Genomic DNA, 143,671 nt, shown 5'->3' with positions numbered 1-143,671 from the left:
TAAATCCTATCTTTCTTTCTCTTTCTCTCTCTCTCATAACCATACACAGCACTTCTAACTCCTAACACACCTCACATCAAACTGTGCTAGCAATCCCTAGATAACAGAGTTGAGTGCTGCTCGTTAACCAATCAGAGTGAGTAGTTTCTAGGTCAAGCAGACCTGGGCTTTCTGCCAAGAGTAAATTGACACCAGCTGGAGTTAATTGGTGAAGCTAGAATCTGCAAGTTTCCCACGAGAACCAATTAACAGAAACTGAAACCGAAACTGAACACCCCCTCACAGATTCTGCTGAACAATTAACACCAAATACACCTATGTAGGAGATTATTTTTCCAGCAAACCTAAACCCTTGCACATTCGCTTGTTCTTTATCTTTGCCAATGGTTTAGTTAACACATCTGCTACATTTTCTTCACTTGACACATAAGTACAGGTGATTACATTGTCTTGTACACAGCAACGTACATTTTGGTATTTTACAGAGATATGTTTGGAACGCGATTTGAAACCCTCTGTTTTACTTAAGGTTATACAAGCTTGATTATCAATGTAAACTTGCACTGGTTCTCCACAATTTACATTTAAATCTGTTAACAAATGCTTGAAATAAATCACCTCGTTGCACAATTCACTCAATGCGGCATACTCTGATTCCGTTGATGACACACTTACAACGTCTTGCTTGCGTGACCGCCAGCTGATTAAAGCTCCACCGACCATTATAACTAGTCCTGTGACAGATTTTCTATCTGGCAAATTTCCCCAGTCACTATCACAGTAGCAACTCAACATTTCGTCCTCGGAAGAATTTAATTGTAACATATAGCCAATTGTCTGTTTGAGATACCTCAGAACTTGTTTTACCCCTTTCCAGGCATTTAGTGTGGGTTTTGAGACCAATCTACTTAATATGCCTACTGCATAGCTAATATCAGGTCTGGACCACTGTGCTATATACAATAAACTTCCAATTACAGAGTGATATACATCAGGGTGTTCAAATTCAGGACTCTCATCTGTATGAAGTGTTTTTATGAAACCTGGATCCATAGGCACCGCTGCCCCTTTGCAATCCTGCATCCTGTATGTAGTCAGTAGTTGTTTAACTTTGTTCTGCTGACTAATTAAGCAGCTGCCATCTTGGGCCCAGCACACTTCCAACCCTAGATATGTCCTAACCGGGCCTAAGTCCTTCACTTTGAACTTACTGGACAATTGCTTGGCAAACCTTTTAGTTTGTTTATCTGTTTTACAGGCATACAATACATCATCTACATAAATCAGACAAAATTCTTGATCACTGCCTGTACCACGTACATAAACACAATTGTCAGCTGTACTCTGCTTGAAACCAAATGACACTAAGGCCTCATGGAAACATTTGTTCCAAGATCTTGCAGCCTGTTTGAGACCATATAGAGCTTTGTTTAATTTCAACACTCTATTGGAACCTGTCTCATAACCAGGCGGTTCGGCTAGATACAGGTCTTCTGATATTGGTGCATGTAAATATGCAGTCTGAATGTCAAAATGGTTTAACAGGAGTTTTCTCTTTGCTCCAAGCGTTAAAATCAGCCTTACACTGTCCCCCTTAGCAGTAGGGGAAAAAGTCTCGTCATAATCTTTTCCAGGCCTCTGAGAGTATCCTTGAGCAACTAAACGAGCTTTGTATTTGTACTCTCCTGTCACCAGAGGTTTAAGTTTGTACACCCACCTGCAGCCTACAATCTTTGCCCCCTCAGGCGCTGCTACTGGTGTAAAAACCTTGTGCTCATTCAGAGAGGACATCTCTTCCTCCATTGCCTGTTTCCAGCGCTCTGCCTCCTCTTTTGGTAACTTTAACACCTCCTGAAAACTCTTGGGTTCTGCACTTACACTAAACACATTTGCAGTATCTGGGGAAAAACGCACCGGAGGCACTCCTTTGTTTTGTCTTTTAGATCTTCTGGGAGAAAATTTTTCTTCTGACCCCCTTTCCTCCTCAGAACTATGACCTCTCTTTTGTTGCTTAGCAACTGGTCTCTGGCTAATTTCACTTTCTTGAGAGCTCTTATCTGAACTTTCCTCCCCCTCAGACTCTGACTCTCTGTGTTTACCTTCAGAGTCATGAAGCTCCTGGGAAGGTTCAAACCAAACCTCAGTATTGGCATGTAGTCTCTCCCAGCCACTATGTTCACAAAAACTGGCATTCCTGGAGATCACAATGCCATTTGTCCCTTCAGCAAAGCGGAAACCTTTTCCCAGCTCCTGGTAACCCACAAACACTAACTGTTTGGTCTTAGGATCTCCCTTCTTCCTCATTTGTTTCGGAATTAATACCCAGGCTTTTGATCCAAACACATGCAAGTGGTCAATTTTAGGTTTTTTCTGAAACAATTTAAAGTACGGGGTTGTACCTATTGTTTGATGAAAGAGCCTGTTTTGGAGATAACACGCGGTGAGCATGCTCTCCCCCCAATAAGACATGGGCAAATCAGCATCATCAAGCATGGCAAACATCATATCTTGTAAAGATCTGTTTTTTCGCTCTGCAACGCCATTCTCCTCAGGGGAAAAAGCGTTCGTTTTTCTATGCCCAATGCCACGCTTTTGTAACCAATCTTTAAAGGCATTTGACATAAATTCGCCACCTCTGTCCGTCTGAATCCTTTTGAGCTTAATGGACAGAAATCTTTCCACAGATGCCACCCAGCCTTTAAACTTAGTGAACACGTCACCCTTATTTTTCATGGGAAAAACCCAAGAATAACGCGTGGCGTCATCCACAATTGTTAGTGAAAAGCGCGCTCCACCCCTGCTTACAGCAAATGGACCAATTACGTCCATGTGAACCAGCTGTAGCGGTGACTCACTAACTCTGTCACTTCTGGGGTAAGAGACTCTGTGGGTTTTAACCTTTTTACAGACATTACAATCAAGGTACTTGTTACAACTCTTTAAATTACCCCCATCAGCCAATTCAGACATTTTTAGTACACTTTTCCAGCAAGCATGCTCCATTTTCCTATGCAATAAGTGCACACAGTTGTCATGTATAGCTTTGTTATTCACTGCAGGCTGAGATTTACTGACTACTGCTGCAACTTGAGATCCTGCTTTAAGCCAAAACAAGCCTCCCTCTGACTTAGCAGTGCCTAAAATCTCACCAGCCTTCTTAATAATGCAACTGTCTCCTTCAAAATACACTTTAAACCCAGCTTTTAGCAAACAATCTACAGACATCAGATTGCTCCTTAATGATGGCACACAAAGTACATTTTGCAGGCATTCACGAAGACAAGGAACAAAAACTGCACCCCCCGAAATCACTTCGGAAGTACTTCCGTCTACTAGAGCCACCTGGCTGCGCTGTGCTGAGTTCTTGGAAACAAACAATTCATCTGAATTCACGATGTGGCGAGACGCTCCCGAATCGACCACCCAGACCGCTTGTTTCTCATCAGCAATCTTGACCTCGCCGGTCACCAGCTGAGCCGACTGTTTTCGTTTGAAGAACTTCTTTTTACGCTGCTGCTGCTGCTGCTGCTGCTGCTGCTGATCTCGTCTCTGCTCCTGCACCGGCAACTGAGACTTGACCAACTCCGGACATTGTCGTTTTAGATGCGCTGAAGACCCACATCGGAAACAACGCCTAACAGCAAACGCTGACTCCTCACCAGTACGCTGCTTTTGCTTCACCTCTGGCACGGCATGAGAACTCCTTCCAAACCGCCCGCCAGTAGAAGTCTCTGCAGCCAACGACCTTTCTTGCCTCTTCTGCCATTCTTCAATCAAACGCCCAGTAACGTAACTGACTGATAAATCACGCTCCTGTATGCCTTCTAGAGACAAAACTAAATTATCCCAGCTTTCCGGGAGAGAACTCAAAATAATAGCCACCTTCTCCTGCTGGTCTAATGCACAGTCTCTTTCCTGTAGCGCAGCAAACTTTAACTGTAAACTGTGTAGGTGTTCCTGCATTGTAACCCCAGGCTGTAACATTGCCTTGTACAATGCCTTGCAAATGAACAGCTTGGAAACCGCTGTCTCACGCACATGGAGTTCTTTAAGTGCTTGCCACACACCTCTAGCTGTCTTGATTCCCCTCACATACGGCAACTGGGAATCTTCCAGCCCCAAGACAATTGTGGCCCTTGCTCTTTGGTCTTTATCGAGGTCTTCATCATCAGGCTTCGTAGGAAACTTACTCACCACTTGCCAGAGACGATCCCTCTGCAGCACTGCCTGCATGCGTTCCGACCACAGCAAGTAATTGGAGTCATTCAGACGCTCAAAAGCCATCTGACCTGGTTGTGAGGCCATCTTGAGAGCGATGTCCCTGGAACCCGGAACCAGCTACTCACGACCACCGAGAGAGAAAACAGGAACCACAGCACCCAGCACTCACACGCTGCAGCTGTTGTCCTTGCGTCCGCTGCGTCACCAGCTCACCACGGTCAGGAACCAGCCAGAGAACAACAACTTCTGGAACTACTGGAACCAACGCCGTTGATGCTGACACCACCACAACTCAGGCTGGCAGCACAATGCCCATAACCTCATGGAACTTTGAAGTGTCAGGCATAGCCCTATTGGCTTTAGCCCAAACGTAGCAGAGTTTTCCTGCACAGCGAGGAAGCTAGTTGCGGCAGTAATGACTAGTCAGCTAGACTCAGAAGAACTATTTACAGGATTTATTAAAAGGAAAAATAAAACCAGCAGAGTTTCTGCATACAAATAAAAGCAAAATAAATCCTATCTTTCTTTCTCTTTCTCTCTCTCTCATAACCATACACAGCACTTCTAACTCCTAACACACCTCACATCAAACTGTGCTAGCAATCCCTAGATAACAGAGTTGAGTGCTGCTCGTTAACCAATCAGAGTGAGTAGTTTCTAGGTCAAGCAGACCTGGGCTTTCTGCCAAGAGTAAATTGACACCAGCTGGAGTTAATTGGTGAAGCTAGAATCTGCAAGTTTCCCACGAGAACCAATTAACAGAAACTGAAACCGAAACTGAACATTTTTATCATCGGGAAAAGAATTAGGCATCAACGACTGAACTTGCGGAAAAACTTTTTTTGATAAAATCCCTAAACCGCGCGGTCACAATTTCAGCAAAAATCTGACATTCTGCAATTCTCTTAGAAATGGTGACAAACTGTTGCAAATGCTCCCCTGAGAGGTTTTTCGGTGGAAACAGAAGAGTTTTTATAATCAGAAAAATAATTAGCCCTCGACGACTGAACTTGCGGGAAAACTTTTTTTTGAAAAAATTCCTAAGCCGCGCGGTCACAATTTTAGCAAAAATCTGACCTTCTGCAATTTACTCAGAAATGGGTCAAAACTCTTGCAAATGCTCCCCTGAGAGATTTTTCGGTAGAAACAGAAGGGTTTTTATCATGGGGAAAAGAGTTAGCACTCGACAACTGAACTTGCGGAAAAACTTTTTTTGAAAAAATCACTAAGCCGCGCAATCACATTTTCAGCAAAAATCTGACATTCTGTAATTTTCTCAGAAATGGTGCCAAACTCTTGCAAATGCTCCCCTGAGAGGTTTTTCGGTGGAAACAGAAGGGTTTTTATCATCTGAAAAAGAATTAGCCCCCGAAGACTGAACATGCGGAAAAATCTTTTTTTAAAAAAAATCCCTAAGCCGCGCGGTCACAATTTCAGCAAAAATCTGACATTCTGCAATTCTCTCAGAAATGGTGCCAAACTGTTGCAAATGCTCTCCTGAGAGGTTTTTCGGTGGAAACAGAAGGGTTTTTATCATCGGAAAAAGAATTAGCCCTCGACAACTGAACTTGCGGAAAAACCTTTTTTTGAAAAAAATCCCTAAGCCGCGCGGTCACAATTTCAGCAAAAATCTGACATTCTGCAATTCTCTCAGAAATGGTGCCAAACTGTTGCAAATGCTCCCCTGAGAGGTTTTTCGGTGGAAACTGAAGGGTTTTTATCATCGAAAAAAGAATTAGCCCTCGACGACTGAACTTGCGGAAAAACCTTTTTTTGAAAAAATCCCTAAGCCGCGCGGTCACAATTTCAGCAAAAATCTAACATTCTGCAATTCTATCAGAAATGGTGCCAAACTGTTGCAAATGCTCCTCTGAGAGGTTTTTCGGTGGAAACAGAAGGGTTTTTATCATCGGGAAAAGAATTAGGCATCCACGACTGAACTTGCGGAAAAACTTTTTTTTCAAAAAATCCCTAAGCCGCGCGGTCACAATTTCAGCAAAAATCTGACATTCTGCAATTCTCTCAGAAATGTTGCCAAACTGTTGCAAATGCTCCTCTGAGAGGTTTTTCGGTGGAAACAGAAGGCTTTTTATCATCGGAAAAAGAATTAGCCCTTGACGACTGAACTTGCGGAAAAACCTTTTTTTGAAAAAATCCCTATGCCGCGCGGTCACAATTTCAGCAAAAATCTGACGTTCTGCAATTCTCTCAGAAATGGTGCCAAACTATTGCAAATGCTCCCCTGAGAGGTTTTTCGGTGGAAACAGAAGGCTTTTTATCATCGGAAAAAGAATTAGCCCTCGACAACTAAACTTGGGGGAAAACCTTTTTTTGAAAAAATCCCTAAGCCGCGCGGTCACATTTTCAGCAAAAATCTGACATTCTGTAATTTTCTCAGAAATGGTGCCAAACTCTTGCAAATGCTCCCCTGAGAGGTTTTTCGGTGGAAACAGAAGGGTTTTTATCATCGTAAAAAGAATTAGCCCTCGACGACTGAACTTGCGGAAAAATCTTTTTTTTGAAAAAATTCCTAAGCCGCGCGGTCACAATTTTAGCAAAAATCTGACATTCTGCAATTCTCTCAGAAATGGTGCCAAACTGTTGCAAATGCTCCTCTGAGAGGTCTTCCGGTGGAAACAGAAGGGTTTTTATCATCGGAAAAAGAATTAGGCCCCGAAGACTGAACATGCGGAAAAACCTTTTTTTGAAAAAATCCCTAAGCCGCGCGGTCACGATTTCTGCAAAAATCTGACATTCTGCAATTCTCTCAGAAATGGTGCCAAACTATTGCAAATGCTCCCCTGAGAGGTTTTTCGGTGGAAACAGAAGGCTTTTTATCATCGGAAAAAGAATTAGCCCTCGACGACTGAACTTGCGGAAAAACCTTTTTTTGAAAAAATCCCTAAGCCGCGCGGTCACAATTTCAGCAAAAATCTGACATTCTGCAATTCTCTCAGAAATGGTGCCAAACTGTTGCAAATGCTCTCCTGAGAGGTTTTTCGGTGGAAACAGAAGGCTTTTTATCATCGGGAAAAGAATTAGGCATCCACGACTGAACTTGCGGAAAAACTTTTTTTTCAAAAAATCCCTAAGCCGCGCGGTCACAATTTCAGCAAAAATCTGACGTTCTGCAATTCTCTCAGAAATGGTGCCAAACTGTTGCAAATGCTCCCCTGAGAGGTTTTTCGGTGGAAACAGAAGGGTTTTTATCATCGGAAAAAGAATTAGCCCTCGACAACTGAACTTGCGGAAAAACCTTTTTTTGAAAAAATCCCTAAACCGCGCAGTCACAATTTCAGCAAAAATCTGACATTCTGCAATTCTCTCAGAAATGGTGACAAACTGTTGCAAATGCTCCCCTGAGAGATTTTTCGGTGGAAACAGAAGAGTTTTTATAATCAGAAAAATAATTAGCCCTCGACGACTGAACTTGCGGAAAAACTTTTTTTTAAAAAAAATCCTAAGCCGCGCGGTCACAATTTTAGCAAAAATCTGACCTTCTGCAATTTACTCAGAAATGGTGCAAAACTCTTGCAAATGCTCCCCTGAGAGGTTTTTCGGTAGAAACAGAAGGGTTTTTATCATGGGGAAAAGAGTTAGCACTCGACAACTGAACTTGCGGAAAAACTTTTTTTGAAAAAATCACTAAGCCGCGCAGTCACATTTTCAGCAAAAATCTGACATTCTGTAATTTTCTCAGAAATGGTTCCAAACTGTTGCAAATGCTCCCCTGAGAGGTTTTTCGGTGGAAACAGAAGGGTTTTTATCATCTGAAAAAGAGTTAGCTCTCGACAACTGAACTTGCGGAAAAATCTTTTTTTAAAAAAAATCCCTAAGCCGCGCGGTCACAATTTCAGCAAAAATCTGACATTCTGCAATTCTCTCAGAAATGGTGCCAAACTGTTGCAAATGCTCTCCTGAGAGGTTTTTCGGTGGAAACAGAAGGCTTTTTATCATCGGAAAAAGAATTAGCCCTCGACAACTGAACTTGCGGAAAAACCTTTTTTTGAAAAAATCCCTAAGCCGCGCGGTCACAATTTCAACAAAAATCTAACATTCTGCAATTCTATCAGAAATGGTGCCAAACTGTTGCAAATGCTCCTCTGAGAGGTTTTTCGGTGGAAACAGAAGGGTTTTTATCATCGGAAAAAGAATTAGGCCCCGAAGACTGAACATGCGGAAAACCCTTTTTTTGAAAAAATCCCTAAGCAGCGCGGTCACAATTTCAGCAAAAATCTGACATTCTGCAATTCTCTCAGAAATGGTGCCAAACTGTTGCAAATGCTCCCCTGAGAGGTTTTTTGGTGGAAACTGAAGGGTTTTTATCATCGGAAAAAGAATTAGCCCTCGACGACTGAACTTGAGGAAAAACCTTTTTTAAAAAAAAATCCCTAAGCCCTGCGGTCACAATTTCAGCAAAAATCTGACATTCTGCAATTCTCTCAGAAATGGTGCCAAACTGTTGCAAATGCTCTCCTGAGAGGTTTTTTTGTGGAAACAGAAGGCTTTTTATCATCGGAAAAAGAATTAGCCCTCGACGACTGAACTTGCGGAAAAACCTTTTTTTGAAAAAATCCGTAAGCCGCGCGGTCACAATTTCAGCAAAAATCTGACATTCTGCAATTCTCTCAGAAATGGTGCCAAACTGTTGCAAATGCTCTCCTGAGAGGTTTTTCGGTGGAAACAGAAGGCTTTTTTCATGGAACTTTGAAGTGTCAGGCATAGCCCTATTGGCTTTAGCCCAAACGTAGCAGAGTTTTCCTGCACAGCGAGGAAGCTAGTTGCGGCAGTAATGACTAGTCAGCTAGACTCAGAAGAACTATTTACAGGATTTATTAAAAGGAAAAATAAAACCAGCAGAGTTTCTGCATACAAATAAAAGCAAAATAAATCCTATCTTTCTTTCTCTTTCTCTCTCTCTCATAACCATACACAGCACTTCTAACTCCTAACACACCTCACATCAAACTGTGCTAGCAATCCCTAGATAACAGAGTTGAGTGCTGCTCGTTAACCAATCAGAGTGAGTAGTTTCTAGGTCAAGCAGACCTGGGCTTTCTGCCAAGAGTAAATTGACACCAGCTGGAGTTAATTGGTGAAGCTAGAATCTGCAAGTTTCCCACGAGAACCAATTAACAGAAACTGAAACCGAAACTGAACACCCCCTCACAGATTCTGCTGAACAATTAACACCAAATACACCTATGTAGGAGATTATTTTTCCAGCAAACCTAAACCCTTGCACATTCGCTTGTTCTTTATCTTTGCCAATGGTTTAGTTAACACATCTGCTACATTTTCTTCACTTGACACATAAGTACAGGTGATTACATTGTCTTGTACACAGCAACGTACATTTTGGTATTTTACAGAGATATGTTTGGAACGCGATTTGAAACCCTCTGTTTTACTTAAGGTTATACAAGCTTGATTATCAATGTAAACTTGCACTGGTTCTCCACAATTTACATTTAAATCTGTTAACAAATGCTTGAAATAAATCACCTCGTTGCACAATTCACTCAATGCGGCATACTCTGATTCCGTTGATGACACACTTACAACGTCTTGCTTGCGTGACCGCCAGCTGATTAAAGCTCCACCGACCATTATAACTAGTCCTGTGACAGATTTTCTATCTGGCAAATTTCCCCAGTCACTATCACAGTAGCAACTCAACATTTCGTCCTCGGAAGAATTTAATTGTAACATATAGCCAATTGTCTGTTTGAGATACCTCAGAACTTGTTTTACCCCTTTCCAGGCATTTAGTGTGGGTTTTGAGACCAATCTACTTAATATGCCTACTGCATAGCTAATATCAGGTCTGGACCACTGTGCTATATACAATAAACTTCCAATTACAGAGTGATATACATCAGGGTGTTCAAATTCAGGACTCTCATCTGTATGAAGTGTTTTTATGAAACCTGGATCCATAGGCACCGCTGCCCCTTTGCAATCCTGCATCCTGTATGTAGTCAGTAGTTGTTTAACTTTGTTCTGCTGACTAATTAAGCAGCTGCCATCTTGGGCCCAGCACACTTCCAACCCTAGATATGTCCTAACCGGGCCTAAGTCCTTCACTTTGAACTTACTGGACAATTGCTTGGCAAACCTTTTAGTTTGTTTATCTGTTTTACAGGCATACAATACATCATCTACATAAATCAGACAAAATTCTTGATCACTGCCTGTACCACGTACATAAACACAATTGTCAGCTGTACTCTGCTTGAAACCAAATGACACTAAGGCCTCATGGAAACATTTGTTCCAAGATCTTGCAGCCTGTTTGAGACCATATAGAGCTTTGTTTAATTTCAACACTCTATTGGAACCTGTCTCATAACCAGGCGGTTCGGCTAGATACAGGTCTTCTGATATTGGTGCATGTAAATATGCAGTCTGAATGTCAAAATGGTTTAACAGGAGTTTTCTCTTTGCTCCAAGCGTTAAAATCAGCCTTACACTGTCCCCCTTAGCAGTAGGGGAAAAAGTCTCGTCATAATCTTTTCCAGGCCTCTGAGAGTATCCTTGAGCAACTAAACGAGCTTTGTATTTGTACTCTCCTGTCACCAGAGGTTTAAGTTTGTACACCCACCTGCAGCCTACAATCTTTGCCCCCTCAGGCGCTGCTACTGGTGTAAAAACCTTGTGCTCATTCAGAGAGGACATCTCTTCCTCCATTGCCTGTTTCCAGCGCTCTGCCTCCTCTTTTGGTAACTTTAACACCTCCTGAAAACTCTTGGGTTCTGCACTTACACTAAACACATTTGCAGTATCTGGGGAAAAACGCACCGGAGGCACTCCTTTGTTTTGTCTTTTAGATCTTCTGGGAGAAAATTTTTCTTCTGACCCACTTTCCTCCTCAGAACTATGACCTCTCTTTTGTTGCTTAGCAACTGGTCTCTGGCTAATTTCACTTTCTTGAGAGCTCTTATCTGAACTTTCCTCCCCCTCAGACTCTGACTCTCTGTGTTTACCTTCAGAGTCATGAAGCTCCTGGGAAGGTTCAAACCAAACCTCAGTATTGGCATGTAGTCTCTCCCAGCCACTATGTTCACAAAAACTGGCATTCCTGGAGATCACAATGCCATTTGTCCCTTCAGCAAAGCGGAAACCTTTTCCCAGCTCCTGGTAACCCACAAACACTAACTGTTTGGTCTTAGGATCTCCCTTCTTCCTCATTTGTTTCGGAATTAATACCCAGGCTTTTGATCCAAACACATGCAAGTGGTCAATTTTAGGTTTTTTCTGAAACAATTTAAAGTACGGGGTTGTACCTATTGTTTGATGAAAGAGCCTGTTTTGGAGATAACACGCGGTGAGCATGCTCTCCCCCCAATAAGACATGGGCAAATCAGCATCATCAAGCATGGCAAACATCATATCTTGTAAAGATCTGTTTTTTCGCTCTGCAACGCCATTCTCCTCAGGGGAAAAAGCGTTCGTTTTTCTATGCCCAATGCCACGCTTTTGTAACCAATCTTTAAAGGCATTTGACATAAATTCGCCACCTCTGTCCGTCTGAATCCTTTTGAGCTTAATGGACAGAAATCTTTCCACAGATGCCACCCAGCCTTTAAACTTAGTGAACACGTCACCCTTATTTTTCATGGGAAAAACCCAAGAATAACGCGTGGCGTCATCCACAATTGTTAGTGAAAAGCGCGCTCCACCCCTGCTTACAGCAAATGGACCAATTACGTCCATGTGAACCAGCTGTAGCGGTGACTCACTAACTCTGTCACTTCTGGGGTAAGAGACTCTGTGGGTTTTAACCTTTTTACAGACATTACAATCAAGGTACTTGTTACAACTCTTTAAATTACCCCCATCAGCCAATTCAGACATTTTTAGTACACTTTTCCAGCAAGCATGCTCCATTTTCCTATGCAATAAGTGCACACAGTTGACATGTATAGCTTTGTTATTCACTGCAGGCTGAGATTTACTGACTACTGCTGCAACTTGAGATCCTGCTTTAAGCCAAAACAAGCCTCCCTCTGACTTAGCAGTGCCTAAAATCTCACCAGCCTTCTTAATAATGCAACTGTCTCCTTCAAAATACACTTTAAACCCAGCTTTTAGCAAACAATCTACAGACATCAGATTGCTCCTTAATGATGGCACACAAAGTACATTTTGCAGGCATTCACGAAGACAAGGAACAAAAACTGCACCCCCCGAAATCACTTCGGAAGTACTTCCGTCTACTAGAGCCACCTGGCTGCGCTGTGCTGAGTTCTTGGAAACAAACAATTCATCTGAATTCACGATGTGGCGAGACGCTCCCGAATCGACCACCCAGACCGCTTGTTTCTCATCAGCAATCTTGACCTCGCCGGTCACCAGCTGAGCCGACTGTTTTCGTTTGAAGAACTTCTTTTTACGCTGCTGCTGCTGCTGCTGCTGCTGCTGCTGCTGCTGATCTCGTCTCTGCTCCTGCACCGGCAACTGAGACTTGACCAACTCCGGACATTGTCGTTTTAGATGCGCTGAAGACCCACATCGGAAACAACGCCTAACAGCAAACGCTGACTCCTCACCAGTACGCTGCTTTTGCTTCACCTCTGGCACGGCATGAGAACTCCTTCCAAACCGCCCGCCAGTAGAAGTCTCTGCAGCCAACGACCTTTCTTGCCTCTTCTGCCATTCTTCAATCAAACGCCCAGTAACGTAACTGACTGATAAATCACGCTCCTGTATGCCTTCTAGAGACAAAACTAAATTATCCCAGCTTTCCGGGAGAGAACTCAAAATAATAGCCACCTTCTCCTGCTGGTCTAATGCACAGTCTCTTTCCTGTAGCGCAGCAAACTTTAACTGTAAACTGTGTAGGTGTTCCTGCATTGTAACCCCAGGCTGTAACATTGCCTTGTACAATGCCTTGCAAATGAACAGCTTGGAAACCGCTGTCTCACGCACATGGAGTTCTTTAAGTGCTTGCCACACACCTCTAGCTGTCTTGATTCCCCTCACATACGGCAACTGGGAATCTTCCAGCCCCAAGACAATTGTGGCCCTTGCTCTTTGGTCTTTATCGAGGTCTTCATCATCAGGCTTCGTAGGAAACTTACTCACCACTTGCCAGAGACGATCCCTCTGCAGCACTGCCTGCATGCGTTCCGACCACAGCAAGTAATTGGAGTCATTCAGACGCTCAAAAGCCATCTGACCTGGTTGTGAGGCCATCTTGAGAGCGATGTCCCTGGAACCCGGAACCAGCTACTCACGACCACCGAGAGAGAAAACAGGAACCACAGCACCCAGCACTCACACGCTGCAGCTGTTGTCCTTGCGTCCGCTGCGTCACCAGCTCACCACGGTCAGGAACCAGCCAGAGAACAACAACTTCTGGAACTACTGGAACCAACGCCGTTGATGCTGACACCACCACAACTCAGGCTGGCAGCACAATGCCCATAACCTCATGGAACTTTGAAGTGTCAGGCATAGCCCTATTGGCTTTAGCCCAAACGTAGCAGAGTTTTCCTGCACAGCGAGGAAGCTAGTTGCGGCAGTAATGACTAGTCAGCTAGACTCAGAAGAACTATTTACAGGATTTATTAAAAGGAAAAATAAAACCAGCAGAGTTTCTGCATACAAATAAAAGCAAAATAAATCCTATCTTTCTTTCTCTTTCTCTCTCTCTCATAACCATACACAGCACTTCTAACTCCTAACACACCTCACATCAAACTGTGCTAGCAATCCCTAGATAACAGAGTTGAGTGCTGCTCGTTAACCAATCAGAGTGAGTAGTTTCTAGGTCAAGCAGACCTGGGCTTTCTGCCAAGAGTAAATTGACACCAGCTGGAGTTAATTGGTGAAGCTAGAATCTGCAAGTTTCCCACGAGAACCAATTAACAGAAACTGAAACCGAAACTGAACATTTTTATCATCGGGAAAAGAACTAGGCATCAACGACTGAACTTGCGGAAAAACTTTTTTTTGATAAAATCCCTAAACCGCGCGGTCGCAATTTCAGCAAAAATCTGACATTCTGCAATTCTCTTAGAAATGGTGACAAACTGTTGCAAATGCTCCCCTGAGAGGTTTTTCGGTGGAAACAGAAGAGTTTTTATAATCAGAAAAATAATTAGCCCTCGACGACTGAACTTGCGGGAAAACTTTTTTTTGAAAAAATTCCTAAGCCGCGCGGTCACAATTTTAGCAAAAATCTGACCTTCTGCAATTTACTCAGAAATGGGTCAAAACTCTTGCAAATGCTCCCCTGAGAGATTTTTCGGTAGAAACAGAAGGGTTTTTATCATGGGGAAAAGAGTTAGCACTCGACAACTGAACTTGCGGAAAAACTTTTTTTGAAAAAATCACTAAGCCGCGCAGTCACATTTTCAGCAAAAATCTGACATTCTGTAATTTTCTCAGAAATGGTGCCAAACTCTTGCAAATGCTCCCCTGAGAGGTTTTTCGGTGGAAACAGAAGGGTTTTTATCATCTGAAAAAGAATTAGCCCCCGAAGACTGAACATGCGGAAAAATCTTTTTTTAAAAAAAATCCCTAAGCCGCGCGGTCACAATTTCAGCAAAAATCTGACATTCTGCAATTCTCTCAGAAATGGTGCCAAACTGTTGCAAATGCTCTCCTGAGAGGTTTTTCGGTGGAAACAGAAGGGTTTTTATCATCGGAAAAAGAATTAGCCCTCGACAACTGAACTTGCGGAAAAACCTTTTTTTGAAAAAAAATTCCTAAGCCGCGCGGTCACAATTTCAGCAAAAATCTGACATTCTGCAATTCTATCAGAAATGGTGCCAAACTGTTGCAAATGCTCCTCTGAGAGGTTTTTCGGTGGAAACAGAAGGGTTTTTATCATCGGAAAAAGAATTAGCCCCCGAAGACTGAACATGCGGAAAACCCTTTTTTTGAAAAAATCCCTAAGCAGCGCGGTCACAATTTCAGCAAAAATCTGACATTCTGCAATTCTCTCAGAAATGGTGCCAAACTGTTGCAAATGCTCCCCTGAGAGGTTTTTTGGTGGAAACTGAAGGGTTTTTATCATCGGAAAAAGAATTAGCCCTCGACGACTGAACTTGAGGAAAAACCTTTTTTTAAAAAAAATCCCTAAGCCCTGCGGTCACAATTTCAGCAAAAATCTGACATTCTGCAATTCTCTCAGAAATGGTGCCAAACTGTTGCAAATGCTCTCCTGAGAGGTTTTTCGGTGGAAACAGAAGGCTTTTTATCATCGGAAAAAGAATTAGCCCTCGACGACTGAACTTGCGGAAAAACCTTTTTTTGAAAAAATCCGTAAGCCGCGCGGTCACAATTTCAGCAAAAATCTGACATTCTGCAATTCTCTCAGAAATGGTGCCAAACTGTTGCAAATGCTCTCCTGAGAGGTTTTTCGGTGGAAACAGAAGGCTTTTTATCATCGGGAAAAGAATTAGGCATCAACGACTGAACTTGCGGAAAAACTTTTTTTTGATAAAATCCCTAAACCGCGCGGTCACAATTTCAGCAAAAATCTGACATTCTGCAATTCTCTTAGAAATGGTGACAAACTGTTGCAAATGCTCCCCTGAGAGGTTTTTCGGTGGAAACAGAAGAGTTTTTATAATCAGAAAAATAATTAGCCCTCGACGACTGAACTTGCGGAAAAACTTTTTTTTGAAAAAATTCCTAAGCCGCGCGGTCACAATTTTAGCAAAAATCTGACCTTCTGCAATTTACTCAGAAATGGGTCAAAACTCTTGCAAATGCTCCCCTGAGAGATTTTTCGGTAGAAACAGAAGGGTTTTTATCATGGGGAAAAGAGTCAGCACTCGACAACTGAACTTGCGGAAAAACTTTTTTTGAAAAAATCACTAAGCCGCGCAGTCACATTTTCAGCAAAAATCTGAAATTCTGTAATTTTCTCAGAAATGGTGCCAAACTCTTGCAAATGCTCCCCTGAGAGGTTTTTCGGTGGAAACAGAAGGGTTTTTATCATCTGAAAAAGAATTAGCCCCCGAAGACTGAACATGCGGAAAAATCTTTTTTTAAAAAAAATCCCTAAGCCGCGCGGTCACAATTTCAGCAAAAATCTGACATTCTGCAATTCTCTCAGAAATGGTTCCAAACTGTTACAAATTCTCCTCTGAGAGGTTTTTCGGTGGAAACAGAAGGGTTTTTATCATCGGAAAAAGAATTAGCCCCCGAAGACTGAACATGCGGAAAAACCTTTTTTTGAAAAAATCCCTAAGCCGCGCGGTCACAATTTCAGCAAAAATCTGACATTCTGCAATTCTCTCAGAAATGGTGCCAAACTGTTGCAAATGCTCTCCTGAGAGGTTTTTCGGTGGAAACAGAAGGCTTTTTATCATCGGAAAAAGAATTAGCCCTCGACAACTGAACTTGCGGAAAAACCTTTTTTTGAAAAAATCCCTAAGCCGTGCGGTCACAATTTCAGCAAGAATCTGACATTCTGCAATTCTCTTAGAAATGGTGACAAACTGTTGCAAATGCTCCCCTGAGAGGTTTTTCGGTGGAAACAGAAGAGTTTTTATAATCAGAAAAATAATAAGCCCTCGACGACTGAACTTGCGGAAAAACTTTTTTTTGAAAAAATTCCTAAGCCGCGCGGTCACAATTTTAGCAAAAATCTGACCTTCTGCAATTTACTCAGAAATGGGTCAAAACTCTTGCAAATGCTCCCCTGAGAGATTTTTCGGTAGAAACAGAAGGGTTTTTATCATGGGGAAAAGAGTTAGCACTCGACAACTGAACTTGCGGAAAAACTTTTTTTGAAAAAATCACTAAGCCGCGCAGTCACATTTTCAGCAAAAATCTGACATTCTGTAATTTTCTCAGAAATGGTGCCAAACTCTTGCAAATGCTCCCCTGAGAGGTTTTTCGGTGGAAACAGAAGGGTTTTTATCATCTGAAAAAGAATTAGCCCCCGAAGACTGAACATGCGGAAAAATCTTTTTTTAAAAAAAATCCCTAAGCCGCGCGGTCACAATTTCAGCAAAAATCTGACATTCTGCAATTCTCTCAGAAATGGTTCCAAACTGTTGCAAATTCTCCTCTGAGAGGTTTTTCGGTGGAAACAGAAGGGTTTTTATCATCGGAAAAAGAATTAGCCCCCGAAGACTGAACATGCGGAAAAACCTTTTTTTGAAAAAATCCCTAAGCCGCGCGGTCACAATTTCAGCAAAAATCTGACATTCTGCAATTCTCTCAGAAATGGTGCCAAACTGTTGCAAATGCTCTCCTGAGAGGTTTTTCGGTGGAAACAGAAGGCTTTTTATCATCGGAAAAAGAATTAGCCCTCGACAACTGAACTTGCGGAAAAACCTTTTTTTGAAAAAATCCCTAAGCCGCGCGGTCACAATTTCAGCAAAAATCTAACATGCTGCAATTGTATCAGAAATGGTGCCAAACTGTTGCAAATGCTCTCCTGAGAGGTTTTTCGGTGGAAACAGAAGGCTTTTTATCATCGGAAAAAGAATTAGCCCTCGACGACTGAACTTGCGGAAAAACCTTTTTTTGAAAAAATCCGTAAGCCGCGCGGTCACAATTTCAGCAAAAATCTGACATTCTGCAATTCTCTCAGAAATGGTGCCAAACTGTTGCAAATGCTCTCCTGAGAGGTTTTTTGGTGGAAACAGAAGGCTTTTTATCATCGGGAAAAGAATTAGGCATCCACGACTGAACTTGAGGAAAAACTTTTTTTTCAAAAAATCCCTAAGCCGCGCGGTCACAATTTCAGCAAAAATCTGACATTCTGCAATTCTCTCAGAAATGGTGCCAAACTGTTGCAAATGCTCCCCTGAGAGGTTTTTCGGTGGAAACAGAAGGCTTTTTATCATCGGAAAAAGAATTAGCCCTCGACGACTGAACTTGCGGAAAAACCTTTTTTTGATAAAATCCCTAAACCGCGCGGTCACAATTTCAGCAAAAATCTGACATTCTGCAATTCTCTCAGAAATGGTTCCAAACTGTTGCAAATGCTCTCCTGAGAGGTTTTTCGGTAGAAACAGAAGGGTTTTTATCATGGGGAAAAGAGTTAGCACTCGACAACTGAACTTGCGGAAAAACTTTTTTTGAAAAAATCACTAAGCCGCGCAGTCACATTTTCAGCAAAAATCTGACATTCTGTAATTTTCTCAGAAATGGTGCCAAACTCTTGCAAATGCTCCCCTGAGAGGTTTTTCGGTGGAAACAGAAGGGTTTTTATCATCTGAAAAAGAGTTAGCTCTTGACGACTGAACTTGCGGAAAAATCTTTTTTTAAAAAAAATCCCTAAGCCGCGCGGTCACAATTTCAGCAAAAATCTGACATTCTGCAATTCTCTCAGAAATGGTGCCAAACTGTTGCAAATGCTCTCCTGAGAGGTTTTTCGGTGGAAACAGAAGGGTTTTTATCATCGGAAAAAGAATTAGCCCCCGAAGACTGAACATGCGGAAAAACCTTTTTTTGAAAAAATCCCTAAGCCGCGCGGTCACAATTTCAGCAAAAATCTGACATTCTGCAATTCTCTCAGAAATGGTGCCAAACTGTTGCAAATGCTCTCCTGAGAGGTTTTTCGGTGGAAACAGAAGGCTTTTTATCATCGGAAAAAGAATTAGCCCTCGACAACTGAACTTGCGGAAAAACCTTTTTTTGAAAAAATCCCTAAGCCGCGCGGTCACAATTTCAGCAAAAATCTAACATGCTGCAATTGTATCAGAAATGGTGCCAAACTGTTGCAAATGCTCCTCTGAGAGGTTTTTCGGTGGAAACTGAAGGGTTTTTATCATCGGAAAAAGAATTAGCCCTCGACGACTGAACTTGAGGAAAAACCTTTTTTTGAAAAAATCCCTAAGCCGTGCGGTCACAATTTCAGCAAAAATCTGACATTCTGCAATTCTCTCAGAAATGGTGCCAAACTGTTGCAAATGCTCTCCTGAGAGGTTTTTCGGTGGAAACAGAAGGCTTTTTATCATCAGGAAAAGAATTAGGCATCCACGACTGAACTTGCGGAAAAACTTTTTTTCAAAAAATCCCTAAGCCGTGCGGTCACAATTTCAGCAAAAATCTGACATTCTGCAATTCTCTCAGAAATGGTGCCAAACTGTTGCAAATGCTCTCCTGAGAGGTTTTTCGGTGGAAACAGAAGGCTTTTTATAATCAGAAAAATAATAAGCCCTCGACGACTGAACTTGCGGAAAAACTTTTTTTTGAAAAAATTCCTAAGCCGCGCGGTCACAATTTTAGCAAAAATCTGACCTTCTGCAATTTACTCAGAAATGGGTCAAAACTCTTGCAAATGCTCCCCTGAGAGATTTTTCGGTAGAAACAGAAGGGTTTTTATCATGGGGGAAAGAGTTAGCACTCGACAACTGAACTTGCGGAAAAACTTTTTTTGAAAAAATCACTAAGCCGCGCAGTCACATTTTCAGCAAAAATCTGACATTCTGTAATTTTCTCAGAAATGGTGCCAAACTCTTGCAAATGCTCCCCTGAGAGGTTTTTCGGTGGAAACAGAAGGGTTTTTATCATCTGAAAAAGAATTAGCCCCCGAAGACTGAACATGCGGAAAAATCTTTTTTTAAAAAAAATCCCTAAGCCGCGCGGTCACAATTTCAGCAAAAATCTGACATTCTGCAATTCTCTCAGAAATGGTTCCAAACTGTTGCAAATTCTCCTCTGAGAGGTTTTTCGGTGGAAACAGAAGGGTTTTATCATCGGAAAAAGAATTAGCCCCCGAAGACTGAACATGCGGAAAAACCTTTTTTTGAAAAAATCCCTAAGCCGCGCGGTCACAATTTCAGCAAAAATCTGACATTCTGCAATTCTCTCAGAAATGGTGCCAAACTGTTGCAAATGCTCTCCTGAGAGGTTTTTCGGTGGAAACAGAAGGCTTTTTATCATCGGAAAAAGAATTAGCCCTCGACAACTGAACTTGCGGAAAAACCTTTTTTTGAAAAAATCCCTAAGCCGCGCGGTCACAATTTCAGCAAAAATCTAACATGCTGCAATTGTATCAGAAATGGTGCCAAACTGTTGCAAATGCTCTCCTGAGAGGTTTTTCGGTGGAAACAGAAGGCTTTTTATCATCGGAAAAAGAATTAGCCCTCGACGACTGAACTTGCGGAAAAACCTTTTTTTGAAAAAATCCGTAAGCCGCGCGGTCACAATTTCAGCAAAAATCTGACATTCTGCAATTCTCTCAGAAATGGTGCCAAACTGTTGCAAATGCTCTCCTGAGAGGTTTTTTGGTGGAAACAGAAGGCTTTTTATCATCGGGAAAAGAATTAGGCATCCACGACTGAACTTGCGGAAAAACTTTTTTTTCAAAAAATCCCTAAGCCGCGCGGTCACAATTTCAGCAAAAATCTGACATTCTGCAATTCTCTCAGAAATGGTGCCAAACTGTTGCAAATGCTCCCCTGAGAGGTTTTTCGGTGGAAACAGAAGGCTTTTTATCATCGGAAAAAGAATTAGCCCTCGACGACTGAACTTGCGGAAAAACCTTTTTTTGATAAAATCCCTAAACCGCGCGGTCACAATTTCAGCAAAAATCTGACATTCTGCAATTCTCTCAGAAATGGTTCCAAACTGTTGCAAATGCTCTCCTGAGAGGTTTTTCGGTAGAAACAGAAGGGTTTTTATCATGGGGAAAAGAGTTAGCACTCGACAACTGAACTTGCGGAAAAACTTTTTTTGAAAAAATCACTAAGCCGCGCAGTCACATTTTCAGCAAAAATCTGACATTCTGTAATTTTCTCAGAAATGGTGCCAAACTCTTGCAAATGCTCCCCTGAGAGGTTTTTCGGTGGAAACAGAAGGGTTTTTATCATCTGAAAAAGAGTTAGCTCTTGACGACTGAACTTGCGGAAAAATCTTTTTTTAAAAAAAATCCCTAAGCCGCGCGGTCACAATTTCAGCAAAAATCTGACATTCTGCAATTCTCTCAGAAATGGTGCCAAACTGTTGCAAATGCTCTCCTGAGAGGTTTTTCGGTGGAAACAGAAGGGTTTTTATCATCGGAAAAAGAATTAGCCCCCGAAGACTGAACATGCGGAAAAACCTTTTTTTGAAAAAATCCCTAAGCCGCGCGGTCACAATTTCAGCAAAAATCTGACATTCTGCAATTCTCTCAGAAATGGTGCCAAACTGTTGCAAATGCTCTCCTGAGAGGTTTTTCGGTGGAAACAGAAGGCTTTTTATCATCGGAAAAAGAATTAGCCCTCGACAACTGAACTTGCGGAAAAACCTTTTTTTGAAAAAATCCCTAAGCCGCGCGGTCACAATTTCAGCAAAAATCTAACATGCTGCAATTGTATCAGAAATGGTGCCAAACTGTTGCAAATGCTCCTCTGAGAGGTTTTTCGGTGGAAACTGAAGGGTTTTTATCATCGGAAAAAGAATTAGCCCTCGACGACTGAACTTGAGGAAAAACCTTTTTTTGAAAAAATCCCTAAGCCGTGCGGTCACAATTTCAGCAAAAATCTGACATTCTGCAATTCTCTCAGAAATGGTGCCAAACTGTTGCAAATGCTCTCCTGAGAGGTTTTTCGGTGGAAACAGAAGGCTTTTTATCATCAGGAAAAGAATTAGGCATCCACGACTGAACTTGCGGAAAAACTTTTTTTTCAAAAAATCCCTAAGCCGTGCGGTCACAATTTCAGCAAAAATCTGACATTCTGCAATTCTCTCAGAAATGGTGCCAAACTGTTGCAAATGCTCTCCTGAGAGGTTTTTCGGTGGAAACAGAAGGCTTTTTATCATCGGAAAAAGAATTAGCCCTCGACAACTGAACTTGCGGAAAAACCTTTTTTTGAAAAAATCCCTAAGCCGCGCGGTCACAATTTCAGCAAAAATCTGACATTCTGCAATTCTCTCAGAAATGGTGACAAACTGTTGCAAATGCTCCCCTGAGAGGTTTTTCGGTGGAAACAGAAGAGTTTTTATAATCAGAAAAATAATAAGCCCTCGACTACTGAACTTGCGGAAAAACTTTTTTTTGATAAAATTTCTAAGCCGCGCGGTCACAATTTTAGCAAAAATCTGACCTTCTGCAATTTACTCAGAAATGGTGCAAAACTCTTGCAAATGCTCCCCTGAGAGGTTTTTCGGTAGAAACAGAAGGGTTTTTATCATGGGGAAAAGAGTTAGCACTCGACAACTGAACTTGCGGAAAAACTTTTTTTGAAAAAATCACTAAGCCGCGCAGTCACATTTTCAGCAAAAATCTAACATTCTGCAATTCTATCAGAAATGGTGCCAAACTGTTGCAAATGCTCCTCTGAGAGGTTTTTCGGTGGAAACAGAAGGGTTTTTATCATCGGAAAAAGAATTAGCCCCCGAAGACTGAACATGCGGAAAAACCTTTTTTTGAAAAAATCCCTAAGCCGCGCGGTCACAATTTCAGCAAAAATCTGACATTCTGCAATTCTCTCAGAAATGGTGCCAAACTATTGCAAATGCTCCCCTGAGAGGTTTTTCGGTGGAAACTGAAGGGTTTTTATCATCGGAAAAAGAATTAGCCCTCGACAACTGAACTTGAGGAAAAACCTTTTTTTGAAAAAATCCCTAAGCCGTGCGGTCACAATTTCAGCAAAAATCTGACATTCTGCAATTCTCTCAGAAATGGTGCCAAACTGTTGCAAATGCTCTCCTGAGAGGTTTTTCGGTGGAAACAGAAGGCTTTTTATCATCGGAAAAAGAATTAGCCCTTGACGACTGAACTTGCGGAAAAACCTTTTTTTGAAAAAATCCCTAAGCCGCCCGGTCACAATTTCAGCAAAAATCTGACATTCTGCAATTCTCTCAGAAATGGTGCCAAACTGTTGCAAATGCTCTCCTGAGAGGTTTTTCGGTGGAAACAGAAGGCTTTTTATCATCGGGAAAAGAATTAGGCATCCACGACTGAACTTGCGGAAAAACTTTTTTTTCAAAAAATCCCTAAGCCGCGCGGTCACAATTTCAGCAAAAATCTGACATTCTGCAATTCTCTCAGAAATGTTGCCAAACTGTTGCAAATGCTCCTCTGAGAGGTTTTTCGGTGGAAACAGAAGGCTTTTTATCATCGGAAAAAGAATTAGCCCTCGACAACTGAACTTGCGGAAAAACCTTTTTTTGAAAAAATCCCTAAGCCGCGCGGTCACAATTTTAGCAAAAATCTGACGTTCTGCAATTCTCTCAGAAATGGTGCCAAACTGTTGCAAATGCTCCCCTGAGAGGTTTTTCGGTGGAAACAGAAGGCTTTTTATCATCAGAAAAAGAATTAGCCCTCGACGACTGAACTTGCGGAAAAACCTTTTTATGAAAAAATCCCTAAACCGCGCGGTCACAATTTCATCAAAAATCTGACATTCTGCAATTCTCTCAGAAATGGTGACAAACTGTTGCAAATGCTCCACTGAGAGGTTTTTCGGTGGAAACAGAAGAGTTTTTATAATCAGAAAAATAATTAGCCCTCGACGACTGAACTTGCGGAAAAACTTTTTTTTGATAAAATTCCTAAGCCGCGCGGTCACAATATTAGCAAAAATCTGACCTTCTGCAATTTACTCAGAAATGGTGCAAAACTCTTGCAAATGCTCCCCTGAGAGGTTTTTCGGTAGAAACAGAAGGGTTTTTATCATGGGGAAAAGAGTTAGCACTCGACAACTGAACTTGCGGAAAAACTTTTTTTGAAAAAATCACTAAGCCGCGCAGTGACATTTTCAGCAAAAATCTGACATTCTGTAATTTTCTCAGAAATGGTGCCAAACTCTTGCAAATGCACCCCTGAGAGGTTTTTCGGTGGAAACAGAAGGGTTTTTATCATCTGAAAAAGAGTTAGCTCTTGACGACTGAACTTGCGGAAAAATCTTTTTTAAAAAAAAATCCCTAAGCCGCGCGGTCACAATTTCAGCAAAAATCTGACATTCTGCAATTCTCTCAGAAATGGTTCCAAACTGTTGCAAATTCTCCTCTGAGAGGTTTTTCGGTGGAAACAGAAGGGTTTTTATCATCGGAAAAAGAATTAGCCCCCGAAGACTGAACATGCGGAAAAACCTTTTTTTGAAAAAATCCCTAAGCCGCGCGGTCACGATTTCAGCAAAAATCTGACATTCTGCAATTCTCTCAGAAATGGTGCCAAACTATTGCAAATGCTCCCCTGAGAGGTTTTTCGGTGGAAACAGAAGGCTTTTTATCATCGGAAAAAGAATTAGCCCTCGACAACTGAACTTGGGGAAAAACCTTTTTTTGAAAAAATCCCTAAGCCGCGCGGTCACAATTTCAGCAAAAATCTGACATTCTGCAATTCTCTCAGAAATGGTGCCAAACTGTTGCAAATGCTCTCCTGAGAGGTTTTTCGGTGGAAACAGAAGGCTTTTTATCATCGGAAAAAGAATTAGCCCTCGACGACTGAACTTGCGGAAAAACCTTTTTTTGAAAAAATCCCTAAGCCGCGCGGTCACAATTTCAGCAAAAATCTGACATTCTGCAATTCTCTCAGAAATGGTGCCAAACTGTTGCAAATACTCTCCTGAGAGGTTTTTCGGTGGAAACAGAAGGCTTTTCATCATCGGGAAAAGAATTAGGCATCCACGACTGAACTTGCGGAAAAACTTTTTTTTCAAAAAATCCCTAAGCCGTGCGGTCACAATTTCAGCAAAAATCTGACATTCTGCAATTCTCTCAGAAATGGTGCCAAACTGTTGCAAATGCTCTCCTGAGAGGTTTTTCGGTGGAAACAGAAGGCTTTTTATCATCGGAAAAAGAATTAGCCCTCGACAACTGAACTTGCGGAAAAACCTTTTTTTGAAAAAATCCCTAAGCCGCGCGGGCACAATTTCAGCAAAAATCTGACGTTCTGCAATTCTCTCAGAAATGGTGCCAAACTGTTGCAAATGCTCCCCTGAGAGGTTTTTCGGTGGAAACAGAAGGCTTTTTATCATCGGAAAAAAAAATTAGCCCTCGACGACTGAACTTGCGGAAAAACCGTTTTTTGAAAAAATCCCTAAACCGCGCGGTCACAATTTCAGCAAAAATCTGACATTCTGCAATTCTCTCAGAAATGGTGTCAAACTGTTGCAAATGCTCCCCTGAGAGGTTTTTTGGTGGAAACTGAAGGGTTTTTATCATCGGAAAAAGAGTTAGCTCTTGACGACTGAACTTGCGGAAAAATCTTTTTTAAAAAAAAATCCCTAAGCCGCGCGGTCACAATTTCAGCAAAAATCTGACATTCTGCAATTCTCTCAGAAATGGTTCCAAACTGTTGCAAATTCTCCTCTGAGAGGTTTTTCGGTGGAAACAGAAGGGTTTTTATCATCGGAAAAAGAATTAGCCCCCGAAGACTGAACATGCGGAAAAACCTTTTTTTGAAAAAATCCCTAAGCCGCGCGGTCACAATTTCAGCAAAAATCTGACATTCTGCAATTCTCTCAGAAATGGTGCCAAACTATTGCAAATGCTCCCCTGAGAGGTTTTTCGGTGGAAACAGAAGGCTTTTTATCATCGGAAAAAGAATTAGCCCTCGACAACTGAACTTGGGGAAAAACCTTTTTTTGAAAAAATCCCTAAGCTGCGCGGTCACAATTTCAGCAAAAATCTGACATTCTGCAATTCTCTCAGAAATGGTGCCAAACTGTTGCAAATGCTCCCCTGAGAGGTTTTTCGGTGGAAACTGAAGGGTTTTTATCATCGAAAAAAGAATTAGCCCTCGACGACTAAACTTGCGGAAAAACCTTTTTTTGAAAAAATCCCTAAGCCGCGCGGTCACAATTTCAGCAAAAATCTGACATTCTGCAATTCTCTCAGAAATGGTGCCAAACTGTTGCAAATGCTCTCCTGACAGGTTTTTCGGTGGAAACAGAAGGCTTTTTATCATCGGAAAAAGAATTAGCCCTCGACGACGGAACTTGCGGAAAAACCTTTTTTTGAAAAAATCCCTAAGCCGCGCGGTCACAATTTCAGCAAAAATCTGACGTTCTGCAATTCTCTCAGAAATGGTGCCAAACTGTTGCAAATGCTCCCCTGAGAGGTTTTTCGGTGGAAACAGAAGGCTTTTTATCATCGGAAAAAGAATTAGCCCTCGACAAGTGAACTTGCGGAAAAACCATTTTTTGAAAAAATCCCTAAGCCGCGCGGTCACAATTTTACTCAGAAATGGTGCAAAACTCTTGCAAATGCTCCCCTGAGAGATTTTTCGGTAGAAACAGAAGGGTTTTTATCATGGGGAAAAGAGTTAGCACTCGACAACTGAACTTGCGCAAAAACTTTTTTTGAAAAAATTCCTAAGCCGCGCGGTCACAATTTCAGCAAAAATCTGACCTTCTGCAATTTACTCAGAAATGGTGCAAAACTCTTGCAAATGCTCCCCTGAGAGGTTTTTCGGTAGAAACAGAAGGGTTTTTATCATGGGGGAAAGAGTTAGCACTCGACGACTGAACTTGCGGAAAAACTTTTTTAAAAAAAAATCACTAAGCCACGCGGTCACAATTTCAGCAAAAATCTGATATTCTGCGATTCTCTCAAAAATAGTGCCAATCTGTTGCGAATGCTCCCCTGAGAGGTTTTTCGGTGGAAACAGAAGGGTTTTTATCATCTGAAAAAGAGTTAGCCCTCGACGACTGAACTTGCGGAAAAACCATTTTTTGAAAAAATCCCTAAGCCGCGCGGTCACAATTTCAGCAAAAATCTGACATTCTGCAATTCTCTCAGAAATGGTGCCATTCTGTTGCAAATGCTCCCCTGAGAGGTTTTTTGGTGGAAACAGAAGGCTTTTTATCATCGGGAAAAGAATTAGCCCTCCACGACTGAACTTGCGGAAAAACCTTTTTTTGAAAAAATCCCTAAGCCGCGCGGTCACAATTTCAGCAAAAATCTGACATTCTGCAATTCTCTCAGAAATGGTTCCAAACTGTTGCAAATGCTCCCCTGATTGGTTTTTCCGTGGATACAGAAGGGGTTTTATCATTGGAAAAAGAATTAGCCCTCGATGACTAAACTTGCGGAAAAAACTTTTTTTGAAAAAAATCCCTAAGCCGCGCGGTCACAAATTCAGCAAAAATCTGACATTCTGCAATTCTCTCAGAAATGGTGCCAAACTGTTGCAAATGCTCCCCTGAGAGGTTTTTCGGTGGAAACAGAAGGCTTTTTATCATCGTAAAAAGAATTAGCCCTCGACGACGGAACTTGCGGAAAAAATCTTTTTTTAAAAAAAATCCCTAAGCCGCGCGTTAACAAATTCAGCAAAAATCTGACATTCTGTACTTCTCTCAAAAATGGTGACAAACTGTTGCAAATGCTCCCCTGAGAGGTTTTTCGGTGGAAACAGAAGAGTTTTTATAATCAGAAAAATAATTAGCCCTCGACGACTGAACTTGCGGAAAAACTTTTTTTTGGAAAAAATTCCTAAGCCGCGCGGTCACAATTTTAGCAAAAATCTGACCTTCTGCAATTTACTCAGAAATGGTGCAAAACTGTTGCAAATGCTCCCCTGAGAGGTTTTTCGGTAGAAACAGAAGGGTTTTTATCATGGGGGAAAGAGTTAGCACTCAACAACTGAACTTGCGGAAAAACTTTTTTTGAAAAAATCACTAAGCTGCGCGGTCATATTTTCAGCAAAAATCTGACATTCTGTAATTTTCTCAGAAATGGTTCCAAATTGTTGCAAATTCTCCTCTGAGAGGTTTTTCGGTGGAAACAGAAGGCTTTTTATCATCGGAAAAAGAATTAGCCCTCGACAACTGAACTTGGGGAAAAACCTTTTTTTGAAAAAATCCCTAAGCCGCGCGGTCACAATTTCAGCAAAAATCTGACATTCTGCAATTCTCTCAGAAATGGTGTCAAACTGTTGCAAATGCTCCCCTGAGAGGTTTTTCGGTGGAAACTGAAGGGTTTTTATCATCGGAAAAAGAGTTATCTCTTGACGACTGAACTTGCGGAAAAATCTTTTTTTAAAAAAAAATCCCTAAGCCGCGCGGTCACAATTTCAGCAAAAATCTGACATTCTGCAATTCTCTCAGAAATGGTTCCAAACTGTTGCAAATTCTCCTCTGAGAGGTTTTTCGGTGGAAACAGAAGGGTTTTTATCATCGGAAAAAGAATTAGCCCCCGAAGACTGAACATGCGGAAAAACCTTTTTTTGAAAAAATCCTTAACCCGCGCGGTCACAATTTCAGCAAAAATCTGACATTCTGCAATTCTCTCAGAAATGGTGCCAAACTATTGCAAATGCTCCCCTGAGAGGTTTTTCGGTGGAAACAGAAGGCTTTTTATCATCGGAAAAAGAATTAGCCCTCGACAACTGAACTTGGGGAAAAACCTTTTTTTGAAAAAATCCCTAAGCCGCGCGGTCACATTTTCAGCAAAAATCTGACATTCTGTAATTTTCTCAGAAATGGTGCCAAACTCTTGCAAATGCTCCCCTGAGAGGTTTTTCGGTGGAAACAGAAGGGTTTTTATCATCGTAAAAAGAATTAGCCCTCGACGACTGAACTTGCGGAAAAATCTTTTTTTAAAAAAAATCCCTAAGCCACGCGGTCACAATTTTAGCAAAAATCTGACATTCTGCAATTCTCTCAGAAATGGTTCCAAACTGTTGCAAATGCTTCCCTGATTGGTTTTTCCGTGGATACAGAAGGGGTTTTATCATCAGAAAAGGAATTAGCCCTCGATGACTAAACTTGCGGAAAAAACTTTTTTTGAAAAAATCCCTAAGCCACAATTTCAGCAAAAATCTGACATTCTGCAATTCTCTCAGAAATGGTGCCAAACTGTTGCAAATTCTCCTCTGAGAGGTTTTTCGGTGGAAACAGAAGGGTTTTTATCATCGGAAAAAGAATTAGCCCCCGAAGACTGAACATGCGGAAAAACCTTTTTTTGAAAAAATCCCTAAGCCGCGCGGTCACAATTTCAGCAAAAATCTGACATTCTGCAATTCTCTCAGAAATGGTGCCAAACTATTGCAAATGCTCCCCTGAGAGGTTTTTCGGTGGAAACAGAAGGCTTTTTATCATCGGAAAAAGAATTAGCCCTCGACAACTGAACTTGGGGAAAAACCTTTTTTTGAAAAAATCCCTAAGCCGCGCGGTCACAATTTCAGCAAAAATCTGACCTTCTGCAATTCTCTCAGAAATGGTGCCAAACTGTTGCAAATGCTCGTCTGAGAGGTTTTTCGGTGGAAACTGAAGGGTTTTTATCATCGAAAAAAGAATTAGCCCTCGACGACTAAACTTGCGGAAACACCTTTTTTTGAAAAAATCCCTAAGCCGCGCGGTCACAATTTCAGCAAAAATCTGACATTCTGCAATTCTCTCAGAAATGGTGCCAAACTATTGCAAATGCTCCCCTGAGATGTTTTTCGGTGGAAACAGAAGGCTTTTTATCATCGGAAAAAGAATTAGCCCTCGACGACTGAACTTGCGGAAAAACCTTTTTTAAAAAAAATCCCTAAGACGTGCGGTCACAATTTCAGCAAAAATCTGACATTCTGCAATTCTCTCAGAAATGGTGCCAAACTGTTGCAAATGCTCTCCTGAGAGGTTTTTCGGTGGAAACAGAAGGCTTTTTATCATCGGAAAAAGAATTAGCCCTCGACGACGGAACTTGCGGAAAAACCATTTTTTGAAAAAATCCCTAAGCCGCGCGGTCACAATTTCAGCAAAAATCTGACATTCTGCAATTCTCTCAGAAATGGTGCCAAACTGTTGCAAATGCTCCCCTGAGAGGTTTTTCGGTGGAAACTGAAGGTTTTTTATCATCGGAAAAATAATTAGCCCTCGACGACTGAACTTGCGGAAAAACTTTTTTTTGAAAAAATTCCTAAGCCGCGCGGTCACAATTTTACTCAGAAATGGTGCAAAACTCTTGCAAATGCTCCCCTGAGAGATTTTTCGGTAGAAACAGAAGGGTTTTTATCATGGGGAAAAGAGTTAGCACTCGACAACTGAACTTGCGCAAAAACTTTTTTTGAAAAAATTCCTAAGCCGCGCGGTCACAATTTCAGCAAAAATCTGACCTTCTGCAATTTACTCAGAAATGGTGCAAAACTCTTGCAAATGCTCCCCTGAGAGGTTTTTCGGTAGAAACAGAAGGGTTTTTATCATGGGGAAAAGAGTTAGCACTCGACGACTGAACTTGCGGAAAAACTTTTTTTAAAAAAAATCACTAAGCCACGCGGTCACAATTTCAGCAAAAATCTGATATTCTGCGATTCTCTCAAAAATAGTGCCAATCTGTTGTGAATGCTCCCCTGAGAGGTTTTTCGGTGGAAACAGAAGGGTTTTTATCATCTGAAAAAGAGTTAGCCCTCGACGACTGAACTTGCGGAAAAACCATTTTTTGAAAAAATCCCTAAGCCGCGCGGTCACAATTTCAGCAAAAATCTGACATTCTGCAATTCTCTCAGAAATGGTGCCATTCTGTTGCAAATGCTCCCCTGAGAGGTTTTTTGGTGGAAACAGAAGGCTTTTTATCATCGGAAAAAGAATTAGCCCTCCACGACTGAACTTGCGGAAAAACCTTTTTTTGAAAAAATCCCTAAGCCGCGCGGTCACAATTTCAGCAAAAATCTGACATTCTGCAATTCTCTCAGAAATGGTTCCAAACTGTTGCAAATGCTCCCCTGATTGGTTTTTCCGTGGATACAGAAGGGGTTTTATCATTGGAAAAAGAATTAGCCCTCGATGACTAAACTTGCGGAAAAAACTTTTTTTGAAAAAAATCCCTAAGCCGCGCGGTCACAAATTCAGCAAAAATCTGACATTCTGCAATTCTCTCAGAAATGGTGCCAAACTGTTGCAAATGCTCCCCTGAGAGGTTTTTCGGTGGAAACAGAAGGCTTTTTATCATCGTAAAAAGAATTAGCCCTCGACGACGGAACTTGCGGAAAAAATCTTTTTTTAAAAAAAATCCCTAAGCCGCGCGTTAACAAATTCAGCAAAAATCTGACATTCTGTACTTCTCTCAAAAATGGTGACAAACTGTTGCAAATGCTCCCCTGAGAGGTTTTTCGGTGGAAACAGAAGAGTTTTTATAATCAGAAAAATAATTAGCCCTCGACGACTGAACTTGCGGAAAAACTTTTTTTTGAAAAAATTCCTAAGCCGTGCGGTCACAATTTTAGCAAAAATCTGACCTTCTGCAATTTACTCAGAAATGGTGCAAAACTGTTGCAAATGCTCCCCTGAGAGGTTTTTCGGTAGAAACAGAAGGGTTTTTATCATGGGGGAAAGAGTTAGCACTCAACAACTGAACTTGCGGAAAAACTTTTTTTGAAAAAATCACTAAGCTGCGCGGTCATATTTTCAGCAAAAATCTGACATTCTGTAATTTTCTCAGAAATGGTGCCAAACTCTTGCAAATGCTCCCCTGAGAGGTTTTTCGGTGGAAACAGAAGGGTTTTTATCATCTGAAAAAGAGTTAGCTCTTGACGACTGAACTTGCGGAAATACCATTTTTTGAAAAAATCCCTAAGCCGCGCGGTCACAATTTCAGCAAAAAACTGATATTCTGCGATTCTCTCAAAAATAGTGCCAATCTGTTGCAAATGTTCCCATGAGAGGTTTTTCGGTGGAAAAAGAAGGGTTTTTATCATCGGAAAATAAATTCGCCCTTGACGACTGAACTTGCGGAAAAATCTTTTTTTGAAAAAATCCCTAAGCCGTGCGGTTACAAATTCAGCAAAAATCTGACATTCTGCACTTCTCTCAAAAATGGTGCCTAACTGTTGCAAGTGCTCCCCTGAGAGGTTTTTCGGTTGAAACAGAAGGGTTTTTATCATCGGAAAAAGAGTTAGCCCTTGACGACTGAAATTGCGGAAAAACATTTTTTTGAGAAAATCCTAAGCCGGTTGGAACCGGTCTAAGCTGGTTGGAACCGGTCTAGACCAGTTGGAACCCGTCCAAGCTGGTTGAAACCGGTCTAGACCAGTTGGAACCGGTATAGACCAGTTTGAACTGGTTGAAGCCGGTTTGAACCTGTCCAAGCTGTTTGAAATCGGTCTAGACCGGTTGAATCTGGTCCAAACCGGTCTGGTCCGGTTAAAGCTGGTTGGAACTTGTCCTAGCAGGTTGGAACTGGTTTCGACCGGTTGGAACCGGTCTAGACCAGTTGGAACCAGTCAAGCCGGTTGGAACCTGTCATAGCTGGTTTGAACCAGTCCCAGCTGGTTAGAACTGGTTCAGACTGGTTTGAACCCGTCCAAGCCGGTTAGAACTGGTTCAGACTGGTAGGAACTGATCCAAGCCATTTGGAACCGGTCCAGATGGACTGAACCGGTCCAAATGGGTTGGAACCTGTCCAAGCCGGTTTGAACCAGTCTAAACTGCTTGGAACGGATCTAGTCCGGTTGGAACCGGTTCAGACCGGTTTGAACCATTTGAAGCCGGATTGAACCTGTCCAAGCTGGTTGGAACCGGTCTAGACCGGTTGGAACCCGTCCAGACCGGGTTAAACAGGTTGAAGCCAGTTTCAGACAGACTACGCCGGTTGGAATTGGTCCAAGCTGGTTGGAACCGGTCTAGACCGGTTTGAACTGGTTGAAGCCGGTTTCAGCTGGTCTAGACCGGTTGGCACCGGTTCAAGCTGGTTGGAACTGGTTCAAACCGGTCGGAACCGGTTGAAGCCAGATTGAACCTGTCCAAGCAGGTTGGAATTGGTCAAGACCGGTTGGAACCGGTCCTGACCGGTTTGAACTGGTTGAAGCCGGTTTCAGCCGGTCTAGACTGGTGGGAATCGGTCCAAGCTGGTTGGAACCGGTCTAGACCGGTTGGATCTGATCCAAACCAGTTGGAAATGGTTGGAGCCGGTTTGAACCTGTCCAAGCAGTTTGGTTTAGTCCGGTTGGAATCGGTCCAAGCTGGTAGGAACGGGTCTTGACCAGTTGGAACCGGTTCAGACCGGTTTGAACCGGTTGAAGCCGGTTTGAACTGGTCGAAGCCGGTTGGACCTGGTTCAGACTGGTAGGAACCCTTCAAAGCTGGTTTGAACCAGTCTATACCACTTGGAACCAGTGGTGGCCGGTTTCAACCAGTCCAAGGCAGTTGGAATAGGTTCAGACTGGGAGAAACCGGACCAAGTCGGTCAGTACTGGTCCCTGCTCCTGCCAACCTAGCAGTTCGAAAGCACGTCAAAGTGCAAGTAGATAAATAGGTACCGCTCCGGCGGGAAAGTAAATGGCGTTTCCGTGTGCTGCTCTGGTTCGCCAAAAGTGGCTTAGTCATGCTGGTCACATGACCCGGAAGCTGTACGCCGGCTCCCTCGGCCAATAAAGCGAAATGAGCGCCGCAACCCCAGAGTTGGTCATGACTGGACCTAATGGTCAGGGGTACCTTTTCCCTTTACCTTTATAGGCTGGTTTCAGCCAGTCTAGGCCACTTTGTGCCGGTCCAGGACAGTTTGAACAGGTCTAGGCCTGTTTGAACTGGCCCGAGCCAGTTTGAACAGGTCCAAGTGGGTTGGAACCGTCCCAGACAGGTTAGAACAGGTCCAGGCCCGTTGGAACAGGTCTATGCCGCTTGGGAAAAGTCCAGGCTGGTTCCAGCTTGCCCAGACCAGTTTGAACTCGCCCAGACTGGTTGGAACTGGCTCAGACTTCCAGCCCAGTTGGAACAGGACTATTACTCTTGGAACCAGCCCAGTTGGAACAGGACTATTACTCTTGGGCTGGGGGTCCGGGAGCGAAGATGAGGTTGCGCAACCTTGCCATCGCTCCCGGAACTTGAAGGCTGGGGGCGGGGGAAGCCCGAGACCCCAGCCCCCAGAACAGGCTGTTGCCCGCAAGCCTTACGAACCCGTGGGAACTCCCCCCGGGCTCGCAATGCTTGCGGATAGCTTCCTGAAGCCTGGAGAGCGAAAGGAGTCGCCTGCATTCGCCCCATAGGACGCACACACATTTCCCCTTCATTTTTGAAGGGGGAAAAGTGCGTCCTATAGTGCGAAAAATAGGGTTGTTTTTTTCTTTCCTTTTGTGTTATTTGTTGTTATTGGGTATAATTGTGGAAAACATTTTAAAAAAATTTAAAAAAAGAACGTTGCTTCAGGATGAGAACAGAAATCATGCAGCAGCAGTGGGAGGCCCCATTAGCTAAAGTGGTGCTTCAGGTTAAAAACAGTTTCAGGTTAAGAACGGACCTCCAGAACGAATTAAGTACTTAACCCGAGGTACCACTGTATTTGGAAATAAGGCACGCTAAGCTCATGGGGTGGGGTGGGGGGAGCCAGGGAGATTGATTACTAGGGTTGTATTTTTCCAGCTGCAGCACAAATCTGTTACTGAGACAGAAAAGTTAGTTGTGTTACTTGTCCAACTCTTCTGCATGGATATTAAGGATGAATAATCTTCCCCAATATGATATATTTAAGTGTTTTCTCCAGTAAAGCAGTATAGCTAAATATTCTGAACCAGCAGCCCTCATTTCCTTCTGGATTGTGAACTTCAAGCAGGAACCCCGTTGTCTATGGCAAGCTTATTGAAGATAAACAACCAGAGCAAAAATGGATGTTCAAAGCTTTATTTGCTAACCAAATGTCACAGGTATTCTCTCCCCAGTGTCGCAGGAAACCCCCCCCCCAATCATTCAGTTTGTACAAACTTCACACACACTACATACGCTACACTTCTGTTATAAATTCATAGAAAATCAACCATACATCGGATCTGCACTGTTCCATTTATATTTTACTCCATGAAGGAAGGACTACAAAATGGGGAAGGTTTGATACAGGGCAGCCATAATCCCTTGAGCATACCAGCACATCCACAGGAGCCCTGCCCAGTTGCTATGCCAACCCTGATGGTCCTAGACAGAAGACCATCAAGGTCACAAAGGACTTGCATATAGGAGTGGATTCAGCACGGACTGGAACAAAGGACAATGATCAGCTCTTCCCTCTGGGGGCAGGAAACTGCAAGCTCCCCTTTGTCACCTGGAAAGTATTCATGGGGAGGGGGAAAGGAGGAACCAGCCAGGTGACAGGACACTCAGTTTACCACCACAACTCCTCCCTCAACCCCTTCTTTTTGTGATGTAGTTGGGATGTAGTCAGGGGTGTGGTTTGGGGGATTAGTAACTAATAAAAGTTGGGGTCTTCTTTTGTTCTGGGCTTCCATTTTGCTTCATCTTGTTGTGGGTGGGAGTCCTTTTGCGACAGTATTCAATAAAGGCCAAGCCTACAGGCTGCTGTTTTGCTCCAAGTTATCCTGGTTGGTGTCTTTGTTTTTGTCCAAGGCAGCCCTCGGATTTTCCCGTTAACACTAGAAATGAGGAATAGAAATTGGAATGAATTATCCTCCCTAAGCAGACTGAAATATACTCGGAGTCGCGTAGTGATTTCATGCTCTTTATTGCCGCTCATAAAATAGTGAATGACATTTCCCCCCAAACCTCAGGTTTTATATATGTTATTTACACAATGAGTCTCATCTGATTGGCTGATTCTGTTTCCCTCCTGGAGCCTGATTGCGCTGTTCCTGCGGGCCAATCAGGTGGTTGCATTCTAGGATCCTACCTGCCTATTGTTCTAGGATCCAAGCTTAGTACATAACACAGACTAACCTTTAATTCATGCGCACACAAAAATTGGGTATTCTCTCCTACAAACACACATATCAAGGACCCAGGTTAGAGATCTTGTAACAAGCAAAAATAGGAAAAAGGTGAGGTCTGAGAGAAGGAAGTGCCTCTTTGGGTTTCTGTTGTTTGGTCTGGTCAGTGTGAGTGTCTGGACGGGAGACCACCTGAAAACTGTGTATTGTGCCTGTGTATCGTAACCCTAATGACGAAAGAAATGTAGGCCATAAACGTAATGAATGAATGAATGAATGACTGCTATATGTTCCAAGATATCTGTTACAGGTGTTAGTAGCACCTGAAAAAAAATATATACAGAATACCTCAATACACATACTAAATATATTGTTGCAGTGACTCAAAGACTGCCCCTAAGATCAGGGGTCAGCTAACTTTTTCAGCAGGGGGCCGGTCCACTGTCCCTCAGACCTTGTGGGGGGCCGGACTCTATTTTGAAGGGTGGGAAATGAACAAATTCCTATGCCCCCAAAATAACCCAGAGATGCATTTTAAATAAAAGCACACATTCTACTCATGTAAAAACACGCTGATTTCCGGACCATCCGCAGGCTGGATTTAGAAGGCGATTGGGCCGGATCCAGCCCCCGGGCCTTAGTTTGCCTACCCATGCCTAAGATAGTAGAAACAGATTCCTGGGCTTTTAGCCATTGCCGTCCCCTGTCCCGAATCATGTCAACTTACTGACAGTTAAGGCATTTTGATAGCAGGAGATCTGAACTCAGAGTTGTGATACAATTTTAATAAATGCAGCAACTTAAGGCAGAATTGGAAATACTGTATATACTTTTCCAATCCTTAAGAGGCAATAGTAAAAGCCTGTTACACAAAATACAGTGGTACCCCGCAAGACGAACGCCCCGCAAGACGGAAAACCCGCTAGACGAAAGGGTTTTCCGTTTTGGAGGCGCTTCGCAAAACGAATTTCCCTATGGGCTTGCCTCGCAAGACGACAGCCCATAGGGAAATCTCTGGGACAGCGGGGAAGCGCAGCGCGTCTTCCCCACTGTCCTCGGACCTCCTCCCGCCGCCCGGCATCGGAACGAAGCTCCGATGCCGGGCGGGGGGGGGAACGCCTCCTCCCGCCGCGCGGCATAGGAACGAAGCTCCGATGCCGGGCGGGGGGGAACGCCTCCTCCCGCCGCGCGGCATAGGAACGAAGCTCCGATGCCGGGCGGGGGGGGAACGCCTCCTCCCGCTGCGCGGCATCGGAAGGAAGCTCCGATGCCGGGCGGGGGGGGGAACGCCTCCTCCCGTGCTGCGGCATAGGAACGAAGGTCCGATGCCGGGCGGGGGGGAAACGCCTCCTCCCGCCGCGCGGCATCGGAAGGAAGCTCCGATGCCGGGCGGGGGGGAAACGCCTCCTCCCGCCGCCCGGCATCGGAACGAAGCTCCGATGCCGGGCGGGTGGGGTGGAACGCCTCCTCCCGCCGCGCGGCATCGGAAGGAAGCTCCGGTGCCGGGCGGGGGGGAACGCCTCCTCCCGCCGCGCGGCATCGGAAGGAAGCTCCGATGCTGGGCGGGGGGGGAACGCCTCCTCCCGCCGCCCAGCTTCGGATGGCTTTCCTGAAGACTTGGGGTGGGAGGAGGGTTTTCCTTCCCACCGCCAACATTCAGAATGCTGTTCTGAATGTTGGCGGCGGGGAGGAAAAACCCTCCTCCCACGCAAGCCCCGGGAACAGAGGGAAAGCGCTGCGCGCCTTCCCCTCTGTTCCCGTACCTGTCCTGAAGGCTTGCGGTGGGGAGAAAAGCCCTTCTCCGCACCGCCAGCCTGGCAAGCGGTTTCCCTAGGAACGCATTAATTGATTTTCAATGCATTCCTATGGGAAACCGTGCTTCGCAAGACGAAAAACTCGCAAGAAGAAAAAACTTGCGGAACCAATTAATTTCGTCTTGCGAGGCACCACTGTACATCAAAATTGTTCTCTCTCTCTTCTTAGCACCATGGGCTTTGATCAGATATGCTGCTGTCTGGGTGAACCACATTAAAAAGAACAGAAAGGGGGGAACCTTCTGCAACTTTAATGTGTTATATTTCTGTTGGCACCATCTCTTCTGACTGAATGGCAGCTTCTCAAACAAATTGGGGGGGGGGGGAGAAAAGGAGATCAATTTGCTCTTTACTGAAAGCCAAATGAGGAACCTTGTTTCATCTGACAAAATTCATTGCAAAATTCATAGGGTGCTTTTTAAAAAACGAGAGTCCTTTGCCAAATATTGTCATTGAATATCTAGCTCAAATTAGGATCACACCTTCAAAAGTTTTGATTTGACCTAAATAGAAGTTGCTTTTTCTACTCTTGGAATAGCGGTTTATTTAGGCTGCTATTAGACTTCCAGACTGCAGCTTCCTCAGGGACTGAAAGTATTGGTGGTTGTGGGGAGTAACCTGATACAGTGGTACCTCAGGTTAAGTACTTAATTCGTTCCGGAGGTCTGTTCTTAACCTGAAACTGTTCTTAACCTGAAGCACCACTTTAGCTAATGGGGCCTCCCGCTGCTGCTGCGCCGCCGGAGCACAATTTCTGTTCTCATCCTGAAGCAAAGTTCTTAACCTGAAGCACTATTTCTGGGTTAGCGGCGTATGTAACCTGAAGCGTATGTAACCCGAGGTACCACTGTATAGAAGAGGTACCAGCTAAAATGGGGAGGTTCCACAGTCCCTATTTTGCACAAAGATAGATACACACACCATGGTGTGCAAGTGCCAAATGAGTGCTGCTGAACCTTTAAAAAAGCCCAACTTTGCGTCAATTTAATATGGCTGAGTTCCTACTTGGAGAGCAGAGACCTTGCCTTGGTAGTTATACAGATTGACTACTGCAATGTACTCTTCTAGGGGCTGCTCTTGACGACTAGAAACATCTGATGGCGCTAGATGTGACAGCCTGCCTAGTCAGAGTGCCTCTATCAGCAAAAGATAAATGCTAGCTTCGGACACAACACAAATAGCTGCTTATTATCTATAATTATCCTCTGAATGGCTTTCAATATGTACGTGTGTGTATGTGTGTGTATAAAATTTTGAAGAACACTTCTTATGCCAAGGGATTGCTGCATATTATCTTTTTTAAATATAAGTTTTATTAAATTTTCCATATTTTATTACATTTCAGTATCAACGAATTAAATAATAATAATAATAATAATTCATGACTTAAAACATTGCTTAAATAAAGCATCGGCCTCCTTCCTTCCCTCAAACAGACTTCCATATATCATTACCGATTTCTCCACATTCCTAAATTCACTTTTTTACCTTAAATCAATCTTTTAACAATCACCTTCTTATAAGTAAATCAGCTCCTTAATTTCTCATTACCAAACATTTCAACTTAAACCTACAAACGTATTCAGCTGTTTACAGTTTTCTTTCATATAGAGCATAAATTTGCCCCAGTCCTTTTGAAACAAATCATCACGGCGATTACGAATCTTCCCGGTCAGCTTCGCTAGCTCCACATATTCAACCATCTTTACTTGCCAATCTTCCAACGTGGGGAGTTCTTTTTGCTTCCATTTCTGGGCCAGGAGTATTCTTGCGGCCGTTGTTGCATACATGAACAAATTTACATCTTTCACTTCAGTTTCCTCAATTAACCCCAACAGGAAAGCCTCTGGTTTTTTACTGAAATTATACTTAAATACCTGTTTCAATTCATTGTATATACTATCCCAAAAGGTTTTAATCTTGGAGCAAGTCCACCACATATGCAAGAAATTCCCCTCCTTCTCCCTGCATTTCCAGTAAGTTTTATCCTGGTTTTTATACATTTTGGCAAGCTTGTTTGGTGGGATTGCTGCATATTATCATTCATACCACAGCAGCAGCCTAAAGCAAATACAACATCCTTCCATTTTTATTTTTTATTGTTCATCCTTGGGCATTCAGCTATTGAAACACAGTTGAGAAAGAGCGCTATAATATAGCCCAACCTTCTGATCTCTCCCCTGCCTCCCTCTTCCCTGCCACAAATATTCCCCGCCGCCTATCTCCCAAACCACAAATCACCAGATGCATCTTGAATAAACCCGAGCCGTTTCAAACCAGAAATACCAGATAATTTAATTAATCGGAATACAGCAGATTGGTTATCGGATTATGCAAAGATAGAGACAGGGTGAAATGCCAATGAAGGGGTGTCCAGTGGAATGTAATGCCCACAGCTCTCATCAGCTTCGGTACTAATTGATGGAGCTGAAAGCTTTGTAAGAGATGGACGGCCGGCCAGCCTCAAAATATTTCAGTCTGCTTCCCTTGTGACCTGAGTGTGCCAATGTGCGGACAACATGAATTTTGTTTTCATTTCATTTCTGAATTCAAATGCTCTTTAATGGTATTTAATTCAAATGGTCTTTAAATAAGGGGAACTTGATGGTTTTCCCATGAAACAGACTATTCTAAAACGTCAACATATTGACTCTGCCAACTACTTTCCATGGAGTGAAAATGAAATGTACACAGAACATTCTGGCAAGTCTTCTCTAGAATGCGTTTTATAATTTTAAACATGACTTTAGGAAGTTCACAAATCTAATTAGCAGAAGCACCAGAGACAACTTGTGTATTTGGCAACCAAGAAAGCTAATTGTTTATTAGATACATTTATGCTCATGATATATCTGCATATCATGCTTTTTTTAAAAAAAAATGTATCAAACCTCTTTATTCTATCCTTTTATTTTTAAAAGTTCAGGAAGCAATGTTTTTAAACCACATGGATTGAAAACTTAAGTTGTGAACTTTGCAGAGCAGAATCTATCATTTTTTATAAGAAATACAAAGTCATACCTTGGTTTTCGAACAGCTTAGTTCCTGAACGTTTTGGCTCCCAAACATCGCAAACCAAGAAGTGACTGTTCCGGTTTGTGAACGGGGCTTCCATGGCTTCTCATTGGCTGCAGGAGCTTCCTGCAGCCAATCAGAAGCCACGGTTTGGTTTTTGAATGTTTTGGAAGTCAAATGGACTACTGGAATGGATTCTGTTTTTTAACCTTTAAAGCTGGTTTTAACCTTTAAAGCCCTATACGGCCTAGGACCCTCGTACCTACGGGACCGCCTCTCCTGGTATGCCCCACAGAGAAACTTACGGTCTTCAAATAAAAACATCTTGAAGGTCCCAGGCCACAGAGAAGTTAGGCTGGCCTCAACTAGAGCCAGGGCTTTTTCGGCTGTGGCCCCGATCTGGTGGAACACTCTGTCACAAGAGACTAGGGCTCTGCGGGACTTGACATCTTTCCGCAGGGCCTGCAAGACAGAGCTGTTCCACCAGGCCTTTGGCCAGGGCACAGCCTGACTCCCTCCCTCGGCAATCTTCACGGAGCTCTGGCCCAATGGTTGCCAGTGGCCTGAATTAATTAATTTTATAATGAATGATTTTAGAATGTTGTTTATGCTGTACTTTTGTACTGTTTTATTGTTGTTAGCCGCCCTGAGCCCGGCTTCGGCTGGGGAGGGCGGGATATAAATAAAAAATATTATTATTATTATTATTATTATTATTATTATTATTATTATTATTATTATTCCAAGGTACAATTGTTGTTCAAGCCTTGGCAACTGCTTGGTACCCAGGACAGAGTGGGTTACATTTGTGTTTGTGTTTGTATGAGAGAGTACTTTTTGCTTACAGGAAGAAATGTGAGGTCTGGGATATGTCCATCAAGTTGGGCCTGTGTCACAGGGAATCTGTCCTGCCCTTGTAACATAAATCCTGGCTACACCTGCGTCTAAACCAGCACCTTTTCCCCCACAGCAGGTGATCAGATGCAGGCCATAAAGTAGGGCTGCCATATTTCAAGAAGTAAAATTCTTGAAAAGGCACTTCCTGGCTCTGTTGTCAGACATTTTGCTGATTTCCCAAATTCCTCCTAGATGTTATTTTTGCCGCTTGAATTGCCCCCTGGTAGTCAGAGCCATACATATAGGCATAGCGGTCAACTGTCCCTTATATGGTGGGAAACTCCCTTATCCCAGCGCCGTGTCCCGCCGCTGTCCCTTATTGATGATGTCCCTTAAATTTCCCGGGTTTCAATAGAAGCAGGTCCTCTCCCTCCCTCCCTGCCGGCCAGGGAGGAGGGAAGCTCCAACTGGGTTGCTTGGCTGCCCGGCCCGCCCCCCCTCCAGCCTCCTCTCACCAGCCTCGCCCCCGGGAGCCCCTCCCCGCCGGGACTGGCGGGAGTCTCAGGCCTTTCCGCCGCCACCCTCCTCGCGGCCACCAAATTGAGCATCTCTGCCTGGGGCCTCCCCTCTGCCCGTTGCCTTCGCTAGGCCATACTGCGGCTGCGCCGTCGAAGGACCCAGATGAGATGGGCAGCCTGGCGCGCCCTATGACTTGCTGAGGAGTCTTGAGAGGAGAGCGAGGGCAACCGTAGAGAAAGCAGTTCAGAGAGAAGAGGAGGCGAAGGTGCGGGCAGGTATTCCAAGGGCTAACCATAGAGGAGGAAAGTGGAGGAAGGACCGCAAGCGCTTCTCCCGTGGATTTGTAGTGGTAGACTAGCATAGATGGTCTGATCTGCAGGTTTACTTCGGGCGCTATTCCCCCCCCCCCTTCCTCCCGCCCCGCCTGATGGAACTGAGAGCTGCAGGTGGAGCACAAGAGAAAAGATACAGAACTGCAGCAGCATCTTCGTAGCTTGGACTTCGTTTTGTGCGAAAAGTGGTTGCGGCTTGTAGTTACTTAATTGCACTGTTTCATCAGCTGGTGTCTTGAGCAGCAACCTCTGGAAACGAAGGGCTAAAAACCGGCACTGCTCTCCAAAATTACCTGGTCCCCTTTAACTTCGTATTTCAGCTGGTTGACTAAAATCCCTTATTTTGGCTGCTGATCCCTCATTTTCGAGACTGCTGGGCCCTTATTTTCAAATCTGTAAGTTGACAGCTATGCATATATGGGGTAAACAAAAGGTAGATCTCAACCTACTAGGTGATTTGCAGTAGATCAGCAAGCGTTCCCCCATCCCTTCCTATCCCACTTTTAAAACCATTGAAGCTAGTTGCACTCACCATATCATGCAGCTCCCATTTCCATAGGTTAACTATGCGCTGGGCAAACCCTCAATAGACAGTGCTAAGTATACACCTGGGGAAACCCAGCACAGTACAAACCATTTATATTTCTGTCTGTGTGAACCAGCCTTCTGCTACTATGCCAGACTGCACTTGTACAACGACAAAGACGCTTCAGATTTCCAAATATCACTTTAGAGATATCCTTAATTCCACTCCCCCATATTAATGTCAAGCTACCATACATGGAGAAATATAGTCAGCCTATTGTAATTTGTAGCTTTTCCTCCCAATTCCGATTGCTCTCTCCTGCCATCTAGAGAGCATCTGTAAAGATCCACATCGAAGAATAATTTTCAACTCTTAACGTTCACAGTACTCAGATTGACCAGGAACATGTTATATCCTCAAGAGAGACCAGCGGCAAGGGAGGTGAAGGTATGTCAATAAGAAGACTTCTTCTGTCTCTTTCTCCTGAAATGGAGGGTTGGTTTTTCGGAAGGCACAGCTCCTGCTCACAACAGTGTTGCAGTTGACTGCAAGTGAGCAGTGCAGGGATGACCTCCAGCCAGAATGACTAGGAACGGGGCCGGCCCACACGTGAGGCAAGGTGAGGCGACCGCCTCAGGTGGCAGAATCCACAGAGGCAGCAGATCTCAAGATAGATATTTCTTCCCCCTCTCGTTCCTGATCTCTTGAGGAGGAGGAACACCATTTTGTGGTTCCCATCAGGTGCCAAAATGTCTTGGGCCAGCCCTGGCTAGGAATGATAGCATACCCTCCAACATTTCTCTGATGAATTATTATCATCATCCTCATTATTATTATTATCATTCATTGAATTTACATACCGCCTATACCCGGGGGTCCCTATTAAAATAGGGACTTCCTATTTAACAACAACAACAACAACAATTTTATTTATACCCCACCCATCTGACTGGGTTGCCCCCAGTCACTCTGGGCAGCTTCCAACACATATAAAAACATAATAAAACTTTTTTTAAAAACTTCCCTATACAGGACTGCCTTCAGATTTCTTCAAAAGGTTGTATACTTTCTTATCTCCTTGTCTTAGGGATCCCATAACTCCATACCCCTCCAACATTTCTCCGATGTTGGAATGTCCTAAGGAAAAGCGGGACATTCTGGGATCAGATCAGAAACTGGGACGGCTTCTGTAAATCCGGGACTGTCCCTAGAAAAAAGGGACACTTGGATGGTCTGTGATAAGAGCAGGGGCGCCGACTTATAAAAAATATTGGGGGGGCCCATATCGGGGTCCTGCCGCTGGTTCGCTCGGGTAGCCGAGAGAACGCAGTTCGAGGTGGCGGTGTTGGGGAGAGACCCTCGCTCAGGGCGCCACTAGACTTGGCGGCCGGCGGCCTATCTGGGGGGTTTTGGAGCGTATTTCGGCGGAGCGATTGGGGAGGAGGGGGCTTGTTGCCGGATTCTTCAGCTGAGCCGGAGATCCGCTGCTGGGGGTCCCTGGGCCGAGTTGTGAGCACGGCCTGCTGAAGGGAGATCCAGCCGATTGCGCGACGGGGACGGCCGGGGCTCTCCGGCTAGGGCGCGCGGCTGGCTGGCTGGCGAGGGAGCAGGTGGGGAGGAGGCGGGGGTCCTCACTCTCTTAGGAAACGCACCCGCGCGCCCGATTGCCACGAAGTCCGAAGGGTGCGTGTGTGGAATTAAAAAGCAAAAACGAGATACGGGCAGGGCAGGCAAAGAGTTTTCTGCAAGAGGATGGAGGGCAGGTTGAAGAGAAAATCACTCAGGATGAGACAGTCAAATCAGCCATGATAAAATGGGCTCAGGATATTGGGTATAACATCATGTTTGAGGACTGGGAATGAAATTCACGGCATGTAATGCCTTGAAGGAAAATATTATGAAAATGATTTATAGGTGGTACATGACCCCAGTCAAGCTTGCAAAAATATATCACCTGTCTGATAATAAATGTTGGAAATGTAAGGAGGCTGAAGGGACATTCTTTCACCTCTGGTGGACTTGTCCAAAAGTGAAGACCTTCTGGGAAATGATCTATAATGAGTTTAAAAAGGTATTTAAGTATACCTTTCCCAAGAAACCAGAGGCCTTCCTCTTGGGCATTGTTGGCCAGAAAGTGTTAAAGAAGGATAGAACTTTCTTTATGTATGCAACTACAGCAGCAAGAATACTTATCGCAAAATATTGGAAGACACAAGATTTGCCCACACTGGAAGAGTGGCAGACGCAATTGATGGACTACATGGAACTGGCTGAAATGACTGGCAGAATCCGAGACTTGGGAGAAGAAACAACGGAAGAGGACTGGAAAAAATTTAAGGACTATTTACAAAAACAATATAAGTTGTATGAATGTTAAAAATTTACACGATTCGGAAACTATAGCTTCAGCAATTAGATTTGGGAAACAGGAAATTATATTTTAAGTAAGAAAAGGTCAAAATCTAAGGTAATACTATGTTTAATTTAAGATATAAGTAACTGATGAAAAGTATGTTAAATTTAGAGGTATAGGTGGCGCTGTGGGCTAAAGCCTCAGCGCCTAGGGCTTGCCGATCGAAAGGTCGGCGGTTCGAATCCCCGCGGCGGGGTGCGCTCCCGCTGCTCGGTCCCAGCGCCTGCCAACCTAGCAGTTCGAAAGCACCCCCGGGTGCAAGTAGATAAATAGGGACCGCTTACCAGCGGGAAGGTAAACGGCGTTCCGTGTGCTGCGCTGGCTCGCCAGATGCAGCTTTGTCACGCTGGCCACGTGACCCGGAAGTGTCTCCGGACAGCGCTGGCCCCCGGCCAATAGATGTGAGATGGGCGCACAAACCCCAGAGTCTGTCAAGACTGGCCCGTTTCGGGCAGGGGTACCTTTACCTTTACCTTTTATTTGAAAAGTACAAAATAAGGTGCGAAACAAGGTAATAATTTGCTGATATCTTTATTATAAAGAATGCAGGGTAAGGGAGATGCGAGGAAGTCCAGTTAGTTATATAAAAAATGTGTTGAATGGTTGGTTTTCTTTTCTTCTTTTTCTTTTTTTCTTTTTCTTGTTCTTTTACTTTTTTCTTCAGTGTATGTTTCTAACTTTGTATTTGAAAACTTAATAAAATATTTATATATAAAAAAAAGAGAGAGAAAATCCTTTCGCTTTTCTGGGGCGCAGGGAAGTCTCAGAGCCGGAGGTTGGGGAAGGGACCCCCTTTGCTCTGCCCTCTTCTCCCGTCTTAGATTCGCATGGGGGTCCCCGCCCGAGCTTGCCTGGCCACCGGGCCACACAAGGGCCGCGCTCTACGCGGCACACCTTGCTAGCCGCGCAGCTGTCCTCAGCGGCTGCGGAGCGGCCCTGCGCCGGTGCCCAGCCCCTCTGGGCGCCCGCTGCGCTGCCAATGACAAGCGGGCGACGTCGCGGGCGGGGAAGGCGTCGCTTTCTTTCCCGATCCTGCACCCTCCCAGTCTTCCAGCCCTTTTTTGGGTTGGAAGCTCGTCTCGTTCGCCCTTCTCCTTTCTTCACCCTGCGCGCAATTTTCCTCCCTCGTCTCCCTCCTCATTTCTCCTTCCTTCCTTCCTTCCTTCCTTCCTGACTGACTGACGGGCTTGGGCTCGGGCTCGGGCTCGGGCTCGGGCTCCGGGTCGGGCTCAGGCTCAGGCTCGGGCTCGGGCAGCCACAGCGTCGGCGGTGTTGGCGATCGGCGGCGCGGGGGGATGGCCCTCCCGGGGGAGCCGGCGCTGCTCAATGGGGTTGCCAAGGAGACAGGCCGGCCGCCCCCCTCCCCCGGCCCGGCGCCCCCCGCCGCGCCGGTGCCCGTTATCGAGCTGGTGCGCGCCGGGCGCCCTATAAAAGCCGCGGACGCGCCCACCGCTGCCCGAGATTATTGGGGGGGCTGAGCCCCCCCAAACGAATTTTTGAGGGGGCTCGGGCCCCCTCAAGCCCCATGGAGTCGGCGCCTATGGATAAGAGCTGTAGTCAAGTGGCATCTGGAGGGCTACAGGTTGCCTGCCATTATTCGAAGGGTTGTCAGATAACAGGTAACACATGAATTTGCTAATCTGCCTGTGCTTAGCTACCCAGATCTTACATGCCCTTTAAATGCATGCATTTGGAGAGATCCCTAACTTGGCAGAGAGCGGGGGGGTGGGGGGTAGGGGACCTGAAATATAGGACAAAACTGGAACAATACAGGATGTAGCATTTTACATGGAAATGCAGGACCATCCTGTATTATACAAGACAGGTGACAACCTTAATACTGAGATTAAGCCTGAACTGATTGCTAAAAGAAAGAGGAGATAAAAACGGGGAACATGATGGGAGATGTGTAATAAAAATAATCCCGTCCTGTCTTGTTTGATAATATATAATATATTTTTGATAATATTTTTATTAGTTTTCAATTACATTCCAATAATAGCCTCATTATAACAATGACAAATTATATTACAATTACTAATACCAATCATTCAAATACCAAATTTTATAATTTGCCCCCCCCCCCATGCTAGAATTGATGGTTTGATGGTTTACTTTATTTCTGCATTCCAGAATCTGATTAATTTCAATTACACTCTGGTCAAAATCACAATCCCTTCTACAACAGCTGAAATATTGACAACTTCCATTTGTACTGACACATTAGATAATATATAAATCTTCAAGTGAGGAGCTCAAACTGTATCCTTGTTCTTCCTGTGTGTGACAGTCTTTCTGTCCGTGATGTTTCTGCAGTTCCATCTTTTTTGAGTTGTGGGAATGAGCTTTCCCACAGCTGCAAATAAAACGTTTTAAGTTTTTTGTCAAGCGCAATATACAAACATGATACTAGATGGCGACAGTGAGCTAGGGCAAATACAATGTTTTTTTTCAAAACGTGTTTGTTTTTTAAAGCTTTTTTTAATACAGAATCATAGAAGTGTCGAGTTGGAAGGGACCATCTATAGTCCAACCCCCTGCAACGCAGGAATCTTTTAGCCAATGTGGGTCTCGAACTCACAACCCTGAGATGAACAGTCTCATCCTCCACCAACTGAGCAATCCCAGCCTCAAAGAAGAAGGGTATTCTTTCTCTCTTGGGCAGGGCTGTCTTAAGCATATCCAGCGCCGTGGTGCAAAGATCCCTCTGCTGCCCGCCCCCTCCCTTTTCCAGAACTTAGAACTCAGGGCCCGACTCGCGGACCACCTTGTAGTAACCGCTGCCATTGTCTGAGGAAGCGGTGGGAGCGGCTGCCGAGGGACCTCCTCCGCGTCACCGGTGCCCGCTGCCCCACCACCGCTCCCCGGGGCACTGGCAGCAGCGTGGCAACTGCTTCCTGCTCCTCAGGCTCTCGGGCCGCTGGGCGGCAGCGAGAGCGCTGGCAGCAGGCTGTCGTTAGGTAGTGGAGGAGGCGTCCCGGAGCCTCGCAAGCAAGCACAGGGTTCCAGCAGTCTGGCCAGCCGCGCCATGTCCACGACATTGGCGCCGTCTTCTGTGGGCGGCGGCTCCCTGGACTACAAGCACTATTTCTGAGTTATCGGAGTCTGTAACCAGAAGCGTATGTAACCTGAAGCGTCTGTAACCCGAGGTACCACTGTATTTAGATTTCGGCCTGTTAGCAGTACAGTGGTACCTCGGGTTACAGACGCTTCAGGTTACATACGCTTCAGGTTACAGACTCCGCTAACCCAGAAATAGTACCTCGGGTTAAGAACTTTGCTTCAGGATGAGAACAGAAATCATGCTGTGGCGGCGCGGCAGCTGCAGGAGGCTCCATTAGCTAAAGTAGTGCTTCAGGTTAAGAACAGTTTCAGGTTAAGAACGGATCTCCGGAACAAATTAAGTACTTAACCCGAGGTACCACTGTACATCATTTTTTGACCCAGCAGGAGGAGGAGACACAATCCCTTACCAACAATCATTCTGATTCTTTGGTCACCCAGAAGTGTGTGTCTTGATTCTTCCTGGTGTCTTGATTCTTCCTGGTTTTGGTATAATTTCCCACATCGTTGCTTATTATGCAGGGGGGGAGAACCATTCGGCTACAGTATATGGGTATATTGTGAGCCATAATGGGTTTCCAGGTTTTGTTGTATGTATGAGCCCGCCACATATTTACCGTGGGCGACCTTCAGCTCTTGAGTTCCAGGCAGAGAAACAGACAGACAGGAAACAACACTTTCTGAAATCCAGCAAGAGCTGCAGCGACAAAAAACAAACAAAAACGCGCGCACCCAGAAACGACCCATCCCGGTGCGCTTCTCTGCACCGAGGCGGTGTTTTGGTTTGCATTGAACTTGATCAATCATTTCCACTTTAAGATCCTGCTACGTTAGGAAAGCGGGGGGGGGGGGACTACAAGTCCCATAATGCAGCGAAAGTGGCCGCCCCTTCTGGGCAAAGCATGTCGGTTTGAAGCCGGGGAGGAGCTCCATGGAAACATATTCCGCGCGCAGCGGCGCGGGGCGGAGAGGAGGAGGAGTCCGCGGCCGCTGCGCTCCGGAGGTAGCCGGGGAGAGAGAGCCGGGGCGCTTCCCGCCGCCTCTAGGGAAAGCGGTAAGTTGCAAAGAAGGAAGAAAGTGAAGTGGATCCGGAGTGTGCAGGGCGAGGCGAGGAAAAGGAGGATCAGCTGCGCATCTCGGAGCCGGTGCGATCATTAATCAGTAATCCATCAATTAGGCCAACTGGGACGCAGACCTCGTTTATTGACCGTTGAGGGACACCGTTTCTATACAGATTAGCTTTTGCTCTATGTTTAAAAAAAACCCCAACTGGTGATTTTTTTGCTTTTATATTTCCAAGAATCCTATCGTTTCTGGTTTTTTTGGAAATGTAAGTTAGCAATTTTTTTTATTCTCCCTCCCCTCCGGGTTGGGATGTGTGCAAATATGTTAGTCTCGCCTAGGGCGCAAAATAGCCAGGCACCAGCAGACTGGGTGCGCTGCTTAGGGGTTGCTAATAATAATAATAATAGTAATAATAATAATAATAATAATAATGTGATTTAATTAAGTTTGGGGATTAGGGATAGGTGGGCATATCTGTTTTGTTATCATTTGTATTGGCCTTCTGCAGCAAGTCTTGGGGATTTGAAAACGGTGAGCACTTTCATTTCTTAAGTGACAGTTTTGTTGTTTCTGCATCTTGGGAATATCGGTTTTGTAAGCATGTAAACAAAGGTCCGTATAGTAAAAGCCATGGTTTTCCCAGTAGTGATGTATGGAAGTGAGAGCTGGACCATAAAGAAGGCTGATCGCCGAAGAATTGATGCTTTTGAATTATGGTGCTGGAGGAGACTCTTGAGAGTCCCATGGACTGCAAGAAGATCAAACCTCTCCATTCTGAAGGAAATCAGCCCTGAGCGCTCACTGGAAGGACAGATCGTGAAGCTGAGGCTCCAATACTTTGGCCACCTCATGAGAAGAGAAGACTCCCTGGAAAAGACCCTGATGTTGGGAAAGATGGAGGGCACAAGGAGAAGGGGACGACAGAGAATGAGATGGTTGGATGGTGTTCTTGAAGCTACCAGCATGAGTTTGATCAAACTGCGGGAGGCAGTGGAGGACAGAAGTGCCTGGCGTGCTCTGGTCCATGGGGTCACGAAGAGTCGGACACGACTAAACGACTAAACAACAACAACAACAAAGCATGGGCGTAGCTAAGCGGGGTGGGGGGCAGCTGCACCCCCCTCCCCAATCAAGTAAATAAATAAAAATAACTAAGTGACCAATCTTGTTGCAGATAGCTCAGTTCTGCCCCCGCCCCATAAATCCTGGCTACACCCATGTTTTCAAGTTTATATTAATAGTATTTTTTTGAAACTAAATGATTATATACTGTACACCAAAAGAATAGAGAGGGTCACTAGGAAGAGAGAGGGGTTGGTGGGTTGGAGTCTCAGGTGCAGGGAATTGTTGGAAGCAGAAGGAAGAACACGGGGAAATGATATCACTGGGATGGATTGAAAATGATAATTCTTACTAGTTTTCAATTACAGTCCAATAAAAGCCTCATTATAAAGGTAAAGGGACCCCTGACATTAGGTCCAGTCGTGACCGACTCTGGGGTTGTGGCGCTCATCTCGCTCTATATGCCAAGGGAGCCGGTGTACAGCTTCTGGGTCATGTGGCCAGCATGACTAAGCCGCTTCTGGCGAACCAGAGCAGCGCACGGAAACACCGTTTACCTTCCCGCAAGAGCGGTACCTATTTATCTACTTGCACTTTGTGCTTTCAAACTACTAGGCTGGCAGGAGCAGGGACCGAGCAACGGGAGCTCACCCCATCGCGGGGATTCGAACCGCCGACCTTCTGATCAGCAAGTCCTAGGCGCGGTGGTTTAATGATACTAATACCAATCATTCGGATACCAAATTATATAGTTTAGGTGCCCCCCCGCATGCTAGAATGGGTGGTTTGATTGTTTTCTTCATTTCTGCCTTCCAAAATCTTATTAATTTCAATTACTCTAAAGTCACGATAACAATCCCTTATGCAACAACTGCAATATTCACAACTTCCATTCTTATTGACGCATTAAATGATTTATGAAACTACAAGTGCGGCACACAATCTATAACCTTATTCTTCCTGTGTTTGGCAATTATTCTGTCCGTGATGTTTCTTCCTGATATCGCTTCTGCCTGCAAGCAGGGGCCAGCCAAGTGGCCCTAGAACCCTAAACGCAAAGGCATCAAGGCGATAGCAGCTGACTTCCACTCAGTTGTTTCTCCCTGGGATCTGTTTAGTAAGGAACATGTGAAGCTTTCTTTGAACACGGAGGATGTTTCAGCTGTAGTGTTTGTTGTGGGGGAGGAAGGGAAAGGAGAATGTTAGCCGCTTTGAGACTCCTGAAGGGGAGTGAAAGGCGGGATATCAAATCCAAACTCTTCTTCTTCTTCTTCTTCTTTGACTTGAAGTGTCTCTCTCTCACTCACTTAGAGGCATTTCCACCTGCTTAACTAGTCCTTTTCAGTGGAAACACCTGGGATTGAAAGGTGGGAGGGAGCTGTCAGCAGGCGAAGAGCCTGCCACGAAGCCTGTCCCATTCCTCTGATAAATGGGAGGTGCCCTGCTGCTTCTCCAGCAGGTGTTCCAAATCACAGCCACTGATTTAAATTAATTGCGTGTTATCGGAAGAAGTCATTTCTTTGGTTCATTATGCTCCATCTACTGCCAATCAGTTCTAGTGTTTGGAGAGACCATGCATTTTGTGAAAGTGGAGACTGGGATTTTAAATAGGGAATTTTTAGCATCTTCACCAAATTCAAAATTCCTAGGATTCTTAAGGGTAAGCCATGGCATAGATAATCCTCTGGGCCTTATTAGAGATGTAGTACCTTGTACCTACGGGACCGCCTCTCCTGGTATGCCCCATGGAGGACCTTAAGGTCCATAAATAGCAACACCCTAGAGGTCCCGGGCCCTAAGGAAGTTAGATTAGCCTCAACCAGAGCCAGGGCCTTTTCAACACTGGCTCCGGCCTGGTGGAACGCTCTGCCTCATGAGACCAGGGCCCTGCGGGATCTGATTTCTTTCCGCGGGGCCTGTAAGACAGAGTTGTTCCATCTGGCCTTTGGCTTAGAATCAGTTTGATTCCCTTCCCCTCTTTCTTTTTCCTTTCTCCTCCTGTGAAGAGGCTGCATCTTAATGTTTTAATGTTGAATTTTAATCTTGTTTTTTAAAATTGTATTTTAATCAACTTGTTTTTATTATTAGTTGTTAGCCACCCTGAGCCCAGTCTTGGCTGGGGAGGGCGGGGTATAAATAAAATTTATTATTATTATTAGTAGTAGTAGTAGTAGTAGTAGTAGTAATCTCATTGACTCAGTTCTCTCTCTTTTTTGATGTTCTGCTTCTCTCTCTTTCTATTGGATGATCAAGAGGTATCTCTGACTTTGTTTGCAGTTCAATGTTGAATGCTGAGACAGTGATGGCAAGGCCAATAATCTTCCCAGTGAGTGTCCATTCGACAGCTCCTGAAACCTTTGTGGTGCTGAACCAGAGGATGAAAGTAGTTGAAGAGCAGACAAATGCACTTTTGAAGGAACTGCATACGCTGGGCATTGATGGACAAAGGTATAGTCAAAATAAATGCTTTGAAGCACAAATGTATGAATGTTTACATGGAAGTAAGTTCCACGGTAATTTCCTTTATTTGTGTGATCATCTCTCTCTCTCTGAACGTCTGACTGGCCTTTGCTACCAGCACCCAAGTTATTAAGAAGTTGATGTATTCTGATTTTAATCAGTCTTCTGAAACAATACCGTATTGTACTGTTTTGAGTCGATGTAGTTAAGTTTTGTTGCAGATCAAGGGCACTGAAGTGAATGAGGTATTGACATAAAGATCAGACCTTTTTATTTAGTGTCATGGGGGAAAATAAAGTGAATTCTTTGAATTCTGTGGGTTTACATATCGGGACATAATCACAATCATTTGTTACTTAAAGGTAAAGGGACCCCCGACCATTAGGTCTAGTCGTGGCCGACTCTGGGGTTGCGGTGCTCATCTCGCTTTATTGGCCAAGGGAGCTGGCGTACAGCTTCCAGGTCATGTGGCCAGCATGACTAAGCCGCTTCTGGCAAACCAGAGCAGCGGACGGAAACACTGTTTACCTTCCCGCCAGAGCAGTACCTATTTATCTACTTGCACTTTTGACGTGCTTTCGAACTGCTAGGTGGGCAGGAGCAGGGACCGAGCAACAGGAGCTCACCCCATTGCAGGGATTCAAACCGCCGACCTTCTGATTAGCAAGTCCTAGGCTCTGTGGTTTAACCCACAGCACCACCCGCGTCCCTTTCATTTGTTCCTTAGCAGGCCTTAAAACTGGGTAAATGCAACCTCAGATCAACAACAACACATGACATATTATACCATGTCATGATTTATGTAACAGAAATAAAGCCAAGATGGAGAAATCATGTGTGAAAAAGTAAATACATCCTTACTGCTTCCATAGGAATTAAGAGGCTAAGTAGGAGACAGGGTCTGCTAATCAAATGCCCAGGCTTAATTGATCACTGGCAAGTGTGCCCACCAATGGTCTTGCCATCTAGGGATGATGGGAGTCGTAGTCCAACAATAGTTGGGGATCCAAGTTTGAGAAACACTAATGCAGGGTTTCCCAAACTTGGGTCTCCAGCTGTTTTTGGACTACAACTCCCATCATCTCTAGCTAGTAGGACCACGGGTCAGGGATGATGGCAATTGTAGTCCAAAAACGGCTGGAGACCCAAGTTTGGGAAACTGCCCTAGTGCAGTGGTGGTGCCCTGCTGATGTTGCTGGACTACAACTCCCATCATCCCTGGCCATTGGTGGTGACTCCTTCCATAACCTGTAAGAGTTGGCTTGTTTCAAGAGTTGGAAGTTGGCTTGTTACAAGAAACCATAGCTGAGACAAACCACAGTTTCACCATGTTTGGATATAATAATAAACTGCTGTAATTAAAAACAGAGGAGAAAGCCTCTGATCTCCTCTTTGTGGCTGTTCTGGAAGCGGGAGGTGATGGCGAGGAAGCAGTTGAGCCTGTGACGCTTTTGCCTGCGATGCTAAACCGAAGTTGAGCTTTGTATCCAAATGAGGGAAATCTCTGTGTATGTACATCTTCCATGGATTCCCTGTTGGTGAAAGTAGATTACCTTCTTTCAGGGCATGGGCGTAGCCAGGATTTTTGTTGGGGAGGGGCAGGACTTTTGTTTGGGGGGTGGGAGAACCAGCCTGATTGGTCAGTTAGTTAAGTATTTCTATTGTTTTACTCGATGGGGGCTACACCCATGTTTTAGGGGTGATGAGTAACTGTGGGATTTCTCACAGTTCACTTGTATGGCAAAAAGGGAAGGAGGTGAATTCAGGCGAGAAATAGGTTTGCAGCGAGAAATAGGTTTTGCCTCTTATCTGTGTTCCAGATTGCAGCCATGCAGGCAGATAATGTGTGCATAATACCAAGGATATTATATGCACATGTGGAATCGTAGCAACGAATGGGCATCTTGTTTCTTCCAGCATGGAACTCTTCCCTTCGAAACCCTCGGAGAACTCTGAAGGCCACCAGACCATCAGCCCCGTCCGTGCCAGAACGGCATTTGGCGGAGCAAAAGACACGCTGTGGCAGACCTGCGAAACTCTTGTGAATCGGATGTGCCGGCTCGAAAGCGTTGTGCAGACGATGAAACTGAGTATGTTCCGGCTGCAGACGGAAAAAGAGCTGAACCCAAAGCATGCAGGTAACTGCAGGGGCTGGGAGCCAAAGACTGGTGCATGCAATGACGTTAGATTCATGGGTTGTTGTTTAGTCGTTTAGTCATGTCCGACTCTTTGTGACCCCCTGGACCAGAGCATGCCAGGCACTCCTGTCTTCCACTGCCTCCCGCAGTTTGGTCAAACTCATGCTGGTAGCTTGGAGAACACTGTCCAACCATCTCGTCCTCTGTCGTCCCCTTCTCCTTGTGCCCTCCATCTTTCCCAACATCAGGGTCTTTTCCAGGGAGTCTTCTCTTCTCATGAGGTGGCCAAAGTATTGGAGCCTCAGCTTCAGGATCTGTCCTTCCAGTGAGCACTCAGGGCTGATTTCCTGAAGAATGGGACTCTCCATGGGACTCTCAAGAGTCTCCTCCAGCACCATAATTCAAAAGCATCAATTCTTCGGCAATCAGCCATTATCTAACGCAGGGGTCAGCAAACTGTTTCAGCAGGGGGCCAGTCCACTGTCCCTCAGACCTTGTGGGGGCCAGACTTTATTCTGAAAAAAATAAATGAATGAATTCCTATGCCCCACAAATAACCCAGAGATGCATTTTAAATAAAAGGGCACATTCTACTCATGTAAAAAACCTTGATTCCCGGACCGTCCGTGGACTAGACTGAGAAGGCGATTGGGCTGGATCTGGCCCCCGGGCCTTAAGTTGGCCTACCCATGAATCCATATAGTATCCATATAGTTAAAGCTATGGTTTCTCAGTAGTGATGTATGGAAGTGAGGCTGATTCCTTCAGGTATACTGGGCTGAGGCAGTTTAAGGCTTTAAAGCTCAGCACCAACACTTTGAATTGTGCTCGGAAACGTACGGGGAGCCAATGTAGGTCTTTCAGGACCGGTGTTAGATGGTCTCAGCGGCCACTCCCACTGGCTGGTTCCAAACGGCAGGCCACCAGTCCCCCACCTTTGCTCTGAGCCATTTTTGGGTGCGGCATTGAAGCCTACTTCACATTTCAAATCGGGCAAAGAAACCTTCAACATGGTGTCTGCTCTCGGAAGCCTGAGAAGCCGGGCTCAGTGCAATGCACCTCCGTTTCTGTCTTGCAGCCAATTTAGAGCAGCGCCTGAACGCAATACAGGAGGAGCACATCGGAGAACTGAAGGTGCTTCAGATGGAGGGAAGAGTGCTATGCCAGCAGCTGAGGGAGTCCCGGGAAGAGGAGGAAAAAGCCAGAGGTCAAGTTCAAAAGCTGAGTGCCGCTCTGGAGATTGCAACTGCCACAAAGGTACTGAAACTTGTGATGATCTAGTCCAGGCGTCCTCAACTTCGGCCCTCCAGATGTTTTGGGACTACAGTTCCCATCATCCCTGACCACTGGTCCTGCTAGCTAGGGATCATGGGAGTTGTAGTCCCAAAACATCTGGAGGGCCGAGGTTGAGGAAGCCAGATCTAGTCTGTTAACCAAATCGATTTAAATCACTAGTCAATAGGACTTGATTTAAATCTCTCTCTTTTTACTGACAGACTTATTCTTGCTGGTATAATCTTAATATTTACAACCCGATGAAGGTTTCATTTTTGGAATAATAATTTTTCAGGGTAGTTTTTACAGTTATATCAAAAAGTACTGATTTGGTTATGCTATTAGAAATACAAAGACATAATTATGAAATTATTGTGAGATTTAATACGTTAACTGTTTATATTTGGACAACTTTTCTGCTGTACTTTGTTGGAAGGAGAAAAATAATCATTTCCTTAATAACAATTTAAACAAATTATTTAACTAAAAAAAAAAGAACATCATATCATAGGTATCCATGTTTGCTAACTGATATGGTTAAACATAAAAAAACACCCGACTGAGTTTTAGCACGCATGAAAAACATAAAACAAATCCTTAAAAATCCAGTTTAAATTTTTAAAAATCTGGGTTTTTTTTAGTATTTTTTTTAAAAATAATTGATTTTTATCCACACTGCTGTTAACAGATCTGCCGTTTTGTAGATCACTGTTGCTATACTGCGGACTTCGAAAGGATTGCTAAATGTTAATATGCTGTAAGGTTTAGACGTGCGTCTCAGACCGAAAATGGGAACGATTGAGAGTTGCTATTCTTTTGCTGTATCTCTCAAAATGGGCTAGAAATCATACGGCGGCAACTGGACCGAAGAGTAGATTGCAGACCTCACGCTCTTATCGGTTTGGTTGCTTGTATGGAAAGGATGGGGGGGGGGGAACATTCTACAGTTGGAAGAGAGCCCAAGAATCATCTAGTCCAACCCGCTGCAATTCAGGAATCTCAACATGTGGTCTCCCATCCAGTATTGCAACCATACCAGACCCTGCTTAGCTTTGCAAATGTGCTAGCTGTTACTAAGAATTGCAGATAGGCTTCCTCTCTTAAACAGCATTCTGGGTTATCTCCTCTATCACACAACACCAGTCCCAATTATTACTATTTTATTTTCCGGGGAGCTAGACTTCATTCTAGTTCCAAATTCGGGGGGGGGGGGATTGCCCTTAATGTTAAACATATGTATTACAAAAAACTTATACTCAGAGTTATATATGTATTATAAACTTGGAGGTGGAGGGAAGTGTAGTCTGATAACTGCCTTCTCCATTTCTAAACTTTCTGATGGTGTGGCTTAAGACGCCAGGCTCAGAGCGCTGCGAAAGTTGTTTACCGCCACATCAAGTGTCAGAAAAGTTTGATGGAAACGCAGTTCAGTTTGAAGAGCAATCGGGGTGCATTACAAAGAGCCCAGCTTTGGGGAAAACAAAAACATTTGAACTTCCAGCCCACCAATGTCCTGCTGTTGGTTTTTGCAGAGAGATGTAACGGTTGCCGCAGATGAGTTGAGGGCAGCGAAAAATAAGATGAACCGTAAACTGCAAGAGGTAAGGGCAGAAGGGTGTTTGGGTTACCACGGGGGGACGGGGAGTGAAGAAGATGAGCTCCCTAAAAATTCAAGAAGGCATGGCAATTGAAACAAGGAAATAAATCCGCTGGCGATGCTCAGAAAATTCTCCATGAGGTGCCTCTCTGGAGAGGTTGCATCCGTTTCGAAGGCCAGCGCGTGTTTTGAATATTTGAGATGAAACTGTTTCAAGCTATGGACAGGTGTAGAATGCAGTGGTACCTCTGGTTATGTACTTAATTCGTTCTGGAGGTCTGTTCTTAAGCTGAAACTATTCTTAACCTGAAGCACCACTTTAGCTAATGGGGCCTCCCGCTGCTGCCGTGCCGCCAGAGCACGATTTCTGTTCTCATCCTGAAGCAAAGAAACTGGCTGACTGACCGAACCCAAAGGGTGCTCATCAATGGTTCCTCTTCATCCTGGAGAAGAGTGACTAGTGGGGTGCCACAGGGTTCTGTCTTGGGCCCGGTCTTATTTAACATCTTTATCAACGACTTGGATGATGGACTCAAGGGCATCCTGATCAAATTTGCAGATGACACCAAACTGGGAGGGGTGGCTAACACCCCAGAGGACAGGATCACACTTCAAAACGACCTTGACAGATTAGAGAACTGGGCAAAAACAAACAAAATTAATTTTAACAGGGAGAAATGTAAAGTATTGCACTTGGGCAAAAAAAATGAGAGGCACAAATACAAGATGGGTGACACCTGGCTTGAGAGCAGTACATGTGAAAAGGATCTAGGAGTCTTGGTTGACCACAAACTTGACATGAGCCAACAGTGTGACGCGGCAGCTAAAAAAGCCAATGCAATTCTGGGCTGCATCAATAGGAGTATAGCATCTAGATCAAGGGAAGTAATAGTGCCACTGTATTCTGCTCTGGTCAGACCACACCTGGAGTACTGTGTCCAGTTCTGGGCACCACAATTCAAGAAGGACACTGACAAACTGGAACGTGTCCAGAGGAGGGCAACCAAAATGGTCAAAGGCCTGGAAACGATGCCTTATGAGGAACGGCTAAGGGAGCTGGGCATGTTTAGCCTGGAGAAGAGGAGGTTAAGGGGTGATATGATAGCCATGTTCAAATATATAAAAGGATGTCACATAGAGGAGGGAGAAAGGTTGTTTTCTGCTGCTCCAGAGAAGCGAACACGGAGCAATGGATCCAAACTACAAGAAAGAAGATTCCACCTAAACATTAGGAAGAACTTCCTGACAGTAAGAGCTGTTCGACAGTGGAATTTGCTGCCAAGGAGTGTGGTGGAGTCTCCTTCTTTGGAGGTCTTTAAGCAGAGGCTTGACAACCATATGTCAGGAGTGCTCTGATGGTGTTTCCTGCTTGGCAGGGGGTTGGACTCGATGGCCCTTGTGGTCTCTTCCAACTCTATGATTCTATGATTCTATGATTCTTAACCTGAGGCAATATTTCTGGGTTAGCGGAGTCTGTAACCTGAAGCGTATGTAACCTGAGGTACCACTGTATTTGCTAAGAGCGTTCTGCCGTCGTCCACGTTGCGATAGGCAAATAGAGCCGTACCTTGGAACCCGAACGCCTTGCGACTCGAACGTTTTGGCTCCCGAATGCCGCAAACCCAGAGCGTTCCGGTTTGCAAACGTTCTTTGGAACCCGAACGTCCTGCGCGACTTCCGCAGCTTCCAATTGGCTGCAGGAAGCTCCTGCAGGCAATCGGAAGCTGCGCCTTGGTTTCCGAACGTTTTCGGAAGTCGAACGGACTTCCGGAACAGATTCTGTTTGACTTCCGAGGTACCGCTGTAGAGACGATTGCACGCAGCGTAGCGCTCAGGCTCGCGTTTCCAGTGCTCCCTTCCAGCGCCAAGCAAGTGGCTTATTCTAGAAAGAGAAGCTTAGAGTCTCGCACTCTTGTTACCCTGGTTTGAAACGGAACTGGTTTTCCCAACGCCTGCTTTGTCGCTTGCAGCTGACGGAGAAGCTGTCCAAGGAGTCCAGCACGCGGCAGTCCTTGGAAGAATCCCAAGCAGTCCTCCTTTATCGGATGCATGAAATGGAGGCGACGGTGGAAAACGAAAGGAAGCAGGTGGGTGAAGCGTCCGTTCTCGTTTTAGGATTCCGCCAGAACAATACAGTTTTGCAGGCTATTGACAAGACTGCTATTGTTTCCACAGCATTCTATTCATATTATTAATTAATCAATTAAGTTTGCATACCGCCCTATCTCAGGGTGGTTCGCAACATATACCGTATTTTCTGCTCTATAAGACGCACCAGACCACAAGACGCACCTAGTTTTTGGAGGAGGAAAACAAGGGGGGGGGGAGAAATATTCTGAATCTCAGAAGCCAGAACAGCAAGAGGGATGGCTGCGCAGTGAAAGCAGCAATCCCTCTTGCTGTTCTGGCTTCTGGGATAGCTGCGCAGCCTGCATTCGCTCCATAAGACGCACACACATTTCCCCTTACTTTCTAGGAGGGAAAAAGTGTGTCTTATAGAGCAAAAAATACGGTAATTACAATATAATAAATACATAATACATAATATATAGTAAGAACAGAAGCAAACCAACAATCTCCCTTTCCGCAGCACATTTAAATATCAAAATTCTCCTCCTCCTCCTCCTATGGCAGGGAGGCTCGGCTGGGGCCTTCATTTAGGTGCCAGGCAAAAAAAAAGGTTCCTCTTTAACCAGACCTTTGACTGATTGACATCAAATGCCCTTTTAAAATATGCTGGGGGGTGTTGGGTTCTTCTTGTTTTTTATTACTTATTTTGCGTTTTTAATATTGTGATTCTATGTAGTGAATCGCCCTGTGACCTGCAGGTATGGGGAGGTGCAAAAAATTAATTAATGCAGTGGTACCTCTGGTTACGTACTTAATTCGTTCCAGAGGTCCATTCTTAACCTGAAACTGGTCTTAACCTGAAGCACCACTTTAGCTAATGGGGCCTCCCACTGCTGCCGCGCCGCCAGAGCACGATTTCTGTTCTCATCCTGAAGCAAAGTTCTTAACCCAAGGTAATATTTCTGGGTTAGCGGCGTCTGTAACCTGAAGCATATGTAACCTGAAGCATATGTAACCCAAGGTACCACTGTAATAATAGAAATATAGCAATTATTTAATACAACAATAATAATAATAATAATAATAATAATAATAATAATAATAATAATAATAATAATAATTAATACACATTTTTTAAAGGAAGGTCTACAACTTTACTCCAGACCTACTGCATGACCATCCCCTGCTGTGCAGGCAAGAATATATACACATTCTTGCATACCGGTAAATGGAAGAATAAGAATAAGAATAAGAATTTATTTATACTCCGCCCATCTGGCTGGGTTTCCCCAGCCACTCTGGGCAGCTTCCAACGAAATATTAAAATACAGTAGTCCGTTAAAAGCTTCCCTAAACAGGAAGGGAAACATTAAAAGCTTCCCTAAACAGGGCTGCCTTCAAATGTCTTCTAAAAGTCTGGTAGTTGTTTTTCTCTTTGACATCTGGTGGGAGGGCGTTCCACAGGGCGGGTGCCACTACCGAGAAGGCCCTCTGCCTGCTTCCCTGTAACCAAGATGGGTGGGGTATAAGTAATAAATTTTATTATTAGTAGTTGTAGTATCAGTAGTCTATACTGGTAGGCACCCTTTGCAGATTCATGCAAGGTTCTTTTCCAGCCCTTTTTGAAGTTCCATGGGGTTTAATCTGGGTTTTTTTGCATGCAAAAGATGGCCTCTGCCACTGAATCACAATCCAAGATTTCCAGTGTTCTCTCCCTGAGCCTTAAGGGTGTGTGTGGGAGGGGAGATTAAGGGTGTGCGGTTATTTATTACCTGCCCTTCACCTTAAGGTCTCAGGGCAGGTTACAGCATTAAAAGTAATATTAAAAACAACTTTTTGGTTGCCGAAATGGCAAAAAATGACCAGAAGGATCAGAAATCAGGAAGACCAAAATTTTAATAAAGAGTGGGGGAAATTTATAACTTATCTTAAAGCCATTGTAAACAGTTAAAATTGTTAGCAGGATTGGAATAACACTTGTAGTTTAATAGTGAATTTTGGACAAAACGGAGATGTAAAAGATTTGGATTATCGTAAAAGATGCAGGAGGGAATGGCTAACAACAGGACCCACAACGGGGAGGAGGAAAGTCCAGGAGATTCTAAGGAATCTTGTTTTTATCTTGTATGTTGGATATAGGATCGTAAAACTGTAATCTGAAAAACCAAATAAATGAAATTTAAAAAATAAAACTTTTTTGGTTGCAAACAGTACAGCTATAGCTTGTTCATTCTTCAGCTGTCTAGCTCAATGAAAGGCTTTGTTGGCGGTTATTTTTTATATTTATTTTTAAAAAGAAATTACTGAATGCGTTATTTGGATGCCATTACAGGTTCACATTCTGCAAGAGGACTGTAACAGCCTCCGCCAAGATATTGAGATATCTCGGGAGAGGCTGCGAAGGGAGGAAGAGAGAGCTCTAAAGCTGGAACAGCAGTGCGCACAGCTTAAATCGGATCTAGGTATGCAAGTCGTTTTGGATCTTCTTCATGCCTTAAGACTAGTACACACTCCATGAGAGCCAGTGTGGTGTAGTGGTTAAGAGCGGTAGACTCGTAATCTGGTGAACCGGGTTCGATTCCCCGCTCCTCCACATGCAGCTGCTGGGTGACCTTGGGCCAGTCACACTTCTCTGAAGTCTCTCAGCCCCACTCACCTCCCAGAGTGTTTGTTGTGGGGGAGGAAGGGAAAGGAGAATGTTAGCCGCTTTGAGACTCCTTCGGGTAGTGATAAAGCGGGATAACAAATCCAAACTCTTCTTCTTCTTCATGCGCTCCACCTGTAACAATTGGCAGTTTAATGTGTGAAGTGACTCGCTGAAAACCACTGCAGTGTGTAAGCTCTGTCTGTGGTATTAAATCTGCAATGGCCTGTTCCCATGTGAAAGGACTGTGAGACCAGCTCAAGTATTAAGAAGGGGCCTTTTGGGTGTCTTTCCAGCCTGACTGACAAAATAGGAAAGTATATCTTAGCAGGTCTGGAGCCTAAACGTAGGATGGCCTATAAATGTGAATAATAATAATAAATTTATTATTTATACCCCGCCCATCTGGCTGGGTTTCCCCAGCCACTCTGGGTTGCTACCAACAAAAGATTAAAAATACATTAAAACATCAGTCATTGAAAACTTCCCTAAACAGGGCTGCCTTCAGATGTCTTCTAAACGTCAGATACTGTAGTTGTTTATTTCCTTGACATCTGCTGGGAGGGCATTCCACGGAGCGGGTGCCACTACCAAGAAGGCCCTCTGTCTGGTTCCCTGTAACCTTACGCCTTGAGTGAGGGAACCACCAGAAGGCCGTCGGAGCTGGACCTCAGTGTCCGGGATGAACAATGGGGGTGGAGACGCTCCTTCAGGTATACTGGGCCGAGGCTGTTGAGGGCTTTAAAGGTCAGCACCAATTAAACAAACATTAACATTAGCTGCAATGATAGTGGGATAGGCATTGACAAACTGAATGAGAACAAATATATTTAGAGATGACACAAAACGTAGCAAGTGGTTATGCAGCCGACGCCTAAGGATTTTGTAGTGACTGTTGGAGATGCTGAAAAGAGAGTTGATTGAGCTTTGAGGGAATTGTTTTTTTGCTGGCTGCATAGCTATTGGGACATTTCAACAACAAAAAATTACAGATGATCGGTTTCATCTGCAGTAGCTGTTACGGATTTTCATCAACACTTAACAGGGTCAGGTAATCTTTTACATGATAAACCGCAGTGCTGTCGTAAAATGCAACAGAATTAGTCTCACCAGGTTCATTTTATGAGTTTAAAGACCTCTTTATTAAAAAAATGAAAGGCACAAACTACAGTGGTACCTCGGGTTAAGTACTTAATTTGTTCTGGAGGTCTGTTCTTAACCTGAAACTGTTCTTAACCTGAAGCACCACTTTAGCTAAAGGGGGCCTCCTGCTGCCGCCACGCCGCCGGAGCCTGATTTCTGTTCTTATCCTGAAGCAAAGTTCTTAACCCGAGGTACTATTTCTGGGTGAGCGGAGTCTGTAACCTGAAGCGTATGTAACTTGAAGCATATGTAACCCGAGGTACCACTGTACTGCTTTGGCTTGTGTGAAAGCATTAACAGTCCACAGCCCAGCCCTGTAGCTCTTACTCAGAAGTAATTCCTTCCGAGTTGAATGGAAATTATTTGCAAATAAGCCTGCATAAGGTTTCAGCAGCTAATCCAGGGGTTGGAAAAAAAATTTAGCTGCGGAGCGGTCCACTGGAAGAAGAGGTGAAGGGGGCAAGTAGTCCCACCTCCAGCCACTGCGCTTACCTTCCCTGGGGCTGCTACCGCCACTGCTTCTCATGGGTAGGCGAAGCAAGCTCGTCCGCTCCGCTCTCTGGCCCACAGGAGCACCAGGTTGGCGGCGGCAGAGGGAAGATGAGTGGCGCGAAAGGGCTGGCTCCGGAGAGGGGCTGCTTAAAATGGCGCTCAGCCAGCTCAACCCAGCCCCCTTCCTCCTCTAGACAGGGCAGGGAGAAGCCAGGAGGAGGGAGGGAGGAGGCGCCGCCGCAGTGTGTGTGAGGGAGGGGGGGAATGGAATGGTGCAGGGGGAAAATGGCGCAACCCGAACAAACAGAATCCCCACGCCGATCCACAGGACAGTCCGCAGGCCGGATCCTGAAGGCAATTGGGCCTGATCTGGCCCCCGGGCCTTAGTTTGCCAACCCCTGAGCTAATCCTTTCTTAGGTTTACCATAAAAAATGTCATCTATCTTAATATTTGTCCTTGCTTGTGAGTCCGAAACAGTATTCTAGGAAAAAAAAGAGCCTGGCGTAAAAGTTTCTATAGCAGAGTTCTATATTTGGTGTTTTGATTTGGAAAAAAACCCCAACAACATCTTAAGTGATGATGTTACAGGTAGGTAGCCGTGTTGGTCTGCCATAGTCAAAATAAAAAAAATTCCTTCCAGTAGCACCTTAAAGACCAACTAAGTTAGTTCTTGGTATGAGCTTTTGTGTGCATGCACACTTCTTCAGATACACAGTGGTCTTTAAGGTGCTACTGGAAGGAATTTTTTTATTTTAAGTGATGATGGTTAGCATTTTGATTAATAGCTTCAAAATCCAATGACACTTTCTTTCTGTGGGTTCTGTTCTAGAATCCCGAGAGAATACCATCTCCAGGCTCAATGAAGAAGGGAAAGTAAGTTTAAAAACAGAAATTTTAGAATTTGGCAGGATTCTCCCCCCACCCTTAATGTCTTGACCCCATATATACCTACAGTTCAGGTAAGTGCAGCTGATACAGCAAGGGCATGAGGCTAATTATTCAAGAGCTGTACTAATTTAACTGGGCTGCCCCATTACATGAAAAATGAGATGGAAAAACGGGATGTATTGACACACCCGGTTGAACTACTTGCAATGCTTTGCGTGTTTGAAGCATTTCCACCCAGGGAATCCTTTGTTTCCTCTTCCTTTAGGCTGCACGGCTGTCTCTGAGCAAGGAACACGAGGAGAACATACAGCTGCGATCAGAAATAGCCTCTCTGCGAGAGGTGGCAGAAAAAGTGCAAGTAATGGGATTTTGTTTTATTTTTTTTAAGGACTCGGTTCAAAATCATGTCTAGCAGAAAAGAGAGATTGCTTTGCCAAGGTCTGGATAAATTTTGCATGTGCCATTTTGTATGTGTGTGGAATATGGGTGCTGAAGAACTAGAGGCTGGGGAACAGTCACCCAGGATTGTCTGGTCGAGGTCTTTCCTTGAGGGCGAATGCGGTGCCACTCCTACAACCTGTCGGGATCTCCGCTCGGCCAAGCTGATAAAGCTCATTTTCTTCCCCCGAAACAGGACTCTGTTTACATTCCAGAGACCTTCTCCCTGTGAGAGCAGAGAGCAACTGCAACTAAGGAACAAAGGAAACAGGAAACCAGGAAACATCACATCCGTTTCCTGCCTCCGTGAGACTTCCAACAGCCTGGAAGGTCTCTGGAATGTAAACAGAGTCCTGTGACTCCACGCAGCTGCTCAGTGGCAAAACAGAAACTAACACAACCTCCTATTTAGTCTCAGTTTTGCCCTCATTGAACTCGGCAGTGAGGAGGATGAGGACAAAACCAGAACAAGTTGAATCCTGCCTGACATTGGCTGTAGGACCTAGTGACCTAAGGCCCATAGAACCCCCCTTTTTATTATTATTATTATTTCAAATACAATTACACTGAGATTACACTTATCTTTGCATTTACAATCTCCTCAAATCTTCTATATATTCTTATTATATTTCCTTGCTAATTTACCTTCCCTCAGATACTTTACATTTTAATCTAGGCCTATTAGCATATCTTTTTTTTGAGCAATATTTTACCATATATTCTTAAGGAAGAAAGCTGGGAATCATGAGTTGATAGACACTTCTTGTGACACTTGTGTCCTTCCTCAAGGTGCTCAATGAGCAGTTGACCCAGCAGTGTGCAGAAATGAACGACACCCTTCGAAGTGTTACCGTGGAGAACGCTCAACTCATCTCGGATCACCAGGCCGCCCTAAAGGTGTGGAGCCATTTTCACACGCGCTTCAGAAACCGTCCTATTAATCTGTGATGCGTATGCTGTACACAATTTCCATAGGTTGGTGAGGGGTTATCTGGGTTGGGTTCTATCTACGAGCACGTGACAAAGGTAGGAGCAAAGAATTATGGGAGGCAAGCCCGTTCTCCTCAGTTTCCCCCCTCCCTGACAGACTTTTGTACCCACTCATATTTTGTAATATGTCAAGTGGGCTTCGTGTAACACAGAGTTTCCTCAAACTTAGGTCTCCAGAATTTGTCGGACTACAACTCCCATGATCCCTAGCTAGCAGGACCAGTGGTCGGGGATGCTGGGAACTGTAGTCTCAAAACATCTGGAGGCAACACTGTGGAAGCTCAATAGCCCGAGTCTGCACTAAGAAGCAGCCAAGGTGGTCTGGCCTCTTCACCAGCCTCCGCTTTTGTAGCTGGAGTCAGTCTGGGCCCTGCCCTCTCAGGCCAGGTGGAAAGAGGCCTGCAATCAGTGAGCGGCTCTTCCAGCTCTTCACAGCCAAGATTTTCACGTTGAAAATGTTGGGTCTTCATTTTATCATTATAAGCGCCTTTATAATTCCTCCTTTCTTTTTTAGGTGGAGCAGGATAAAATCAACCAGAAGCTGCAAGAACAAGACTTGATTCTGGATGCTGCCCGGGCCAATATTACGGCGGAACTGCAGATTGTGCAGAATGAAAAAGCTCAGCTCCAGAGAGAGATGTGAGAGCCAAAGTATTGCTTTCCTATGTGTCGCCTGGCTTCCTTTTATGTCATATTCTCATATATATATATATATATATATATATATATATATATATATATATATATATATATATATATATATGCTTTCGTAGATTTTCACGGGTACAGGAATGCAGGTTTTGGTGTCTTCGGGTGTCTTCCCGTGTAAGAGTTGGGGTGTCTAGGCGACGTTTCGACGAGGTCTCACTCGTCATCTTCAGGCTGGTGCTTTCGGCTTCTTGTTACTGGAACAGAGCAGGATCTCAGTGTTTGAGTTCCTATAAATACTGTTGAGGGGGTGTGGTGTATAGCCTCCAACGTTCTGGGCAGAGAGGAAGTTCCCAGGTTAGTGTGTCTTTTCTTCTTTTGTTCATTAATTACTTGAGGGATATCTTGAGTGATTTCTTGAGTGATATTCTGAGTACCACTTAGGAGGGTCATTAGGTGTGGATTAGTTGCTAAAGCTTTCGTGTCTTGACCTCTTGAGCTTGTGAAGAGTTTTTCTGAGAAGATGGCTGTACTGCACTTAGTTGTGCTCTGGCTTGGCTTCGTGTATAGGGGCGAGCTGTGGTTTTGTGCCCTGTGCCAGCCAGATCTGTGTAGGGATTGCAGGGGGGTGCAGCATCCGGAGGTGCCACTATGGTTTGGCTACTGGATGGTGTCTGTAATTTATCTGTGGAGAGGGTCTGGGTTTGGGTCTGGTGTGGTTGATTGGAGATGGCGTTCTGTGTGCCTCTGGTTCTGGTGTTGGTTTTTGTGGGGAGGGCTAATTTCCAGATGTCTGGCAGGCGGGACGTGTCGTCACGCTTGTTCATGTTGTGAGGGTGTTTCTCTATCTCGATGGCTTCCATGATTATTCTCTTGTGGTGATGTTCCATGTTAAAGAGCAATTTGGAATCTGCAAAATTAATTTCGTGTCCTGTTTCTTTCATGTGTTGGTAAAGAGAGGAAGTTTTTTCTTCTTTTTTGACGGCATTCTTGTGTTCTGCGATACGTGCATTTATTCGTCTGTTTGTTTGTCCAATGTACGTGGCTGGGCAGACTTTGCAGGGTATTTCATAGACCCCTTGGTTTTCTAACTGGATTTTATCTTTGGGGTTTCTGAGGATATTGGCTATTTTTTGGTTGGTGCAAAAGGCTGTTTTGATATTGTGTTTATGGAGGATTTTGCTAATTTTATCTGTAGTGCCCTTGATATAAGGAAGGAGGGCCATGCCATTGTTTTCTTCTGTGTCTTGGTTTTTGGGGGGTGTTTCTTTTTGGATTAGCTTCGTAACCCTGTTTTGCTGGTATCCGTTGGCGATTAACACATTTGAGAGATTTTGTAACTCAGTTGTCAAGTGGTCTTTGTCAGCCAGGCGTTTGGTTCTGGAGATGAGAGTCTTGGCTACGGAGTTTATTTGTGCAGGGTGGTGGTGTGATTGTGCATGTAAGTAGCGGTTGGTGTGTGTTTTTTTCCGGTAGATAGTGTGTCCTAGGGAGCCATCAGGTTTTTTGTAGATTAGGACGTCAAGGAAGGGAAGTTGGTTGTTGGCTTCTATTTCCATAGTGAATTGTATTTTGGGGTGTAGGCTGTTGAGATGTGTGAGGAAGCTATCTAGTTTTTCCTTCCCGTGTGGCCAAATTACAAAGGTGTCGTCAACATATCTGAGCCAAAGTTTGGGTTTGTGTTCTGACTTGTCTAAAGCATTGGTTTCAAAGTGTTCCATGTACAGATTTGCGATGACCGGTGAGAGGGGTGATCCCATAGGTGCTCCTTCTATCTGTTTGTATCTTTGTCCATTGTGGATGAAGTACGTGTTGGTTAGGCAGTGGTTGGTCAGGTCCAGGATGTATTCGGGGGGATTGTATTTGTTTTGAATGGCTGTCAAGGCTTCATTAATGGGCACTTGTGTGAAGAGAGATACAACATCGAAGCTCACAAGTAGGTCATCGGGATGTAGGTTTTGCTTCTTTATTGTTTCTATGAACTGGAAGGAGTTTGTAACGTGTGAAGCGATAGATTCTGCATAGGGCTGAAGTTGCTTAGCGAGAAATTTAGCGAGATTTTGTAGAGGTGAGCCTATGGAGCTGACTATTGGTCTGAGTGGTGTTCCTTCTTTGTGTATCTTGGGGAGACCGTAGAGTTTGGGGCATCTGGATGATTTTTCTCTGGGGATGATTCTTAGCTGGATTTCTTCACTGATAGGAGAGGCTTTTATTTTGGATTTGGTGGTTTTTTCTAGATAGGTGGTGGGATCTGTTTTTATAGGTTGGTAGGTAGGGTCTTGGAGTAGATTTGATAGTTTTGCTTGGTAGTCCGATGTGTTCATCACAACAGTGGCATTACCTTTGTCTGCTGGGAGAATGATTATGTTGTTGTCTTTCCTCAGGTTGGTGAGTGCTTTCTGTTCTTCTTTGTGTAAATTGCTTCTGGGTGGTTTGCTGGAGCAGAGGATGTTGGTGACTTCAAGTCTGATTTTCACGGGTACAGGAATGCAGGTTTTGGTGTCTTCCCGTGTAAGAGTTGGGGTGTCTAGGCGACGTTTCGACGAGGTCTCACTCGTCATCTTCAGGCTGGTGCTTTCGGCTTCTTGTTACTGGAACAGAGCAGGATCTCAGTGTTTGAGTTCCTACAGATAAAATTAGCAAAATCCTCCATAAACACAATATCAAAACAGCCTTTTGCACCAACCAAAAAATAGCCAATATCCTCAGAAACCCCAAAGATAAAATCCAGTTAGAAAACCAAGGGGTCTATGAAATACCCTGCAAAGTCTGCCCAGCCACGTACATTGGACAAACAAACAGACGAATAAATGCACGTATCGCAGAACACAAGAATGCCGTCAAAAAAGAAGAAAAAACTTCCTCTCTTTACCAACACATGAAAGAAACAGGACACGAAATTAATTTTGCAGATTCCAAATTGCTCTTTAACATGGAACATCACCACAAGAGAATAATCATGGAAGCCATCGAGATAGAGAAACACCCTCACAACATGAACAAGCGTGACGACACGTCCCGCCTGCCAGACATCTGGAAATTAGCCCTCCCCACAAAAACCAACACCAGAACCAGAGGCACACAGAACGCCATCTCCAATCAACCACACCAGACCCAAACCCAGACCCTCTCCACAGATAAATTACAGACACCATCCAGTAGCCAAACCATAGTGGCACCTCCGGATGCTGCACCCCCCTGCAATCCCTACACAGATCTGGCTGGCACAGGGCACAAAACCACAGCTCGCCCCTATACACGAAGCCAAGCCAGAGCACAACTAAGTGCAGTACAGCCATCTTCTCAGAAAAACTCTTCACAAGCTCAAGAGGTCAAGACACGAAAGCTTTAGCAACTAATCCACACCTAATGACCCTCCTAAGTGGTACTCAGAATATCACTCAAGAAATCACTCAAGATATCCCTCAAGTAATTAATGAACAAAAGAAGAAAAGACACACTAACCTGGGAACTTCCTCTCTGCCCAGAACGTTGGAGGCTATACACCACACCCCCTCAACAGTATTTATAGGAACTCAAACACTGAGATCCTGCTCTGTTCCAGTAACAAGAAGCCGAAAGCACCAGCCTGAAGATGACGAGTGAGACCTCGTCGAAACGTCGCCTAGACACCCCAACTCTTACACGGGAAGACACCCGAAGACACCAAAACCATATATATATATATATATATATATATATATATATATATATATATATAATCTTAATACAAGCTCTACTTCACTCTTAAATGCAAGGCATCTCATTCTGTGGCATACATCTGTTGTCTGAAATGTGAGGCCTTTGGCTGCTTTTGAAGGTTGTAGAAGTAATAATAATAGTAATAGTAATAGTAATTTATTATTTATACCCTGCCCATCTGGCTGGGTTTCCCCAGCCACTCTGGGTGGCTCCCAACAGAATATTAAAAGCACAATAAAATGCCAAACATTTAAAATTTCCCAGTACAGGGCTGCCTTCAGATGTCTTCTAAAAGTCAGATAGTTATCTCTCTCCTTGATATCTGAAAGGGTGGGTGCCACTACCAAGAAGGCCCTCTGCCTAGTTCCCTGTAACCTCACTTTTTGCAGGGAGGGAACTGCCAGAAGGCCCTCGGTGCTGGACCTCAGTGTCCGGGTAGAATGATGGGGGTGGAGACGCTCCTTCAGATATACTGGACCGAGGCTGTTTAGGTCTTTAAAGGTCAGCACCAACACTTTGAATTTTGCTTGGAAACGTACTAGAAGCCAATGTAGGTCTTTCAGGACCGGTGTTATGTGGTCTCGATGGCCACTCCCAGTCGCCAGTCTAGCTGCCGCATTCTGGATTAGTTGTAGTTTCCTGTTCACCTTCAAAGGTGTGTGATGCATTTGTGTTTGCTTCTTTGCTCCACAGAGAAGCCTTGCGTGTAGCACATGCTGCCTGCGGGCATGAAGCATCCGAACTCCAGGAGACCACAACTGCTCAAAAGGAGCTCCTGGAGTCCACAGTTGCCAGGATACGAAGCGACCTGGAGGCAGCTCTGCAGGAGAGGGACTCTCTGCTGAAGGAGAAGGAGAGGCTAGAGGAACAGGTACCATGCACATTTGCCATGTTATTTTAAAAATATTGGGTTGCATCCTAGTGTTACCCAGAGTAAACCCGCTGAATTTAATGGGCATGGCTGACTTAGGTCTGTTTAATCTCAGTGGGTCCACTTTTGGTTGGAGACAAGTCGTTATATTAAATGTCTGTTTGGGCATTAAACACTCTTTAGAGAAATGTGTGGCATTCCTCCAATAGCAGCCTCCAAGGACCAAGATGTACCGCTTAGTACCACAGAATGCTATGGTTTATAACGGAGAGGGGGACATTTCTGTACTAATGCCAAGACCACATAACACCGGTCTCTCTCTCAAATACCTAGGGAGGTAAAATAGAACAGCTTGGATCCTCCTTTGGTGAGATTGATGATGGAGCTGTTTTTTAATCCTTGGTGGCAGATGCAGAAAACAATACATGAAATAACGGAAGAGAACAAAAGATTGGAAGCAGAACTAACAGAACACAAGGTATGATGGTCATTCATATCACGGCTGCCGACAAGACTAGTTTACACTCTGTTGGTATTGGGGATGCATCAGAATCAACTGGATTGTAGCGGTCAGTTCTGGATCCAGTACGGTTCTTCTAAATAAATTCAGTCAGAATAACTGAAGTTAAAATGAATACAAAGCCATACGTGACCTCACTTGGCTTGGGACATCAACAGCCTTTGTTGGTGGTGTACCAGCAACCGGGACGCGGGTGGCGCTGTGGTCTAAACCACTGAGCCTCTTGGGCTTGCCGATTGGAAGGTCGGCGGTTTGAATCCCCTCGATGGGGGGAGCTCCTGTTGCTCTGTCCCAGCTCCTGCCAAGCTAGCAGTTCAAAAGCACGCCAGTGTGAGTAGATAAGACTATTTTTTTGTGTGTGAGCTGCCTTGAATTCTGGTGAAATAAAGAAGCCAGTAAATAATAACGGCAATTTCCCTTCTTTTTTTCAAGTTGGAAATCGGTCCTCTCAAAGATACCGTGAAGGTGTTGGAAGAAGAAAACAAGAAATTAATGGAGCGGGAAGCTGCCTTGGAACACCAACATGTAATTTTCAGTCTCAGCAGAAATAATTTCATAATATTTTCATAATACAGTGGTACCTCAGGTTACATACGCTTCAGGTTACATACACTTCAGGTTACAGACTCCACTAACCCAGAAATAGTGCTTCAGGTTCAGAACTTTGCTTTACCACAAATTTATTCTTGTATGTAATGATAGCAGCTTGGATTTTGCTAGCCCCAAAATGGCGGGTGAGTGAGGACCCCAATAAGGAAGATTGGCAACTTAAAATGATAGAGTATGCAGAACTAGCAGGTCTAACGAATAAAATAAGAGAGTGAGAAGATCAAGTATATAAAGAGGAGTGGGAAATCTTTGTGGAGTATTTGGAAAATAAATGTAAACACATGAAAACAAGGTAGCAGGACTAAGATATATTCAACAGTGTAATGTAAATACAGGGAGAAATTGAATTAAATGGATACATAAGAATATGCAGGAGTGGAGGGAAATACAGGATAAGAACAGAAATCGTGCTCCGGTGGCGCGGCAGCAGCAGGAGGCCCCATTTGCTAAAGTGGTGCTTCAGGTTAAGAACGGACCTCCGGAACGAACTAAGTACTTAACCCGAGGTACCACTGTATTAGAACAAGCTTCTCCCTTAAAAAAAGAAAAGTAATCTGTAAAAAGAACGAATAGTAAGCAACACAGAACCAATGTGCTAAGAGTTTTGCCATTTCTTTGGGAAAACAATCTTTAACATCCATGTTCAATATATCTTTAATTAGTTAAGGTGGGATAGCCCAGATGTTGGTGGCCCCAGATGTTGTTGGACTACAGCTCCCATCATCCCTGGCCATTGACCATAATACAGGCTGGGGTTGATGGGAATTGTAGTCCCACAACATCTGCAAGGCACACCCGACACTGGCTGCTCCTGAGCTAAGGCAAATGGCCTGTTTCATTTGGCTTGCTTCTGTTATTTCAAGTGTTCCGCCGTGATAGTGGACCACAGTGAAGATCTTGGTTTCTCCATCTCTGTCCCGCAAGAGAATCAGAGCCTGAGATCAGAGGGCTCTTACCAGGCCGAGGAAGTGGCCCTTTAGATGGCTCTTGACCAGGCTGATCACAAATTATTGAACAATGCTACAGTTGTTGTTGTTGTTGTTTAGTCGTTTAGGCATGTCCGACTCTTCGTGACCCCATGGACCAGAGCACGCCAGGCACTCCTGTCTTCCACTGCCTCCCGCAGTTTGGTCAAACTCATGCTGGTAGCTTCGAGAACACTATCCAACCATCTCGTCCTCTGTCATCCCCTTCTCCTTGAGCCCTCCATCTTTCCCAACATCAGGGTCTTTTCCAGGGAGTCTTCTCTTCTCATGAGGTGGCCAAAGTACTGGAGCCTCAGCTTCACGATCTGTCCTTCCAGTGAGCGCTCAGGGCTGATTTCCTTAAGAGTGGATAGGTTTGATCTTCTTGCAGTCCATGGGACTCTCAGGAGTCTCCTCCAGCACCATAATTCAAAAGCATCAATTCTTCGGTGATCAGCCTTCTTTATGGTCCAGCTCTCACTGGAGCAGGAACCGGCAAGCCACTCTAGTATCCCTGCCAAGAAAACTCCATGGACAAAGACAATGCTACAGTTAGGATTCCCTTTTTGAAAGGGAAAGAGAACGACCCGGTAATGGTTGCTGCTGTTGCACACCACAGCCTCGGCCTCTTCTCCCATTGCTTCTAAATGAGCAATGCAGACATCAGTGGGTGTAGCATGAAAACAAAACAGGGGACTTTATGTTGTTAAGAGGTGGAGCAGATAGTCCACTGTTGCATTCAAGTGGAATCAACATTTCTGGTGGAAATAAATCCCTGGGCATCTCTTGAATGGGCCATTTGGCTGCCCACTCCATGTGTTTGACCTCCCTATTGCGCAGACTGTATGTTCCGATGTCCCCTGCTTTCATCCTGCCTATATTTCAAAAAGGCTTTCTGACCTTGAAATCCCCTGGAGAGTCAAGTCATACTGAGGCTCAACTTTCCTACTGATGAGTCAGAGAGTATGATCTCTGCATCTCTCCTCCTTTTGGCTACTGACATACACAACTGAAAGCTCCTGAAACACGTGTTTTTCTTCTTCCATTCAAGGAGGGGGGGAAATACTGGGCCTGGCTAAGCAAAGACTAAGATGCTTTTTTAAAAAAAAATACTATTTATTAAATTTCCCACTTCAACAATCCAATCAAACCATATTAAATATTCCAAATTATACATATTATTCAATAATTAAACAGTCCAAATATTATGCCAAATTATAACATTTTTGGAGGTATCTTCTCATGGGGGGGGAGGGGTCTGATCATCTCATACGTCTACTGCTTTCATAATTTTCCTGATAGTTCCCATAAAACATTCCGATGTTAATCCTCCTTACTTTTCACAGCCTCTGAGTTTATCAAACAAGCGAGATAAAATGAAACAATATATTCTGTGTGAAATTTACGTCCAGAGTTCCCTCTGTATGTTCACGATATCTCTTCACAAAATGATGTTTCCACCAAGCCAGTGCAAAAATCTTCTCATCTCGGGCAGCAGCCAAGTCAGTCCAGATAAAATCAAATCAAGGCATCTGCCCAATGCTTTTAAGACCAGCTGTCCTTCAAATGGTTTACCTGTGCAGGGAAGGTTTTGCCGTATAAAACTGGGAATGCAAATATTAAGTAAGATATTAAAAGGCACCTATCCCCCTAAGGCTCCGCATTAAATTTGACGAGCTGATCTACTTCCGGTCATGGCTGCTTGGTTACCGTATTTTTCGCTCTATACAACACACTTTTCCCCCTCCAAAAATTAAGGGGAAATGTGTGTGCGTCCTATAGAGCAAATGCAGGCTGCGTGGCTAAGCCCAAAGCCAGGACAGGGAGACGGAGCACTCCGTCTCGCTCTTCTAGCTTGGGGTTAGCTGCGTAAAGCCTCCGCAGGGCAGCGGGGTTCCCTGCAGAGGCTAGAAAGGCTGTCCCCGAAGCCTGAAGCCTTTGGAGTGCAGCAGGAACTTGCACTGCACTCCAAAGGCTTCAGGGATCTTTGAGACTGGTGGTGGGGGAAAGCACCGCCAGCCCCACAAGTTCAGGTCAAAAGGAACCTAAAGCCTCTGGAGCCCAGAGGGAACTCACGCCGCGCTCCAGAGGCTTCGGGTTGCCTTCACTGAAGCCTGGAGAGCGAGAGGGGTCAGTACACACTGACCCCTCTCGCTCTCCAGGCTTCCAAGGAACTCCCGCTGTGCTCCGGAGGCTTTGGGTGAATGCACCTTGAAAGCACCTTGTTTTATAGGGGGAGAACAAGAAAAAAAAATTTTCCCTGTTCTCCCCCTCCTATGGTCCAGTGCGTCCTATAGAGCGAAAAATACAGTAATTGGAGCTGTGTCATTCTGATTCTAATTCCAGGCAAACTTCCAAAGTTTTTTGGCGTCTCTCCAGTCATTATCCAAATCAAAGTTGGGAAACTCTTTATCCTCTTCCAAATATATCTGCAGACGAATACTTTGAACTTTGTTTTCCACTTTTGAATAATTGTTATTTCCACACAGTTAATGTCATATTATTGATTACAGTTAGAGTCATATTATATCACCAAATACATCACCTCTCCAGTCTCACTTGCTATAAATAATCGGGCAGTTGGTTCTTTCAGAGGAGGATTTTGCCATATAACATAGCAAAATGAAATATAATAACAAAGGAGGCTCACCCCCCCCCTTTCAGTTTCAACCTACCAAGTCTAGGTAGAGGTAAAGGGACCCCTGACCATTAGGTCCAGTCATGGCCGACTCTGGGGTTGCGGCACTCATCTTGCTTTAATGGCCAAGGGAGCTGGCATTTATCTGCAGACAGATTCCAGGTCATGTGACCAGCATGACTAAACCGCTTCTGACAAACCAGAGCAGCGCACGGAAACACCGTTTACCTTCCCGCCGGAGCGGTACCTATTTATCTACTTGCACTTTGACGTGCTTTCGAACTGCTAGGTGGGCAGGAGATACCAAGTCTACGTAGATGTTAATCCTTTTCCCGTTCAAATCCTTTTTAGCACCTCAGTGGCTGAATTAATTAGCAGAGTAGTTTCTCCCCCTTCACTCAGATCATGTCCAAAACTTAAGTCCAATTTTTCATCTTAAGAATTGGAAGCTTGCTGCTAAATGGAGGCGACTTTGGAGAGTTGCGAAGAAACGTCCCAGCGCCCCCCAGCCCCTCCTTCCTTCTGAATTTGGGGCCAGGTGTTGGGTGATCTGCGGATGAGCTGCCACTCCCCAGCCCAGGGAGTGTAGGGAGGCCGATTACCGTATTTTTCACTCTATAAGACGCACCCGACCCTAGGACACCTTATTTTAGAGGGGGAGAACGGGGGGGGGGGGGAATCTCCCCCTCTCTGCTCAGCGCCCCTTCAGCGAAGCGGCAGGAGAAACTGAGCCCCTTCCATTTCTCCTCCCGCTTCGCTGAAGGGGCGCTGCGCAGCAATCCCTCTCTGCTGAAGCCAGAAGAGTCTTGCTCTCCCGGCTTCAGCAAAAGGAACCTGAAGCCTTTGGAGCGTAGCGCGAGGTCCCACTGCGCTCTAAAGGCTTCAGGCGGCTATCCCTGAAGCCCGGAGAGCTCCAGGCTTCAGCGAAAGCAACGCGAAGCCTCTGTAGCGTGGAGGGAGCGCTCCCTCTGCGCTTCGGAGGCTTCGCGTTGCTATCGCTGAAGCCAAGGAGCCTGCATTTGCTCCATAGGACGCAAACACATTTCCCCTTAATTTTTGAAGGGGAAAAAGTGCGTCCTGTAGAGCGAAAAATACGGTACTCCCATCTCAGCCTCTGATTCTGGAACGTACGGCGGTGATGGAATTCAGCCATCCTCCATCGCAGCTCGCCAGAAGCACCTCCTCAAACTAAGATGCTTTTTGAGTGTGTGGGTGGGTGTTTGTGAATGAATGAGAATGACCTCTGCTTTTGTCTTCCCCCAGCATGCGCAACAGCAAGTAAAGCAAGTTCTGGAAGAGCTGACGGACACCAAAAATAAACTGGCTTACGAGAAAGGGAAACTTCAGGTATGTCAGCCTTGTGGAGTAACACAAGCCACTGGCTGTTTGCCTTCTCTCAGTTCTTCCCTGCTGATAGACCTTTGCTCTTTTCAGTGCTGCTGTTTCCTGGGTGGGGATGAACAACTATCTCCGCTCCCCGCTCCCACCCAGCTTAAAAGGACTCAAGAGTAGAATGCCTCAGAATACTAGAGCTTTAGTCTTTTGGTGTTAACACAGCCCGAGTTGTAGTAGTGCTGACCATTCAGCCATCCTATTGTCTCTTGTAAGGCTGCTGAGTGATGACTACGCAGAAGAGCAGCAAAATCCTGGGGCCAACTGTGGTTTTATTGCTGAGGGCCACTTGGCTGTTTCGTTTTAGTTCTCAGGCTTTTGTACCGTATCAGGGCTTTTTTTCAGCCGGAACTGACTGGAATTCAGTTCCGGCATCTCTCAGGTGGGCGCCATTGTCATTCTATTTATTTTTTTTAATATAAATTTTATTAAGATATAAAACACATACATACACATTTACACAATAATACACATATACAACACATTACCATATTTTCATAACCTACGGTATTTTTCGCCCTATAGGACGCACTTTTCCCCCTCCAAAAATGAAGGGGAAATGTGTGTGCGTCCTATGGGGCGAATGCAGGCTTCAGGAAGCTATTCGCAAGCCTTCGGAGCCCGGCGGGAGTTCCCGGCGGGCTCCGAAGGCTTGCGGATATCAGCCAGTTCTGGGGGCTGGGGTCGGGGGGAACCTCTTCCCCCGCCCCAGCCCCATGGCTGGGGGGGGGAATAATTCCCCCCCTTTATTTCCCCCAAAAAAAACTAGGTGCGCCCTATGGGCCGGTGTGCCCTATAGGGCGAAAAATATGGTAAAGCATACCTACATTATTCTATATAATACCTACCTATACTGTACATATCGACATACCTACACACCTACCCCATACTGACACCCACCAAGTGACTTGACTTCCAGCCGTTCTTGTTACGCTACTTTATTTTTCCAACTAGCTTAAATGCATTTCATTATTTCTTTAATCTCTTCTTCTATCTTGACTTTACTCTCCTTTCACTAATCATTTTCTGGATTCACTCAATATTTGTCAGAAATTCTACTTTTTCCACATAAAATCAGGATTAAGTACTTTTTCCACCTCTTTTTCTAGAAAAATGGACTGCTTAGTATGATTTTTTTATATTATTATTATTTATTATTATTTAAATTTATATGTTGCCCTTCTTCATAAGATCTTAGGGCGATTCACGGGATGAAATACAAGATATGAACAAGTAAATAATTAAAACCCAAACAGCAATAATTTGCAGAGAGGGAACTCGCAAGTGCATGTGTGCATCATTAAAAAGGCTCTTAGTCCAAGCAAAATGGCAGGTTGTACCTCTGAGGTAGCTTTGTATTGTTACGAGATAAAATTATCATTTTTTAAGAAAGGAAAAGGAAAGAAGGCTCCATCATGCTGAATGCGTTTGAGCTTGCTATTTTGAAAGCGGTGTGCGCAGGGACCCTTTAAATCGGGGGCGGGGAGCCTGTGGCTCTCAATGGTGGTGGACTACAACTCCCATCATCTCTTGCCATTGGCCGTGCCAGCTGGGGTTGATGGGGTGTTAAACCAGCACCTAGAGGTTCCTCAGCCGCCTTCAAAGCGTTACAGGTGTTGCGTTCGCAAAGTAAAGGAAGGATTGAACTCTGATTAATAAGAATACACACAGAGACTTGAACCAGCAAGACTCTGGGAAGGGTGCGTATAATCGTGTCTCTCTGTGCTTGTCCGTCAGCTCTCCACAGCCCCTGGCCCAGGTGTTTTATTCACAAAAGAACATTTTACAGAGTGTTCATAAGAACCAATCAGATTTCTTCTGAGCATTTCAACAAACCCACGTGGGGAGAAGGTTGAAACTACTAAAACTAATTAGCATGCATATATTTTGGTGTAAATAAGTTGAGAACTACAAAGGGGTAGTAAATAGTTGAGAACAACAAAGGGGTGCATCTGGCAACCCCAGAGCTGAGAAATAAACATGATAAGAAGGATGGCCAGAAAGACCATATCACTACCACCTTCATGTGAGATCTGTTTCCTGACCCTAAGGTTAACATCCTAAGATAAATATATAAGAAACTACTTCAAAGAAGCTTGTTCACTATCTTTATGACCCAAGATGCCTGCCTGGCGAAGCAGCTGGGCTGAACTGGGCTGTGTACGTGACAAGAGAAATGGGCAATAGAGGAAATGGCCAGAGATGCAGAGGTGTAGATTAATCAAGAATCATATCAAAATAGTTTAAACCCAGTCAACGCAATGCTTTCATTGCTGACACAGGTGGCTTACTCTATATCTGTTATAATTCCTCATAGCAATCCCACCTGATCACTACATCTCTGGATATTTGCACTTCTACATCTCACCGTTTTTTATTTTCATTTTTTGTGTGCAGCAAGGCTTAAGAGAGGAGAGGCATTGCATCATCATCATCTGCCTGCATGTGTTTCTGTATCACATAAAGATCTCTAGCAGACATTCCTGAAGAGAGCGTGGAAAAAATGTAGTGCGGAGAGAGAATAAGCAAGGGATACACTGTAAAAAACAACGTTCCAATTAAACCCCAAGTTCCAATCAAACCCAGTCAACGCAATGCTTTCATTGCTGACACAGATGGCTTACTCTATATCTGTTATAATTCCTCATAGCAATCCCACATAGCAATCCCACCTGATCACTACATCTCTGGATATTTGCACTCCTACAACAGGAGTACAATGTAAGCTACTTTTCGGCAAGATCCAACCCGGCAAAGTTGTGCTTCTGTGGTAAGAAACGGAGCAACTAGTCCTTCTGATGTGGTTTTTGATACTTGTTTAACATGTTGGGATACTGCCAGGGAGACAAAGTCCATCATGGCCCCCAAGCCGGCTGCCGGACGATCCATTGATCTCCCGTAGATACAGTATCAGCAATTAGCGACACGAGTTTCTAGAAATAGCTTGCCACATTCCAGAGCTCATGCACACTCTATCAGCAGATAATTCACAGCGGAAGTTGCACGCAGGAGAGCATTATTTACAAGTTTTATTCAGCGTTGATCAGAACAAAGTAAAACATGACTGCCTGCTTCAGTGTCTCCAGACACAGAGAGAGAAAACGAAAGCAACAGAAAACATAAACATCCTGTGAACAGGAAATGCGCAGACTCTGTGACTCACAAAGCCTGCTCCCTTTTAAGGTGGAACGGAAATATCCTAACATCACATTGGAGCAGCATCTGGAGATGGATCAGTGGGAACCTTGCCTCCATGGCACCCCTCAAGCTTTCAAAGGGAGCCTGAAATTTGATTTTGGCTCCAGCCAGACTGCACTGGGCTTCCGCTATGTTTTTGTTTTTTTCCCCAGTTCCACGTGTGCCTTTAAACAACAAAGCAACCAGATTTTTCCCCCTTTTGCCAATTATTTTTATTGACGTTCCATAATTTTTAACAAATTGTCACCAAATCAATACAAATTCAACACAGATTTGAAAGTTGGGCTTCCCTCCCACCCCAGAAGTCCCCTCTATTTTCCTCCCTCCTTTGCTGCTTCAAAAAAAAAAAACTTTTTTCCAACTATCATTTCAAAATACATTCATCCCTTCTCCCTACACATCACCTGTTCGGTTACCAATTTCTGCTATGCCTTTTTATGCATTGTTCTAGCCTGTCCTCAAAATAGTCGAGTGTGGAGTAAATCCTCTTCTATCTATCTATAATAGTCGTTCGTAAGTCTTCAGACATTTCCTTCTGATACCTCTTGAGTAACACTTTGCCTGAGAAAAACAGATCTCGCTTCCTCCCAAACAACAATACACACATTCCTACTTAACATGGCCTTGGACGTTGCTGTCTGACATCTGGCCCCAGTAATCAACAACTCGGCCTCACTGGTGTGGCATGCAGGGGGTGAAAATGAAACCCCTAGGGGTGTGGTTTTCGGTTTTTGTTTTGTATAAATATACGCAGTGGTAGCTCAGGTTACATACGCTTCAGGTTACATACGCTTCAGGTTACAGACTCCGCTAACCCAGAAATAGTGCTTCAGGTTACGAACTTTGCTTCAGGATGAGAACAGAAATGCTGTGGCGGCAGCAGGAGGCCCCATTAGCTAAAGTGGTGCTTCAGGTTAAGAACAGTTTCAGGTTAAGTACAGACCTCCGTAACGAATTAAGTACTTAACCTGAGGTACCACTGTAATATACATCCCCCCTACCACGCTGCCAATCTCTCAGCATCAGAAATTAACAGGTAGGCTTCACAGAGGCAGAAGGAAGGTGGCAAGTCTTAATTTAAATCAGGCATAGGCAAACTCTGGCCCTCTGGATGTTTTGAGACTACAATTCCCATCATCCCTGACCACTGGTCCTGTTAGCTAGGGATGATGGAAGTTGTAGTTCCAAAACATCTGGAGGGCCAGAGTTTGCCTATGCCTGATTTAAACAATGCCTTGCATTTGGAGTCTTTATGACTACAGTGGTACCTCGGGTTAAGTACTTAATTCGTTCCGGAGGTCCATACCTGAAACTGTTCTTAACCTGAAGCACCACTTTAGCTAATGGGGCCTCCTGCTGCTGCCGCGCCGCCGGAGCACAATTTCTGTTCTCATCCTGAAGCAAAGTTCTTAACCTGAAGCACTATTTCTGGGTTAGCAGAGTCTGTAACCTGAAGCGTATATAACCTGAAGCGTATGTAACCCGAGGTACCACTGTATTTAGACAGGAAGACGAGGATGGAGACAGAAATAAGTTACCAGCTAGGAAGCATACATTTTCAGGGTCACAGGGAGCTGCCAAGTATCGCGTCAGACCCCATTCACTGGGAAATATGTCTCATTCATTTAAATGGTTCTTAGCTTTCATGCAAGTATCTTTAGGACAGCATTCATGAAATAGCTTTTCTCACCTGCACAAACTCGCAGAAAAGTAGCTGTAAGTGGCCAGTGTGGGTTTTACAGTGGTACCTCAGGTTACATACGCTTCAGGTTACATGCGCTTCAGGTTACACACTCCGCTAAGCCAGAAATAGTGCTTCAGGTTAAGAACTTTGCTTCAGGATAAGAACAGAAATCGGGCTCCGGCGGCGCAGCGGCAACAGGAGGCCCCATTAGCTAAAGTGGTGCTTCATGTTAAGAACAGTTTCAGGTTGAGAACGGACCTCTGGAATGAATTAAGTACTTAACCCGAGGTACCACTGTATTTAAATACCACCCGGATTGTGCCTTTATTGGACCCCTTTTTCCTCTGAGTTTGGCAAACGCCATTGCTGTTTCCAGATCGCAGGTGCGTATTTTAGAAGGCTCTGGAACACGTGTCGTCTTTCGTTTATCATAGACTAGAGTGAAGCAGCTGGAAGAAAAGGCGCAGTCCCTCCAGGACACACGCTCAGAAAACAGCCGGCTTCGCAAGCTGAACACCGCCTTGGAGACAAAGTGTAACCAGGTACCATCCAGTTATATTGACCTACAGCGTGGGTTGCCAGTCTTTCTGGGCTGAAGGACAGGCTGGGGAAATTCCTCTTTGTGCCATGACATAATTAGATTCTGTACTCAGAAAGTCAGCGCAAATATTTCTGCTTGCACAACAAGAGCTTCCCACTCTCCTCCTCCTCCCCCTGTGTGCCCCCGAAATCTGTCCTAGCGGGGCAGGATACACTCAGGAGAAGGGGTGGGGAGTCCCACTGTGCTAGTGGAAATCCTTGCACTGATAGTAGAATACTGCCCATTATGCTTGGTGCATATTTACATATTTTCTGCATTAATGAAACAGCAATATTTTGGCTTTCCTGGCATTTGGAAGCAGAGCACTAGAAGTCTTAATCAAGCTTTCTGAGCATTGGTCAGGTATTGTTATTCTATTTTGCAGCTACTCTGCACCAGCATTAGGTTTGGAAAACAATACAGTGGTAAAGGTAAAAGGTAAAGGGACCCCTGACCATTAGGTCCAGTCGTGGCTGACTCTGGGGTTGCGGCGCTCATCTCGCTTTATTGGCCAAGGGAGCTGGCGTACAACTTCCAGGTCATGTGGCCAGTATGACTAAGCCGCTTCTGCCAAACCAGAGCAGCGCACGGAAACGCCGTTTACCTTCCCGCCTATTTATCTACTTGCACTTTGACGTGCTTTTGAACTGCTAGGTTGGCAGGAGCAGGGACTGAGCAACAGGAGCTCACCCCATCAAGGGGATTCGAACCGATGACCTTCTGATCAGCAAGTCCTAGGCTCTGTGGTTTAACCTACAGCACCACCCGCATCCCTAGAATACAGTGGTGCCTCGGATTAAGTACTTAATTCATGCCGGAGGTCCGTTCTTAACCTGAAACTGTTCTTAACCTGAAGCACCACTTTAGCTAATGGGGCCTCCCGCTGCCGCTGTGCCGCTGGAGCACGATTTCTATTCTCATCCTGAAGCAAAGTTCTTAACCCGAGGTACTATTTCTGGGTTAGCGGAGTCTGTAACCTGAAGCGTATGTAACCTGAAGCGTATGTAACCCGAGGTACCACTGTAATTCGTTTTTTCAAAAAAACTAAATTCTGTGCCAGATTCCATGGGTGTTAATGGATGCATGGAATTCAGAGAGCTCAGGAGATATTGCTGGTGGAAACGAGCTTTCTTTGAAGAGCCTCATTTCAGCTTTTCATTGCCTCACTTTTCAGATGAATGCCGAACTTGCCTCCATTAGGATCAACACACAGAGGATGGAAGCAAAGCTAAAACAGGTACTGGAACAATGGCAAGGCCTTTCAGCTAACACCCTCATGTTTCGGACCGCAAAGGGTCCACAGCAAAGGACTCTGTTCTTTCTGACAAAAATACAGAATAAGAAGAAACGGTGGCTGTTCAGATCATCGTTCTGGCGTTGTAAGGCCTGCCAGACTCTGCTTTCGAAATGTGCTGGGACTTATATTCAGCCTCACCTGAATATGTGATTTCTCAGTATGGCTAGTAAGTGAAGAAATATTGCAGGGGGAAGGGGAGAAACTCAGCCAAGGAACACAAAGCTTTCCACCTTGTCCTTCCTTCAATTCCGCTCTCATCCTGCACAGTTGTCTCTGGGCCAAAGAGATGGCTTGAGGGTTCATCACTTTCTATAGCTCCCAAAGCCATAGGGAAGGCTTGGGCCTCCCCAGAGTTGTTCTGAGAACTAGAGCACTTGAATGTGAGGGGCTACTGCCTCCAGGATGGCTGTGGCGCCAAAAGAGGGGTGGCTAGCTTGTTGTGACACACACACAACCTCCTGCCCAGAAGCTATTTCCCACTTTAGGGGTGTGTGTAAAGGTAAAGGAACCCCTGACCATCAGGTCCAGTCGTGGCCGACTCTGGGGTTGCGGCGCTCATCGCGCTTTACTGGCCGAGGGAGGCGGTGTACAGCTTCCAGGTCATGTCGCCAGCATAACAAAGCCGCTTCTGGTGAACTAGAGCAGCGTACAGAAATGCAGTTTCCCTTCCCGCCGGAGCGGTACCTATTTATCTACTTGCACTTTGACGTGCTTTCAAACTGCTACGTGGGCAGGAGCAGGGACCGAGCAACGGGAGCTCACTCTGTCATGGGGATTCGAACCGCTGACGTTCTGATCGGCAAGCCCTAGGCTCTGTGGTTTAAGCCACAGCGCCACCCTCGTCCCTCTGTGTGTGTGTATATGTGTATAAAATATTTTTTATTAACTTTTCTTTTTACAATTTAGAATATTCATTTAGACAACCTTAAAATATCAATGACTTCCCTTTTTCCGTTTCCATGGTTCATTTTGCATAGCAATAAATCCCTGCATATTTTACATAAACTAAACCATTCAGTATTCCATTGTTTCTTCCATCAAAACTTATTTACACTGTTGAATTTGTCTGAATGCTGCCCATGTTTTCAAGTGTACACAGTTACCACCCCCCCAACACTTCAGATGCATATTTGTGGGACCCACACTGTTTTTGTAATTTTAAGTTTCTCAAAACTGCTTTTAAACATTGTGCAATGTTGCGTCTTAATTGTTGCGATCTACCCTGGGACCTTAGGGCAAAGTGGTGGATAATAAATTGTAGTCGTCATCGTCATCATTATCTCAGGGGTGGTGCTGGCTTGAAGGGAAGCAAGTGGAAAGAAAGCGTTTGATTAGCAGATTTGACAAAATTGACTCCCAGGCAGGCTGTCCCACATTTAGTTCCTGTGTGCTGCTCAGGATGAAGGCAATATGTCTGCACAATCTTCAGTCCATGCACAATATTTAAATAAACATAGACAGTGATAGGTCCCTGGCACCCTCTCCTTTCACCTCCATTTTGAAAACCTCAATATCTGAAAGTAGAGACACTTCGGCTTATGTTCTGTTAATATGTATGTGCATATGTAAAATTTTTGGGACACGGGTGGCACTGTGGGTTAAACCACAGAGCCTAGGACTTGCTGATCAGAAGGTCGGCAGTTCGAATCCCCGCGACGGGGTGAGCTCCCGTTGCTCGGTCCCTGCTCCTGCCAACCTAGCAGTTCAAAAGCACATCAGAGTGCAAGTAGATAAATAGGTACCGCTCCAGCAGGAAGGTAAACGGCGTTTCCGTGCACTGCTCTGGTTCGCCAGAAGCGGCTTAGTCATGCTGGCCACATGACCCGGAAGCTGTACGCCGGCTCCCTCAGCCAATAAAGTGAGATGAGCGTCGCAACCGCAGAGTCAGCCACAACTGGACCTAATGGTCAGGGGTCCCTTTACCTTTATGTTAAATTTTAGGAATAAACACGGTGTGAAATTAATCGCTCAAACACACCTTGTCCATGTGTAAGAATTACAGAGGATGATTTTAAAAGCTAGTCCTACTCACAGTAGACCTATTGAAGCTAATGAGCACAACTAACCTAGGTTCATTAATTTCAGTGAGTCTGCTCCACATAGGACTTGGTTAATACAACCCAGGAAAATTGTAAGGTACGCCATTGTTGTTAATTCCTAAGTAATCAGGTGAGAGGTGTTGATACAAGATCAGGAGAGGAGCATCTATACTCTCAAGGAGTCTAAACCAAGCATACAACGAAAAAGACATTACAGTGGTACCTCGCAAGACAAAAAACTCGCTAGACGAAAGGTTTTTCCGTTTTCGATTTGCCTCGCAAGACGAAATTTCCCTATGGGCTTGCTTCGCAAGACGAAAACGTCTCGCGGCTTTGTTTCCTTTGTCTAAAAACAAAGACATGTTTTGTTTATAAAGTTAATTTATTTTCCCTTCAATTTTTGAACTGCTCTTTACAGTATGTGTGACTTTAAAGAGCAGTTAATAAACTGTTGTTGTACCAAATTTGGCTTTGTTTGGACTTTTTTTGACCATAGGAACGCATTAATTGATTTTCAATGCATTCCTATGGGATTTCGTGATTTGCAAGACGAAAAATTCGCTAGACGACAAAACTTGCGGAACGAATTAATTTCGTCTTGCGGGGCACCACTGTAGGTGTAGAGGTAGTTTTAGTTTAGAGGTAGTTTTAAAAACACAGAATCAGGAGTGGAATTCAGGTCTACTTCATAGCTGTCAACTCTTCCCTTTTTTTAAGGGAAATTCCCTTATTCCGAATAGGATTCCTCGCAAGAAAAGGGAAAGGTTGACAGCTATGGTCTACTTACCGGTCTGTGCAACTCCTCCCCCTAATTTAAATGGAAGAAACCGGATTGGTGGGCTGTTCTACTCTGCTTGGGTCACACTTTGAGCTCAGAGGTTAGGCCTCATGACATCACAAACAGAGCAGGGTGATGTCTTGGTGACTTCAGAGAGAACACATGTTGATTTATCTTTGGATAGGAGGGGTTGTTGAGCATTTAAACTTCAAACAGCCACCAAGAAGCGCAGATTTAAAATGGCTTCCTTGAGACTCCCTCAGTGACGCAACAACTCTTATAAATTGACTCGTCGTTGGGCTGAGAGGCAGGATTTGCAAATGGAGCCCTTGCCAACCATTAAGTTGCCAGACATTAGGGGCATCTGTTTTCGTCTCGCATTGCCTTCTCCAGTTGCTTGGTTTCTCCTGTTTGGGCAGCTAGTGCTATAGTAAAAATGCCTCTCCAAAAAAGAAAGTCATCTGAGAATTGCTGGCCGCAGAAATCCAATGAGCGTTTTAGATCATGCCTGGCCTGTGAGACCAAGGGACTTCGTGGGCGACCTTCTACTGCGTGCTCCCCTGAGCGCAGAGTTCGTTTCATGATAGATCTGCCCGGAAGGGAGGCTGCCTCTGAGTGTGGGGATTGTCCCCCTGCCTCTCCGAGGGTCCTCTTCAGGGCTATAAAGGCCACGAAAGAAAAGCTGGACACTAAAAAAGATACCAGCGACTTAGAAACTGAGTGGGATATAACCAGTGAGGGGACAGATCTTCAGAGGGTGAGTGCCAAGGCTGAAAATGGTGAAGATGGAGAGGTAAAGGTAAAGGGACCCCTGACCATTAGGTCCAGTTGTGGCCAACTCTGTGGTTGCGGCGCTCATCTCGCTTTATTGGCAGAGGGAGCCGGCATACAGCTTCCGGGTCATGTGGCCAGCATGACTAAGCCGCTTCTGGCGAACCAGAGCAGCGCACGGAAACGCCGTTTACCTTCCCGCCAGAGCAGTACCTATTTATCTACTTGCACTTTGACGTGCTTTCGAACTGCTAGGTTGGCAGGAGCAGGGACCGAGCAACGGGAGCTCACCTCGTCACTGGGATTCGAACCGCCGACCTTCTGTTTGGCAAGTCCTAGGCTCTGTGGTTTAACCCACAGCGCCACCTGCGTCCCTAAATGTATAAAATGCATAAATGTACAAAATGTATAAAAGGCATAAAATGTAGCTGAACCTAATAACTTAGGCCATGCACATAATTCCCGTTTACTCTGCGTTCAGTGTGTCCCCAGTGGTTTGGGAAGTGGTGTACCTATCCTATTGTTACTTACAAAATACTGTGTTTCGATGGATGGGTTCCCCCCCCCCACTCCCCAAACCAGGTCCGATCCAAATTGAGAAACCTGGCCGTGTGTTAAAAGATAGTCATGTACTGTGTGCGCCTTAGATCTAATATGAACTGGGGAAATGGAGATCCTGGAAAATTGGGACGTGGGTGGCACTGTGGTCTAAACCACTGAGCCTCTTCGACTAGCCGATCAGAAGGTCGGCGGTTTGAATCCCTGTGAGCTCCCGTTGCTCTGTCCCAGCTTCTGCCAACCTAGCAGTTCGAAAGCATGCCAGTGCAAGTAGATAAATAGGTACCGCTGCAGCGAGAAGGTAAATGGTGTCTCCGTGCGCTCTGCTTTCCGTCATGGTGTCCCGTTGTGCCAGAAGAGGTTTAGTCATGCTGGCCACATGATCCGGAAAGCTCTCTGTGGACAAATGCCGGCTCCCTTGGCCTGAAAGTGAGATGAGCGCCGCAACCCCATAGTCGCCTTTGACTGGACTTAACCGTCGAGGGTCCTTTACCTTTACCTTTCTACTGGAAAACCTCTGAGCAAATAGCTCGTCAAACCCCTTACAACGCCGTGGCACACAGGTAGAAGAATGGGCTGGTCAGTGTTTAGGGTTGCCGTATTTCAAAAAGTAAAAGCCAGGGCACATGATTCTTTGATTGACTTGTCTAAGATCCAGGATGAAGCGCCGCCTTTCAGAAATTACTGGTTGTATGGCAGCCCTATCAGTGTTTTTAATGGGCCTGGTCAGGCCATTTGTCTTGTAATTTTATCTACAGGGCTGAAAAGACAAGGATGCCCAAATGCTCTGAAAATCTTTTCTATACTCTTTGAACCATTTCTCCTCCCCTCCCCCTCTGTTTTTTGTAAAAGACACAGTCTGCCCTTGTCTGCAGAGAGGATGATTTTTCTGTGACCGTCAAAACCCGTGATGAAGCGCTGAGAGAGAACCAGAAGCTCAAAGGGCAAATAAGTGCAACTGAAGAGAGAGAGAAACACAAGGTAGCAAATGTTCTTTGGGTGCTTGAGCTTTGTCCGGACTTCGTTGCAGCAAACCTGCCTCAATGTCTGTTTTGAAATTTCTCCTCCACATCACCTGCCACTCCTGTCCTGAGATACGGATGGATGCCTTTCAAGTGCTAATTCCCCAAACAGAAACCTTGTCTTATTTATGAGTAAGAATCATTATTAGAGATTGGAATCATTATTAGAGTTGGCCCCATCTAAGAAGTAAAAAATCAACATGGTGTAAGAGGAAACAATCACATTCAGGGCCAGTTCAGAGAGAAGATGGACTGGATTTTCAATTAACGATCCTCTTTGTTTTAAGTCATTTTTTCAAATTATGATTCCGTTCCTTGTATTGGTTTGCTGGTCTCATTGATGCTGTTGTGTTAGTTTTTAATTCAGTGGTACTTCTGGTTACAGGACACGGGTGGCGTTGTGTGTTAAACCACAGAGCCTAGGGCTTGCCGATCAGAAGGTTGGCGGTTCGAATCCCAGTGACGGGGTGAGCTCCCGTTGCTCGGTCCCTGCTCCTGCCAACCTAGCAGTTTGTTTGTTTTTTTTTTATAAAATTTTTATTGGGTTTTCCACTTTTATAAAGACAATACAAACACAAAAATAACACAAACATGTATAGATTCAGCAGATCCTGGTTTCATAACCTTGTTCCCTGACTTCCCCCCACCCCCCCTCGTGCATCCCAATTCCCAAGATTATATCAGCAAGTTGGTATTTCTCCTCTTAACCATCCTATTCATTTTATTACCTTTTCTCTAATAAAAAAAATGATTTTCCTAAGTTGGACCCAAGTTCTCTTCCATCGATTTTTGATTTTATCCTAATTAAAAGTCATATTAACCAAACCTAAAAGTCTTGAGAGTTTTTAAGAATCTCTTCTTCCCTCCCTCCCATCCCCGGTTTTTGTCCCTTCCCAATAAAAGTCCAAAGTCAAGGTTCTCAGCCTGGGTTCCTCACGTCCGAGGCTTTCAAATCCCTTTCAGTCCCTCTTCGCCGGTCTTGTTGGTAGTCCTTTATGTCAGTCGTCGAATCTGGAAAAAGGTCTTTCACCATCAAAGCATATTCTCTTCCCACAAGGAGATTTGAAAGCAACTGCTGAAGAATTTCCACAAAGCCTGTATCTTCAAACTCAGAGTCCAAACAGAGGCCCCAAACATATTTCTTTATTCTAAGTTCCTGTATTCCATATTGTCCCAGGGCCTCCTCCTTCTTCCTCTGCGTCTTTCGCAGACTTGTGGTAGATATGTTCCCAAAGTCTCCTTGCTTGTGTTGCACAGATGTCAGCTTTTGGTTGTTACTTCCCAAGGTTACTTTCTCTTTTTCTTGTTTAATCTCTTCCACCTCTGTAGACATTGTTTCCCATTCAGCTGTGGATTCTTTCTCATTCAGATCCTCAATACAAACAGCAGAGTTGCCTGTTCCCAAGGTCATAGTGATAAGTTGTTTATTCATGGCTAAGCTCTGCTCTTGTAAGATTCCCACCAATTGAAACATCCTTTCGATTTCCACTAGTAACTTTCCATCCACAGCCATTGTGTCCATTGTAGTTTCACAGAATTCCCCCTAGGGGGAATCTGGTTACTTATTAGTCTTTTCTCCAAGAGTCCTTTAGCTTGTTGTTATTACTTTGTTTCCAACAATTTTGTCTCAATTATAACTCGTTTTAATCCAGAGGGGTCTTAGGTAATGATTTTTCCGCTTTAAACTGCCCGTTTGGCAGCTTTGACAGCTGTCAAACTCCGCAGCTCTTACACAGGCACAAAGGCAGGACGTTCCCGAGCCCGGGAGGGGGGGTTGTTCAAAACATAAAAAGGGTCTCCAAAACTCCACTCTCCAGCACAAGATTTGCTTTAACTAAATCTTGAAAGTTAATGTCCTTTTTAACTCACCCCGCCAAGGGTAGGCTCTCCAGCTTAGCTCTTATGTCGTTGCTTAGATCGTCTGCAAGGGGGGGGTGCGGACTTCCTTTTAGCACACACCCCGGTCGTCTCCCATTCAAGGTAAAATTTTTAAAGTCCGAATCCGTCTTACTCACGGGTAATTCTTTCAGTCCAAATTTTCAAGGAAGAAAGTCAGCGCTCACTGGTCATGGCTCGCGGCTTCGCCCCACCGAGGTAGCGGTCGACTCTCAGTGCCACGCCACCCCCGTATCCCCTCCGCTGCCTTTAAAAAGGCTCTTCGCGAATCAGGGGGGGCGCTTAAGGCACCCGCCGAGTCTTCAGTCCGCAGGCTTCCGCGCCTGCGGCTTTTAAGGGTCCCCGCGTCGCCGGCGCGGCAAAGACCCGTCCTCAGTGGAGCCGATTCCCTCCGGAGCTCGGAGGGAATCCGCCATTTCCAGATCGCGTCAACCCGGAAGTCCTGCCAACCTAGCAGTTTGAAAGCACGTCAGAGTACAAGTAGATAAATAGGTACCGGTCCAGCGGGAAGGTAAATGGCGTTCCGTGCGCTGCTCTGGTTCACCAGAAGCGGCTTAGTCATGCTGGCCACATGACCCGGAAGCTGTACGCTGGCTCCCTCGGCCAGTAAAGCGAGATGAGTGCCGCAACCCCAGAGTCAGTCACGACTGGACCTAATGGTCAGGGGTCCCTTTACCTTTACCTTACTTCTGGTTACGAACTTAATTCGTTCCGGAGGTCCATTCTTACCCTGAAACCATTCTTAACCTGAGGTACCACTTTAGCTAATGGAGCCTCCCGCCGCCGCTGTGCCGCTGGCACACAATTTCTGTTCTCATCCTGAGGTAAAGTTTTTAACCCGAGGTACTACTTTTGGGTTAGCAGAGTCTGTAACCTGAAGTGTTTGTAACCCAAGGTGTTTGTAACCTGAGGTAGTACTGTAGTTTAGATATTGATGCTTGCTATTTAGGAAAAAAAATGTTTTTAATAGTTTAGATATTGATGTTTGCTGTTTGGAAATTGTTTTATATTTGTTGTGAGCTGCCTTTGGAAAACGTATGTCTTGAAAGGCAGGCTAGAAATCTCTGGAATGAATGAATGAAATGAATCAGCCGTTGAGACCTGATTTTTGTTTTTCATATTGGTCTGCGAGGTACCAAGGTACGAAATTGGGAGCACAAACAATAATTTGAGGGGAAGCGGTGCTGTCAATGTTGTTAAAACCAAGTAGGTCTCCTTTTTGGTGCCTGGGTGGGAGAATACCTTGGCAAACTTTGTGCAAGCGTGGTGGAGCTTCTTGAAGGAAGAATGGGATATAAGTCTCATCCAGTTTTTAAAAATTAAATGTCTCCGTATAAAACGGGGGGAAGGAGGAGAAAATCTGACCAATTTGTATGTTTACCCATGCAAACATTTGACAAACAGACAGCACACAGCTGCCAATCTCATTCCCATTGATTTTGGCTGTGCACTACAGTTCAATTTTCAGGAAAGGCATTTTATAAATGCTTATTATCAGGGGTGAAGGAGATTGAGGTGGCGTTCTCAGAGCCCAAAGTACACTGGTCCCTACAAAATTGATGAATGCTAAAATGTCGAGGTTTTGAGAAAGAAAAGGAGATTACAGCGACAAAAGATTAAGTTAAAGAAAAGAATAAGAAGAAACATATTTGATAAAATTAAGTTTAGGATTTGCTGAAATAATTTTGGAAATTGGGATGTAGAAAGGGGAGGTTTGGGGGAGTCCGAGAAGTGAGGTTTATGAAAAAAAAGGCTATGAAACTATCCATGTTTGTTTGTCTTTTTATTTGTTTGTACTGTTTATAAAATTTTTGTAAAATCAATAAAAAAATTTATATATAAAAAAAACAAAGTACACTGGTCCCTCAGAAGTCGAGCAGAATCCGTTCCGGAAGTCCGTTCGACTTCCGAAACGTTCGACTTTCAAATTGCGGCTTCTGATTGGCTGCAGGAAGCTCCTGCAGCCAATCGGAAGCCGCGTCAGACGTTTGGGTTTCCAAAGAACGTTTGCAAACTGGAACGCTTACTTCCAGGTTTGTGGCGTTCAGGAGCCAAAACGTTTGACTCGCAAGGTGTTTGGGATCCAAGGTACGACTGTAAAGGTGTAGTTTTCTGCATTCAGCACACAAAGCTGCATTTATACAGAATTACACCACTGGTCCATCTTGTGTACCCTATATTTGTCTGGCAGGGTTTGGCCTCCAGTGTTTCAAAGGTCTTGCCAGGGATACCTGATATATCCTTGAAGTGGAAATGTCAGGAGCGGAACCTGGGACCTTCAGCAAACAAAGGAGGCCCTCTGCTGTCGCTTGTGACCCAATACCATCCCAAGTAATCGTGATTGAGACCCCCTGCTCTTTTGCATTCCCCTTTCGTACTTCAGATGACGAATCTGCGACGCAAGCTGGAAGAGTCGAAGGAAGACAATGCCAAAGTGACAGCTATGTTGGAGAATGTGTTGGGCTCTCATAACAAAATGCAGGTGGCTCTGGAAAAGGTTCAGACTGAGCTGGGACGCAAGGATTCTGAGGTGGCTGAGCTGAAGAAGGACAGGTAACTTGGCTGCCTGCTTTGTACGGCATTCCAGGTACAAAGAGAGCCAGTGTGGTGTAGTGGTTAAGAGAGGTAGACTTGTAATCTGGTGAACCGGGTTCGCGTCTTCGCTCCTCCACATGCAGCTGCTGGGTGACCTTGGGCTAGTCACCCTTCTTTGAAGTCTCTCAGCTCCACTCACCTCACAGAGTGTTTGTTGTGGGGGAGCAAGGGAAAGGAGAATGTTAGCTGCTTTGAGACTCCTTCAGGTAGTGATAAAGCGGGATATCAAATCCAAACTCCTCCTCTTCTTCTTCTGCATGGTGGAACAAAGCTTAAAGCAAAACACACATTTAGTGGGAACTTTTTAAAAAACCTGAGTTGGATAATATAAGGGGGGAGATGATAATTGCAGACAATAATATAAGGAATCGTTTTGGGGGGAATCATGTCAAACTATCTTCTTTTTTACGAATGGTCTTCCCTGAAACACTGTGTGATTTATGGTCTCCATTTATAAATAATAAGAAACTGGCTGCAGAGTGGGTAGGAATTGTGAGAGAGGTACTTAACTTCAGATAGATCTAGATCAAATGAGGGAATGATGATAACCATTGACTAGGCTGAAAATGAATGGAAGAAAGACAAGGGACCTGGAAGGGGGTCTCTCAATACGTTTGAAGAAAAGAAAAGGAAGGAAAAGGAAAAGGTGGAGCAGTTAACTTGAATGCTGTTTGTACTGATGCCATTGGAAAAACCAGGAGTAATTAATTTGGATGATTTATGTAAAATGAGAAGTATTTGCTTTGGAAGCAAAACAGTACAAGCCATTGCTTATCTAGTAAAGGTAAAGGGACCCCTGACCATTAGGTCCAGTCGTGACCGACTCTGGGGTTGCGGCGCTCATCTCGCTTTATTGGCCGAGGGAGCCGGCGTACAGCTTCCAGGTCATGTGGCCAGCATGACTAAGCCGCTTCTGGCGAACCAGAGCAGCGCACGGAAACGCCATTTACCTTCCTGCCAGAGCGGTACCTATTTATCTACTTGTACTTTGACGTGCTTTCAAACTGCTAGGCTGGCAGGAGCTGGGACCGAGCAACGGGAGCTCACCCCGTTGCGGGGATTCGAACTGCCGACCTTCTGATCGGCAAGTCCTAGGCTCTGTGGTTTAACCCACAGCGCCACCCGTGTCCCTCTATTGCTTATCTAAATGACAATTGATTAAACCGTAACCTAGTGCTGTGTGTGAACCCTGCCCAGCAGCCTAACACATTTGTTCAGCACCATGAAACCCAGTCTGATGCATGGTGTGTTGCTGATGTATGAACCATGGTTTTCTTTAACCACGGCTTGGTGTTACGGCGTTAGTCCTAGCCTTTGGTGTCTCTCCCCACCTTGGAAGCTTGGCAAACTACAAAGGCATGAGGAAGGCGCAGCTGGAAAGCAATGCAAACTTTGAAGAAACAAGCTATGGTTGGATCGTCTGTGAGACAACTCATGGTTAAAATGTGGTTTGCTGAGCAAACCACGGCTTAGCCTTATGTGCAAACCAAACCACTGTCTGAGAATATTCAAGGAGTCTTTCAACTGTGTATGCCTCAAGAGCAGAGTGGAATTAATTCAATCATAGTTGAGGCTCTTTTTTGATGGAAGAAAACATGGAGGAAGCTTCCCTATCGCCCTTTGCCTTTGTTTGTTCTCTCTTGCATCGCCTCTTTGCTTTTTTTTGCAGGACCCAAAGCCAGCAAAGAATTCTGATGCTAGAGGCAGAGCTGGAGGAATGCCACAGCAAAATGACCTTGCAATCTCAACACAGCTTTAAGGTAAAAATCAGCATCTTCCAGTGGTTATAATAGACTAAACCAGCAATACATTCAGCTTGGGTGGCCTGTCTGGAAGGATCGCATCCTGCATAGCAGGAACAAAGTTCATTTGTCCGTAAATAATTGGTGTAATTAGTTTGAGCATAATGTATATTTGGCAACTGACTGTTCATTTTACTGGGTTTTTCCCCCATCCATGAAGCCATTCCCAGATTAAGATTCATAGCGACAGCTGCATAAGTTGTTTAATCATCGGAATAAAATTGTTGTTTCACAACTGTATGTTTCATGAAGAGAATCATTGCTACCCTGTGCTTTTCTCCCCCTAAAAGATGGAAGCTCTTTGTAAAATTCTGGAGGCCTCCAAAGCAGACAACAAGAAACTTGCCCAAAATTTAGAGCAAACTCTGCAGACCAACAGTGCTCTGCAAAGCAAGCTTATGCTTATTCGAGATGAACTGGAAAGCAAAGAAGCCGAGTGCCAGGAACTAATGGAATGCAGGTAAGACTTAGATAGGCAGGAGATTTTGCCTTTCCAGTCTGAACAGCTGAAGTCCGGATCTGACTTTTGAGGCAGTAGAAACTTGCTACCTGCTGAGCTATCAGCTCGGCAAGGCAGGGCCCCAAATGTGCAGAGGGGGTCTACAGCTTTGAAATTTGTCTGGGGAACCCAGAGTCTCGATGGGGAATGAATTGCAAAGGGAAGAAAAAGGATTTAACCTCCTTCCTCCGGGCCTGTAAGACAGAGCTATTCCGCCTGGCCTTTAATTTGAATTCAGCCTGATCTTTTATTTCCCTTCTCTTCCCTCCCCCTCCCCTTTTATGAAGATCACCCACTCTGAGACCCCACAGATTTTTGATTTTTATTGTTATTCATTTTTTATACTGTATTTTATGCTGCTTTTATAATTAAGTGTTTTAAATTTGTTTTTAGCTGCCCTGGGCCCAGTTTTTGAACCGGGAAGGGTGGGCTAGAAATAAAAAAATATTATTATTATTATTATTATTATTATTATTATTATTATTATTATTATTATATTGGGGAAGCATCAGTGCTGCATGTTTTCAGACTTTACTTTCCTGAAAAAGTGAGCGACCTCCTGTTAATCTATTTCCCTCTGCCTTACTAAAGGGACCAGTTAATTGAGGAAACCAAGTTGGAAGTAAAGTTGTACGCAGATCGCCTTGAGACTCTGAAGAAACAGTTTCAGACTGAACGGGAAGTAACCAAGAAGGCTGCTCAAAAGGAATCGGCTGAGGTGTGAGGAGGTGGAAGAGTTTTGAGTTTTTCTCGGTGGTCACGGTTGCACGTAAATGCTAAGGTGAAAATCCTGGCTTCATAAGCCAGGATATGCACGAACTCCCTTTGGGCAAGTAGCTGAACAAGCCAGGATTCAGCATTTTGCCATTGCTTCCTGTTACGTATGAACCTGGAAAACTATGGTTGATGGCTTCCAACCAAACCAACTTTAAATCATAGATCATTCTCCCCACCCTCACATTCAACCTTTGATACTCTCTTGATATGTTGTACCTCTCCCTTCACTCTTCTTTCCACCTTCTTACCCAAATTGATGGTTTTCTTTGTGTGTTTGCTTTCTAATTCTCCTAGAATTGTTCTTCCTTTCATTCTCCCTTTATTTATTTTTTACAAAATACAAACATGCCAGGAAGGAAATAGAATGCATTTTCTTTATATTAAGGAAATGAAAAGCTTTTATCCTACTCAGAAACTGAATATTTCCCCATATATAAGAGTTTCCAACTCTCAATAAATAAATGTGCTTAGCTGAGTCCAGTATTACTATAAGAAGTTAATTTCAGCGTAAGTGCCATGGTCCTCATTTTCCTTTCCCCTTTTGCTAACGTCCTTTAAGCCTAGTTTGCACATAATGCTAAATTGTTGTTTCTTAAGCTGTGGGGAACATTTGTTAAATCATGGCTGCTGGGCAGTATTCACACATAACTGGTTTGTTTACTGTCAACAAAATAATAATTCGAAGCCACGGTTTGCTGTTGGCTTACTAACCATGGCTTGTTTTTATTTTTTATTTTTTAAATGATATTTATTGAAAAAAGAATTTTTAAAAAAATTACAAAGAAATAAAAAGACAAAGTTACAAAGAAAAAATAAAAAGAAAAAATAAAACCATCATTTTCAAATTCTCGAATTTCATTACCTTCTTTCCATGACCTCCTCCTCCTCCCATCTCTTGTATCTTGATTAATAATTGTCACAGCAAATCCTTTCCATAATTCATAGTATTCTGTCCTTACATTACCTTGCTCTATTTTCATCTTATCTTATACAAAACTTTAAAACTTAAGACTTAAGTCTTATTTTTACCAGCTTCTCATAACCATAACCTTTTTACCTGATTCTTTAAATGTCTAACCATGGCTTGTTTGAACTGTGGCTTGGAATTGTGAGAACCCAGCATTGCCTCTTAAGACGTGATGAAAGAGCAGGTGGAAAACAAAACAAAGTTGGAGAAGTAAGCTATTCGTTGGAATTTTTGTGAGACAGCTCGTGGTTAATTCATGGTTTGTAAAGCAACCCACTGCTTAAACAAAACATGAGCAAAATGTTTGGATGGAAACTGCTCCTAGGGAAGCAAAGAGCGCTATGATTAGAAGCAATCCCTCCCCCCGACTTAACAGCCAGTTATTTTATTTTCTAGGTTTTGTGGGGGTGTATAGAGGAAGATGGGACGCGGGTGGCGCTGTGTGTTAAACCACAGAGCCTAGGACTTGCCGATCGGAAGGTCGGCGGTTCGAATCCCCATGACAGGGTGAGCTCCCGTTGCTCGGTCCCTGCTCCTGTCAACCTAGCAGTTCGAAAGCACACCAGTGCAAGTAGATAAATAGGTACCGCTCCGGCGAGAAGGCAAACGGTGTTTCCATGCGCTGCTCTCGTTCGCCAGAAGCGGCTTAGTCATGCTGGCCACATGACTCGGAAGCTGTCTGTGGACAAACACCGGCTCCCTCGGCCTATAGAGCGAGATGAGCGCCGCAACCCCAGAGTCGTTCGTGACTGGACCTAATGGTCAGGGGTACCTTTACCTTTATAGAGGAAGATAAAATGTGTGTTCTTTCCCTGGGGTGGCTTTTTCATTCAGAGCTGACGTAAAGGTGTCAACCAAGGTTCAGATGGCAGACATCACATTTCAATTCCTTTTGGCACCATGGATATATGCGCCCCTGTGAATTTTCATGAGGCTGCAGCTGGCTAAAATCACGGGAGCATAGATAGCTGCTTGAGACTAGGTCAGACTTTTTGTCCATCTAGCTCAGGGTTCCCCAAACTTGGGTCTCCAGATGGTTTTGGACTACAATTCCCATCATCCCTGACCACTGGTCCTGCTAGCTAGGGATGATCGGAGTTCAAAAACAGCTGGAGACCAAAGTTTGGGAAACCCTGATCCAGCTTACCCGGAGTTTTAACCAGGGACGTGTCTTACTCTCAAGAAATAATAATAGCCCTAGAGCAGGGGTGAGGAACCTGAGACCCATGTATCAAATATGGCTGTCCAAGCCCTGCCCCCCTGGTCTGGCGACTCTCCCTGGGCAACACCTCTTCACCCAAGTCCTGCCTCCTCTTGCCACACCCATGTTTGCTTCTGGCCCTACTCATGTGGCCCCTGGACTGAAATTATTCCCACTTTCCGCCAGCAAGCCCTGGACAAATTGCCTTCAGGATAGGAAACCAAGACCTGGAAAGCTCTTGGGGTGATGGGAGCAGAGGAGTCGTTTAGAAGTGAGTGTTGAGCCCCCTTTTTTCTTCTTCTTGAAGTGAGCATGAACTTGCCCTTTCTTGGTGCCCTGTAGCTGAAGAAAGCCCTGGAGGAGGCCTGCACTAAATCTGGAGAAATGTCACGCCTTAACAGGGAACTGCGGGCAAAGGTCGCTGAGCAGGAGGCAGCGCTGGCTAGTCAGAAGGAGAAGCTGAAGAGGCAGAAAGCGTTAATCACGCAGTACTTCAATGCCAGGACCAACAATGCGCAAAATGCAGGAAGGATAAAGGTGAGGGGTGTGGGTGGGTGGGTGTTTCATGCAAATGACTTTAACACATCCTGCAATCTACCATTTTGAAAGTTGCCCTCTCAGTATCAACCTGATACCAGATAGATTGGAGACTTCATTGCGTTCCCCTTAGCTGAGTTTCTATTGCAGCTGCAAACCAACTGGCTCTTGCAGAAGTAGATTAGCGCTATACAGTGCTAAACTGCATTGATATGTAATCTCTTAAGTTTCCTTTGCATTTTCAGCACAGATAAAAGCTGGTAAGTCAGTGTCTTCTATTGGATCAGTGCTGGGGAGGTAGGAGTTTGGCTTTTTCAGTTATATATGCTGTTTGGAAACAGGCAAAACGTGTGCACTCCACATGCGTAGAAGCAGATTTGATAGGCAATTGTGGCTGGATTTTTAGAAATTGCTGCATTAAAAGTATTAAGTACAATGGTACCTTGGTTTGCATACGTTTTGGATGACAAACATCAAACCCAGAAGTGTGTGTCCCGGTTTGCAACCTTTTTTTGGATGACAAACAATTTTTATTTTTTTTGGAGGCCCCATTGGCGAAAGTGCGCCTTGGGTTACAACCTGTTTTGGTTTACAAACGGACCTCTGGAACGGATTACTGTTGTAAACCAAGGTACCACTGTAATAAAACATGGATCATCATTACTCTCATTGCTGCAGACCACTGTTACCTGCTTTTCTCACCAGGTACGACTTGTCAAGTGATTTTGAGGGAGTAGGAAAATTTAAGGATAAGTTGCATCTAGGGATGGATGCCATATTGATATATCGCCCCAAACCAGTTTGAAGTCCATATCATGATACTGATTTCATAATTTTTGACCTGGCAATGTATTTCGAATCAAGATGTATGTGTGTGTTTTGCAAAAATCGCGATGTGGGAAAAACTGTGAAGTCAGTCAATGCCTCTAGATAGTTCCATCCTTATTTCACATGTTGTGATATATCAGTACAGTGGTACCTCAGGTTACATACGCTTCAGGTTACAGACTCCGCTAACCCAGAAATAGTGCTTCAGGTTAAGAACTTTGCTTCAGGATGAGAACAGAAATCGCGTGGCGGCAGCAGGAGGCCCCATTAGCTAAAGTGGTGCTTCAGGTTAAGAACAGTTTCAGGTTAAGTACGGACCTCCAGAACGAATTAAGTACTTAACCTGAGGTACCACTGTATATCGCAATGTTTAGCTGGTGATATATCACGAAGCTGAAAACCAGAATTTGCCCAGCCCTAGGTGCAACAAGGAATTTGCTTAGGTCCATCAATGCTAGCGCTTAAAATTCCTGGGCCTTTAGTTGACTGTCCCCATGATCTGCCTTTGCTTCATAACCCATTTTGCTGCCCAACACCCTGTCCCACTTTTTATGTCCAAGGGGAAGCAAGACGACAGCTGTGCAACATTGCTTTATTTTGGAGGGCAGTGCTGTAGCTTCTCCCTCCTTGGCTTACTATTTGTGGGCACAATCCAGTGAGATTTAACTATACTTCCTGTTGTTGAATGGCATCAGAACAAAACTTCAGGAGAGAGGCAGGCGCCGCTTAATAATAACTGCATTCTGTCACGGAAGCAAGGCGTTTTCTTGGGACGTTCCTCTATTCGCTTTTGTGATTTATTTCCAGGAGATTGAAACGGAATTGAGGCAAATGGAAGAGATGAAGCAGCAGTACCAGAAGAAAAACCACGAGCAGGTAGAATCTCTTTTCCGTGCAGCAGGTGGGAGAGTGGAAAGCAGATTGAAACGCGTGCATGGGGTCACGGGATCTGATTTCTTTTCTTTTTTAAATAATTTTTAGTAAGTTTTCCATTTAACAATCCAATCACATCACATTAATTATTCCAAATTATACCAATGAAGTCCAAATATTTTGCCGAATTTTAAATTTTGTTGGGGGTTCCCATGTTTCGAGTTCAGTGAGGGTCCAATCATCTCATATTTCTGCTGCTTTTGATGTTCACAAATCCCATCTTCCAGTCTTCTTGTTGTTATCCTTTTTCTTCTTAATAACCTCTGAGTTGTTTCCGCAGGCGAGTTAAACCAAACATTATTATATTTCTGTGTGTACTTTGTAAGGCTCTCCTTAAATCACCACACGCTGATCCAAAAGTCCTATTCGGGCAGCAGGCACCATTTTAGTCTTTTCCGATGTAATAAAGTCTAAGCGTCTCCTCATTAATTTTCCCAGACCAGTTGCACCATAAATCAGTCCTTCCAGGGGAGGGTTTGCCAAATCAAACACACAATCCAAACATGATAACAAAGCAATGGCTCACCTCCCCCTCTGACTATTAATCTCACAACTTAGTCTGTCTCATAATGGGATCTGATTTCTTTTCATGCCGTAGTCCCTTAGGATCAAAGAATTTGTCGCTGAGTTGACAACCCTGCAAGGCGAGATGCAGCAGCTAGCCAGGAATCAGCAAGCGATGGAAACGGAAAACAGAAACCTTGAGAACCAGCTGGTCGCAGAACAGAAGCAAAGGCAGCGGATTCAGGAAGAGTGTCAGGTAATGGTGCCACGGCCCAACCGAGCTAAAGGGTTGTGGCAGCTGAGCACACTTTGGCATTGGTCTCCATGGCAGCGGCTGCTCAGGCCTCCATCATCGGCTCTCTTCCCCAGCCCCTAGCTCTGTACAGGTGAAACTCAGAAAATTAGAAAAGTTCATTTATTTCAGTAATTCAACTTAAAAGGTGAAACTAAGATATGAGATAGACTCTTGACATGCAAAGCGAGATATGTCAAGCCTTTATTATAATTGTGATGATCATGGCGTACAGTAATCCCAAGGGCATTGAACAAGGTTTTGGTATTTTTGGCAGTGTGGGCAGGTGCCAAAGTCCTGCTGGAAAATGAAGTCAGCATCCCCATAAAGCTCATCTGCGGAAGGAAGCAAATCTCTTTTCTGATGAGAGCAGCTTTTGCATCTCATTTGGAAACCAAGGGCCCAGAGTCTGGAGGAAGAATGGAGAGGCACACAATGCCAGATGCTTGATTTGTGTTGATTTGGGGAGCCATGTCATCAGCTGGTGTTGGTCCACTGTGCTTCATTAAGCCCAGGGTCAATTCAAGAAGGACACTGACAAACTGGAACGTGTCCAGAGGAGGGCAACCAAAATGGTCAAAGGCCTGGAAACGATGCCTTATGAGGAACGGCTAAGGGAGCTGGGCATGTTTAGCCTGGAGAAGGGGAGGTTAAGGGGTGATATGATAGCCATGTTCAAATATATAAAAGGATGTCACATAGAGGAGGGAGAAAGGTTGTTTTCTGCTGCTCCAGAGAAGCGGACACGGAGCAACGGATCCAAACTACAAGAAAGAAGATTCCACCTAAACATTAGGAAGAACTTCCTGACAGTAAGAGCTGTTCGACAGTGGAATATGGTGCCAAGGAGCGTGGTGGAGTCTCCTTCCTTGGAGGTCTTTAAGCAGAGGCTTGACAACCATATGTCAGGAGTGCTCTGATGGTGTTTCCTGCTTGGCAGGGGGTTGGACTCGATGGCCCTTGTGGTCTCTTCCAACTCTATGATTCTATGATTCTATTCTATGATTCTAGGGTCAACGCAGCCGTCTACCAGGAGATTTTGGAGCACTTCATGCTTCCTTCCACAGATGAGCTTTATGGGGATGCTGACTTCATTTTCCAGCAGGACTTTGGCACCTGCCCACACTGCCAAAAGCACCAAAACCTGGTTCAATGCCCATGGGATTACTGTTCTTGATTGGCCAGCAAACTCGCCTGACCTGAACCCCATAGAGAATCAATGGGGCATTGCCAAGAGAAAGATGAGAGACATGAGACCGAGCAATGCAGAAGAGCTGAAGGCTGCTGTTGAAGCTTCCTGGTCTTCCATAACACCTCAGCAGTGCCACAGGCTGATAGCATCCATGCCACGCAGCATTGAGGCAGTAATTGATGCAAAAGGGGCCCAAACCAAGTACTGAGTCCATATGCATGCTTCGACTTCTCAGAGGTCCAATATTGCTCTATTTGCAGTCCTTGTTTTGCTGATTTCATTTAATATTCTAATTTTCTGAGATTGTTAATTTGGGGTTTTCATCAGCTGTATGCCATGATCATCACAATTATAACAAATAAAGGCTTGACATATCTCGCTTTGCATGTCATGAGTCTATCTCATATATTAGTTTCATCTTTTAAGTTGAATTACTGAAATAAATGAACTTTTCCACGATATTCTAATTTCCCGAGTTTCACCTGTACATTGTAAGAAGCCCATAGCAAAGAGGTCCATAGAAGTGAGCTCCTGTTTCCCAGGTTGGGTGTGGGGCATCAGTTAAGAATCTAGACCTAAGAGCAAACTGCTCTGCAGAAGAATGGCAAATGATTTCATTCTGACTTTTCCGTAACATTCAAGGCTTTGGAAGACACAGTCAGGCACTTGAAGAAATGCAAAGAGGAGACTGAACAGAAATTGAAAGAAGCCAGCAAAGAGTCAGAACATGTAAGTATTGAAGCAGAGAGGGAGAGGGATTGCCGTGTCAGTATAACACGACAGTATCGCAGCTGAGCAGTGAGAGGTGTAACCGTCTCAAAGAAAAAGAGAGTTCAATATGATAGCTGTAGAGACTTCTGAGCATGCAAGGGGGAATTCACATGAAATATACACACACTTGTATGAATGTTGTTGCAAATCATCTGGAGGTGACACATTCCTAAGAGCTATGCCAGCGATTACAGCACTGCAGTTACCGTATTTTTCACTCTATAAGACGCACCAGACCACAAGACGCACCTAGTTTTTGGAGGAGGAAAACAAGAAAAAAAATATTCTGAATCTCAGAAACAAGAACAGCAAGAGGGATCGCTGCACAGTGAAAGCAGCAATCCCTCTTGCTGTTCTGGCTTCTGGGATAGCTGCACATCCTTCATTCGCTCCATAAGACGCACACACATTTCCCCTTACTTTTTAGGAGGGGAAAAGTGAGTCTTATAGAGCAAAAAATACGGTAAATCCTTACTGTGCAAAGGATGGGTGCACAATTTCCCGTATTCTAGGCTACTCTACATACAACTATATTCACTTTACCCAGTCATGCCTAACCTTAACATTACAAAATATTAGTTACGCATTTGAGTGCTAACATTGTAATGTGTCCACAAATGTGCACTCTGATTTTCACAAGCCCTATTTAATGGTCTTGCTGTCATAAATGATAATATTATTGTTTTGTTAATTAAGTTGCAAGCAAGACATTTAAGAGGCCGAGCTTTGTAGGTACAGTAAGAGGGGTCCTTAAAAGATAAGCATTTATTTTCTTTATATAACAATAATACAAAACGGGATCTGATCCTGCTTTGGGGAGTACGATACGTGTCTGATCCTTATCAGACTTGTACTGATGACTGGGAACAAGGAAGGCACCTCATGATGAATTAACCTGATGGATTAGTCTTTACAGAAAGACGTTCAAAGATGTAAAAACTTTTGACAAGGTGATTTGTGTCAAAGGATCCCTGGACCATGAGGTTGGAATGTAACTGAGTTTGAATGCCTTCCCTGCTGCAGATAACTGCTAACCTTGAGGAAGCTCACCACTGGTTCAAGTCTAAGTTCGATAGTCTGCAGCGTGAACTGGTGAAAAACAGGCAGAAGAACCTTGGAGAATACTTCTGTGAGGAGCATGAGAAAGAGGTCAGTAAGGGAATACCTTCTGCAAACAAAAAAGGTGTCATGACACAGGCTCCCTAATGGTTTGTTCCCTTGTTTGTGCTGCTGCTGCTGCTGAGAGTAGTACTATACTGGGCCTGTAAAAATTCAGTTTTATGCGCTATGAAGATGGTTGCAGTCAATCTTTATGCCTGTGCCAAGAGACCTTAAGATTTGTTCGTTTTTAAAATGGCAGTGTGAAGAATTCATGAGAGAGAGCGCCCTTTTTTTTAACTCATGTGTGGTGTAGTGGTTAAGAGCGGTAGTCTTGTAATCTGGGGAACTGGGTTCGTGTCTCCGCTCCTCCACATGCAGCTGCTGGGTGACCTTGGGCCAGTCACACTTCTGTGAAGTCTCTCAGCCCCACTCACCTCACAGAGTGTTTGTTGTGGGGGAGGAAGGGAAAGGAGAGTGTTAGCCGCTTTGAGACTCCTTAAGGGGAGTGAAAGGCGGGGTATCAAATCCAAACTCCTCCTCCTCCTCTTATACGAGCTGTCTGGGGGAAGAAATCCAACAGATGATTTTTATTCTTAAATTTTGAGGTGGGCTGCCAATGTCCTTCATTTCATGTGCCTTCCAGAGGCATGGAGGCTTCCATGAGGAAGGAAGTTGGTACCTTAATTGGAAGAATAATCATAACAAATGGAAAGGATTGTAGACGTTGAAGTTTTTATCAGCTTTCTTCCTCAAACCCTTCAGCCTTCACCCTCCATGAGAGACAGTCCCTCACTGAAACTCACCTCTGTTCTGAATTTAACAGATTATCTGGCTGCTCCAGATATTTATTGCTGGACTGGCTTTCCTCTGATAGATGAAGGCATCCGCTTACTAGATTAGTGAATCTTAGAGGTTTGTGTGTGTTTTAGGCTTAGCCAAGAGTTACGACCTGGCCCTATCAATCCAAAAGGCTGATCTGCTCACCTTACCCTCGTACCTACGGGACCGCCTCTCCTGGTATGTCCCACAGAGGAACTTGCGGTCTTCAAACAAAAACATCTTGGAGGTCCCAGGCCACAGAGAGATTAGACTGGCCTCAACTAGAGCCAGGGCTTTTTCAGCTGTGGCTCCGATCTGGTGGAACACTCTGTCACAAGAGACTAGGGCCCTGCAGGACCTGACATCTTTCCACAGGGCCTGCAAGACAGAGCTGTTCCACCAGGCTTTTGGCCAAGGCACAGCCTGACCCCTTCCTTTGGTAATTCTTCACAGAACTTTAGCCTAATGGTTGCCATCATTTTGAGTTGAATTAATTTTATAATGAAATGATTTTAGAATGTTGTACTATTTTATTGTTGTTAGCCACCCTGACCCCGGCTTCTGCTGGGGAGGGCGGGATATAAATAAAATTTATTATTATTATTATTACATTAATATTTTCTCTTGCACGTTCTGTGAGTTACTTGCAGATCTGACTAAAGCATCCTATGTGTCAACAGGAAAGGCCGACCAAGCTTCCTTCTCAGGCATGCCTGAAGCGCTGGGAGACCAAGAACCACCTGCAGTTCATCAAGAGGAAATATCTAAGTGAGCTGAACAAGTGAAGGGCTGCTTTGCCAGGAGGTTCCAGGCTGCAAGGTATAACCCTGTACCTGTGAACACCACTTCTCAGGCTGCCGGTGATGCTATACCTAGGCAGAGCCTAAGGCTGGACCTATTATGTGAGCATCCATCTACTTCCTGAAGCTAGCAGAGGAAGAGCTCCTGTGTGAACTAGCTGTGCTCTGTAGGAATGAAGAAAAAGTCCTTTTTAAAGAGTGTATATATATATACACACACACCAAACTTGGCTGGCAGCTAGGAATCCTCTAAATCTTTGGGTTCAGCTTTCTGATTCTTATAACGCCTCTGGGGAACTTTCAAACTGTTTTATTAAAAAAACTGTTTCTACAGCCCCCCCATCCTGCTAAATGCTTCCCCCTGGGGTCTTTAAATCCCTGCAATTACATCTCTGTACATAGTGAGGGGCAAGCTTGTGCCAAATACATGCACAAGCAGCCCAGAGGGTGTAACTGCTACAGGATAGGCTTCTCTGTAGGTGAAGGCCTTGGGGACTTTTGGAAAAATAGCAGAGCTGAATCCTAAAACGGAGCAGTGTCGTAGATTATTTAAATGCACCAATGCTGGTTTCCGAAATGTCTATGTCTCCCTTCATCAGCTTGGCATGTTCCATGGGATAGGACTTGTATGTTTGATGGGTAGCTTTGAGCAAGCACATCTCCTGCTGTTGTAAAAGTGCAGTGCTTGCGGAAAATGCTTTCCCTCTAACATAACAACTGAGACAATAACAGTCCGCACCTATATCTTGCAGGGGGAGCAAATATGATGTCGTCAGGATGGTGGGCTCGAACCCACATCGGCCTCGGGCGGCATGGACGATAGGGCAGGAATAATGGGAGCTGTAGCCTAAAACATCTGAACAGCACTATGTTGGCTATTCCTGCTATGTACTGAACCTTATCCTCTTCACTGAGTATCGAGGTTGTGGGTGCCTTGCTCTGCTCATTAACTATTAGGTAAGGCAAACCCAAAGGCACAAAACAATCCAGTATATCATTGGTGATGAAATATTATGCAAACAGTGATTATTCTAGAATCGTTAAAGTGAAAGGGGCAGGTGACAAATTCACACAGCTAGGAACAGTTGCTTGGGCCTCCAAAAGGAAGCTTGGGTACTGAGCAGAACTGACCTCAGAGCCACCCTAAATCATGGGCAAGAATGTACTGTACTTCTGGTATCTTTCCTCTTGTTTTTGACCACTACCGTGTAATATATAAATCTGATGTGTGTGTGTAGGGAGGAGGGGCGTGTGTGTATTTAAAAATTAAAGCATACTTCTTGTTTTCTACAACAGTCTGGGTTTCTCTCCCTGTTGAACAACCTCTTCTTTAAGCTGTAATACATGAAGATGAGGTGAGCTCACCTGTAGGACGACATGTTGCGTATACGAGAAGTAATGACAGTTGGAAATATAGTAATGTATAAATTTAATCAAACAAGCTTTTAACTCCTTTCTGGAACCACAATTTTTAAAAAAACTAGTGTCAAGCAGCCAATAACTCATTTATAAGAGCAATATATATATATATATATATATATATATGCAAAGGGCAGGGTAGAGGGAATAAGAGCTTGTGACGGGATAGTTTAAGACTGCAGTCCTGTGCACAGGAGTGGTTGTGGATGCCCTTAATAATAATGAAAATATTTATATGCCACCCATCTGACTGGGTTTCCCCAGCCACTCTGGGCAGCTTCCAATAAGCTGAAACACATTAAGACATCAAATATTAAAAACTTCTATACACTTGTTGATTGTGTTTCTGAAGAGTAACTAGACCAATACTTCTTTGCAGTATACTGGCAATCAAGCACGGCTTGGTAGAGTTAGCACCTTACAGCACAAACCCGTATATGTCTGCTCAGAAATAAGTCGCAATGGGTCTTACTTCAAGTTGAGCAGGTATAGCTTTTAGTTTAAACCCTCTCTGTCTCCCCGGTTTCAGAAAAGCAAGAAAATGGTTTGATTTCACAGACAAGTTCACATGGATGCAAACAAACAACACAGTAACTTCAGAATCTCCTTAGTAATGAACTGTTGGACAAACACGCACCCAGAAAAAGGCTCCAAAGGTTTTGCTAGGTTCGTCGATTATGGGGTATTCCAGACACAAAGGACTAATGTATGTTAAATATCCTTGAAAGCAGGCTGATCTTCCACTGAAGAAGTAGAAGCCTTTTTGCTGGTGAGTTATCTAGCACATTTCCTTTACTCGTACTCTCTCCCAATTGTACATTCTGAGCAAAATGTCCCACGTTCCGTGTACTTGGCTATTAAGATGTGCGACTTGCTCTGTTCACAATTTGCATGTTAAAAAACGCTGCACGTTCCAGCACACCTGTCAGGTTGGGGTCAGTGTCACGCCTCAGATCTGCTCAACCCATGGCAGGGATCCTCTTTGTAAAAACCTGAACCATCTACTTGGCTGCTTCACGTTCAGCCAATCTGGAGAAATCTTTAAGCATAGTTTTGCCCGGTGTCAAAAAGCCTCAGATCCACAAAAGGCAGCAGCGTATTTCCAGGTTCCTCGAAAGCAAGGAAAGTAATCCATCTTATTTCATTCAATCAGTTTTCGATGCCGGCTTTCACCTCACACAATTCCATACGTGTACAGCATTTTCCGAGCCATTCTAATATTTCCACTGCTCTGGTAGATGAGCGATAAATTGAAGGCAATATCCCGTCGCAAGTCCGTCTGGTCTGCTTCTATTCCCTAGTTGAGGGAAGAAAAACAACTTGCCTGAACAAGTGCAGCAAAAGGGTACTTGTCACATATTGCATAAATGACAATCCAGCAATTTTTTTTTGTTTTTTTAATAATTTTTATTGAATGATTTTATGTTACAAAAAACAATACAGCCATACTACCACTAAATATAATTAAGAAATAAAAATTACATATATCAATGTTTAGTTTGTTATTTACCGTCTTAGTTTCTCCCAAACACTGCATACAACACACATATGTGCAGACACCCACACACAAAATGATAATAATGAAAGTAAATATTTTTTCCCCTTTTATCTTCCAAAATCTTTTCTTCAACTTTGACTTCCTGTCAAGTCCCTTTGCATATATTTTATCTTACATTTGAATGTACACAAAACAATAAACCTTTCTATATAATTTTTCTAATACATTCTGAAAACATAATAAATCCTTAATTGTTAGCCACCTCCTTTTAGTTCCTTTATCACTCGAATGCTAGCACAGAGTCAAAACTATTATTGTATTTTTGAACATATCTATAACCATCCCATTTTTCCGCAAATTTTTGCTTGGAGTTTCCTCTGAGTTTACTAGTCAATTGAGCCGTCTCCACCAATTCCTGTAATTTGATTTGCCAATCTGTTATTTTTGGAGCCTCGTGATCTTTCCATCCCTTTGCCACAAGTATACGAGCCGCTGCGGTTGCATACAAGAATACCTCTCTTAGGTTTTTTGAAAATCCAGCAGTTTTATCGCAGACGTTCCAGCCTGCCAAAGCTCACGTTCTGAAAGGTCTCAAACCCTCTTTCAGAAGGCAAGTGCTGGTAGTTAGCTCTCTTTTAACACAGATTTTGAATTTGCTACACTTCTCGAGAAATTATAAAGTGGTAGGCAGGCAACCCCCTGGGATGACTCTGAAACTGTGTGTCAAGATGGTCAAACTTAATATTTTTTAAAGCCCAGCAACATAGCTGAGTCTTCGTGTGGCGGATGAAGTAAGTTCTGAAGCAGCAAGCTCCTCCTTAGTGCACAACCTGCTAGGGAAATGGAAGGACAGGGTTTTTCATAGGAAATGCCAACTGTTCCTTTCATTCCAGCAGCAGTAACATTAAGGCCACTTCAGATAGGACTAGTGGTCTACTCATCTCAAAGCAGTGCAACATGCAAACTGAAGCCCGGCAGCTTCCATGAGATGCAAAAGTCAACTTTTCAATGCATAGAAGAATAGATTTCCTGTCCTTGGAGGGCAGTTATTGTCTTAATTCCGCAAACGTTTATTCAAGACTTAGTGATCAGAATTATGTGCTGTTTTAGGAGACGGGTTTGCCATCTTCAAAGCCAGTGCTGCAGGTGGGGGAGAGAGAGAGCTGGAATTTGCCTGCATTTGCTTGGTATGGTCGTGATTTTCAAATACGACTGGGCAACCAGGTCTGGCCCGGTCATGAAATGCATCAATTTATCGATAACCCATTTCGAATGGAGTCCCTTGGGCACAAAACTCAACCTTGCTGTCTCTTGGGATTGGCGGTATTAGCATTTTTAGCTTGCCCTGCTTTTTCAGCAAGAAACCTTCCAGCTACCCACCCAAAATTACATTTTATGCTTCTAATTTATTTATTTGTTTTGCAAATCTTTAGCATCTCTTATTAAAAGCGGTACCACTTTGGATTACCTCCCCTGGCCTTCCACAATGTCAGGAAATGGAGCATAGCATGCTAAAACCATTAATGGAGAACCCTGCACTTTGCAAGCCTGGCTCAAGTGTCTGTTTCAATTGTAATGGGCTAAGATTTCCATACATTACCTCTAGGATCAGAGGGGGAAGCTCCAGTGCCTTCTGGTAATAGTGAATTGCCAAATGTACCAATCCCAACTGATGAAGGCCACGGCCTAAGTTGTAGAAAGATTCTTGGCAGGAACCACGGAGGCTCAGATATTGCTGGAGGAATGAGAAGCCCTGTGTACAAGGTGGGAGAGGGAGAAAGGTCTCGTGTGAAAACCAGAAATTCTAAGGAACAAGGAGCAGTAAATCGAATGTAGAGCTGCCTTTGCCCCCAATAAGATTTCTTGCCCCAGCTTCGAATACACCCGCACCTTGGAAGTCAAACGGAATCCGTTCAGCTTCCAAAACGTTCAGAAACCAAAGCATGGCTTCTGGTTGGCTGCAGGAAGCTCCCGCAGCCAATTGGAAGCCCCATCAGACGTTCGGCATCCAAAAACAGTTCGCAAACCGGAAAAGTCACTTCTGGGTTTGCGGTGTTCGGGAGCCAAAACGTTCGGGAACTAAGCTGTTCCAAAACCAAGGTACTTGGAATGAGAATAGAATTTTAAAACCAGCCATTCCCATGTTGTTTAAAAATGTCGTCCAAGATTAAAATAATCTGAAAGAGTCAAGAGCAGGTTGCAGTGGCAGTCAAAAGGATTCCCAGGGCCATTCTCTCTGGATGAGCAGGCGGCTGTTTTTAAGTCCACCATTCTCTCAACTCTCAAAACTAGGACTTGGTCAGATGCATAGCTGTCAACTTACAGATTTGAAAATAAGGGACCAGCAGCCTCAAAAATAAGGGACCAGCAGCCAAAATAAGGGATTTTAGTCAGCCAGCAGCCAAACGAAGCCTCAAGCGGTGGTTCCCACAGGGCAGCAACCCGGCAAAGGGGATGCAGCAAGGAAAACCACCGTCACCTCTCCGCTGGGAAGCACTGAGCAAAGGTGAGTCCCCAGGCAACGCGGCCGATTTGATCGGCACAAGGCATGCAAGCTCCACCCCCCCCAGTCGTTCTTAGACTCCTTATTGGGTGAGCAACGCAGCCAAGCAACACAGTTGGAGCCTCCCTCCTCCCTGGCCGGTAGGGAGGGAGGGAGAGGAGCTGCTTCCTTTGAAACCCGGGAAATTTACAGGATATCATCAATCTGGGACAGTAGCGGGAAACGGCGTTGGGATAAGGGAGTTTCCCTCCAAATAAGGGACGGTTGACAGCTATGGTCAGATGCTAGCATACAGTACAAGGATGAGGAGTTGAAGAAAACAGATTGACTGTGGCCCTAGGAAGATAAAACACAAGCCCTACCTCCTCACCCTGGATCCTGCCCAATGTTATCTGTAGTCCATCTTACATTGCATTCTGATCATTTTGTTTGCTTATTGGGTCTTTTGGGAAAAACCCACAAAGCAGCAATTCCAATACATATGTTTCTTCTCTCTGCATCCTGCCACAAATCTTAATACATAACTGTACTTGCAGTCCCAATTTGTTTGGGAAAACAAAGCAAAAAACCCGGCAAGACATTATTTCTTCTGACGTAGGAGAATAAAACTCATGGAAGAGTTCTTTAAAACCATAATGATAATTACCAGGCCAAATTCACTTGACAATGCTTGAGTTGTCAAGTCTCCCTTCTTTTTTAACATGCCCATTTTCTCTTTTTTTAACATGCCCATTTTTTAAAAAGTCTCCTGTCAGGGGTTCAGAGACAGAGGCACAGGTGAGGGGGGAGACGGAGAGCGATGGGGAAGAATCACAGGACAGTGAGGAAGAGGATGACAATGACTTGAGGTCTTCCATGAGTCTCTCAAATGAATCGGAGGATTCCCAGAAGGGGGCGCCCCTAGTCAGGCCAAGGGGGGTCACAGGGGGGACCTGCCAGGAGCAGGGAAGCAGCAGGGAAACCCCGAGTGGGAGTGGGAGATCGGGGCCGGCTTCCCAGCAAGAACGAAGTGAAGAGAGTGGAGTTCCCAGTGTGACACACGGAGCGGAGCAGGAAGGAGACGGGAAGGAGATCGGGGCAGGACGTCCTGCCGGAAGAGGCGGAGAGTAGTACAGGGAGTAGTGTAAGTGTCAAGAGGAAGGTCAGGGGTAGCGAACGCGCGCCAAGTTCAAATGTGGAGGCGCGCGGAAATGGAGAAAGCCCGGAGGAGGAGCCTGGCCCCAAAGCACGAAGGAGGGGGGAACAGGCATCTGAGGAATCTGCTTCAGGAGAGAGCAGGAGGGAAGGAACCCAGGGGGGCAGAAAGACCCTGCGGAAAAGGAAAGACAGGAAGAGGTGGACTAGCACAAGCCTCTTAAGCTGGTGCAGGGGCGAGACCGATTCAGAGGGGACTTAAAACGTCTAGGCTAAGAGACGCGGGGCTGCGCGCCTCGGTTGTGGAACCAATAATGAACTGCAATAAATATCCTTGTATATAAGAAGAACCTGGCGTTGGTCTTTTGTGAGCTGAGACCTGAGGCAGCCCTGACATCTCCTTTTTTAACATGCCCATTTTCTCTTAAGAATCTCAGCATCCCTGTAACCAAGGAAGCCAAGAGTGCCTAACTATCTTGTTTGCCATGAGCACTGTGAATAGTGCTCATTCTGCTACAAAAATTACATCCAAAATGGGACTGATTGCTGTGATTTCAGACTTAAATCCAGAAGGGTGGGCCACATCCAAATGTAAGAGACCAATGGAACAAACAGAACTGGATTAAAGAAAACCCAAGAGAAAGCAAAATACACACTCCTCTGCCAAGGTGACAGACAAGCAGTAGAATAGACTCGCACAGCAACATTTAAAATCCTTTGCTCATACCAGCAAGATCTGAGTGAGGATTTAGTGGCCAGAGTTTGATATAATGTACAGTATTTTGTTCTGTCAGCTATTCCACTCAGAGAAGGCTAAAAATCCAAACAGGTAAATAGTTTTCAAGCTGTATAAAGGTAGAATACAATCCAGTCAAGGTGTAGACATAGACGTTTTCATTCTCGTTAGCTGGAATGGGAGAGAGTTAAGCTCACATTCATCAAATCCTCTCCCCTAAAAATCAGTGGGACTTAAAAAGTGTTTCACTGGGACTGGATTGCATTCCATCTCTATATATGTTAACCTAGTCTTTAGGCAGTAAGCTAGGAATCTTAAACAGCAGCAACATTTTGTTAGGTTTCTGTTGACATATTCAAAACGATGTACATAAGTATTGTACATAAGTCCTACGTATTCTGTACTCGGAAGTAAATCCCACTGAGTTCAATGAGATCCATTCCCAAGGAAGTGAAAACAGAACTGCAGCCTTAATCTTAGGGCATTTAGGAGTTATAAAATCAATATAAGGGAAGAAAATTCTGCTTTGGTTTTGAATGGGGAAAAGGCAGAATAAAATTATTATGTAGTTAAGAAAAACGAAGCCTACAGTGGTTTGTTTTTAGTACTTCCAGTACAATTCGTGTGTTAAGAGACCTATGGTTGCAAAGGTCTGTTTGCTAAATCCCAGCAGAAAATACATTCTGGGTGCTCATAGCTGTGGTAGAAAAATGGTATAGAGGTGAAACAACACAAAATGTTCAAGGCTATTTGCCCACCATGTACTTAAGCCGTATATTCTCCACAGCAAACCAAGTGTTTAAACAGAGAGAATAGCTATACGTGTGTGTAGAACTGTAGCAAAATGATCAATAATGAGTTCAAAGTAAGCTGCACTGAGGAGAAACCATAACAAGACCTATTTCAACCCTTGCCGCTCAACATGATAGAGATAGATAGATAGATAGAGAATAAAATTTATTATTTATACCCCTCCCATCTGGCTGGGTTTCCTCAGCCACTCTGGGCAGCTCCCAACAGAATATTTAAAACATCATAGCACGAGAACATGCTATGCAAGCATGTGCCACACAAGAGGAAGAGTGGGATAAAAATAAAATAAACTCACCTGTACTATAAGTGCATGCCTTTTTAACACATACTTCTGAGAGGCCATGTGGATGAAAGTCAGGCCTATACAAAGGCTATAGAGAGGCTCATTGGGATTACTACGGAAAGCTTGTACGTACTGCCCTAGGAGGAAACAGCGAATGGCTTTGAAATACTGTTTAGCAAAACCACATGCTTAACAAAAAGGCTTTCAGATACTTCCATAAAGAACACAGCTCACTGAAGTTGCCTTTGCCTGAACCCACTCTTCCCTAGCCACCCCACTATTCAGCCAGGACCCCTGACCTTCGGGGGAACATTTTCAGCAGGGCTCCTACTAGGGAGGAGGTGGAGGTGGCAAAGGGAACATAACAGCTCTGTAATCCAACCCATGGATTTCTTACATAGGTGGATTACACTGCTTTTTCAAGCATCAGATTCAGTGGAATCCTTACTTACGCAGGGGTTCTGTTCCCGGCCGCCCTTTCTGCCTCCACACCTGCCCCCTTTTGGCGCCAAAAAACTACACGCGTTGTTGTCAGTGGGAGTGCATGTGCTGATCACACAGAAGCAGGGAGACGCCTGCATTCTGCTTACGGTTCAACTTGCACAGCTCGTGAGTTACGAAGAGTAACAGCAAACTCCTTTTCTTTCCTGACCATAAGTTGCTGTGCTTTTTTACTTACTAAAAACTCCCTGTAGATTCTTCACAAATGTTCACACACGTATAGGCTCTGCTTTACGCTATGTCCATTAACAATTATTTAGATAAATGATTTGGAGGTTTAAGTATATATATGTTGGTGGGAAACTGTCATGTGACGGGCCAATGGCCGTAATAAATATCAATCAATCAATCAATCAATCAATTAGATAAATGATGAAAGCAAACCAGCATCACCTTTCACCTCTACTCAGAGGGGTAGCTGTGCAACAAAAGCACGCAGCCTCGTGCGGCACTTTGAAAGGCTAACGGATTAATTACAGCAAAAGCTCTTTTGGTTTAGAGTCTTGTTTATCAGGTATCTGCCTAACAGGCAATCGGTTTTGACAATGCTCATCAGATCTGAGTGGATAAGAGCTTTGTGAGCACACCCACAGACATGCAACCTTCTGCAGAGCTTCCAGTGTCCTAATCAGGGACATTATCTAAGCCCACTCTTTCTCAAGCCTGGATTCCCAGCTCTTGTTGGACTAGAACATGGGTAGGCATGTTTAGAAGGCCCCATCGCCTTCTACATCCGGCCCGCGGACGGTCCAAGAATCAACCTGTTTTTACATTAACAGAATGTGTCCTTTTATTTAAAATGCATCTCTGGGTTATTCGTGGGGCATAGGAATTCGTTCTTTTTTAAAAAATTCAAAATATAGTCCAGCCCCACACAAGGTCAGAGGGACAGTGGACAGGCCCCCTGCTGAAAAAGTCTGCTGACCCCTTGACTAGAACTTTGATCAACCCTGACCACTTGGATCAACCCTGCTAGCTAGGGATGGATGGTGGAAGCTGTAGTCCAACCATGTCTGGGGAACCAAGTTTGAGAAACACTGCATTCCAAAGCAAGGGTGGAGAAGTTCAACAAAACACACCTTCATCAGAGGTTGCATTTGTGATGTTTATCAAGCAATACTAATGTTCTCTTACCAAGAGCATGCTTAAAGCTACCAGAGACGAAGGCATTGTGGCCATTCAAGACGCAGAGCGCATGATTGTCAGGGTTCTTCAGCATCAACCGAAGGCAGAAGCGATGATGCCGCACATCTTGCGAGTGCATGGTGATTTGGTTGAAGATATTCCAAAGCTGGGGTTTGTTGACATGTTCCATGACCATTATCCTATGGAGGGAGCAAACATCAGTCGGACTGCACACAGTGACCAAAGGAATCGTTCCTTTAATCACTAAATGCAAGAGTCTGGTTCAGATGCATGCCAGACAGGCAGTGCTATTTGTGCAGTCAACCTTCAGCCCAATGAAGCCCTTCGAAGCAACTCACCTGATGTAATTGTAAGCTTTTCGGAAATTCTTGTCCAGGATTGCAGCCGAGAGACCAAAGTATTCTAGTTCTTTACGCTTCTGCCTGTCGTCATAGAACGAATAGTATTCCAGCGAGGAGTCCACTAGGAGTTCTGCTTCCTTGTAGCGAGAAAGATCGCACAGAGCATAGATTGCCTTCAGAAGGAGGCTCCACCAGTCGTCTTTTGTCAGCACGCTTGTAAGCACCACAAATATTGCTGCAATAGAATTATAAGCAGTATCTTAAGCCATTCAGAACATCAAGAGCTCATCATTCAGTATGACCAATCTCAGGGCGGAAAACAAAAATAAAACCTAAGGCAATAAAAGATACAAATAAAACTATCTGAAGGAGACAAGCCTACTGTTGGCAGGAATAATCTATAGGCAATTGTTTCCATAAGGTGCTTGTCAATAAGAAGAAAACCTTCTTCACAATGGCATCCAACCCAGCTGACAGAACTACCAGGCAGTTATCCATGCTTGCAATTGAAGAGCAGAAATATAGATCTGATAAAAACGCACAATTTAAAAGATGTAGGCCTCTGCAAAACTCCAGAACAACACAGAATCAGAACATTACAGGACAGAAATAGCCTAGCCTCATATACCAGAGGTCAGATTCGCTACCTTCACCATACAAGGAAGAGGAGGCAAGAGGCAATTTTATCATGCCAAAAGTGCTTTCTAGGGCAAGACGCTTCTTTAAAAACGAAAACACATAAAACACACACTGCCGTTACCTTTTGCATCACAGTTAGTAGTTTCCTGATCATCGTTATCGGATATTTTATCCCTCGAAACTTTAATAAGATAGAGGTGCCTTTCGCCAGACTTGGAACTAGATATTAAACACACCTGAGCTCGATTCATGGCAACCTGGAAGACAGTCAAGGAGAGTCTAAAGATGTTGAGCACATTGGAAGCTAGTTGAATAGCCATGCTGCAGTCAATTTCATGGCTAGTTACAGACAACTGTTTTAACTTGTGAAAGTATTCCAAACTCAAGCTGAAAAGTGCCAGTATTTCTGCTGGTGCCGAATACGGTTTATGTAAAATAAATAAAACTGATGTAATTGAATCAGATAAAAGGGACGTGGGTGGCACTGTGGGTTAAACCACAGAGCCTAGGACTTGCTGATCAGAAGGCCGGCGGTTCGAATCCCCGCGACGGGGTGAGCTCCCGTTGCTCGGTCCCTGCTCCTGCCAACCTAGCAGTACGAAAGCATGTCAAAGTGCAAGTAGATAAATAGGTACCGCTCCGGCGGGAAGGTAAATGGTGTTTCCGTGCACTGCTCTGATTCGCCAGAAGCGGCTTAGTCATGCTGGCCACATGACCCAGAAGCTGTACACTGGCTCCCTCGGCCAATAAAGCGAGATGAGCGCCGCAACCCCAGAGTTGACCACGACTGGACCTAATGGTCAGGGGTCCCTTTACCTAATTGAATCAGAGACCTGTCAACGTTTGAACATTATCCACAGGTTCCTGTTGCATGAAACCAACGAAACTGGGCCCAAACAAGGGGTAATGTCTATAAGGTGGTCACCAAACACAGCACACATTCTTTTAAAATTAATAATACCTATTTCCCATTTGTCATCATGTCCACACAAGGTGTGCCGTGTGAAAGAGGAGATGCAATAATTCACTTACCTTTAACAACATGGCTAACATGGTGAGCAATGAATCAACGTAGCCATATGTGTTGCCTTGAGAGTACAGTAGCGTCGAACGATGAAGCAGCAGTTTCAGTTCCTGAGCACCACATGGAGAAAGTTAGATCACACAAAGTCCTCTCTCCCATCTATTAGTACTTTACAAACATTAACAGTAGACTACTGGCATTAGAAAGAAGTTTGTCCCCCTCCGTCCCCCAATGACTGAGGGACCAGAAAGAGAAGGATCTTTTTACTTGCAACAGCTATTGCATTTATCCATATGGTAAAGAAAACAGCTGAATTACAGCACAGCATCTTCCAAATAATTTAAATGCAGAAGAGCAATGTAAACAAGAAAGCTCATAATATTTGCTACTGTTAAAAGGGTTTATTTACTGGGGAAAATTCATAATATACTTAGGAGACCACTGTAAGCAGATGAAAACATTAGCAGGATTTTAATCTCACTTGCAATGTAACATGTACTATGGACAATATGGATAGATATAAAAAATAGACTATGAAATAATATGCAGTTGAAAACGTTGACAAGAGGACCCATGGAGGAGTTGGGTGGGGGGGAGACTCAAGAAATCTCTTTATATGGATATGTATTTGGTTTTGTTATAAATTTGTATCTGTAAAATCAAATAAAAATGTGTTGTTTTTTAAAAAAATGATTTGCCACCTTTCATTTCAAAAAGAAATAGCAAGGCAGTTTGTAAAAATGAAAGGAAAGGGTTCGTATTTTGCTCTGTTCCTATAAAGAGATGCAATGACTGTTGGCTGCAAACCACAAAAATCTGCCTGACTGCCTAGATCAGAATTCTCAAGTCCCAATCTCAATGTCAATACAGGAAGTAGGAACAGATGCCTACAATTGTTCCCTTTTGTGTGCTTCTGGCTGCCTGGCCGAACAGATCTCATGCAGCGCTGAAGTGCCGGCCTGTCCACATGGAGATGCTGAACTGCTGGGTGTGTGGTGACTGCGCAGATGCAGAAGGCAGCTCAAGCCGATCTCCACGGCAACCACTTCCGTACGTTAAGCGGTTGACATGAACTGACTCAAGCAGCAGACCAGGTTCTTTCCTCTGAGCCCTTGGAAAACCACCCCAAATAAAAAGGGCCACAGGCACCGTGGGAAGGAAGTGGCCTAATCTGCCTAACAGAGTCCATTTATGTAAAGCAGCCACCTTGTGGCAGGGCTGCCTCTGAAGATGGTTCTGAAGCTTCAGCTTGTGCAGAATTCAGCAGCCAGGTTGCTCACTGGGACAAAAATAGTTTGAGAATATTACACAGATCCTGGTGAGATTGCGCCGGCTGCCAATTAGGGTCCGGGCCCAATTCAAAGTGCTGGTTTTGACCTGTTGTTGTTTAGTCATTTAGTTGTGTCCAACTCTTCTTGACCCCATGGACCAGATCACGCCAGGCACTCCTGTCTTCCACTGCCTCCCGCAGTTTGGTCAAACTCATGTTGTTAGCTTCGAGAACACTGTCCAACCATCTCGTCCTCTGTCGTCCCCTTCTCCTTGTGACCTCCATCTTTCCCAACATCAGGGTCTTTTCCAGGGAGTCTTCTCTTCTCATGAGGTGGCCAAAGTATTGGAGCCTCAGCTTCACGATCTGTCCTTCCAGTGAGCACTCAGGGCTGATTTCCTTCAGAATAGAGAGGTTTGATCTTCTTGCAGTCCATGGGACTCTCAAGAGTCTCCTCCAGCACCATAATTCAAAAGCATCAATTCTTTGGCCATCAACCTTCTTTATGGTCCAGCTCTCACTTCCATACATCACTACTGGGAAAACCATAGCTTTAACTATACGGACCTTTGTTGGCAAGGTGATGTCTCTACTTTTTTTTTTATTGGCTTTTTTTGTTTTGACCTATAAAGCCTTAAACGGCTCAGGGCTGCAGTACCTAAAGGACCACCTCTACCTATTTAAACCGTCCTGGATTCTGCATTCATAATCTGAAACCCCTTCTTTGTGTGCCTCCTTCCATGTGAGGTCTGGAGAGTGGCAACAAGAGAATGGGCCTTTTTTGTAGTGGAATGCTCTTCCCCAGGGAGATCCGCCTGGGGAATTCATTATATATTTTGTGGTGCCAGGTGAAAACATTCCTCTTCAAACCAGGCCTGTGGCCTTTTAAAATCTGTCTGTGGGAAGTGGGTTGGGTATTGTTTTACTGATTTTTAATCCAGTATTTTACTCTGTGAACTGCCCTGAGGACTTATGATGAAAGGCGGGATATAAATTTAATAAAGAACAACAACTCCTCCTGTAAGGTCCCCTAGAAGGCACATTAAACTGAGAACGAGTTTGGTACAGTGGACAGAGCGTCAGACCTGGGAAAGCAGGGTTTGAATCCCCACTCAGCCAGGAAGCTCACTGGGCAACCATGGACCTCAACCTAATCTACCTCACAGGGATTGTTGTGAGAATAAAATGGAGGTGTGGCAGGAGAACCATGTCAGTTTGCATTTCTTAGTACAGAAAATATTGATCTGATGTGCAGAGGATCCTTCCTATTCTACTTAATTCAAGAGGGTTCTGGAAACTTCTGGAAGCTTCTCTGTGTGAAGGAAACAAGTAGAAGGTTCCTGGTGTTTGGGTTATTCCTTCAGAGAAGCTGAGCACAGCTGGTTTAAACTGGTTCTTTTATCTCTTTCTGTCAAGGTCATGCTGACTATAAAAATAGGTCAGAAGGAGCCTGGGTTTCACACTTTCTATCTCTTTTCCTTCTGGTGTGGTGTTCTGTATACAGTGTTAAGGTTTAGACTTATTAAAAGTTATTGTAAGTTTAAGTTAAGTCTGCTGCAACTGGATTTCTTATGAACGGTGCCAATCCTGAATGTACTGGATTTGTGACCATTTGCCTTCAGTAGCAGTGAAGCTCTCCTGGATGAAATACAATAGCCTGTGGTCTATTTTGGGGGAATCCTGCAACGTGTTTAAGTTTTTACTCTGCTAACTGTACACTGGAATCTACCCTGGATCAATATTGAGTAGAATTTCAATGGCAAACCACTACTCCTTGTTGTGCTCCTTGGAGAAAAGGTTGAGATAGGAATGCAATAAATAATAATAATAATAATAATAATAATAATAATAATAATAATAATAATAATAATAATTTATTATTTATTGTCTATTATTTATACCCCGCCCATCTGGCTGAGTTGCCCCAGCCACTCTGGGCGGCCTCCAATCAAGTGTTAAAAACAATACAGCATTAAACATTAAAAGCTTCCCTAAACAGGGCTGCCTTCAGATGTCTTTTAAAAAGAAGATAGCTGCTTATTTCCTTCACATCTGAAGGGAGGGCATTCCACAGGGTGGGCGCCACTACCAAGAAGGCCCTCTGTATGGTTCCCTGTAACCTCAAGTTCTCGCAATGAGGGAACTGCCAGAAGGCCTTTGGCGCTGGATCTCAGTGTCCGGGCTGAACGATGGGGGTGGAGACGCTCCTTCAGGTATACAGGATAAATAAAGTAAGAGACAGGCAGGCGGGCGGGCAAAGGACAGACGAACACTTACTTGCTGAGCGGCGTTGGCATCTTGTGCCAGTGTGTCTGGGTCATACATGGGCTCAAGGGCTTCCAGGGCTTTCTCAGGCCGGCCCAATTGCTGCTGAAGGGTAGAAAGAGAGATCCTGGCATCCAGGTGTAAAGGGGCGAGTTCGACGACTCTGCCATAGCTCTCCGCCGCACGATCGATGTAGCCCAAGGCCTTCAAGCATTCTGGAAAGGAAGGCAAAGAATTGCTGCTTCACTCAAGCCAGCCAGATGGGTAATAATAATAATAATAATAATAATAATAATAATAATAATAATAATAATAATAATTTATTATTTATACCCCGCCCATCTGGCTGGGCCCCCCCCCCAGCCACTCTGGGCGGCTTCCAAAAGAACATTAAAATACTATGATACATCAACATTAAAAGCTTCCCGAAACAGGGCTGCCTTCAGATGTCTTCTAAAAGTCTGGTAGCTGTTGTTCTCTTTGACATCTGGTGGGAGGGCGTTCCACAGGGCGGGCGCCACTACCGAGAAGGCCCTCTGCCTGGTTCCCTGTAACTTGGCTTCTCGCAGTGAGGGGACCGCCAGAAGGCCCTCGGTGCTGGACCTCAGTGTCCGGGTAGAACGATGGAGGTGGAGACGCTCCTTCAGATATACTGGACCGAGGCCGTTTAGGGCTTTAATGGTCAGCACCAACACTTTGAATTGTGCTCGGAAACGTACTGGGAGCCAATGTAGGTCTTTCAAGGGAAAGGACATATAATGAGATGACAAAAATGTTGTTAAAAAACATTTCCCCCCAAACCAGAGGCATTCCTTTTGGGAATGGTGAGGTACAGATAGTAAATTATTACTACAATGGTACCTTGGGTTGCAGACGCTTCAGGTTACAGACTCCGCTAACCCAGAAAAAGTACCATAGGTTAAGAACTTTGCTTCAGGATGAGAACAGAAATCGGCAGCAGTGGCGCGGTGGCAGTAGAAGGTCCCATTAGCTAAAGTGGTGTTTCAGGTTAAGAACGGACCTCCAGAATGAATTAAGTTCTTAACCTGAGGTACCACTGTATTTTCCTCCACTCCTGCATATTCTTATGTATCAATTTAATTCAATTTCTCCCTGTATTTACATTACACTGTTGAATTTATCTTAGTCCTGCTACCTTGTTTTCATGTGTTTACATTTATTTTCCAAATACTCCACAAAGATTTCCCACTCCTCTTTATATACTTGATCTTCTCACTCTCTTATTTTATTCGTTAGACCTGCTAGTTCTGCATATTCTATCATTTTAAGTTGCCAATCTTCCTTATTGGGGTCCTCACTCACCCGCCATTTTGGGGCTAGCAAAATCCAAGCTGCTATCATTACATACAAGAATAATTTTTTCTGACATATGGGTACTTCTGACGTCTGCACCATTCCCAAAAGGAATGCCTCTGGTTTGGGGGGAAATGTTTTTTAACATCTCATTATATATCCTTTCCCAATACCCTTTAACTATTTTGCATGCTCACCACATATGAAAAAATGTTCCTTTTGTTTCCTTACATTCCCAACACACATCAGATTCAGATTTGCACCTTAGCTTGTTTTTTTTAGCTTTTATTAGTTTACTTTCTGGTTTTCTGGTTTTATTCTGTTGTAAACAGCTATGATGCTTTTTTTAGGAGACCTGTGGCATATAAATATAAGGATTAATAAATACATAAAATCTAATCATTATAAGGTATTAAAAGGAATGCTCCTAAAGAAAATCCTTTTCTGCAAGAGACTCTTGAATCTATCCAGGACGGGGTCTTTCAGCCTCACTATGAATCTTGCCACCCCTGAAATCGGCACCCCTAGTATTAGGGTCCCCAAAAAACCAGCCACCTTATCTTCCACTACGAAATGCGACCCATCTAGTGTGTCAGAAGAGCTTTCTAGCAATTTCAGCAGCATTGTTACCTGCGTGACGGAGCCAAACGACCGCCAAATTGTATCTTTCTGAGCACACCAGGGAACTCAGAAGGGGGAGTGCAGAATTATATTCTCCGACATCAAGGAAGGCTTCTGCAACATCGAGATACAAATCTCCCATATCCTCGGGGTTCTGCTCCACTAGTGTGGTCAGTAGGAGCTGGCAGAACAACAACAAAAAAATCAAGCACAAAAAATTTAGACGAAAACATTAATCGTAAACAGATACAAAAATATATATAATAAAATGATCGATTGACTGGATTTCTAATTGAAAACATTAAATGCAGACTAAACATCCCAGCCATGTATTGCAGCATCCCATTCTCCTAAAAACCAACTAATTTTTTTAAATGTCATGAAAGGACCCTAATTATTTAAGGGAGGACTGGGGAACTTTTAGTTCCTCCAGATGCTACAAGACTACAGCTCCCATCATCCCTAACCATTATCATGAAAGCAGGGGCTAATGGGAACTGGAGTCCGACAACATCGGAAGAGACAAAGGTTCCACAGCCCTCATTTAGGGCCAGCATAGGCAAACTTGGCCCTCCAGATGTTTTGGGACTACAACTCCCATCATCCCTGACCACTGGTCCTAATAGCTAGGGATGATGGGAGTTGTAGTCCCAAAACATCTGGAGGGCTGAGTTTGCCTATGCCTGCTTTAGGGTATGGCAAGATGCACGCTTTTCTCCAGAGATTTTCCATAAGCAGGATGATGGATTCCTGTAGGATCCGACCCATCAGATGGACAAAAATGTCCATGTGGCGAAAACTATCCGGTGTAACTTTTTTTGAAATACATCCTTCAAGCCTTTCCAAAGAACCCTTGTAGAGGAAACCATAATACTGGAAGAGGGGGATTTGAGCCAGGGGACCTACACTCCCCCAACACAACCTCCCTTCATCCCCAGACATCATGGTCAAAGGTCAAGAGGGCCGGAGGGCGGCAACACAAGAATGGGGCCTTCTCTGCAGTGGCTCCCCGTCTGTGGAATGCTCTTCCCAGGGAAGTTTGGCTGGCACTTTCATTATACACCTTTAGGCTCCAGGCAAAAACCTTCCTTTTTAACCAAGCCTTTGGTTGACCTAATTAACATCCTATGCCCTTTTAAAATGTGCGGAGTGGGGGGTGGGGGCGGCTATTGAGTTGTTGTTTTTATTTTTATTATGTATTTCATGGTTTTATATTTTGATTTTATTCTGTGAATCATCCTGAGACTCCCGAGTATAGGGTGGTATATAAATTCAATAATAATAATAATAATAATAATAATAATAATAATAATAATAATAATAATAACGGGAGCTGGATTCCAACAACAGCAAGAGGGTCAGAGGTTGAATGATAGACTTTGACCACATTTCTATGCCTTAGACTTGTATAGCTGGACTAGGAATGAGCCATAGCACATATGGTGCAAATATTCCCAATGTCGACTGAATCACTTACATTCTAGAACACTCGTGCTAATTTCCCTTGACACAACAAAGCTATAAAGGCTATGCATTATTATAGCTCATGGACAGAACCTCGCCACCGCCCGCCTTTTAAAATAAAAATCCCTTTAAAATCATTTTTTAAAAATCCAATTCATGAGCTCAAATGGACTTTAGACCTCTCCTCTTTTTAAAAGCAGTCCCAGAATGCCCTATGACAAAGTGCTGGCAAAGCAGAGGGAAGTTTGAAAAACAATTTGTGATTTGGCAAGAGGATAACCTTTACAAAGAAACATTAAAACGAGAAACTGTCCGCACAGCTAGTACAATTTGCCCAAGCCGCTGCTTGGATCTCAGATCATATTTTTATAGTAGCAAAAAAACCCCAAAACCCCACCCCTGTATTTACTGTAACTTCATTGGAATCTCACTGACTCCCAAGAAAACCTCTCTCTGTTTTTCTTCATTCACTTTTGGACTTACATTGAGAGGCTCCAAAATATTCAGGTGCACCAAGCATACCATAAGTTTCACCGTGATGTCTATGGGAACACCCTCAGGTATGGAGCAGGTAACCTTTTCTGAAACTAGAAGATAACAACAGGCTTTTTTTCTAACCAGCATGGTATCGTTTACAAGTGGGACCTAGGTTATATTTCCAGATTACTCCAATCCTTCACTTGGAGCTTTTACTACAACCAAGCAGTATATAAAGGTAAAGGGACCCCTGACCATTAGGTTCAGTCGTGGCCGACTCTGGGGTTGCGGCGCTCATCTCGCTTTATTGGTCGAGGGAGCCGGTGTACAGCTTCCGGGTCGTTGCCAGCATGACTAAGCCGCTTCTGGCGAACCAGAGCAGCGCACGGAAATGCCATTTACCTCCCCACCGGAGTGGTACCTACTTATCTACTTGCACTTTGATGTGCTTTCGAACTGCTAGGTTGGCAGGAGCAGGGACTGAGCAACGGGAGCTCACCCCATCGCGGGGATTCAAACCGCCGACCTTCTGATCAGCAAGTCCTAGGCTCTGTGGTTTAACCCACAGCGCCACCCGCAAGTATATATGCTTTGTTAAATAACCAATTTTAAAATGATTTTGCGCTTAGAGTACATGACAGAAGACAAAGTCCAGTTAAAACACTGATTCGGGATGGAGGGGAGGGGGAGAAACAGTTCAAATTCATTATTAATAACATGATTATTAACTGGATTTCATATCTATCCTGCCATCCCATGGCAGCTGAAAGTCAGTATACCAATTGCATAAGGCAAGGTTTTGTAACGGAAGGCAGTGCAGGAGCAGATCTCACATTTAGCTGGTAAATTGTGACACCTGTTTTGCAGCAACTGAGTTAGTTAAAGGTAAATATCAGAAATTGAAGGACACTGAAATCCAGAAGGGTAGCTAAGTCACTGAAGGCACTTGAAATAAAATTTCCAAATGAAAACAACAAACAAACCAACAGTTCCTTTCCTGTAAATGCTATAAGGGTCTGATCTACTGCTCTATAAACAGGATGTCTCCATAACATAATTGGGCTTGCAATTCAATTTCCATCCCCCCTACTCAAATAATAAGAATGCTTCATCTAGCAGAGAATCATTGGCTCCAGTACAGATGTGCTGCCAAGTCGTTCGTTTTCCAAGGCATTGAAAAATAAAGGCAAAATGTGAACCGACACAATGCCATTGTGAATCTAGTGGCATTATCTTCCAAGTCACACCAGAAAACCAGAATACGTGGGGAGATTATGTACCATTGGTACAGCTCACTGCGGAAGGAACCGATAACCTTAGTACTGTACCTTGATTCTCTGAAGAATCGTTTGGTCCCTCTGTCTTCTCCAGTACAATTCCTGAAAAATCTGTAATGACCTAAAAAAAAAATAGAAAGCAATCATTGACATTTGAAAATAAAACCAGCTTTCCTGGGGCGGCGGGAGGCATCTTTAGGAGAGGGGGAAACTTTTTAAAATAAGGGCTTTTTCAACACTGGCTCCAGCCTGGTGGAACGCTCTGCCTCATGAGACCAGGGCCCTGCAGGATCTGATTTCTTTCCGCAGGGCCTGTAAGACAGAGTTGTTCCGCCTGGCCTTTGGCTTGGAGTCCATTTGATTTCCTGATTCCCTCCCCCTCTTTCTTTTTCCTTTCTCCTCCTGTGATGAGGCTGCCTTTTAATTGTTTTAATGATTTATGTTGTATTTTAATCTTGTTTTTAAGTTGTATTCATTCAACTCATTTTTATTATTGGTTGTTAGCTGCCCTGAGCCCGGCCTTGGCTGGGGAGGGCGGGGTATAAATATTTTTTTATTATTGATTATTATTATTATTATAAAATGCATCTCTGGGTTATTTGTGGGGCATAGGAATTCGTTCATTCCCCCCCCCAAAAAAAAATAGTCTGGCCCACCCCATGTTCTGAGGGACGGTGGACCAGTCCACAGCTGGAAATGGTTGCTGACCCCTTAGATGGTTCTTAGATCCCTGCTCAGGCTCAATATAACTAAAGGACAGCAACCTTCCCTAAGCTCAGCCAAGAACGCTGTGCCAACGATGGAGAAAATAGAGATTTCGTCAGACTGTGATCGTTTTGACAATTCCATTTTCTTTAGAGCCTATTGCCTAGCTAAACTGAAGAGGCCTGCGCCTGCCTAGCTTTCACAGAAGAGAACTAGCTGCTTTTAGGTACTGTATGTGGCGAATGTCCGCCACAAAACTCTGAAAAGAATAAACTGTTATAATCTATGGTGGCCATTGTATGCATGAAGAGAGAATCAGCCAGGCATGACCATTGTGATTTATCTTGAATTGTTTTGTAGACAGGTGAAAAAGGATATAGGGAGACGTTTAAAGAACAGGAAAATTAGACAGAGTCTTAATAAAGATTATATGTAATCACATATGATGAGGGCTGATCTGAAGAGCCAAATGATTTTGATTGGTTCAGGATGATGACACAGGGTGCAACTGTTAAGATTGGTGAACAGAAATCATGTGTGCGATCTGGAAGTGTATAAGAAACATTGCTTTGGATGTGGTTCTCTGCAGCCTTCCTCCTTATTTTTGAGGCTGCCCCGGAATGCATTAGCATTTCAATAAAGGCCTATCTTTTCACTGCCTCTTTCCCTTTGGGGTTTCTGGGAGGGATACCTCCAGTCTAGCAACCCTTAAAAAAATTTCTCCCAACACCAGCAAGGGCACAAAGTTAAGCGCTCCTCTTGACTATTGTACAACTCCTTCATCTGCATAATTATGAAAGCTCAAGAATATTCTGGAAGCTTCGCAACCACTTTCTGTTCAGCCTGTTTTGAATGGTCAGGAGTTAAGGCTGTACAGGAGGTTAAAATAGTAAATTGGCTTTATTTTGGACACATTGCATTACCATATTTTTCGCTCCATAAGGCGCACCTGACCATAGTTTTCAGAGGGGGAAATTAAGAAAAAGCCTGTCCGCTTCTCGGGGCTGCTGGGGGAACCCCGGGTTTCCCGCCCAGCCCCAAAGAGCAAAGCTAGCGGGAACCTGCTCGCTGTCCTGGCTTCCTCTTTAGCCGTGCGCAACCTCTCCGGCCGGGAGAGGCTGCGCGCGGCTATGGCAAAAGCCAAGACAGCCAGCGGGATGGATCCTGCTGGCTGTCCTGGCTGCTTTAGATGCGTGCAACTGCGCACAGCTAAAGCAGCACCCTTTAAGGAGTGCGCGGCTCCTGCAGGCTTTTCTATGAGGAGGGAGGACTGACACTGCCAGTCAGTCCCTTCTCCCTCCTCGGGGAAAAGCCCGCAAGAGCTGCGTGGAGCTTGTGTGGGGCTTTTCCTGCCTGCCTCCCCCTGCATTCGCTCCATAAGATGCACACACATTTCCCCTTATTTTTTAGAAGGGAAAAGGTGCGCCTTATGGAGTGAAAAATACAGTAATTGTTTAACGTATTGCTTGCTACCTGGCATCTTGGATGGCGAGTGTCACGTACATACACCTCATATGCATAAAGCGCTATTATACTGCTTCAACCATCATGGAGAATCCTGGGAACTGTAGTTTGTTATGGGCGCTGACCTCTCAGAACTACAATTCCCAGCATGCTTAACAAATTCTAGTACTCCGGATTCTCCATGACCGTTGTATAATAGTGCTTGAAAGGTACGGTGTGGATGTGACCCCAGGACCCTAAAAAGGGGGGTGGGTATGGTCTGAAGGAATGCAAGGCCACCAATTTTCTGGAGCCATTCAAGTATGAGTCTGGCCAGTACCTGGATAACTGGCCACCTGGGAGGCCCACCTAGCTGCCTTGGACCCCAGGACACAAGAAAGGTGGGGTATAAATACAAGGACAGATATAAATTTTGCCCCTTCCAATGTGCCTAACACAGCTAGCCCTTACAGGAAATTAATTTAACGTGCTTACGGCCAAGGCTTTGTCATACTGTTTGTTAGAGATATACAGCTCGGCAGCTATATTGACATCTTCCATGGATACGAGGTTCTGGTGTTTACCAAAGGCTTCTTCCATTATCTCAATAGCAGCAGTGATGTCATTGGCCTCGTAATAGCTCCTATGGGAAACAGCAGTAAGGTAATATAGTTAAATGCAGGTAATAACTTGTTTTAAAAATTAAAAGGAAACATATAAAGCCGTTAGAGAATTTTCTAGGCAAGCCGTAAAGCATAATGCCCACCCCCAGTCCAAAACACCTATCATGTGTTTGTGCAAAGTATATGGAAGTAATGCTAAAATGTGTCCATATTTAGCGTTTGTGTCCCTAACATTTCACTAATTTCTGCAAATTTCCATCTAACGGTTATGACTTCAGCAATATCCATTTCTTTTTGCATGGGATTAGTCTTCTGTATAAAGCCGTCTCCCTTAAAGCTCATTTCTATAAAACCATCGGAGGCAGTGAGAGATTTTACTTTCTTGGGCTCCATGATCACTGCAGATGGTGACAGCAGCCATGAAATTAAAAGATGCCTGCTTCTTGGGAGAAAAGCAATGACAAACCTAGACAGCATATTAAAAAGCAGACACATCACCTTGCTGACAAAGGTCCGTATAGTTAAAGCTATGGTTTTCCGAGTAGTGATGTATGGAAGTGAGAGCTGGACCATAAAGAAGGCTGATTGCCGGAAAATTGATGCTTTTGAATTCTGGTGCTGGAGGAGACTCTTGAGAGTCCCATGGACTGCAAGAAGATCAAACCTCTCCATTCTTAAGGAAATCAGCCCTGAGTGCTCACTGGAAGGACAGATCATGAAGCTGAGACTCCAATACTTTGGCCACCTCATGAGAAGAAAAGACTCCCTGGAAAAGACCCTGATGTTGGGAAAGATGGAGGGCACAAGGAGAAGGGGACGACAGAGGACAAGATGGTTGGACAGTGTTCTCGAAGCTACCAGCATGAGTTTGACCAAACTGCGGGAGGCAGTGGAAGACAGGAGTGCCTGGCGTGCTCTGTTCCATGGGGTCACGAAGAGTCGGACACGACTAAACGACTAAACAACAACAAATAAAACCATCCCCACACCAAAGGATATGGGCATGGTTTTAGGGCGCATGGCCCAGTCAGCTAAGCCGGCCCAACTCTGGTCAGTGCCCGGCTGGGAGACAACCTGGGAATCTCATATATTCCTTGGGTTCTATTGTGCAAGAAATCTGACATGTAAATAATAAAGAGAACCATTCTGTTCTAACACCCTTGCACCCTCTTGTCATTTATACATTATCAAATGCTATTTTCTTCCCTCACCTCTTTCCTGCCTTCCTGGTTTGTCTCAATCCCAAAAACTGGGGTCACCCTTGTTTGCCTCAAGAAGCACACACATTCTTGGGACAGCAGCAGCGATGCGACATTTCGCCTCGGCACGCTGTAAAATGTTTGACTAAATGCTTACTTTGCCATATCCCTAGCCAGATGCATAAAGCGATCCCCATCAAAAGGAGTTAGGAGATTTAAAATGCGTCTGTAGCCATCCATTGCCAGTTTATGTTCTCCCAGCTGCTCGTAGAGACTCGATCGCTCCCACAAGTATCGCACATTGGTAGGGTCATACTTCAGAGCTATAAAAATAAGAAGAGGCATTATTATATTCAATAGTGTTATAATAATGATAATACCAAAACTAACATAACAAAACAATAGTAGTAATATTATATTATAATTTTATTATTATTTATTACTATTACTATTCTTACTACTACTACTATTAACAACTCTGCCAAAACAAACAGGCACAAAATCAGATTTTTACAGCCCGAAGAAACTGTTCTCATTATTTACTAAGTGGAAACACCAATTTTCAGAAGCGCTATACCTCTGTGTATCAAATGCTGTGAGCTCACAAAGGCATCTGGACTTGTCTCCATTGGAAACAGAATTCTAGGTTTGGCAGACAGATTTGTCTGATCCAGCAAAAGACGTTCTTAGGCTCCAGTGCAATTTATGGCAGCTGGTTTTTCTTTCTCACACATGTAATATTGCATCTCTTTGCATCACTATAATCATCTTTCTTGCCGTATTTCATTTTTTTAAAAAAATAGAAATAAAGGTTTATACAGTGGTGCCCCGCAAGACGAACGCCTCGCAAGACGGAAAACCCGCTAGACGAAAGGGTTTTCCGTTTTGGAGGCGCTTTGCAAAACGAATTTCCCTATGGGCTTCCTTCGCAAGACGAAAGCCCATAGGGAAATCTCCGGGACAGCGGGGAAGCGCAGCGCTTCTTCCCCACTGTCCTCGGACCTCCTCCGAAGGCTGGCGGTGGGGCGGAAAGCCCTTCTCCCCGCGCCAGCCTTCGGAAGGCTCCTCCGAAGGCTGGCGGTGGGGCGGAAAGCCCTTCTCCCCGCGCCAGCCTTCGGAAGGCTCCTCTGAAGGCTGGGGGTGGGGCGGAAAGCCCTTCTCCCCGCGCCAGCCTTCGGAAGGCTCCTCCGAAGGCTGGCGGTGGGGCGGAAAGCCCTTCTCCCCGCGCCAGCCTTCGGAAGGCTCCTCCGAAGGCTGGCGGTGGGGAGAAAAGCCCTTCTCCCCGCGCCAGCCTTCGGAAGGCTCCTCCGAAGGCTGGCGGTGGGGCGGAAAGCCCTTCTCCCCGCTCCAGCCTTCGGAAGGCTCCTCCGAAGGCTGGCGGTGGGGAGAAAAGCCCTTCTCCCCGCGCCAGCCTTCGGAAGGCTCCTCCGAAGGCTGGCGGTGGGGCGGAAAGCCCTTCTCCCCGCGCCAGCCTTCGGAAGGCTCCTCCGAAGGCTGGCGGTGGGGAGAAAAGCCCTTCTCCCCGCGCCAGCCTTCGGAAGGCTCCTCCGAAGGCTGGCGGTGGGGCGGAAAGCCCTTCTCCCCGCGCCAGCCTTCGGAAGGCTCCTCCGAAGGCTGGCGGTGGGGAGAAAAGCCCTTCTCCCCGCGCCAGCATTCGGAAGGCTGCTCCGAAGGCTGGCGGTGGGGCGGAAAGCCCTTCTCCCCACGCCAGCCTTTGGATGGCTGTCCTGAAGACTTGCGGTGGGAGGAGGGTTTTCCTTCCCACCGCCAACATTCAGAATGCTGTTCTGAATGTTGGCGGCGGGGAGGAAAAACCCTCCTCCCACCGCAAGCCCTGGGAACAGAGGAGAAGCACTGCGCCCCTTCCCCTCTGTTCCCGTACCTGTCCTGAAGGCTTGCGGTGGGGAGAAAAGCCCTTCTCCGCACCGCCAGCCTCGCAAGCGGTTTCCATAGGAACGCATTAATTGATTTTCAATGCATTCCTATGGGAAACCGTGCTTCGCAAGACGAAAAACTCGCAAGAAGAAAAAACTTGCGGAACGAATTAATTTCGTCTTGCAAGGCACCACTGTAGAAGAATGCTGACCCACTAGAACACAGTCAAGTTTATTTTTAAAAATAATTTTGATTAAAGACTTTCCTGATTTACAAAAGTACGTGCATTGTCTCCTTTTTCAGGTTTTAGAGTCTTTTCTACAGATCAGTTATATTTGTTGTGAGACATTATTGTTGCATACAGTATAACGTTGTGGTTTCAAACTATCATGCAGCCTATCAGTAATTCTTGGAAATATGACGTTGCTATCAAGGATTAGCTCTCATGGGTCATTTTATCAGGACACCAAGAGGAATGATTTGATGATAAGTCTTGTTACTTCTTAGCTAAACCAGCTAAGCTGTTAAACTAGCTTGCATATAAATACACTGGGTGTGGTTTACCCCTCAGCAGAAGCCTTGGAAAAGGACTTGCTTTGTGAGACATGGCTCCCCGCCCCATCTCACTTGTGCATTCCCCCCCCCACACACACACACAACCCGAAATCTGATTCGAGAGGCATTGGGAAAATCATCCAAAGTGTGCCAGTGAAAATAGGTTCAACAACACTGCCAACAACCAGATTCTAGCAGCTAATAAATTTGCTGTTGTAAGTGATGCAAAACAATCAATAGCAGAAAAGAAAATGCAACTAAAGGATGTTCTATTTCTTAAAAATCCATTTCTTTACCTTTTCCATAGCAGAAGATAGCCTGCTTAATATTGTCTTGCTCAAGAGACATTTCAGCTAGCCTAACCCACTCTTCAGTGTCACTGGGGTTTAAGTGAGCGGCAATCAATTCAAACTGCAACGATTTCTCCATGTCTCCTTGGTCTTCATAAATCATGGCGAGGGTTGAGAATGGTTCATAAGCGAGAGGCGCTGCTCAGATAAAAAACAGAAACGTCTTAGCATTTTAAAGAAACTCATCTCTCTGTATAACATTAGTGCATACAACCAGGACTGCGCATATTCTGCCGCTGCTCAAACATTCTTTGTCTACTAATTTGTTTCTGAATGCAATTCAAAGTGCTGGTTTTGACCTGGAAGCCAAGGTGTGAGACTCAGAAAGTATCTGAAGGTCATATATATATAGACACACACACACACACACACACACACACACACACACACACACACCGTATTTTTCGCTCTATAAGACGCACTTTTTCTCTCCTAAAAAGTAAAGGAAAACGTGTGTGTGTCTTATGGAGCGAATGCAGGCTACGCAGCTATTCCAGGAACCAGAACAGCAAGAGGGATTGCTGCGCAGCGATCCCTCTTGCTGTTCTGGCTTCTGGGATAGTCACGCGAAGCCTCTTCAGGGCAGGGGGAGCGTTCCTTCTGCTGCCCTGAAGAGGCTTTGCGTTGCTTTCGCTGAAGCCAGAACAGCAAGAGGGATCACTGTTGTACTTGACTGCTACTTATGTATCACATCCCACACTGCTGAGTTCAGTGAGGCATCGCAGCAATCCCTCTTGCTGTTCTGGCTTATGGGATTCAGAATATTTTTTTCTTGTTTTCCTCCTCCAAAAACTAGGTGCATCTCATGGTCTGGTGCGTCTTATAGAGCGAAAAATACGGTGCCTGTCAAATTGTTAAAATCATCACCTGAAGCCCCGAGGAGTTAAGTGCTGTTACACTCAGGTGCTGTTTTGCAGCATTTCCTCTTCTGGATGCCCAGCCTTGAGAAGAAGTGGTTAATTACCTGTGACGACCATTTCCCAAGCCTGTTTGCTGACATTATTATCTCTTTTTTTGCACCAGATGAAAAGATTTTGTTTACCTTATCTCAAAGCAACATTTTAATTTGCTGTTTTGTGCTCCCTTTTGAAATGTTTTAAAGTTATCGGTAGCTTCAGATTTTGTTTAGATTGTGATTTTGTTTCAAATAAGTGTTGTTAACTACCTGAAGACCATATGGGTTGAAAGGTCGGATAAAAATGTTTTTAACAATAAGTAGTTCACAGACTGGTGCATTATAATATGGCAAGACAACCTAAGTCAGTTCCTGTTTCTTATCCTAGAATGTATGACTAAAGAACATACATAAGAAGAAATCTGTGTAAAGTCAATTAAAAAATTTGTAAGGTTGTGCAGAAAACTCGCCCCCCCCCCCAAACGCACACACACCAACTAGACGTTTTAACTCAGTTTCTTCTTAAGGTAATCTCTGGGAAAGGTATCCAATTAAATATAGGAAGCTATAGTCAGAAAATAAAATTGAAAAGTCCTAGATTATCTGTAGGTGCTCACATCATGCTACTGACGATCTCCTTGGATCCTAACCAATATAATTAGGTAAGCCAATACAATATATGCTAAACAAAGAAAGATGTCCAAACACAGTACAGTGGTACCTTGGTTTACGAACTTAATCTGTTCCGGAAGTCTGTTCTTAAACCAAAACGTTCTTAAACCAAGGCGTGCTTTCCCATAGCAGCGGGGGACTCAATTTACACTCAACAGGAAGCGGAACATGTTCTGCTTCCAAGGCAAAGTTGACAAACCAAACACCTACTTCCGGGTTTGCAGCGTTCTTAATCCAAGTTGTTGATAAACTAAGCTGTTCTTAAACAAAGGTACCACTGTATCTGCTGCTAATGTTTACACCCATATACACTGCACTATATGTATTAAATTTATTTCATTGGCCCTTTCAAGTTGTCGCCAGTTCAAAAACATCACTCAACACCCCTCCCCAAACAATACCTTGTCTTATGATTTCCATGCACATCAGAATGGCTTCTTCGTGCTCGCCTCGAGCAAACCTGATGTTTGCTTCACCCATGAGGCCTCTAAGGGCACGGGGCAATTTACTGCGGGGACGTTTTTCCTAGTAAAAAGATTAACAGTTTTTTATTTCATTAAGGCGACTAGACACTAGAGTTCAACTTGCATTATGTTGCAACTTGCAATGAAGAAGAAGAAGAAGAAGAGTTTGGATTTGATATCCCGCCTTTCACTCCCCTTCAGGAGTCTCAAAGCGGCTAACATTTTCCTTTCCCTTCCTCCCCCACAACAAACACTCTGTGAGGTGAGTGGGGCTGAGAGACTTCAAAGAAGTGTGACTGGCCCAAGGTCACCCAGCAGCTGCATGTGGAGGAGCGGAGACGCGAACCCGGTTCCCCAGATTACGAGACTACCACTCTTAACCACTACACCACACTGGCTCTCCAATGATATGTGCGTTATTCTTTTCCTAATAAGAATAGCGCATGAACCAAGAGTATCCCTTAAATTGATTAAATTCTGGTATTTTGGTCTGGTATTTCAGAAAATGAAACAAAAATTTAGGGTTATTCTCCCCACCACCAGGCCCACCTTAATCAGACTCCTGCAATCAGCATTCATTTCTTAAAACGTGAACGTATCAGGCTCAGGGGATATGTTATATGAAAAAACCTCCATTGGGAAATTAATATTAGATACTGTGGCCTGACTAAACCTGAGTCATACGCAACAATTAGTAACTTCGGGGGGAGAAATAAGAATTCCCCTTAGAATACAGAACGAATTCTATGGAGCTGAAATGACTATCAGAATACATGTCCAGGAAGACAAAAATATATACAACAGTTGTGTGAGAAGCCCCCTTTCATCTCTTGCGGACATTTCTCGCTGAATTGGAGTATCTCTTTCAAAGTGTACCTTTCTCCCCTGCATTTCAGCAATAGCCAAGTCCCCTGGAGGTTCTTCAGTCTGAAAACACTTGCCTTCATCATTTTCTTCGTCTCTCTGTTAAGCACCATCTCCAGGGCAAAAACATCTCCTGCTGTAGGCTGTTCAGAGATCTCTTCGTCTTCATCCTCTTCTTCCTCATCCTCTTCTTCCTCTTCATTCTCTCCCATCATAGAAGCAAAAACTCGATGGACAGATTTGCTGACTCCATCTGATGTCTCTTCTGATTGGGAGGGAGAAAAGTTACAATGTTCTCCAATGAGAAATCATGCAAAATTACCTCCTCCTCTCACCAATCTTTCCCTATTTAAGAACATTTTCTGGTTTTTTGTTTTTTTAAAGTTGCACAAATTGACTGCAACTGACACTTCCTACAATCTGCTGCCATCAATTCCACAGACTCATGGAAGTTATTGGAAGTGCTTGTATTTGGGGAAATTGCCACATTGCATTCGTGTAGGTCCTACCACGCCAGGGCTAGGAATATGGGTAGTAGTTGGGAAGAAATTGCTCCCTTTGCTTGAAAAATATTATTTGTATACAGCCTGAGCCATTAAGTCATTTTCAATAATTACAGTGGGATCAAAGGGCCCACTGATATATTTTCTAAGTTAGTGAAAATAATGGAGAAGCCAATTACTAGAAACAGTGATTGAACCAACAAATATCTATTTCATAAAACGGACCATACTTTTCCGTGTATAAGACTAGGTTTTTTTTACTGAAAAATTATGTTTAAAATAAGGGGTCGTCTTATACAAGGGTGGTGCCTAGGGGGGACATGGGATTGGTTGATGCTGTGAGCCGGAGATGGTCTGCAGCGTGTTATTGGTGTCTGCAGCAAGGGGCGGGCAATAGGCTGCTTCTGCCAGCAAGGTGACAGATGTTAGGAGGCTGTTGCAACGTGTGTGAGTGTTAGCGTTGGCCAGGCGGGTGAGTGATTTTTGGCAATCCCCCCCTAAAAAACAACTCTCTGCAATCTTCCGCAAAAAAGCTGAACAAGTCTGGTTAATCTCTCATTTTCTTAATTTTTAGTCCTCAAAAATAGGGGCGTGTTATACATGGGGGCGTGTTATACACAGAAAAGTACGGTAACAAGATCTTTTGTGATTGAATCTCCAAACAATCTGGTTCTATGGATCACTTTTGGCTACAGCCAATAACAAGTAACAACTTCTTCACCAGTAGCTGAAGACAACTTGGCACCTGAAAGCAAGCCTAAGAAGACCCACCCCCACTCCAGTCTTATAAGAAAATCAGTGAATATCCTGGGAGCATCAAATGCTGTCGCATTGTTGGTTAAGGGTTCATGCAGAAGTATTCTCTACTACACACTGAACAGCAGTGATTGAACCTAGGTGCTTTTGTATACAAAGCATGTACCAGCAAACATTGTTTCTCTCACACAAATCATTATAGGGAAGCCAAGAACAAACCTTGACTTTGGATCATGATTTGCTTGGAGAAAAATAAACCATATGCACTGGCTGGTACGTTAGTCTAAGCAAGCTGCTCCTTGCTTTGTTTTCCTGCTTGCCTAAAGGAGAAGCAAAGCAGGAGAGCTTGCACACTCAATATTTTGCTTAACAATGCTTAATGTTACACCTAAAAGCTACCACTGAGCAGGTATGGCATTTTTAAATCCTTCCAGTTAAACATTTCGTTTAACATGTACCTTCTGCTTCATTGTGACCCTGAGGTCCAACAGATGGTCCTTGTGCAGATGTAGAAGGAGCGTCAGGATCTTCGACATTTTCTTCAGTAAGTGCATTTTCTCCATCCTGTAAAGATCGGCAAAATACGATGAAGAGAAAATATGAACTTTATAACATTACTATCAATATGGAATGCAGTTCCAAAACAACTTACCTGCATAGACGATGGTACTGATTTTGGGCGATTAGACTTTGGTTTGCTGTTGTACAACTGAATCAGGGACCGTTATTCAAAATTAAACTGAAACTCATTTATCAAAGGTGTACATTGTACATACTGGAATAAATTGTTCCATTAAAATTGTGAACAAAAATTTGTAGTGAACTACTTCCAGGAAATATATATGGGTAAGACGGACACATTCCCCTTTTCCACCTCTTTCATTGTGTAGTTACTGGGGGTTTTTGCTCCCCAGAATAAATCATATAAGCTTACGTATCACTAGTCTTTAAGACGGCTGTATAAATCAGTGTTTCCCAACCACTGTTCCGCGGCACACTAGTGTGCCGCGGGAAAAATTAAAAAATTCGAAATATATATATATATATATATTTTAAAAGTCAAATTTTCGATTGGGGCGCCGTCACTAGATGACCCCTGGGGTTCCCTCCCTCCCTCCCGCTCTGCGCCTCCCTCCTCCTCCTCCGGGGAGGCCCTTCCTGGCTCTCGGCCAAGGCTTGGTGGCTGCCACTCACTCACTCGCTCGCCCACCCACCCGTCCCTCCATCCCTGCACCCAGCCTCTCCCCCTCCGTCCCCGGCGCGGGGGCTGCCGGGATCCGTAGTCCCCTCGCCCTTGGGCTCCGCGCCCGCACGGGGTGCGCGAACTACGTTTCCCAGCGTGGCCTGGCGGGCCGGGCGTTTTGTTTGAAGCGCTCTTCTCCCGGCCATGGAATGAGCGCGGCGGCGGCCGGGCGGGCAGGGGCTCTTCCGCGCAGACCCCGCGCAGCCTGCCTGCGCCCCCGCGGAGATCGGGCGGCAGGATGGAGCCCGGGGATCCCCGCGGAGGCGGAGCGGCGGAGGTGGAGGCTGCCCCCCAGGTAGGGCTGCGTCGGGGGGTTTTTATTTTTGCAATGCTGCATCCGCGCCGGAGGGGACGCATCGGACCGCGGGGAAACCCCTTGGCGGGCGTGCAAGGCAATGCATGCGTGCAGGCGTTGCATGGAGTGCAGTGCAATGCAATGGCAACGCGGCGCCCTGCATGCATGCATGCAACTTCCACCGGCGCTCCGGACTTGGCAGGTGAGGGGGGTCCCCAGTGGGCGGCAGAGAGAGTCGGGAGGGCGAAGGGGAGCCGGGGGGGAGCAGCGCTGCTCCCCGAGCCGAGCCCGGGGGGAAACTTCGGCGTCGTTGCGCCGGGTGTTGGAAGCGGAGGCTGGTGGGGGCCCCTCACCTGCAAAACCTGGTCGCCTCTCATATATTTCGTGCATTGCATTCATCGCCCGCTTTCTCCTCCAAGGAGCTCCCGGGGGCGCGCGTGGTTCTCCCCGTGTTATCCTCGCAACAACAGCCCTGCGAGGTGGGTCAGGCGAGTGGCCCAAGGGAGCACCCAGGGATTGTCCTGGCCAGGTGGGGTGATTTGAACCCTGCTCTCTGCCCGGTCTACGTCCTCATTTAGCCCCCACATGTGCATGACTGCATGACTGAGGTTTTCCCCCCTCGTCTTGGCTATGGTGTGAGTCTGTCCTGTTAATTAATGGGGTTCTGCCTTCGGAGAATATGAGCCAGCCCTCAAGGAGGTGATTATGTAATTTGCTAGCAATTCATGTCCCTCCCGGCGTGACGCTGTGCGCTGACGTCACGGGGCTGTAATGGTGGTGTGCCTCGAGATTTTTTTCATGAAACAAGTGTGCCTTTGCCCAAAAAAGGTTGGGAAACACTGGTATAAATGTAGCCCTACAAATTTTTAAACACACATTATTCTACTCCACTGTATATCATTAAAAACTTGTACACTCAGTACTTTTTTCTGGGGGGACACAGAAGTATGCATACCCCTAAACATTTTGTGAATCCAAGTTTGGCCTCATTGAGGGGAAGTATTTCAATATGAGAAGGAAAATGAGAGTACCCCTAAACGTTTTTTAGAAAAAAGCACTGGGTACACTAGTGTAGCTAGTTGCCTTAATCTATGTGAAAAAAATAACATGAGAATTGCCATACAGATTTCTGTTTCCAAGACAAAACCCATATGCTTGAGATCCAGTCCATTATCTTTGATACACACATAAATTGGTAAGCATCTTGCCTCCCCTCCTAACCAAAAGTTTTTGATCCTAGAATACTATATTTGCTTCTGGATAGTGTGTTGTGTATTTTGTCTATTCAGCATATTGAATTATTGCTATTCATATGTATATCTGTATGGGGAATATCTAGTTACCTTTCATTCTTTCTCCCCCCCCCCACCACCACCACAGCAGACCAGTTCAACTACGACTTTTTATCTACTTTAAAAATTAAAACTACATTGCCCACTTAGGCTGGGAAAAACTGGAGGCTCACTTTCTGCTAGACTCAAACAAATCAGCACAGTCCACCACCCCGTGTATTGCACTTAATACAGAGTAACATAAACACTGCCTTTTTCCAAAGTTTCCCTACTATTCAGTTATATTATCCTAAAAAGCCAGTACCCAACAGCTATCACTTTGCTTGCAGTCAGATAAATAAGGTACTTCAAATTAAATCACCCAATTGGGGTGGGCAAAAAGCAGGTGGTTGTAATCAAGGCACTTAATGCAATCAGAGCTGTGAGTGAGTGTATTTTTCTAATCCTTTCAATGTGTGTTCCTAGCAAATGAAGTGGGATTTGAAAACCACTCTGTAATTGCCAGTATAAAAACAGGAGTCGTTATCCCAAAGTACAAGTGTGCAACTTTGTATCTGTAATGCAGATAATTAAAAAAAATTATGATGGGTACAATGCATTTCGGGAAAATTTATAATCTATCTTAAAAACCATTGTAAGCAGCCAAAATCCGTTCAAGGGATTGGAATAACACTTGCAAAATATTTGGATCATTATAAAAGATGCAGGAGGAAATGAGAAACCATAGGACCCACAAAGCGGAAGAGGGAAGTCCAGGAGATTATGTGGAATCTTATTTCTATATTTTATGTTGATTTGTGATAGTAAAAATTTAATTTGAAAAACCCACAAATAAATAAATTTACCAAAAAAAATCATCATCATCACCCTTCCCCCCCACACACCCGGTTTTGGGGGGACGGTGTTTTCGCGGGGTTTTATTGCCAGGCTTGCTTGCAAACGACGGTCTGCCTTGAGTGACTTTAAAAGTTCCCACGATAGCTGCAAATGTTGAGGGAGGGGACTCGGGGATAGAAGCGAGGAGTCCACCCCGCCAAAAAACACACACTCCCCAACCAAAACACGAGAAGAGAGCGCCATGAAGGCAATGGACCCCTTTCTTTCTCCTCAGCTGCAGGTGGTGGGCGGGGGGGGGGGTGTCGTGAAATCTCACCTTCCTCTCTCGGCTTTTGCGCTCTTCCCTGCGCCTCTCAAACTCCTCGAAGGAGATTTTCCCTTCCAGGTACTCGATAAGTTCGGGGCTGAACCCCGACATTTTTGCAGCGAGGGGCGGGGGAAGCAACAATCCAGAAAGCCTTGTTTCTGCAAAGAGCGAGGAGACTGGGGGAGTTCTTAATGCGAGGGACCAAACGGTCCGGCACTGAAAATAGTCCGGGCTGAAACAAGGAAGGACGCTGGGGGCGGGGAGGACGCCGGCGACTGTCTGCGCATGCGCCACTATTGCACGTGAAGGCCGTCGTTTCACGCAGTTCTGTAAACCTGCGCTAGGAAGAGAGAAAAGGACCTCTTTTCTCTGCCCTGAGAGGGTGGGAACGTCAGTAGCATATCGTGATCAACGTTTATATTACTGAAGCTTGGTGTTTGGAAGAGAATGGCCACCTTTTTCCCCGGGCAGAAATGACCTGACCTGGGCAGAAATGTTACACGTCGTGATTTTGTTGTTGTTTAGTTGTGCTACTCTTATGAAGATTTTTGCAAAATGCCTTCTCTTCACAGTCAGCCATAAACAGGGCTATCAATGCTGGTAGAGGTTAAGGGTGACAGTGAAGAAGAAGAAGAAGAAGAAGAAGAAGAAGAAGAAGAAGAAGAAGAAGAAGAAGAAGAATTAATACCTCACTGATCTGGCTGGGTTGCCATCTATCCATTCTAAGTCAGCTCTGCTGGTTGTTAAATTCTTGGCCCCATTCATGGTGGGATGAAAGTTAAATTTGTTGTTGTTGTTTAGT

At 44.5% G+C, this 143,671-nt stretch overlaps 2 protein-coding genes across 3 annotated transcripts; one reads left to right on the top strand and one right to left on the bottom strand.

Annotated features, from left to right (window-relative positions):
* Positions 1–49,168: 49,168 nt before the first annotated feature.
* On the top strand, positions 49,169–108,707 carry CCDC150 (coiled-coil domain containing 150). Of its 2 annotated transcripts, none has more exons than XM_081205114.1 (28): positions 49,169–49,271; positions 52,622–52,792; positions 54,722–54,942; positions 56,021–56,199; positions 57,750–57,818; positions 59,785–59,901; positions 62,217–62,346; positions 64,994–65,037; positions 65,318–65,410; positions 66,280–66,387; positions 66,995–67,119; positions 71,524–71,701; positions 72,111–72,179; positions 72,654–72,746; positions 77,697–77,780; positions 83,142–83,249; positions 84,462–84,524; positions 89,583–89,711; positions 94,032–94,201; positions 95,913–96,003; positions 96,336–96,505; positions 97,136–97,262; positions 99,832–100,026; positions 101,662–101,730; positions 102,386–102,547; positions 104,418–104,504; positions 105,570–105,695; positions 107,147–107,599. In XM_081205114.1, the coding sequence occupies exons 2-28, from the start codon at positions 52,626–52,628 to the stop codon at positions 107,249–107,251; spliced, it is 3,279 nt and encodes a 1,092-aa protein (XP_081061240.1). In that variant the 5' UTR covers positions 49,169–49,271; positions 52,622–52,625; the 3' UTR covers positions 107,252–107,599. The 2 variants fall into 2 exon arrangements, with proteins under 2 accessions (XP_081061240.1, XP_081061241.1); XM_081205115.1 differs by lacking the exon at positions 49,169–49,271 and adding an exon at positions 108,602–108,707 and having other exon boundaries at positions 52,593–52,792; positions 107,147–107,285.
* On the bottom strand, positions 108,679–143,087 carry GTF3C3 (general transcription factor IIIC subunit 3). The gene is made up of 18 exons (XM_081211326.1): positions 142,879–143,087; positions 139,354–139,459; positions 137,714–137,901; positions 136,710–136,833; positions 134,688–134,879; positions 132,119–132,284; positions 130,635–130,782; positions 128,043–128,112; positions 126,721–126,824; positions 124,783–124,954; positions 122,851–123,053; positions 119,312–119,413; positions 118,401–118,536; positions 117,638–117,875; positions 117,288–117,478; positions 115,665–115,789; positions 111,784–111,936; positions 108,679–109,982 (listed from the first exon to the last, which is right to left on the bottom strand). The coding sequence occupies exons 1-18, from the start codon at positions 142,978–142,980 to the stop codon at positions 109,860–109,862; spliced, it is 2,643 nt and encodes an 880-aa protein (XP_081067452.1). The 5' UTR covers positions 142,981–143,087; the 3' UTR covers positions 108,679–109,859.
* Positions 143,088–143,671: the final 584 nt, after the last annotated feature.

This window comes from Podarcis bocagei (genome assembly GCF_964188305.1).
Source record: "Podarcis bocagei genome assembly, chromosome: 1".
Lineage (NCBI taxonomy): Eukaryota > Metazoa > Chordata > Lepidosauria > Squamata > Lacertidae > Podarcis > Podarcis bocagei.
This window is presented reverse-complemented; position numbering and strand designations above follow the sequence as displayed.

What these genes read in the sequence shown, in the direction of transcription:
- CCDC150 (XM_081205115.1), top strand. Translation starts at nt 52,626, where the DNA reads ATGTTGAATGCTGAGACAGTGATGGCAAGGCCAATAATCTTCCCAGTG. An exon ending in TGGAAAACGAAAGGAAGCAG is followed by an intron (nt 59,902 to 62,216) that starts GTGGGTGAAGCG and finishes ATGCCATTACAG; the next exon opens with GTTCACATTCTGCAAGAGGA. An exon ending in AATCTCAACACAGCTTTAAG is followed by an intron (nt 96,004 to 96,335) that starts GTAAAAATCAGC and finishes TCCCCCTAAAAG; the next exon opens with ATGGAAGCTCTTTGTAAAAT.
- GTF3C3 (XM_081211326.1), bottom strand. Translation starts at nt 142,980, where the DNA reads ATGTCGGGGTTCAGCCCCGAACTTATCGAGTACCTGGAAGGGAAAATC. An exon ending in GGGTCACAATGAAGCAGAAG is followed by an intron (nt 137,902 to 139,353) that starts GTACATGTTAAA and finishes CCTCCCAATCAG; the next exon opens with AAGAGACATCAGATGGAGTC. An exon ending in ATATTTTGGAGCCTCTCAAT is followed by an intron (nt 124,955 to 126,720) that starts GTAAGTCCAAAA and finishes TTGTTCTGCCAG; the next exon opens with CTCCTACTGACCACACTAGT.